Here is a 131,858-nt window from a genome sequence, read left to right as displayed (position 1 = left end):
ACAAGTAATATTCAGCGACAGCAGTTGCTGTGTTAGAACACAACATACACAGCAAAGGCATTATGTACCCAGGTCAACTGTCAGATTTGTTTATAAATACCAAATGTCCCTTTGATATCCAAACAAACCCAACAAAGCAACTGAAATCAACGGTCACCGGAAATACGCCGTTCGTCAGTTTCTCAAATGTAAATGCATAATAATCCGCTTGATTTCCGACATCTGTTACCGCGACAACTAAACAATTGTTTTCTTGCATGTTTATAATCAGCAGACACTTGAAACATAAATGTTAAGTAATAAATTTCAAAGCTTCTGGCATAAAAGCGTGCACATTAAAAGTATCAAATTTACAAATGCATTAAAATTGTGTTTTTTAAGCTGTGTAATGTAAATAATTATGTAAATTGTTTGTTAATTGTGTGTTTAAAAATAGGATGCAACGAAAAACTGTGTATTGCGATGTTGCCCTATTTATTCCGTCATGCACTTTTATAATTTAGTAATGCGGTCATAATATGAGATACTAAACGGGATGCGTAGGTCAACGGTCATGGGAATTAAAAAGGGAAACACGCTTAATTCATCCGTAGCTCTTATAGACTATTTTATGATAAGTTTCGCGCTTTAAATCTATCTCAGACATATTTTAGAACGAAATATTTCGAGTAGAACAACGCTATAAATATTGTAAAGTAAGTATCTATCAATTCTTTTTGAAGCATTAAACAATCAGTTACTCCCCACATCATACTTTTTCATTGATTCGTGTTCTTTAACATAAACGCAGTACGTTCAAATGAAAAGCTTTATATCGGCGCATATTTTAATTGTACGATTTTTCTTGAAAACATCACCATAAACAACGGGTTGAGCGATACTATTAGCAATCAGCGATTTAAGACATAATGGTAAACTAGGAACTTGTCTATCTAAAGAAGGGTAATTAATCATTTTGAAAATTAAAATCATCACGTGTATCATAAAGATTAATATTCAGTTTATCTTTTGATTGAGCAGTGTTCGCTTAGGCGCTTCAAGGTCATTCATGACAATTAATGATAGCATGGCATGACAACAATATTTTTAAACTATAAATGTAAAATGGTACAGTATTGGAACGATGAAAAAATAAAAAAGCGGATAAAATTAAGTTGAAGCGATGGAAATAAGTCTTATATTTTCACCATGGACTGTTGGAACAGTTATTCACTGACACAAGTCTTTATCACCGATTGCCGGCGATTTTCACCAATACTTTGACTGGCAAATCTTAAATTAAATGCGCCGCGCTGGAGTATTGGATCAGTTTGACACAAAATTCACCACCGAATGTAACTAATTTACACGAAGTAATTGAGTACAATACAACATTACTTTATTTGTAAAGGAAATGCCATCGGCCCAAATTACAAATCTATAGTGTTCAGAGTGATGTTTTTTACAACAAAGTTTATATAATCAAGACTAATGTACAAGAATATGAAATGCTTCAAATTAGCAGTACATAAAACAATAAATACACAGAGTTAGATTTTTAAAAAAACTTCCCTTAACTAAAATGACATCCTAAAATATTTCGGGAATGATACCATGTACCGACGTCGCTCTTCGGTTATATTTAACATATTTAGTTTCACTGTTAACAACATTTCCTATGCTTACAAGATTGATATACCTTAGTTCCTAATAAATTAAGGGGCAGTTAATAAGAAAATAAATCTCCTTTTCAACAATAGCATATCCATTTATTTAAAGACAATATGTACAAAATATCCTCTATCAATATGTAAATGTCGTCATGTTTAATATTGAATGGGTTACTTGAGCATCTGAAATTTGATAAAATTCAGTTCAATTGGAATGATAACGGCATTGAAAGATATTTCCAGAGAGTTACAGCCGATTTAAACAGCGTCGTCTTTATACTGCGATTTTCAAAGCATAGTCAAAGAAAGAAGGTAGTGCAGAATGATTGGATTCTTTCCACCGTGATGGTTAATTCCCTTTGTTTGCCACTGTTCTTATACTTCCAACTCAATGGTCAGAAAATTCATTTAACATTAAAATGGTTGATGTATTGGACTGACATTCCAAAAACATTGTTCAAGTGGATACTTATTAAAAGGAAGAAGATCGCACGAGTTGGTCCTCAATTTTGCATCCATTGCATGGAGACTGACTTGCTAAGCGTCTTCTGATACACCCAGTCACATTTTGAAAGAGATGTATTATTTTGTTACGCATTTCATTACATTTTAAATGAAAATGGTTTTACTGAGATTAGGTATGTCGATTTTTTTTAATCAGTTTGGTCTGTAGAAAGAAATTATCTATGCGATGTAATTGTCATATTTACAATAAAAACATTGAAAAGATAAAACATCTAAAATGGAAAAAAATACTAAACACTGATGAACGACTTCTTTATAAGCAGTCTACAGTCCTCTTGTATATAAGCAAGGTTTCTGGTGTTTTTTAAGAAATTGGAAATTATACAACAACGAATATTTCTGTATCTATTATGCAAATCCTTTAAAATATGTTTCCATTTTTTATTTTTAAAAATAAAAATGACTGATAATAAACTTGAAGGCTTTTTCTCGTTTTAAATTAATCGTTTCATATTTTACTGAGAATCGCTGAATTATGATGATAAACGATGGCAAATTTAGAAACAAGAAAAGTTGCCCTAAGAAACACATTATGTAGTGGCAAATAGTATGCATAGTGTGTGAAAAACTAGTCAGGGCGACGCCAAAGACATAGAACAAATAATCACAAATCAATCACTTCAAAATGTTCATGTTTTGAGATAAGGTGTTCTGGTGTTTCCTTTTCAGATGATTTCCACGATGAAGGTAACAATGAAAAAGATACTATGCTACCTGCTGCTTCCTTTATTCGCCAACACTGTCTCAGGTACATGATTGACGTTTCAAATCGTTTCGAACATGGGTCATCTCGGGTCAAGCACTTTCCGCAAAACAAAACTACTTATTTATTCGATCTCTGTGAAACTTGGTCATTGTCTCGCTCAAGAATAAATACGTGTCATCGAGCTGATTACGCTGGTGAGCAATATAGGGTCACCATGGCAGTCTTCATTATCACAATTTATCGAACACTTAAATTATTTTGCATTGCTTTCGAGTTGTAGTTTAGTTATTGTTGTCCGTCTGTACACTTATTTTGACTATAATTTTAGGAGAAATAATGACAGCATCTGGCCAATTTGCAGACAGTACATATGTCGTACAGACTGGAAGCTCGGTGACATTGACCTGCAGTAACAGCGATAAAGCTACCTCTGTTACATAGCAGATAAATATGAAACTGTTCTTGGTTCATGCAGTGTTTTTATGGGAGCATTCACATGTACCCCAAGGTTATCATATACTGTGGATGAGTCTGATGCGTCAGTCAATTACTTTAGATATGTCATTAGTAGTTTCCAGACAAGTAATTGTGGAACATAGGTGTGAATTGGCAACAGATCCAACAGTGTCTTCTTCAATAAGTGTTGAGCATGAAGGTAAGGAATTAACCATTTTCTCTGAGGGATTTGTGACCGCCACGGGCCTTATTCTACTTATATTTATTTACTTAAAATTTCCTAACAGTTATTCATATAGCATCTTAGTGAAATTTAGCTTAAATTTGATAACGATTGTTCTAAATTCTAGATTAATGAAATCGATGCATATGCGTTGATTATTTAGACCATTGGATTGATTGTTTATTTTAATAATTTTGGTGTACAAACGTTTCTAGTTGTCTTTATATGAAATTAAAGAAAAATGTTGAAAATAAACACTATGATGGTTTATAATTTTGGGTTTTGTTGTGTATGTGCACAATTTATTTACGGGGCATTCATTATATAGTGTAACAGAAGCTCTATATTGATTAATTGTTCAGAAAATTACCCATACATTTTTCTAGTATTCATTCAGTAATTTATATATAATCACATTCAAGTATTTGGATTATTTTGACTGGTTCCCTTTGTATTCGCCAAAAAGGCACTGCACAATCTTTGTAAAACATTTTTTACAGACAAAAGAAGTTCCATTTTTATAGTTGAAAGAAAAAAATATAGCCAGCGTAAATAATTCCTATAATGTATGGTAACGGCATGCCTTTAAAGTAAGTTTGGCTTGTCATGAATTTCTGGAATATTTATATATATATTCTTTAGTTATGAAATTTTATAGCCTAAAATTGTCAAAAGAGGGTATACTTGAGGTTTTAAGGTAATGAGTCTGTTATAAGAGTTAAAGGCGAATATATAGTTATATAATATATATGTTAGGCCCTTAAATATTTCAAAGAAGTTTAAATTGGTGTATTTAGTGCGCTGGTGCACGCCCACGTTTCGCATCATCAGTCAGTAGGAAACTAAGCATTTGAAGATATGAGAAAACCTAATAGTTTTCTGTCCAGAGCCATTACTTTGTCATATAAAGCCAGAAATTATTTCAACTTATATAAAGCGTGTGTGTTTGTTTATTCGCAAATTTTGCTAGCTTCAATGAATAACAGATATATTATTGCCCTTTAGTAAATAAATAGTAATTAAAATCATTCAAGTAGAGTCGTTTCTTTGGAACTCATTTTATAAACGTTTTATTGATTCCAATTTAACTTCTTGTAAGGTACATTATGACCAATTGATTTCGCCTACATCGGGTCAGTGTAACTTGAGTGATGGTCGGTATTGGTTATTGTAAAATTGCCTAAATTTGAAGGACTTTAGTGCCTCAATGAAAAATCAATGTTGTGCATTTATTCTCAAAACACCTCAAGCAAGTCTAGCTTATGTTTGACTAACTGTCCAAGGGGCATAAAACGTCCGTTGTTTTTAGTTTACTACGATGATCCATGTGGCTCTACGTGTGGAACATGCGAAGTCAACTCCTTTGAATGCCAGCATCAACCAACAAATGTGTATGTAAAGGGGGTACAATTCCAGATCCAGATGATTCAACAAAATGCAAAAGGTATATTTTATTCCGATTTTAATGGTGTGTGTGTATGTCGTTATCTATGGTAGACAGTAAAAAATATACATTTGGATTCGCGTTCCTGTGCTTTCAAGATTTAAAATTGAATATGCTAATCATATGCCATGAAGTGGAACAAATCTGTTCATGATCAGTTAAACCTATGGAAATATGTATAAGGGACGATTGGAAAGTTCGCGAAATTAGGAATACGATGTGCACTGCAAAACATTTAAAGAGACCCGCAACTAACTTTATACAAATAAATAAATTTTAAATAAGTTTGTGCAAATCTAAGTACCTAGAATGATGTCCAATGTCCAAAAAAAATAAAAATCTGATTCCGGTTTTGTTTGATGTCAGCAAAATGTCTTATACATTTAAAGGCAAACCAATATATATTATCTTAAGAGTGTTTGTTCCATATCTGTTAACATATAACGAGGAAAGTAGGAATGATTAAACACCGTTTTACCCAAATGAATAAATGGTAAATTTTGCAAACGTGACCAAAGAATCGTATAAACAAATAATTAAGTTCGTAGTTACGTTATTAAAAATTTCACTAAACAGTAATGATCTGTCAAAGAAAATACGATCTATTGAAAATTACCAAATACGATGTATTCAAAGTTACCAGTTTATAAAAGATAACTATAAAATTTAAGATATCCTAATTTCTAATTCCAGTATTTTGTAATGTATGTACGTAACACGTAAGGTGCATGAAACATACAATACATGTTATGATCTACTATTATTATATCTAGTTATTAATGAAATCTGTTTTCGAATATAAATATTTGATTTATTCTGCCTTTTTATATCTTATTTTACGTGATATGTTAGATATGTTATCAATTGAATTGTCCATTAAAATCATGGTTTCAGTGAAAATTAGTCTGAATAACAAATTTCAACACACATTTAAGGATTGAACTTCGACCTTTTGCATTTTATTGGGGAATGGTATGTAATGGGGCTGTTAAAAATGGGTGGATTCCGAAGGAAAAGCCAAAGGACGCGAGAAGACTTGGTGTTAAACTGAGCTGTTTCTTCTGAACGTTCCTGGATGCACTACAATATGTTATTGTTTCATTTCCTCGATTTCATGTTTTGTCAGAGGCTTTATGTTTGCCCAAATGTCAATTTCAAATTCCGATATAAGTCGTCATCATTGTCATTTAATATTTCTTAAACTGTTCCATCCATCCTGAAATCAAAATCTATATTAAAATCATTCAAATTATTGTTGCTCATTTCTTTTAATTGCTTTACTGCAGATTTTAGGTTTGCAGGTTGCCAATAATTTTACTTCGATTTCATTGAAATAAAATAGTTCCGTAGTAAATAAGCCCCGCCCATAAGTATTATTGCGCCCAATGTCAGGACAGATGTATCGAACAAATGCGATTTCGATGGGAAATACCATTGCACAGAAATAATGTTAACTTGATAAACAACAACCATCGTTAAGGAATGAAGTGTTAATGTAAATATACATGTTTTAAAATTAAGTATGTGTTCATGTAAAGTTTTGATGTCTAATAATGTACAATTTATTGTATTGCAGTTATGTCGATGTGATGATTGGGTGATCTAAAAAAAGGGCGTAGCATACCTGCGATTGATGTTTTTTCATCCGGTCAATAAAACACATTTTCTATGCATTTTATATTGTTATGTATTACAAAAGTTTGAAACTACCTTCCAAATTCAAAAATAAAATAAAATATAAATTTAAATGATATAAAAATTATTGTTGTACACGGAATGCGCATTGTTAAAACCTATCAATATGACGTTGATATGAAATGTGTCATTGGGTCCAAAAAGTCAAAAGTTGCTTGACTCTCATTTGGTCAATTGCACTCCTTTAATTGTCTCTGTCAACACTACTTTGAAAATCTAACGACGCCATTCTGTGAACAAAAACATTAATCGATTTAAAGTATTAATAAACGTACATTCCGTGCACATTTTGGCTTCTAAAGAATATAAATCATATGTGTAAAAATGTTTCCTCGAAATTGACCGTAACCGCTGCATTTTATTAGTGAATACTACGGTTCGATTCTCCATCATGATATTGTACCCAATCAAATTGAAGGTGCACAAATAATTCATTTTGGATTTTTATATCCACCTGAAAATTGGTAATACATTATTATTCTGAATTACTGATTTCTATCATAACTTTCTACTACATGGCAACTATATCATATAAACGAATAGTGGTTATACCCCATAAACATTTTAAAACGTTGTTCTACTCTAGAATTAGTGAACTATATTAAACTAATATTAGTTTACTGAATTGTTGGAAATGCGGTTAGGCCAAAAAGTACAAACTTCAAATCGGGCGTATATCCCGACACTTGCGTATCATTAATACATATGAAACATTATTGTCTATGTGGCCTGAGAACAAGCTGTAATGTGTCAGTGTTAATAAGCAAAGCTAGATGTGTAAACAATATATCGGTTTTTCCATGCATGCATGAGCAAATGCGGTTCTATTCATACGTACATGAGAAAATGTTGTTTTTTAGCAAAGGAGGGTTTGTAAATGTTCTTTGTTCATATTTTCTATTAACAATATTTCATCGGAAATATGGGTTGTTATAGAAAAAAATGTCGTTGGGCTCGAGGACGATCGGGTGGCCTGGCTGGTGTAAAACAATGTTTATCGTCTAATAATTTATGGATTGATTGATAGTGTTCAGACTTGTTTCGTATGTAGCTTATGTTAAGATCTAGATTGAACTAACTTTTTAGGGTTATGACGTCAAAGTCAAGGTAAGTCTTGCTTAAAATGGAAAAATGGTTTCCATCCTACATTTCTTGCCAGAATAGATGGATAATATGGATATAACTTGGTGTGTTGGGTAAAACATTGGAATAGCTAGCCTGAAATTGTTTTTGAACGGGTTTAAGACAATGTCAGGGTTCTTATAATTAAAAATATAAATATGGGTTCCCTCTATAACCTTTAATGACAGGTGATGAAACATTGCGTGTATGTTACCTATGTGAGAAGCAAGATTGGGATTTATTATCATGGTGTGTGGGGTAAAGGTCAATGTCAATGGTATTTAAAATAGAAATAAATGTTTCCGCTCGAACAACTTAGTTAGAATCGATGGATAGGGATAAATGTTGGTGTATAAGTAGCTGAAGTGAAGAGGTATCTAGGGATTTCTTTTGATATGATTGGGGTCAATGTTAAATTTACTTAGCATAGAAAAATGGTTTCCGAACAATAACTTGAGTTAAGATTGTTGTGAAGTAAACAAACTTGGATTGTAGGAAGCTGGTGTGAGGAGCTGGCTTGGTATTGCTTCTGAGGAGGATGTGACAAGGTTAAGATCAGCGCAACTTTAAATTGCAGATTGGATTCCGACCAATAACTTTTCAGCATGGATGAAGAGTGATGAAATATGGTGTGTAGGTACTTGATGTGATAAGCTAGTTTAGGATTGCTTTTGAATGGGGTTAAGGTAAAGGTCATGAAACGTAGTGCATAGGTTACATAAGACCCTTAACTTTAGTAATATTCAGTTATGTCACTTTTACTTTTTCTTAAAGCTAAAGAGAAAGGCTGCTGCTTTTTTCTAACTTATGTTAGAAATGCTTTGGTTATAATTTCTAATTGCCAATATGGCAAGCTTAATTCGCCTTCCGGCGCTCCTAATATTTTTTTTATTATTAGAGCTGGGTTTTATAAATATAAGACACTATGTGACACAATTTCGTATAAGGTGACACAGAGTACATGCGTCATGCTACTTTCTGGGCAATATTTATGTCAAAATGACAGTGTAAATAATACAACGATAAAGATTCTTTGTGAACCATAACAACATATCTAAGATAAACTTTCTTACCACTAAGCCTGATTAATTCCATTATGTAAAAGGAACCAAACGTAAAGCCATATCATTTTATATTTTTGTAAAGCGTCTGCTTGCGTCTAGCTGCTGAGTTATGTGAGAATATAAAATGTGGTTAGATAAACTAAAATAAAATTTATCTTTGAAAGTGTACGTCTTTTGAATACGGCACTTTCCCAATTTGACACGATACATGTTTGCAATATGTTATCAATACTGCAGACAAACAGTTATTAGTTTTTCCGACCAATAACTTCTGTTTCTGTACGTTTCAATACCTTTGACACATATTGAGAAGGAAGGAAGCGTCAAATGACCCTGAGCAGTCGGTTTGCCACAATGAGTCGTTGCTATCACATCGATCAAATTGATGATAAAGATCATCACAGGGTCATATTGAACATTTGATGTTTGTTTTTGTTTGACACAGTGGTGAGCAAATGTAAGCACTTAAGCTGGCGTTTAGGGTCCAAAAACGGGATAAAATGTCCTTGGTTAGTATGCTTTGCATGTTAAATAATATCTTTCTCTTCACTGTTGACAACATTTCCTAACCAGTGAAACTTGTTACCTGGCTTAAGCGTTAATCATCAAATAGTTTTATAATATAACAAATATTCAAAAGGTGAAAGAGTTTTCTAGTTCTGATAATTTAGTATTGGGATGTTTGCTTTCACTTTTATGATGTTCTTTTAAACATCGAAAATGATGCATTGTCTATTATAATGGTTAAGTTGTTTCTTTTGTTTCGTTTTTTTCACTAATGAAATTCGTTTTGGGCTTTTCCAATAAGTAGCAAGATGTAAGAACTAAAATTGACGCATGCCAAGAAACATGAATAGTATAGCCTAAATATTGTAAGGCCTAGTAATGAAATCACTCTATGTTAACTGAAACAATTAACCCACAAAAGAAGTTGATCGATACATAATGTACGTAAACACACAGCAGATATCTAAAGTCTAAAAGTATACACATAAACGTGCCATTGCCCGTGAATTACTCATACCTCCAGTTGTTCTGGATAGTTTTTAATAAATTTGCATTATATGATTATTGAAGAGTATTTTTCTAGTCCATCTGAGGGTTATTACACATATATTTAGTGCGTTGGATATAGTTTACCCTGTAAATTTACCATCATATCTTATTATAATTACAATTCAAATGTTTTATTTTGTGGCGTTAAACTGCTTTGATATTATGTTGAGAATGTACATACTTGATTATGTCATGTTATTTATGCTTTAGTGAAATTTTGATTCCTTCATAGCTTTATTCATTCATTTGGTAGTATACGCTTGTAAACCTTTACAGTATCTTTAAATATAAAGAATAATTGATTAAATTCATGTGTGCTTTAGGTTTTTGGCATTTCAATTTAAATACATAGTGTGATTAACTAAAAAAAAATACTTTATTTTATTTGATATTCAGCAAAATGCCATAAATTTAATTGACAATTCATTATAAAAATAAAGTTCGTAATACTTTTATAATATTTATATTTTTACACATTTGCTCACGTTTTCAAACAAACGATTTATATGTTGTTCTTGTGAAGTTGCAAACCCACATGATCGTGAACAAGCATTGAACAAAGTGGAAACGGTCGAAGAAGAGAACGAATCTATAAAAAATCAGGAACAATTCCCGTATGTTCACTTTTTTTAGATAGCCTCACAAAGGGAAGTAAGCTACCGGACCGGACGCAACGAAGTAATTGTCTTATTCTAGAAAAAGGCGTTCACGACAGAAGGACTTTGACGTATTCAGCACAATATTTTGATGAAAATCTCACAGACAAACAACTCAAACCTTTAAGCATAATACTGAAAGTAGAATGTGCAGACGGAAACATTGTCCTTTACAATGCTTTTATTAAAGTTAATTTGAAAACACATGGTAATCCCCATTCAGAGCAACTATGGTTATTACTTGTTGAACTGAATTCAACGTCAGGATATCTGTTCTGTTAGGCATAAACATTACAAATGAGATTTGGAAAGAATGTAGAAACAATTGTGGTGAACATTGTTTCTGGTGTTTAGATGAATTGATATGAGATAGAAACTGTTGAAAAAATCATAATAGACAGGATTTACTACGCCGTGCGGACACAGTTAAAAAAATCATTAGCTCGAAACAAAGACATAAGTTGCAGAACAAGCAAAGAAATCAACCACCAGTCGACAAATGCAATAATTCAGGAAACTTTAGAAACAACATTATATTGCATTTATTCAGGAAACTTAAGACATAGAAAAAGCTCCAGTATTTGCCCATTGTAGGTCTAACGCAAAACAAAAATACACAGTTAACGTAATAACATTAACTTCAAGAATGTATACCATTCATCGAAAAGTCATTGCCACAAGTCACCATACATGAAAATGTGTTTGAACAAAGGGAATAGGAATAATCATTGCCAGATGAACTCAAACAGATTTACATTCACTGTTAACTTTCCAAAGACCAACATAAACAGTTAATTGAACTTTTTAAACAACACGAACAAATATTCTCTAAAAATAAAACTGGCATTTGAAACTGATTTTGTGTGAAACCAAGAATAAATTAACGTAATGAAACAACTTTCAAAGAACGTCCAAAACAATTTCCCCATGAAGTATGTTACCTAAATGGACTGATCCTGTGCTCAATGATACCGGCATCATCTTTCATCTCGTTCATTACGGAACCAGGACTTCTGGCCGGAGGCAGAGTTTCCAGGCGTGGGAAAGAAAGGGTTAATATCTTGATTGGTCCGTCTGGCCCTGTGTCACTGTACAATTTGTAGAGGTGAATCGGATCACTTTTCAAACATTCAGGGGTTGCATATGCACGGGGTTTTGTTTTGCTTAAGCTACAGTTTTTTTTTAATTGGCTTGTACTAGCGAAAAAATCATTTTATTTTTCTTGCGAAATATCAAATCTGCAATACAATTCTAAGTATTAAAATAAATATAGTAACATAGTTTTAAGGCAAAACAGATCATTATAGTTTGTATTTCAAAAAATAGTGAGACGTCGTTACGTTAGACATAACTTAATTGTACATTTTTTGGACATGCCAAAACAAGTTGTTTTAATTTATGTTTTCAATGTTTAAAATGACTTTCGCCGTATAGCTATTGTAAATAAAACCCATATGTTTTAGCTATTTTAGCTGTTTTAGCTAGTTTGGATTTTCAGCCATTAAAATTCATTTCAGTGATAAGAAAACATGAGAGCGTTCAAGACCTTTTTCAAACAAAAAGGTAAACTTGTGCATTTTAAAATGATATCTATACCCGCTAGTATATCCGTATTTTAGTATCAAAGGAACACTGGAATAAAAAAATGGTATTAGTAATATGAAGTCTAAAATTTGAACAAAAGAGAAGAACACAATACTCAATGTTAGAAATTTACCTCGCTTTGTATCTCTATCTCTCTAACCGGAAACGTTTGAAAATGATGTAATACGGTCTTCCGAGTAACAGACGTAATTGCAAAATAAATGTTGCTGAATAATTTTACGGCATTGTTATAAAACTCTTTGATCACACAGTTAAATACATTTCAGGGGCGTAGCCAGCGTTACAGACCTACGCATGTGCGAAACATCAATTTCAAAAATGAAAAAAATAAGTATGGCAAAAAAATGACATCCCCTTCAAATACACATCAGAGCTCAACATGTTAGTTCCATTTTCCTTTTTTCCCTGGCGAGCCCCCCCCCCCCTTCGGCTACAGGGATATTTCCCTTCCACACCCTCCCCCTTTCGTACGTAACATTCAGTTAAGCCTGGCTACGCCCCTGCCTTTTATTTGCTAAGGTTAAGATTAAACCTCCAGTAAATTTACAGTTTATTAATCGTTCCGCGGCGGTACTTTACAATCCTTTAAAAACACCACAATTTGTTTTATGTATCGTATATGTAGTGAGTTGTTTGTGGTGTTTTGTGCTGTTCTTCCCTGTGTTTGTGTTTTATGTGTTCTATGCCATTGGCGTCGACCCTGTGCCATTATACAGGGTTAATGTTTAATTTTTGACTACTGTATTTTTTCAGTAGTTTTTCAAATAAATGTTCAACAAAATTTCGCAAGTGTCGTCAAATTTAACAAATGAGAGAGCATGAAACCTGAAGCAAAATATGAAACAAGTCGTTACATTTAACTCTCTGGTATAACATTCCCGTTGACAACTATTTATGCATTTTTATATCCGCATCCGATTATGAGTATCAGAATTCAGGACAGTTAAAGTCAAAACAAATTAACCTTTTTCTGGTAGCGATTTTGGAATACCTTTTGTGTGTGACTAGGTTGTTCCCTATCGTTGTATTGCCTGTGGAAGTTTTCAAGCCCAGTAATTTGTTTAGTTTTACGAATCGAAATTTTGTTGTTACACAGATGTCGATTGTGACAATGAATTGTTTTCCTAGCCCTTCTCGGAGTTGAGTGTTAATATATCAATTTCCTTAATAGAAATGTATAAAAGCTGCCCTTTACGTACCGATCAAAGTTGCCACTTCATTGTTGACTGGTCATATACCTTAAAGTATTGTTATGTCATTGTTGAGATAGAAATGGGCTTATATGTCCTATTTGTGGGAGCTTCATTAAATATAAAAATGATGCCATTTGAAAGGTCTTTATACAAGGATGCATATTTAAACATAAACCATTTTCGTGTGATATATTCCACGAGGTTCGACATAGTAGGCACAATGCTTTAGGAACTGTTTCAGTAACTATAATTAGTACAGAATCATCAGAAAAAAAAATTCATATTGAAACAGTTTTAATTGTCCGTAAACAACGTGAATATCATTATGCAGATAAACTTTAATCATGTTCATAAAAAAACAGCATTTATCTAATTAAAAGCTAGGGTTCAATAGCAATATAGAATATAGCGGAGGTAAATTTATGATACGTTTCCTGTTGTATGGTTGCATGCCTTAATAAATAGCTAGGGATCATTGAACATGGTGTATTGGAGTTGCGTTTCCATCTTGACTACAAAATGTCAGCGTATTTGCTCACACACTATGGCAACTTCTCACGCGTCCATTATGTTTCGGGGAAAAAAGTTTGTGATCGAGGAGGAGATTGGATTACGTTATTAATAAGGTCAACCAGCTTTTCTCACTACAAGCTCATAAACAATCTGGTTTATGCAATATCTAAAGTTCAATGCTAGCATCCTTTCTAAATACTGAATACTGGGAAAAGGTTATGTACAAATAGCCTCTTCTAAATAGTTCTCTAAGGAATTCATTTTTTAAAACAATGGATAGTTTCATTTTATTTTGTTTCCAGATACCAGTATAATGAAAAATTCAAAGTACGAGTACTCTTTCATTAAAGGATTAATTTGAGTTTCACTCTTTTTACTAATTTTACAAAATCATTTATATTTTGTTGCAGGAATTAGTTATCTTGCAATAAATTTATTCACGCATACGTTTTATCTATAATGTAAATTACCTGAATGACGTTCACACTTTCCTAAAATATTTTAAAAGTAAACTTGTCACTCCTTCTTTCGGCCAGAGTATATACATTTTAAAGAAATTCACATAAAGAATATTATATATTACAGGTCCAATGACACAGTTAGACTAATGTTGTTTTTTTTAAAACAATCCTTCTCAGAGTCATCGTTAAAATTAACTGTTCAATATTCAAATGATATAAACATTATTTACATACAAAAACAATTGGATTTTAACCCGGATGGAACGATTTGATATAAAATATGAAAAGCCTAGTGAATTGTTTATATTACAGAGAAATGTTATCTCGAAGAAGCGAATATTCAATTAATAATGTATAATGTAGTAATTTTTATATGTTTTCAAAGTTTACCATTAAAAGAGATGGGTGCAATATTTTTATATCCTGAAGGAATGGCTCAGTTCAGTATTCTTTTTCATGACCTCTCAAACGCCGGATGCTAAGATTGCCATTATATATTTAAAGAGAAACAAACACAGAAACTTGTAATTATGGGTAAGTGTACCATTGAATTCCCTTCAGTAAATTAATTGGACACACGACTCATGTTCTTTTTAATAACAAGAAATGATAACATTTATGTGGATATGTAAAACATGATATAATACTGCCCGTTATGTATTTCTAACAAATGAAACATATCACAACTCGGTCCGTGAATGTCACGTGACCATTGAAATGTTCCCATGGTGTGTATTATGTAGTCAACATATCTGTTACAATTACTATGCCCCGACAAACAAAAGTTGCAATTTTCCTTGTCCGACAAACACTTGGAATTATGGCCTCTGTTCAAAGAATTAATTTGTCATTCGTGCGTTCATGCGGCCTTCGGGGACATTTGTCACTTCTTTGACAGCTGTAGCTGATACTAAGTTGATCAAAGAATATATCTCTTGCGCGTTCTTTGTAATACTTCAACTGGACCTGCCGTCTTTAAAACCTATGAGTTAGTGGATCAGTTGCCAGTTATGCCAATACCTTTATTTTCATTATCGAACCGTTCTTGGAAGGCCAATGTTTCTGGTGGAAGATTGTTATCACAAGATACTGATTTGTGATTAAAAAATGAGCTTCTTCAATACGATCTTTAAGCACATTTTACTGTTTTCTTTATTTCAATTGTCTTTTTTGTGTTTCTTTTTTAGATTTAGGTTCTGAAAGGTCTAAAATATTCGCATATTCATGCTTGTAAGCAACTATAGACCTTTAACGTAATTTAAAATCGATTCTTTAAAACTATCTATGACTTTATCTCAAAATCGACAAATCTGTCTTTTTCGCATATAAACCACACCCTACCATATTATAATTAGTTATCCCTTTGTAAACATAGACATACCGTAGATTGGTTCAAATATTGATCGAAAGGATACACGAAATGCGCTCAAAAAACAATGAACAATCCAGCTCGTCTGTTACTGTTTAGAATAGTGGATTTTTTTGTTGAACGTAAATGCTCGATCATCTCCGGGTACCGCTTTTTTATTTTATGTTTAACACAATATAAAGCGTTATGCAGGTATAATGGCCACTTTATTGAAATAATACTATTTATTCTGGTAGTCAAATGGACAATTGACGTAAACATTCTGATAGTCCGACCGTAAAACTGGTAGTCTCTGACTCCGTAGAAAAATGAACGGAAAATAGTGCGCGTCGTTCAATGAACGGAATATAGTGCACGTAGGTTAATGAACGGAATGTAGTGCACGTAGGTTAATTAAAAGAAATATAGTGCACGTAGGTTAATAAACGGAATATAGTGACCGTAGGTTAATAAACGGAATGTAGTGACCGTAGGTTAATAAACGGAATGTAGTGCACGTAGTTTATTGAACGGAATGAAGTGACCGTAGGTTAATGGACGGAACATAGTGCGCGTAGTTTAATAAACGAAATGTAGTGACAGTAGGCTAATAAACGGAATGTAGTGCACGTACGTTAATATACGCAATGAAGTGACGGTAGGTTTATGAACGGAACATAGTGCGTGTAGTTTAATAAACAGAATGTAGTGACCGTAGGTTAATGAACGGAGTATAGTGCATGTAGGATAATAAACGGAATGTAATTCACGTAGGTTAGTGAACGGAATGAAGTGCGCGTAAGTTAATGGACGGAAAGTAGTGACCGTAGGTCAATGAAAAAAATATAGTGCACGTACGTAAATTAACGGAATAGTTTGATGAACGGAATCTTGTGCATGAAGGTTAATGGACGTAATGTAGTGCACGTAGTTTAATGAACGGAACATAGTGCGCATAGTTTCACGAACGGAATGAAGTGCGCGTATTTTAATGAACGGAATGTAGTGCACGTAGTTTAATGAACGGAATGTAGTGCACGTAGGTTAATGGACGGAACATAGTGTATCGAACTGTGCCGATTTATTTTGGTAATTTTACCCCCATCTTGGGGACCAGAGGATGGGTCGGAATTTTCTTCCACTAGGAATATTTATGATCATTTTTTTACATAAATGTAATAACTTGAAATTGAGGTATATACAGTTATACAATGGTTATCTCTTCAAATGTATGGTAATTCAGGGCAAGAAGAATAGTATTAAATGAATGTTTTAATATTAAGAACTTGTTGCAGTTCCCCAAACATTTCTTTTGATCCTGGAAATATATTTGCCTTTTTGGTATTTGGTGAGGTGTGTGGGGGGAGGCATGGCATATGGAATATGACATAACAACGCACCCTGCCTCTGTGATATAAATCATAAAAATGATAAGATATAACCTGAAATTTAAAAACAAAATTAAACGGCCGTTTTACAATAAGTTCATTGACGAGACGAGCTTTGTTCAAAGACGTTTTGCCTTATTTACTTTTAACAATACTTAACTGCCGACAATCTATTTAATTTGGCATGGTGTTATTGGATTGGTAACGGCGGAGTTGTGTCTGCAAACGTTGTTACAATAAGTCAAACACCAGGATAGACAAACAGACGGACAGCACACAATGCGATGGAATACATAAGAAAAAATATGTTATTATGTAAACAGACCCGGTCGACGTAAAAAGTCAATTTTGCTTGATGATAATATCAACTTCAGACACATGCTTCCTGTTTAAATATGTATCTTAAAAAAAAAATAACCTACAAACTTAGAGTAACACAGTTTTAAGCTTTATATACATATGTTCAGATATATATTCAAATCAAATACACAAAAAGAGAGCCTTTATTTATACGTATGAAGAAGTAAAATGGTCACATTATTATTGTAAATACAACCAAGTGCTGCATTTGTTGATAGTAAAGCTTCTATATATTTTGGCTTGCTTCTTTACATCACCCATGCTTAGATACCTTTGATAAATCAGATTATTAATTTTCATTAAAGCAAATTCAATTGAATGAATATTTTTTTTCTGATAACTGCTTAACAAAATCCTAAAGATAATATGATTTTCTAAAATGATGATATGATTTTTAAAATAAATATGAGAAAGAAAGAACAAAGATTCATTTTTTTTCGCGACAATGCATATACGCAATGGAACCTTATTCCATCGTTAATAGTTTATAGAGAGCTGAAGCCGCTCAATTCCGCAGCCGAGCCAGATAAACTTTCTCCATCCACGGCACTAACCTAGTATTCTAGAAATAATGGGGACAACTTTTTTTCACTGGTGACGTCAGCATAATAGGTATCCATGTTTAAACCGCCCCCAAAATACTTCTTAAAATTGTTCAATTTTTTTGAATACGCTTATAGTCAAAGTCATTGCCTTTTAATATGACAAATTCAATTCAAAACATAAAAAAGCTTTTAAAAGTGCACAAACACGGATCATTCACCAAACATTATCTGATAATGTAACAATTTTTCCGCAAGTCACAGAGTGCAGTACACCGGTCACGGTTCAAGATCAAGAGTGTTTACAAACAACGCCACATTTTAAATGGATTTAATTTATGTTGATAGTTTTGGATGTTTAGAACTGCACCGACTAAGCGATCATTCATTTCTGTTGTAAGTGAGATTTTTATCATACACCACAGAAATGGAATAAACTATCGACACGTATCGTTGAATGCTGTTTCACAAATTCCAGCATTTGCGGGTGGGGTATCTTTTCACATCACATGTAGATTTTCAGGTCGATTGTTTTGCCAGTGTCATTATTATGCAGACTTGTGGGAGTTTATGGGCGAGTGTTTGTTGTGTTCGATTGTTGGCGGTCTATTGATAAGATACTAAAACAGTATTTGTGCTTTTCCTCTGACATTGCAGAATATTGAAATGAAGTTCGTTTTTGCGGTCACATGACCACCTGACTGTAGATAAACATCACGTGGTCTACTATCCTAATGAACTAAAGCTTACACGGTCTTTGTTATTGGACCAATTTGTATACAAGTGACAGGATAAATATTTATATATAAGTAAGACCAACAAACGTGTGTGCTTCAACAAATGTCAATGTTGTAGTCTCTATAACGCTTAAACCCAACTGTCGGGCATATTTTTAAATAGATTCCCACAAACGGACACATTTTGTTCTTTTTCAGTCGTTTAATTATGTGCGAGAATAGGATTTGTCATAGTACTTATTTGTTATGGTAAAAACAATTGTTAAAAATATTCCTGATAAAAAAGGGATGAGATTCTATTTCTTGAAAATCATTTCATATTTTTTAAACTTAATTTTGCAAATGCATTTTATATCCTAGCTCTTCTAAGCAAATGCTAATATAACGGCATTTTTTATTCACATTTTTGTCAATTCAGGTTTACTGAAACATAGTCAATGCGGCACCTGTCATAGCAGCGATATAATATAAACAAACGTTTGTACCCTCTAACAAATAATGTTGGTATGAAACATATATTTAAAAAGGCTATGTTTGAATTAAATAAATCGTGTTGACATACCAAGACGTTCGCAGACAAACATAATTTAATTTCAATTTTATACCAAAAAGACATTTAATGAATAACGACTGGTTGCAGTCATACTGTGAGATTGAGGAGACCTATCGAAGAATGAGTAGCTCAATTGCGTACTTTAATAACTTAACTGGTACAACAAATACCATCACAATATATAAAACAAAATCAAACCGATTATACATCTTTAATGTTAAATAAATTACAAAAATGTAGGAACTACTACAGATCCATTCATGAATTATAACATAATGAAATTGTTCATATACGAAGTATGTCTTCAAGTGTCTCGAGGGACATTGAGAGATAGAAAGTGTTCAGTATGCTGTTTAAATTGTTGAAGTTTCCAGTATAAGGCGAACTATCTATAAATAATATAGTTATGTATTGGCAAAAGAAGTGCGCAGCATTAAGTTGTATTCTCATTTGTTCAGTCTGCAAAAGTGTTCCTTGAAATATTGCATCACACCATTTGAAACAATTTAAACGTTTTAATTCCTCCACTTTCACAATTGTTAACATATAGAGTTGTTCAATGTGATACAAGGATTTCATGAAAAGAGATACCACCTTTGTATTTATGTCTTCTGGTGTAATATTTATTAAATATCAACCAGAAACAAACATAACATAGTGTTAGTCTTAAGTACACTTTATATCAAAGCAACCGCGTATTGGATTGGATTTATTTTCCGTCTTAGTTCAGGGATAAAGTTTTGATTTCTGTCTAATAACTTCATTTATATGTTGATGATTTTAATTGCAAATTCGGACCTTTGTTTGGGTACCTTATTTATCATTTATCATTATAAACAAAAATCTTCATGTGTGTAGGTGTTTGGAATTGCAAATATTTGACAAATTTAGGGCAAAAAACAAGCAAATAAATATTGGCAAAGGCAGTAATTCATCTTATTATCAATTGTACATATTTCGTCAGCATAGTCTCATTTCCTTATATTGCAAAGACAATCGTTGTCTAATAATATAATAATGAATCGTACATAATAAGTGAGTTATTTTTATATTTGTAAAAGGTTTACATAAAAATAAAGAAATTGGCGCTTGACTAATTTGCCTGAACATTGTGCATACGAACTGTTACTTACAGCTTTTAAATCTAACATTCATGTACACATAAACAATAATGCAAAAATAGCTCAGTCATTAAATACCATTGCACTCAAATATTATTTGATAGAAAATCAGATTCATACTTTAAAAGGCATGGAGATTTTAACATGAACTTATTCAAACAATGTTGTTTCCCGCAATATGTAATAGATGTGAAAAATGTTTTCATAGTTGACCTTTCGCAACAACAGTTATTGCAACTGGTTTTGTCCTCATGCAACATACAGATGATCTATATCGACATGAATTATGTTATTGACAATAAATAACTAAGAATGTAATTTATTATCACTCAGAAGATATTTCAAATATAGTGTCAGAGTTTCTTAGCTACATATACTTCATTGAGCATGTGCAATAAATAATCTTTTCAAAACTTTAGGAATGTTTTTGTTTCAATTATATTAGTAGATGAGTAAATGTTTGGCAATGATATTCCTAAATTTGATTTAATTTTTTTTTGTAAAAATCTTCTGTGCAATTATTATCGTTATCTTAAAATGTGATAATGCTTGTGATAAAAATACGTTTATGTTTGTTACATATTCTACTACTGTATTTCCGTAGATGACAACTATAGCTCTAATAATCTATTGCTATAGTTTTAAATATATAATATTGGGCTTCAATGGTGCAGAAAAATATGGTTTGTATCTGTGTTTACTTATAACGTCATTAATCTACAAGAGTTTTGCAAAAAAACATTGTTGTCAATCTTTCAATTGAGCACCAGATAATTAACATTGAGAATGCTACTTTATAGTGATGTTTTGTATTAGTTTTTATAAAGTGAACTTATAGTTATTATACTTTAAATTCAGTCAAATACCTGCACTCAGAGAGAATGAATTCATTATCTCAGTGATTAATATTTTGGGCTGCAATAGAACTTGGCTGTCTTCCGGCCTATTTAAAACATAGATTCATTGAGAAATTTACTTTGCAAAATTCAGTTAGTGATTTTAATTAGAAAAATGCAAAGCTTTTTTGTTTAAATCAATTTGCTTTTAATTGAATTAAAGGTTTTTGTGACTGGAGTGTGGGTTGTTTGCATATAAATGTATAGGGTAATTGCTTGTGAAATGTTTGCAAAGATGTGTAGAACTGAACCATTTGATGCTTTATATACCATTCGATTCTAGATCCAGTTGAAAAACCTCGAATAATGGCATTTTGGGCAAAAACGCCTGAGTACTACAGACGAACATGCGCTTAGATGGCATTCAGTGAGATTTGAAAACCTGACACAGACTATCAGATGGACCTAACTTCTGATGTATGCATATATATGTAGGATCAGTCAAAAGTGACACAAAATGCTGGGACGGGTTAACTTATAGGGACCAAACTGCTTTGGTTAAAATGTGTCATTGTGGCAAGAAATGTATCACATTTCACTTTTTCTACAAGGTTATCACTATTAAATGCATGAATGTTGTCTGGTAAACACAATATTCCATTTACTGATTTTCATAACTTTCGCTTTTTCGATTTTAAAAACGAGAATGAGTCGACTACATCATATTGAGCTATTTTGGGTGTATGAAGGACTGATCGAATGTGTTTGTGTATTTTTAAAAAAAGTATGGACGGGATTACCTAAATGTACGTGTTCACTTAACGTTAAGTACCAGGATGTGGTCCAGGATGCCGTATCTGTATTTACGATTAAGAATGCCACTTCAGATCGATATGTTGTTTTAGTGTAAGCTAAGTGATGCACATAGTTTGTTATACTTTAATTTTAGTTTAACACCTTCACTAAAAGAGAAACAAATCATAAATATCTGAGAGATTTTATATTTTTGCTGAACTAGAACTTTTCTATCATCCAATCTAATACAACATGGATGCCTTGAAAAATTAATTGTGCAGCATTTCAAAGTGAGTAAATTTTCTAAGGAGAAACGCGACATACCTTTATTGTTTTAATGAATTGGGTTTGAACGTAAATTGATGGAAATGTATGGTTGTCATACACGTGTAATGCTAGAAATTACAAAACAATATTATTGTTCATGTCTTGTGTATCTATTAATTAATTTGTCCACTGTGGTCATCTTAAATCATTTTAAATGACGTCAAAGCCTTCCAAATTACATAAAGATAGAACAAACATTTCCCTTTTACTCCTTCTATGTCTCACTTGACGTATTTAGCATAATTTATTATAACGTTTCCAGCAATAATATTTCAAGACCGTAGATTCAGTGCCTTAGTTCATATAAAGAGGAGTGTAATGAAGTTGAAGAAGATCTACGTCTACTTAAACTATATGGCGATGGATGCTGTCGTATTGGTTACTGCATACCATATTATACACATCGTTTATCGATGTTGGTCTCCTAACGATCCGGCGATCAGCTTGAACAAATATCACGTGAAAATATTTAAAAGTTTAGTGAAGAATAATTACACCATCTCAGTTCATGGAAATCAGATAGTTTTACTATATACAGTCTGCACTGGGTATTTCAGCATTGTTGTAAACGGGATCCTCTGTAAACAAATGAGAACATACGTTTATGAGATCATTAGATCATGTATTATGAAGACATCATGTATTTAAATTATTATGAAGACATATTATATTTTACAGTTCAAGTTATATTGAATGAAGTTGTATGAATGCAAATACAAATAATACAAATACAAATACATTTGTATAGCGCAGAAAGTATTGTTCAATATTCGATTGCGCTTCACACAGTTCATGCGCTATTTCACACAAGGTATATACAGTCATTTACACATAAAATCTGGTAGGCTCCTAATTATAGAAATGCAAAAGACATTGTGCACTGCGATTGTTATTCTTACAGTATGTTGTATATCTAAGGTAACCAAACGGTTTTAATAGTATCAATCAATTCATGTATACCAAAAACCTTGTCAAACATAACCTTATTATCAATTTTTTATGGGTGTATGAACTATTTATAGAACAAATATAAGTATAGAATAAATTGTTGGTACTTTTTTTGACATTCTCGTAGTCTGCAATGGATGCTGAATCGTCCAACGACGTGTACACGTGTGATGTGTTGGGGCTTAAAGGCAAACACATATATAAAGTTTCGACGCTGATTGATTACATCTGCATAACTTATGGATGTGATTTGGTACATAAAATAAAGCTCCTATTTAACAAATATATTTAAACATTAAAGTTAATAAATACAAAATAAATATAAATTACTAATCACGCAGTTGAAACATTGTCAATTAGCAGTCCAATGGATCAGTGGACCACGTGCAATTTTAAGGGTGGTTTAAACTATGACATTGTTTGAAACTACAATAAAACTGAGATCACTCGAGGAAGCCGGAGTCCGAGCTGAAAACTCGAGGGAACCGATGTTTCGAACGTCCCGAGTTTCAATTTTCCAGTCTGTTATGAAATATCTTTCAGTGTATTTTAAATCGCTCATATGTTCAAAGGCTGTCGTATATTAAATTGTTTGATTATTTTGGAACATGCGTTCGGAAAAAAGTGTGAACCTCGAGGGAGCCTTAAGGTTTTGTGCATGATTTGTGTATTTGGGACAGGCTATCTTGCTCGAGTCCTCGATCTTTTTCGGTTTCGATGCAGCGTCGATATATTTTATATGAAAATAGAAGAAAAACTGTTCGGGACCAAGCTCCGACCTCGAGGGACCGCCGGTTCTCGAACGACCGCTTGTTCGAACGACCACAGTTTTACTCTAGTTGTATACATATATATATATCTATAAAACTGGCTAATCAACGGTTTGAAATATTTTCATTGCACTTGTGAAAGCTCTTTAAATTCAAACGTGATTCTTTAAGCTAGCAGGTTTCTAACAAGATATAACACCAATTGCTATCCTATTTTTTTCAAAACAAATATAAATTTTTTATAACAATGCCTCCGATTCTACATGATTTTTTAAAACATTTTTTTTATGTTAAACATACATTTATTACAAAAAAGTGTCCGAGCTAATTGAAAAGCATAGCATATGCCATATGACAGTATCTTAATATATTAAAGTTATATAAATGAACTGCTTACCAATCTTTTCCAGTATCTGAAAAAAATAATTTTAGACTCATCTTACGTTTTCTATGTAATCGAATGAAAACTTTATACGTTTACGATTTATATTTAGTGTTTTAGGTTTGATAAACTTAATTGCGGTTGGAAAACATTTTTTTACATATGTTTACTTTCAAAGAGTTGCGAAATCATGAAATTGCCTAACTCAATTTAATCCCGTTATTCTTTTCTATTACCTCACAGTCGTAACCACCAATTGCTCGAATTAGTTAAATTTAAAACTGGGGTCTTATCATGGCTGATCTAGATTAAGAATTGACTTGCAAAAACACTAGTTTAGGTTTCCAATAGTCGGTTGAATATATAAGGAGTAATAGGTTTAAAGAATTAAAGAAAATGACGATGAAATTCGTTGTGGTTTTTTCAACACAAGATGTGCATAATGATATAACTTTTTTTTTCCTTTTCTTACTTAGAGCGTCGTATACAGTTTTGTCATTCGTCGTTTGCATCGTTTCGTAAGTACTCACATCGTGACATCCAACGTTTTCTGTACCATGTCTGAAATACTCAAAGCTGTATATGTTTCGTTACTTAACAAAATGGCGATTTTACACAAATATTTATTGATGAAAAGAAAACAGTGTATTTTGGACTGCTCATGCGTTAATGTTATTAGAATGCCTAAACATGATAAAAGCAAACACGTGGGGGTCATATCCTTTATAGATATGATGGTGTTTCGTAAAGTTTCACAAAAGAACGTAATGACCTGAATTGAAAGACAAAATGCCAGCTTATAACTAATAAATTGTTTTCCTGGACTTTTCATTCCCTACAACTTACCCGGTTTGTCTTGAGGCTGAACCTGTAAGAAAAACAGTATGCATTATGTGTTTATATACAAACACTAGTTGTATAACATATATGTTTAAATTACATGAACTTTTTAAAGAAATCATATTAGTCTTTATCATATAAACAAAAACCAAAGACACCACTTTTTACAAGTATTAACACTCATTTACGAAATTCTTCATACCAGAAATACTTTTCTTTAAATATTGCCCGAAAAAGTATTTTGCTGTTAATCAAAATAATAATAAAAAAACAATAGGGTCACGATATTCCGTCCAATTTTCATCACTTGTTTAAAAGTCGGCCATCAAGAATGTTACTTCACCATGTACTGACTACGCAGACTCACGACGAACTACAGTAAACCTACCGACCACAAAAGCTTACCGTGACGATTTCATGGGATCTATAATCATTACTTTTCAAAGTGCAATCTTGAAGATTTTATTTAAAAGATTTTAAATAAAAACAACACTTGAAATGTCATATTATTTACAAAACAAACATGTTTATGTACGCTTTTTGTCCAGTCCATTGCAAGTACATAAATCCTCAATGTCTATAGTTCACCTTTTCGTACATGTAAGTAACTTCGGCAAATATGTATAGTAACTCCCCTTAAAATGCGAGTAACGAATAGCATTTACTGGTTTTCATCTACTGGTTGTATTCGCTTCCTCAATAACATATTATAGTTCTTGTATTGGTGTATTTTGCAGGGCCATGGTGTCAATGCCATACTTTGGATAACACATGTGCATACTGTGCAACACAATACAGAATAGGTGAACCAAAAGCCACCCACGCCTAATAATGAACTTTTTCAATTTCGTGATTGTATTAATGCGTGCTTTAATGGTACAGTATATTTCCTTCAAAGAACAAAGAAGACAAGTATCGCAATAATCCCAGATATTAAACCAACGACATTTGTAGTGTTTTGTGGCTTTAAACTGACACTCTTATTCAAAATCAATACAAATACATGTATAACAGACATCAATTTTGACTGATAAACCTTTAACGACTTACCAAATAATGCATTTATGGAAAATATTAATTACCTATAACAAGATTGTAACCGTGTATTTAATAGCAGAAAGCGCAAAAAATATTCAATGATTGGTACATGCTAAAAGATTTACTGTGGTATTATTTAGTCTCATAAGGTAGAAATACTGTGTTTTATGGTTACTTCCTTAAAATTAAACTCAATATCCTTTATACGAACCATTGTTTTTGACATTTATTCATCCTTTTTGGACTTTTAAAACAATATTATTAAATGTGGTAAATCTTGTTTAGGAGTAAGAGTGCATCTTTAAAAGACGATTTTGGTACGATACATCAACATATTTATACTGATGAAATGCATTTAAAAAAGGCATTGCTGGACTGTATTGATAAAACAGATAATCTCATTGAATAACATCTAATTAATTAACATAAACGCAGCGATGCACATAGATCAATTTCATTCACAACATGTTTATAATGATGAAATGCATTTTAAAAAAGACTTTGATACATTGTATTGATTAAACAGTTTATTTCATTAAATAGCATCTAATTAATTAACATACACGCAGTGATGCACATAGATCAATTTCATTCGTTTTTTTTAAATGTGCATAATGTTATATCAATATTTTGTTTCCTTACCTAGAGCGTCGTATACAGTTTTGTCATTTGTCATTTGAATCGTTTCGTAAGTAATCACATCGTGACATCCAGCGTTTTCTGTGCCATGTCTGAAATACTCATAGCTGTATATGATTTGTTACATATCAAGATGGTAAAAAAAACAAATGTATATAGTTGAAAAGAAATTTAGTGTCAGGACTGCTTACTTGCGTTAAGTTATAAGAATGTCTAAACATGATAAAAGCAAACACGTGGAGAATCATATCTCTCATAAATATGATGGATTTTCGTACAATTTAACAAAACAAACGCAATGACCTGAATGGAAAGAAATGCTGCTAGCCTTTCACTAATTTATTGTTATCTTGGCCTCTTCATTCCTCACAACTTACCCGGGTTGTCTTGAAGCTGATCCTGTAAATAAAACATTAGACTTTATTTTGCAATGTATTTATATAAGCACTAATTGTACAAAATATACATTAAAACTACATGGACGTATTTAAAAAAGTTGCACTAGGCTTAAACATATTAACACCAGAGCCACGAGATTTTGCAAACATTCTCATTTACGAATTATTTTATGCAACAAAGACTATTCGTTAAATATTGCACGAATAAGTCTTTCGCGGTAAACAAAAATAAATTATATAAAAACAATATGTTCACGACATTCTGACCAACTTTCTTCATTTATTTAATAGTGTGCCATCAAGAGTGTTATAACACCATTTGTTAACAACGCAGCCTCACGACGAATGACAGGAACTTTACCGACCACAAAAGCTTACCGTAAAGATTTCATGGGAGCTTTAAACATAACTTTTCAAAGTGCAACTCTTGAAAATTGTATCAAAAAGTTTTCAAATAAAAACATCACTCGGAATGTCATTTATTTTAAGAGACAAACGTGTTCATGTAATTTATTTGTGCAGTCTTTTGAAAATACAAGTCCTCAATGTCTTTATTTCACCTTTGTTTTCCTGTAGGTAACTTTGGCAAAAAGGTTTGTATTGAATAGCATTAACGGTTATTTCATCTACAGGTGGTATTCGCGTCCTCAATAAAAAAAATAGTTATTGTGTTGGTGTATTTCGCAGGGCCGTGGTTCAAATGATTTAATTTAGTTTCAATGATTTATTTTAGATAACACATACTGTTCACCACTTGGAACCAGAATAGGTGAACTAAAAGCAACCCAGGCCTAAAAATGAACATTGTCAGTTTCGTAATTGTATTTATGCGTGTTTTAATGGGTGGTTTGAACGCAAACGATACAAAATATTTCCTTTAAAGAATAATGATTACTACGACCTTTTTTCGTCATCGCCAAATCAGCCGTTTCGGTAAAATATGATGTGAAAAAGTGTCCCATTAGTTTTCATAATATTTCGAAGCAAAGTAACAAAGAATATCTGTACTTTTGGAAGACTAACACAGAAGAAATAAATCATGATTCTTTATGCTTTGGGAGATATATATATTAAATAATCCGTTATTAATGAATGGAATTCATACGCATCAAAACAAAATCAGTCAGTGGCCCTCCCCGCAAACTGCATTGTTTATCATACGAAACAAAAGTCACTTTTGGACGGAGACAGCTTGGGAGGCTTCCCTTCTTGCCAAGTTACACTGTGTTTGTACGAAAAGGTTGTGTCTTAAAATATGTTTTTGGAGGAGCAGGCGGGATTTCCCCACCTGCCAAGACACAGCATAAAAAAGGACAGTATAGGGTGCAATCTTCTCCTTCCAAGCAAAACATTACTGGTTAGAGTTATAACTAAAAAGATGTTCAGGAAAGCGGGTTCCCCCTCCAACAACACCATCGGGTAAGGTACATCGTTTTTGTTCAAAGCTCATTTCAGAAAAACGCACACAGTAAAATGCTTCGGCCCTAACCCAAGCATTAGCAATAAAATAATATTCGGATAAATTTTAATATTGTGTTTCATTTAAATTGTTAGAGAAATGTTGACGTTCATTTAATTCACTTTAATTTAAAAAGACAAAGGTTGTTTTATGCTTATTTTCCGAGTTTATAGTATTTTTATTTATTTTCTTATTTATCTCCTTTTTTGAAAAGGTGTTATTTACGCCGCTACCCCAGGAACGCCCCTCACGCAAAATTAAACTTTTTTTAGCTGGTGACGTGCTATTCAATTGTCTATTTCCGGTTTGTTGAGAAAAAATTATCTGATATTTTATTTTTTTAAAGTTTATCATTCCATCGATTTTTAGTTGAAAGATATTATGAACAGTTATCAATGAGGTTTTATAAGTCACCTTTGTTCAAAAAAATAATGAAAACACTTTGGTTTTAAGCGGGGCATGAATACAAAACCAACTTACTACGCCGCCATTTAATGAATGGAAATTTGCAAAGTCGAATGTGTTAGCAAAACAATTGCGAATAATTATTGGATAAAAATTTTTTTTAGTTTTAGAGTGTGTTCCATGAGACATGAATATTCAGTCATATTACTGTCAGAGAGCAGTTTGATTCGGTTGTTTTCCAGGTAATAATGAGGACCACGCTAGATTGCTGCCAAAATATGAGGCGTATGTGGGGTAAACAAAATATCAGCTAATCTGTTAATTGTTGGGTGAATTTCCGGTAAGTTCGTATAACGTTTTACAACGCCAAAAAGTTCAAAACTCATTTGAACGATGATATAACATTCTATTTATTTTCGAACAGTTGCATTCGTCTGTGTTTTGGTACTGTATGAAAACAAGTTCAAACATTCAGCTTCAATACCAAGGAAACGTTTGAAAAACGGGATAACCATTTTTCTAATTAGCGGTAAGATGTTAATTTCCAAATATATGTTTATTTTAAGATGTGTAACTTTTTATAAATTTAAAATGTTTTTCTTGCCAACATTATCTGGTTCAAAGTGAAGTGTTCTGTTTCGATCAAGAGGAAGTAACTACAATGAATTTTAATAGTACATGGAGGTCTGAAAGTTGATATTTTCACTGCTGTTACTTCAATGGTTAAACTCCATATTTCAGCAAAAAGCATAAAAGAAATAATAGACGTATTTATCGTTAAAGCCCAGGTTAGTACATCATGGTTAGTTAAACTGTGATATGAGTCATCTATTTAAATTGACTTAGTCAATAACATCAATAACCGTAATAAGTGCATATACACTTAGCTCTTAAATTGTTTGCTGATCTGATTTATGGATAAGGGTAGTATTATGGCCTTGTTTTGATAAAGTCGGAAGTATAATATATATCTTCAAGTTCTCCCCTATTCGTTTAAAATTATCGAGGGAGTAAATATCTAAGATAGAAACGTTTCCGATACTGATTTCTCTTTCAAGTATTAAATCATGGTCAAACGGAATTCAGAGACGTCACCGGATCGTGCGCCTTTCCTTTTAAACGGAAGACAAATTCAAGGATCTAGCCTATTAATTGACCAATAAACTTAAGGTTAGATGGAAAAAACATAAAGTTTATGATATAAACACATTACTTGTATCTTGTATCTTAGATCTTGTTCATTTATAAATTATGAGACACATTTGTAAAAGTGAGCCATAACGACTGCTGAAACAGTTGTTTGTCCAATTTGTAATACCAAAAATTTAAAACTGGCTTATTCTGATCTGAAACAGCCTAATTATTTTACCAAGATGTCAATTAGCAGAGTTGTTGTTCAAACACCTATCGTCCGAGTAATTGAGCATACAAATAAAAGCAAGAGGTTTGAGGGTGGTGTAACTGTTGTGTATCATGTTGGCATGGACAACGTTCAATTAAACGCGAAATGTTAACTTGAAAAGATATGATATTAACCAAAGTGTAGTTTTAAAAAGATTCCACTTATATCCATTCCAATACTGAGATAATAAAAAAGGTTGGAAAACCGACTTGAACTTAGATTCACGTACAGGTAAGAGTAAAAGTTGGGTTTAAAATCAGTTAACGAAATCTCCCTTTAACTTCAAACATAATCGAAAAAAACACTCACTTTCCTTTTGCTTCAGAGCATGTGATTTTTAACTTGTACTATGAACAAATATCTCGATGAAGTTGTATACAATATTAAGTTCTTATGTGCATGTATACGCCGAGTAAAGTGTCCTAATCTCTCTAATGTGTATACCAAATAACTCACTAACATGGTACGAGTTGCCAAAGACAATATCGCCTCTTAGCTCAGAAAGGTGCCAACTAAATGATTTGCCAAAAAATGTGTTTTGGCATATTTCAATAACTTACTTTATATCTGCATGTGACCTAAAACTATTCAACGTTCAAGTGACAAACCATAAAAAATACCATATGACATTTGAAACATTCTTGCACTGAACAATATGTTTGTCGAATAATGAAAATGTTTAGGATATATAGGTACCATATGTCAGTTGGCAACTTTTAGCATTCAGTTAAAAAGCAAATGTTTTGAGTATAAAGGGATCATTTGTCATATGGTATCGTTTCCACTATACTTTCAAGAAGTAATTTAAAGAACCATTAAACAGAATTCATTAAATAGCCATAATGAAGTTGGTCATGTCACACTTCTTGGGAATACAAAAATTTACAATGACTACAACCATGAAAGATTTTATTGTAATATACTTATGTTTGAAAAAGAGGGGCTTATCTCAGTAAGTGAAATTTTGAATCATACACACTCTGTATTTTTATGTCGCTGCTGTATTTAAGGACAGTAATAGTTAGAGTTGAATTTAATTATAACATTAATACAAAAACTGCTACGATGGCCAGTAACGTGCCTTCCACTAATTCTAAAGCGGATATCTCGACAGTTTTCAACGTGCTGGAAAAATTGCAGGGTGAAATTAACTATGTGCAGAATCACTTAATACTATGGAGATGAAGGCTGACAATTTAAAAAAGATTTGAAGAAGCTGTGGACATTAGTTCATGATTCAAATAAACATTTTGATGAGGATTTTTATAATATTGAAAAAAGTTTCAGCATTTAGACTTCCGCCAATCGAAAAAACAGCCAAGTCAAGAGGATATAAAGCAGCATGATTGAATATGAAAAACGAGTAAGTTTATATGATATCCCAAAGCATGAGCAAGCTGAAATCATGAAAACACGACGGACGCTTCTACCAAAGCTGGAAAACGGGCATGGCCAGTGCATGACTCGCTGTACGTAAATGAGATTTCGGTAAATCTTAATATAAATCATCGGAAAACGAACTAAAAATACTTAAATACTTAAAAATAAAAAGCCTCGTACAGATAAGCAACAGGTTAACAATAGAATTTGGCAAACTTCCTATGCGAGTCGCAGGTGTTCAGTATGAAATATAAGTGCTTATTTTGAACATCATTTCAGATCATTGTGTTCTATTATTTTTTTACATAATGCTGAAACAAATATGCGTTGGTTTTGCATATGCAAAACCATTAATTTGGGATGAGATAATAACAATAAATAAGAATACATAAATTATTAATGCATTGTTGTGTGATGAAATTGTTGAGTATATGTTGGCACAGTAATATTTAACCAGTGGGTAAAAAGAATATACATACTAGAAGTGATAGGTATAATGTTCAAGGTAATCAAAACAATGCCTTTTTCGATGATGAATGTTTTAGGTTAACAAAAACAAAAACCTTTCTTTTTTTGGTTAGCATTTACTACATTTCATGTAAAAACATCAGAACACTTCTGTATACGCAGAGCTAAGAAAAAGAGTTCAACATCGAACTATTCTACACGCGTTTTAAAATATTTTATGAAGATTATAAACATAGAGACTATAAGTTTTATCTTGTTATTAAAATGATAAAATGATAATCAAATACAAATGCGTGGTTTATTTAGCCCTACACGTGCTCTAATAGTTAGGATTTAATAAACATTATGATGAACGATCTTCAGTTTGTTTAACCTTTAATCAGAATGCAGCCAGATACTTCCGTAAAGTTTTGAAAAAAGGCTTTATTAAAATTTGAATTGGGTGTATTTTGTTTAACTAAATGTGTTTTTAAGATTCACCCCGCGGGGTGTTTGCAGAAAAACAGTGTGTTTTACTCGCTAGTAGTTTTTTTTATTCCGCTTATGAAAAGCAGGACGAAATCCAACGTGATATCAAAAATATTATTACCACCCAACATAAAGTTATATCAAGTAGTTCGACATGGGAAGTTAATTCACGGGAGAATTTACTGCTGGGTTTCTCCTGCGGGATTAGATAACCAAACTATATCGATAAACAAACCGTTAAAACGCCATAATTCTGGGATTATATACCTTAAAATGATACAGACTGTTCCCTTACAGTGCGATTTTCTTAAATTTGCATCCAAATGAAACAAGGAGCGGCACGCTGCGCTCGTTTTCCAGCATGTCAAAATAATCTGTATATAAAATAAATAAACAAGAAAAAAAATAACAGCACGGACGCAACATTTATATTTACCTGATATCATACAAGTTTATACTATTAGTATTTTTATGTTGTTGATTTTTTTTGCTTATCACAATCTATGATAATGTTTCTTTACATAGAAAATATAACCATTACAATTAACTCACTGTAATTATCGTAATTATCTTTTTTCATTGATTATTACGTTAGAAAATAACATATTTAAGTTTTATGAGCTAAATCTTTAAGGTACTCATGCACTCATGTTGACAATAATTTGTTAACACATTGTAGAAATTTAGTTACTTTGCTTACTTTTATGAAAAACACAGAGCAGAAACAGATGCTTGAAAGATCAAGTCTAAAAATATAAATGTTCAATAGCATTATACTAACGTTTATTAACAATATAAAGCATTTCCAGTCCCATGTGGGATTAAAGTCCATAACAAAACTGCTATAATTTAAACGTTTTATGACACAAAGAGTTAGAATTAAGGTAACAGGTATTCAACACTTACTAGAAGCCGTTCCTAGAGCAAAACATTCGTTTGCATTGCCCTTTCTTTGGAATTTTTAGATACCATAAACCGATAAAGAAGGTCACTAGTAGTAAAATATGGAAATATGACAATGGGAACTATAATAAACTTTGCCAGAAGCTTTCGGACACTCATTGCTTACTAATTAGGAATACACATATTGATTTGTTTACCAATAATTTTACTTAATCAATTGTTGATATTTCCAACAGCTGTATTTAACAATGTTATAAATATCAATTATCCTGAACCTTAGATGATGACAAATATCAAATTGAAAATTCGACAACGCAAACAGACTTATAGAAGAGTAAAACCCACTTAAAATCCGATAAATTTGACTAGGCTTCATGCCTTGCCTATTGAAGTTGTCGCTCTGATCAGGAGTTCAAAAAGAACTATTTTGATTCACTTGCTCCGGAACTCAAATCCTGTAAAATTAGTTCAATGGACCAGTGGAAAACTCTTAAGTTATTTACCATTTCGGTAACATCACGAGGTATTCTCCCACTACGAAACCCAGTAGTCGATCAACTTGATTAAATTACAGATGATGCTAAACTTGATTCAAGTGTTATCACACCCTCCAAGGTTAAAATGCTATAAGTAGTCTCTCGGCTGGTAAAGCATCTGGGCCTGATGGCATTGAGTATCGTGTTCTACTTGAAGCTTCTTCAGAACTTCAGAGCCAACATTTATGTAATTTGTTCAATGCTCTTCAAACTTCTGGCGTTGTTCCGTCTTAGGAAATACTCAAATGTTTGTGCTGTCTTTCATAAGGGGGATTATTCGAACCCATCAAATTATCGTCAATATATTCAATGGTTATATTTTCATTCTGATGAAGGCATTTAGCATACTCATATTAGCTATATTAAAGAATCTGGCTTTGAGAGTTATGATATAAGGCGGTAAAAACACAAATTCTTACTATTTTACAAAATGAATAATGGTCTCTTTTCTGGTTTTCTTTCACGTTTGGTTCCTAAGACAGTAGGGCACGCCTCAACAAAATCACTTAGAAACTCATCCAATATGTCTAGCCTTCGTACACACATGTCCCTATTATTTTTGAATTAATTCGTTCCTTCAACAATCTCAGCTTGGAATAGTGTCCAAGTTGAAGCACAATTCATTGACAATGTTTCTGGTTTTAAAGCTTACTTAAAGTCAGATTATGGAAAACGCCGAGGACAGGGTATTCGCACTCATTTACGGAACGAATGCAGTTCATTGAACTATCACTCTTTGTTAAAACTAGTTTTCCCTCAGCCCTCTGCTCGTGTGATATTCAGGAGACAACATAACATTATCGTCTCATCTGTACTATTTTTACTGATTAAAGGAGACTTACGCTTAACTCTGTTGAAGCTTTGATTTCGCAATTTATTATACAGTGATACTACCCTGACAGAAAAGCAAAATAAGACATTGGTCGATGCAGTTCACCTCTTTATTCAAATGTCGATACGATTTGACAGCAAAAGATCAGCCACATCCAAAAACACATAACTATCCCCCACCTTGATTTGTCTTCTTTCTGTGAACCTATGATATTCAGCACCACTGTCAATCGTTTTTTAGAGCTCAGTAAAAGATTTGGCCATAAAGTAGAAGTATTTCATTTAAACATACCGCCATACTCTTTTTTCTTCCTCTTTAAATTCTCATTTTGTTGTCGAACATAATCAAAGACATTTGTGTTTGATTAATGAAAAAGAACAAGATTACCTTAAAGCTGTTGATAACACAAACTTGTTTTACTTAATACTACTGTCTTGTCAGTGTGCGTCGCCTTTGTATAATTTCCCTTAAACTATTTAATAATGTTAAATAAACCAAAATTATATTTTACATTTAACTTAAATACTAAACCTGGTACTTTAATATTCCATCAATATCAATTTCATTGTGTCATCTTCCATTGTTAGATGTACAAATTTCCGTCACTAACTATGTACTTTTGCTAAGGTTTGGAGAAGAACATATTAAGATGTATTAATAGATCCTTTGATTATGATTAAAATATGTTTAAAAAACACTTTCAATTAAATATATGTGTGTCGGCGAAACACCAATAAAATCGAGCCCGCTGCTGTAACTGTTTTGAAAACGTTTTAAGAAAAAATGTAGTTCATGTGCGACATTGCCCTTTGATCTATAGACATCTTTCGTGTACTCGACACGCCTTCTCCTCATAGTGAACACGTGTATGAACTTATTTTACAATCCCCCATGGCAAAGTAATAGCTTGAACAAGCCAAAACTGGACAAACGCGCGCACTCCCGCAAAAACAGACGGATAGACGTACATAAACCAAACCGCCATTGAGGTGACTATGTCGAACTCAAAGCAAGCAGTTATATACCTATAAAAATCGCTTATTGCATAATTATTGTATATCTATACAAAACAAAACCTATGGGATGTACGTCTTCCTTTGTAAAAGCAATGCCAATTTGAGGACCAAAGCTATGTTTACAATTATTAGTTTTGTATTTTATTATTATGGGTATACAACTGAAACTGAATACAATGTTGGTTTTATGTCTTTTGTTCTTCTTTGTGCATTTGAAATTGTCATGGAGTTACCAAAATGAAACTCTGTCTATGTACATGTCATCACAAAATTCAATTTGCCCTTTTGCGTCGATATATACACAGCACAACAAATGCACACAAATACATGTAATATATCCTTATTCAAAATCCAATGCTTTTCTAATCCAGGTTTTGTCAAAAATATTTAACCAAATCAGTGTCTAAATACTATTATAACAGAAAACATTAAACATCAGAAATGCTCATTTTAGTTATTGATGTTTGAATGGTTGTAATTAAACATCCTATAATACATTCAATATGTTTTAAACATCATTTGTTCCAGGTTTTTTTTTGAAAACCCGAGTTCATCTATTCTAACTTTAAAGCAATCACGTGTATATATGGTGATTAATTATTATTTCCATCAGGACCCCCACCCCCAAAATCTATATTTGTTTCCGAATTCTGAATGCCAAATACGTTGAGAGTAAACGCAGACAATGCTGTATTTCTGTTATTCTTCAGTTAACCGTGTATCAGATTTTCTAATATGTTTGATAACATGGATAACAATAATGATATCAATATTAAGTATTAGTCTGACAACATGGAATTTCATGTTATTTTTGCATTTTCGACAACCAATCGCTTTCAATTAATAGCGATATAGTGTGAGATAAAAAAACACTCTCAATATGCAACTAAATGCATGATTGTTTGGCGTCATCGCGTTAAATTTCGGTATTCAAAACCGATCATAAAAAAAACACACAAAATAACTGTTCTACAAAGAAGAAACAACAAAGACGACAACGTTCTTAAAAAAACATTAAACTGATAACAATTAGTAGATTGACACTGGCATGAATGTATAGTTTTGCCTTTAAGTTTTATTTTTGAGCAGCTGTTGTATATATCTTTTAGTTCAAGTTAGGATTCCTTTCTTAGAAGATAAGCCTTAAAACAAGCACCTGATGCAAAACATAGTTGTTGTTCACCGATGAGCCTTATAAGTAATCGATCAAATTTGTAATGGCAACCAGAAGATTGCTGAAATCTCATTTTGATTCCATACAGCAGGTTACATTTGCATTGCTTCTTATTACTGAATCATTAAGCTAATATTATTAAGTTATTGTTGGCGAAAACATAGGAACATAAATGAACGTTCTCAACACTGACTGTGTGCCCTTCTTAGGACAAATCATACATTAGCTGCGTTGTCCAAGCCTTAATGAAAACTGATGTGTGAAGGTTAAACGTAATCAAACTTATTTAATCACTTACCGAGTTTTCTCAATTTCATTACGCCCAAAATAACGCCTCCAATAATCAACACTGCGAAAATGACACCTCCGATTGATCCACCAATTATAGCAGCTGATGGACCATCTGGATCAACTCATTCATGAAACAAAACATAGAAAACTACAGGAACTAGCTCAGCAATCAAAACGTCACAAACAGCTTTTTGATGCCGCAAAGCTAAGAGTAAAACAAAAAGACACTCATTGCTACAAAACAACAAACACAAGAAATAAAATTGTTAAGAAAACGTTATTTAGAAGAAGTAGTAGTAGTACTGTAGTAGAAGTAGAAGTAGAAGTAGGTACAAGTTGTAGTAGTAGTAGTAGTAGTAGTAGTAGTAGTAGTAGTAGTAGTAGTATAAGTAGTAGTAGTATAAGTAGTAGTAGTAGGAGTAGTAGTAGGAGTAGTAGTAGTAGTAGTAGTAGTAGTAGTAGTAGTAGTAGTAGTAGTAGTAGTAGTAGTAGTAGTAGTAGTAGTAGTAGTAGTAGTAGTAGTAGTAGTAGTAGTAGTAGTAGTAGTAGAAGTAGTAGTAGTGGTAGTGGTAGTGGTAATGGTAGTAATTGTAGTAGTAGCAGTAGTAGTAGTAGTAGTAGTAGTAGTAGTAGTAGTAGTAGTAGTAGTAGTAGTAGTAGTAGTAGTAGTAGTAGTAGTAGTAGTAGTAGTAGTAGTAGTAGTGGTGGTAGTGGTAGTGGTAGTGATATGATTAGTGGTGGTGGTGGTGGTGGTTGTGGTGGTGACAGTAGTAGTAGTAGTAGTAGTAGTAGTAGTAGTAGTAGTAGTAGTGGTAGTGGTAGTGGTAGTGGTCGTGGTAGTGGTAGTGGTAGTGGTAGTAGTAGTAGTAGTTGTAGGAGTGGTAGTGGTAGTGGTAGTGGTAGTGGTAGTAGTAGTAGTAGTAGTAGTAGTAGTAGTAGTAGTAGTAGTAGAAGTAGGAAAGGTAGCGGTAGCGGTAGCGGTAGTGGTAGCTGTAGCGGTAGCGGTAGCGGGTGCAGTATCAGTAGCAGTAGCAGTAGTAGTAGTAGTAGTAGCCTCGATGATATACTTTCACATTTCTACCGTTTTTACCGATGTGATACCGTACTACTACCGCATTGATACCGTAAATCAGTAGTACAGCTGCAGTGGTTGCACATCGGCAGAACAACGGCGGCGCTAAGTTCAAAATCATGCGTACATATAATGGTGAATTTATTAAATGGAATATAGAGAATGAATTACTTACTAACAAGATGCACCAATGTTGTAAATGTTGCGTTGACTCTCATGGAGTTCCCTTCGGCATTAGAAGCAAAAAGTTCCACATAGTACTGCTTTTCAGGTTGCAGTTTGTTTATTGTATAGTTAATGCTTTCTTCGAATTCGTTTTGAGAAATATTCACTTTAGTTATGGTTGCGAATTCAATCAATGTTCCATACGATAAATGAAATGTTTGACTTAAACCGTTATTAAATCCAGGTATCCATGTTAGTATTGCTTGTGTTTCTCCGATGGACTCCTCAATAACATGGAGTTCCGTTGGTGGATCTGGTGGTCCTGAAACATATGTTAAAGACTATGTTGTTTTTTCTCAATATCATTAATAATGATGATATGGAACTGGAATGACCGTAGGAATTTACTTTTAGTAATCATTTAATATTTAATATTATTTACATTTATTAAGTGAATGTAGTTGTGTACGCACTTTAATAAAGCTACATGTAGAACTGTTGCGATTTGGGCTTATTATACACATCTGTTAAGGAAACACATGTTTCTTTATAATTGCATAACCGATATAACGTGCATTGCTTTTATAAAAATACAACAAAACACAATTAACACTGTTTCTTTCTTTATTGTGTACATTTAAAACTAATTTTAAATCAAATATGATTAATTTTTCACAATACATCAACTTATACTTTATCTAATAAAAAAAATGATAAAAATCAAAGTATATAAAATAGTGCTCGTTTTATTTACGATTGTTCTCGCAGATATTTGCCGATTCATTAAACATTTCGCACGAAAAGCGCACCAATTGTTTTAGATCTACGAAAATATCTTCAACAGAATTGCGGTAAACGTACAAATTTCGTCGTCCTCGGTACCCAGTTTATTCATATTTTTTAACTCCGTTGAATACCGTGGTGAATTTGACTGAAGACTCTTCGCACTAGTGAATACTTGATGCGGTTAAATCCGGCGTTAGATTGGACATCTTAGACAAAAGGGAAGTAGCCTAGAAGTTACAATTGAACATGAATAGTTAACATGAATAGTTAACATAATGACTTTCCTACGGTATATTCTGTAAAGTAATCTGAATAATATATAATGGATTCCGGGGAAGGAACATCGAAGACTCCAAGAAATGTGCGACCGACTTAGCAATTCAATTTTAATATGTGATATGCATGGTAATTGATCTATCATAGAAGGAATGAATACTTAACAGGGCACAAAGTGTTTTTCTGCAAATTTCACAATCATGGCAAGTGTGTACCAATTGTAGGGCAATGTGAAATATGCAGGGGCATCGCTGCTCCTGTATGCTGAACCAAATGAAATTACATGAGTAGTCTAGGTGCAAAATGTTGGAGGTACATGCGAAATTGGAATGTTCAGGGACGTGACCTGACGTGACGGACACAACTCCTGTATAGTATTCAGTTCGCGATATACATACTTAATTTTAGTGCTTTAGTAAGAGCTTTTTCGTACGGAAAACTTAAGGATCACATTCTATTTGTTTCGCTTTAACTGTAAAGAGTTATGTCATTTAGAATATCAGTGCCAAACCATACAATATATATTGCAGCATCTTAATTAGTGACTAACCAGCTGGTTTGAGATAAATTTCTTCGACTAGCTCTTCGCCAATGCCATTGCTAACCGAAATACTGTACACGCCGTAATCACCAGTATCGACTCCCAAAATGGTCAAATTACTAGACAACCCTGTTGTTCTTATTTCGTATTTCCCAGGGAGATTTGATAAATGAGCACAAGTTGGCTTGCATCTTTTCCAGACAAACTGTGATGGACTAGGGACCGGATACGCAAACACAGTGTACTTCAGTGTTACTTGTTCGTGATGGCGGGCTACAAAGGTCAACTCCACAACTTCGCCAGGTGGACGCCTTGGTCTGCCTGAAAATAATTTTATTGATTACATTTTTTTTTCTTTTTCTATGAACATAATATGTTTCAAACACTATATATATATATATATATATATATATATATATATATATATATATATATATATATATATATATATATATAAATTATGCTTTGTGTTGCATTGTTTCAATTAACGGCACTTAAATCATTTTATATTCGATGATCATTTATGTTTCGATACTATTGATTGCCTTTATCCTTTTGTCAAGTAAGCAGTTTTCGTTTAAAGTTGTATTCAACTTACATGTAACAAGCAACTTCAAGTTCTTCATCGAAAGGGTGTCGGTATTAAACTCATTGCTGCCATCACAAGTATAAAGCCCGGCATCCCAGCATGTTAGGTTTGCAATGGTGTATTCAAGCTGTTTTGAATTATCGATGGATCTCCTTATTTCACCTTCCTTTCGAATATTGATGGTTGACGAAGGATTGCTATCCACCGTGCAGGTAAACGTCACATTGCTGTACTCAGATTGTGTAACGTTGAAAGTTCCGATGTGCTGAGTAACATGGAAGTCACTGACGACAGATTCATCTGGAAAATGTATTTGAGTATTGCTGTGCTGTTAATAATAGATTTTGTTTACTTTAATGTACATTTTGTGTGTAATCATTTTGAGGCTGAAACTCTACTTTTGTTCACGGGTCCTGTACTCAATATTTGAAACGTTGTACGACGAGAGTTGTTGAAATTCGTATGCATACGTTTAGTCCACTAAGCTCGAATCAAACTGTAAAACGTACATGTTATTAAATGGGAGGCGGGTTCAAACATCCATTATTGTGAATGTGCATATTAATTTGTATCTGTTATTGCACTGCCTTGAGATGATTTTACAGCTGACATAATTACATTTACCCTTACAGCTGTGTAAGTAATGGATTAAAAACGACTCTCCTCTCTACATTGTACTTGTGCATGAGTGTTGTTTAATTAACTAGATGACAAAAAAAAACATATTTATAAATTAGCATTCTAACCAATTTTCAATGAAAGTTAACTCTACATGGTCAACAATTTACTATAATCTAGATAATACAGATGTCACTCAGTGCTGATTTGCCTTTTTGACTGTTCCCTTAAAATAATAATATGTTGTAAAATCAGCATTTTTAAAGCGCCTAGATTTCGTGAGTTTTTCTCAGTTCAAATATATCGTTTGGACAGACATCTGGACAGACATCTTCTCTTTTACATTTTAAAATTCTTGGCATAATGTGATTTGGTATGTTTGGATTCTCCACTGTTTAGTTCCGCATTTGTTAAATGTGTGTATAAGATGCTTTGTTTGTATTTTCGAAGTAAGTTCTGTATTTTCGTGGTTCTGGTAAACTATTTGTTCAGAATAGCAGTGATGTCTCTTTCTTCTTTTTGTTGCACATTTTACACGAGTTTATAATCTGTTGATTTGCAGTTTAACAGAACTTCGACACGACGGACTTCAAGAGATATTTGACATTTGGCTCCACACCCCTTAAGTGTTTATTGTGTTATGTTTGGTCATGTAATACTATTTCATCATTTTAACACTAGACGCATTATGACTTCAGTAATTAATGTGCAGAGAAAATCTTATTGTTAAATAATAAAATATTAAACTATGTGATTGTATTATATTAACTCTGTTCATACATAAAAATAACAAAGATTACAATTCTGAAACCCGAGTGATTGTTGCTGTACATTAAACTTGACTTCAGTACGTTGTATATGCTTATAAAGTTTGAATTCAATATCTTACGAGCTTTGGAGTTAGAAAATGTTTCGCTAACGTTTTTAAAACGAACGAAGCGTAATTATTGATGAAAGACTAATTCAGTGTGATGATTCCTGTGCGTTGCACCCTTCTCAATAAGATGATATCTGTATATAAGTTTAAAATTACTATCTCAATGTCTTTGACTCATGCTCCGGACAAAAAGAAACGCATGCATATGCATATTTCCTCAATTAGTTTATCTGTGTGTAAATTTTCAAGTCAATACCTCGAGTGTTATACTCCGGACCATACGTAATACATATGGTAAAGGGGAAAAACAAGCATAAAGCACGGTATATATGGTTTAAGTTCTTGCCAATTGAAAACACTCTCATTGATAAACATCTAAATTCTCTAAGTTTCTCTTAAATTCCTTTAGTCAGTTTGAGTTTGTGCGGAAAAACAGCTTCATTATGAAAACAAACGGTCAAAGTGGAAAAGGGAGATGATTCAGCAATAACCGTAGTTAGGATTATACTACTATACGCTCGCATAAACATGGTCTTAATTGTAGTATCAGTGTATTGAACCTTTTACTAAATGACTTTGTTACTACGTTTCATATGTACAAGTAGAATGATAAATCTTGGACATTGCTTTGTTCGTACGTTTAAGCAAGAAACTTACCCTACGAACGGACATGAAACACAAATTTACCAGTTGCTTATAAACAGAGACACATCATGCAGACTGAGTGGACAAATTAGCCTTTGTGTTTTCATAAGATATGGCGAACATTTGACCTAATAACCTACTACATTACCAAATATAACCCATATTCAACAAATAACATGGATTCAGAAATATTGTCCGGTCAATGCTTAAGACAATTGATTAGATATTTTGGATAACGAATTATGTACACTGTTTTCAAACTTTTGTCCCGACATACAAAACACCTAAATGGCTTAATGAAGACGGCAAAGACTATAACGCTAAAATATAAGCAACCAAATTTGGCGCACGAAAACGACCGCACAAAATAGCTATCTGAGATCACATTTTACGTGAATGTAAGGTATACTCGTACTCAAACCTTTACATACACTGAACATTAAGGTAAAAGGTTCCGCTATGACTTCCAGTGATGCCGGGCGCTCCAGTGGGCGTCATCTGGTTCGTTGCGGTGCACGTATACATGCCGGCGTCTGATTTCTTTACAGAGCTGATACTGACAATCTGGCTGTTCCATTGTCTGCTGTCAACTGATCTAGTCCAGACAAAGGATGTCTCAGAAGGATTCCCAGAAACAAATGGGCACTGGAAGTTTAAGTCTATGTCCCTTAATATGGCATGGATCTCCCGAAGTTGTACTTTGGGACCAACTACAGAAATAGAAATAAAGTTATTTTCAGCTTTCTTCAAGCCTGAAAACGGCAAAACTATTGGCTGTATATATGCGTTTCTGCAAATTTATATTGAACAGCATTTAACACAGATTTCCATTCATTGCTCCAGTCCAGATTGCTCATGCTATAATAGTTACTGCCATATTAAAGAATAAATACGTACATTAGTAACAGGTCAGTAAAACAACGTACACTGAACATCCACTGAGAACATTGTGTTGCTAGTTCCCGTTTCCATGTTTTCTCCTGTGGGATCCATTGTGTTTGTAACCGTCAGAGTGTACTGGCCTTGGTCGGCGCTGTGTTGGACGTTGATCAGGGATAAACTGGCTCCAGACACTTGACCACGTCGCGGAGTTGACCAAGTGTAAGTGATCAGGGGCGGGTTTGCCGAACTTGTGCAGTTGATGGTGCGAGCTGTGCCCTCCACGAGTATAGCAGTGGTTGATATTGTGGTCCCGCTTATGGTGCATGATGGTTTTCTTGGTGGATCTACGAGAAGAGTAGAAGTAAGATTAGGTCGGTTTGAAGAAACAAGTTCAGCCGACAATGCAGTATGTGTCCTCAACTAGATTAAATCATACATTATAGACGCCAATGATATTTAAGAGGCTTTTGAAAACAAATGTTTTGAAAAGATCCTTTGGACTTGAACTTGTAGCGAAAATGTCTTCCTTTAGTTAACATGATTTTAAGATGTAAGCCATATTTATTTGTACATTAAGCTTCATAAACTATAAATAAGAAAATTCGCTTTTAAATCTGTTAAAATCACTTATTTGTTACAACACAAACTCAAATTTGCATCTGCTAGGCGCGGACGAACACCAGTGTTCGACAAGTGTTACAAGTATCATACAAATGGGAACAATAAGGCATTCGTATAATTAAATAGGTCATGATTAACTATATGTGAATATTAAATTTACAACACGAAGTTCAAGGATGACAATATATAAATATTAGATGGCTGAATTTATCAATTTTAGAAATGTTGTCAACCGAGGCGAACACGTGGTCGACAGTGTTATCAATGTATATGTATATATATGTGAAATGGTGATTCTATAACAGGGTTATTCTGAACAACAAAAGGCGATTCTGGACATGGGCGATTCCGGACCAGGATTATATAATAAATGGCGATTTTTACAAGGGCTTGGTTTAATATTTTATTGAACTGAGGCCCTGAACCATAACAACACAACCCGACTCAACAAACGACGCCAATTAAATAAATATGAAGCCATCCTATGAAAACAGGTAGCCCACACAGAAACACGGAATTAGAATAAATAACAACTATACACGGCGTAAGTATAAAAATGTTTATTATATGCGGAGTTTTTTTATTATATAGCCATTATAAATCCAAACGCAATACATGTCGCAATATTAGGTGGCCGTATTCCAGTGCAATACAGTCTTTTTCCACTCTGCTAACGTCACGCCATAACAAGTATCATTGCGCATTTTTAAAATATCGTCAAGAAAAAATAGTGCGTCATTAAAATGCGTGGATTTTTGCAGACCTTGTGTCAATCGGCTAGCGCCTCGTGAAATCCGAATCTGCAAAAATCCACTCGAGTCGAATACAACCCCTCGAATCAAAACGCAGTAGTAATAACCCTACTAAACTTTAAAATCCTCCAAGGAACACACCTTTTATATTTTGCATAGATACTTTAAGAACACTTCATGGAGGGTTATTAGCCAGTTGTGCTGCTTGCAATATTTATTATAGTTTGTAGGCCGAAAATGACACGGCTTGTGACAGCCAACTTTCATGAATGCACATTCCATCTGGTAAACTTTACTTATATCATTTTTTTTTAATTCAATGAATCTCACGCATAGACTAGAACATGATACAAATATGTGTAATCCTGTAACACCGTTGTTTCAAAAGTATGTTGTTACAACAGGATGGTCTTTTTGTGTTCAACATAATTGCCTGGGTGCGTAATCTCTTGACCCAATTTCTATTCCGTGTATGCGATTTTTTTACTGATAACCAAACAATTGTTCAGCCAGCTTCAAGTTAAATATTTCATGTAAATGTATTATCTGTGTATCTCCTGCTTTGTCGGACATTTCTATTGTGTTTTAAGGGACCATGCAATTCCCAAGATATAATAGCTTATAAAGAGCCACCATTCTAAATTTGATCAACAGGCTGAAAGCAACAACAAAAATAAGTATCATTTGCATGGCCTTGTAATTGTGAAATAAATTATACAAAAATCATGTTTATTTGTTTTAGCGTATCACCCTCTAAACATGAAACCCAGCCGCTATTATAATTTGATTATATGCAAAAAAAAGGATATGAAATAAACATATAATTGTAGCTTTACAAAAAACGCTTCGAATTGTATGCGAACGTTAAATCCTTTTGGAAATAGTTTCATTTGGACGCGAGATTTTTAAAACAGTGAAAAATATCAATTAAATATTTTCCCTGTTTGAAACAGTTAAATATCAATTTTATTTCACTGATAAATCTATGCAGAACATTTGACTTTATTCTTTTAAACTAAAGTATTGAGGTCTTTAGGGGGCATGACATAGAACATGCTTTATACACAGCACTTTTCTTAGTCGATGCATCATTTAACTGTGGCACTATACGTTATGGGGAATTTAAGCTGTTTAGTTATATACCTAAACACTATTTTTTAGGTTTGGATAACTCCCTAAAGAATTTAATAAACCAACGATGCGATTTATTTGTTTCAAATGGCAAATTTATGTGTTATTGTTTTCTGCCGGAAAAGGTATCAACCCGTTATTGTTTTTATATAAAAAGTGAGATGAACACATGAAGTATCAATTAGCTCGAAACTAGTTTATGTTAGTGTACTTATTTCTCGTGCGTTTGGCGAAAATTATACGCAGCGGTTATCTCCCTTCGTACGGAGTCTCCCTACAAGGTATGTGGTCAAACTAGAGTCTCTCAAGCGGGGCAAGAAATTAATGACCTTGAAAAATGGATGAAAAAAATTATTTCAGTGCAAGATCGAATTTTATTCCCCCCGTGTTAATAGAAAAATAAAAAAATTAAGGAGTAAATATGGAAAATATACCAAGTAAGGTCATAACCCTCTATGCCTCTATGCCATCTATCTGATTGTCCACAACTTAATTGTGTAAATTTCTTAATAAAATTCAGAGTTCAGATATAAATTTATTTAATGATAATTTTTATTTAATTTATATAACGTTACTTTGGCAAGGAACAGATGGCAATACGCGCTTGCTTATTGTGCAAGAACTCAGTTTGCTTTTCACCATACTTTAAATTCACGGAAGTAATGTCCTTGTGCATATCAATTAAAATGACATAAATCCATGCTGTAATCGGCCAGCTACGAAGCGAATTCGCACTATTGAAAGCGACTGTGACGCTGACTTATGTTCTTTTTAAACTTCAAACGCCAAATGACATGTTCACACTCGCGTGATTACTTATGACGTCACACGTTTATGACTTTATGGCATTATTATTGATTTGCTGGATTTCAATGGATTAAAGTATGAAACTTTGACCTAGATTTGTACCGTAAATGAGTTATGTTATAAATAGAATCTCAAATTTGTGTTTATTTTGTATCAAATTTATTAAACTCGTCATTTAAAAACGATAAAAACTCGTTTAATAAATTTGATACAAAATAAACACTCATTTGAGATCCTCTATATACATGATGATGATGATGATGATGGTGATGATCCATACTTGATGATAATGATGGTATGATGATGATCATCATCATAATCACAACCAGCACCACGACCACCACCGCCGCCGCCGCCGCCGCCGCCGCCGCCGCCAACACCACCATCATCATCATTATTATACCACCACCACCATCATCATCATCATCATCATCATGGTGGTGGTATGGTGGCTGTGATTATGATGATGATGATGATGATGATGGTGGTGGTGGTGGCGGTGGTGGCGGTGACGGCGGCGGCGGCGGCGAAGTTGTTGGTCTTGGTGGTGGTTGTGATGATGTGATGATGACTATGTTGATGATGAAGATAATGATGATAATGATGATGATGATGATGATGAGGATGATGATGATGGCGGCGGCGGCGCTGGTGATGGTCGTGGTGATGCTGACGGTGGTGATGATGATGATGATGATGATGATGATGATGATGATGCATACTTCCATCTCTTGATTTTTTTCTTTGCATATTCGTTCATATATATTGTCAGAAGCATTTCAATTTGTATATTGTGGTGTAAACCTTCATTTCAAATAGTATTTTGCGTCTTTGGTACTGCACACGAATTTTAATAATCAACCAATTAATAGCTGACAGGTATTACAGTTTCCGACAGTTTCAAAAGTATGTACAAAAAATGCATACACAGAATGCAATATTATTAATATATGGCAATTTGGATATATATTTTCAAGTACATTGCAAATATAGTTAATATGCCATGGAATATATAATCTTTCCTTAAATTAAATTCAGAATGAAAAATTAAAGTTTTTGTTATATAATCAATTCATTTTGACATGACAAATGATTGTTAGCTACGCAAAAGGTTTTGTAATCACAATACAACCTAGCATATATCTAACCTGTAAATTTGAATACATTGGACACACAAGAAACAAAGACGTCAATGCGGAAACGCCGCATTAAAGACGGATATTTTATTTTACGCTGCCAATTTGCAAACCTAAGATTTAAGCTTTTGACTTAAAAATATCGAATAATAAAAAAAAGTTTGGTCACAATATGTCAACTTAATTATAGAGTACTAGCCATTTTTCTATTTTAGCAAACAGTGACCTTGAACTTGACCATGAATCATGGGGCCTTAACACAATCCAATAATATGTCTCTATAAACGTCTTATATATACGAAGTTTGGTCGCAATATGTCAACCCTATCTTAAGTGTCAATACCCAATATTTTTATAAATAGTAACACTTACTTTGATCCTAGGGACCCCGAAAACAGTTCTATTCCTGTAAACCATGTTTGGTCACTATATGCTAAACTTAACTAAAATTATTCGATACCATAGTACAGTTTAACGCCGTCCTCTCATCGGCTCGCTCGAACAACGACACACGTCATTCTTATAACCAGGTTTTACTTTGTGAAAACATGGATATAAAATATTATAATGTGCCTGTCAAAAGAATAAACAAATAGTCAATCAATTGCAACAATTGTATATAGGGTTAATATGAAGTTATGTAACCTAATTTTAAGTTATTAATTAAAAACCAACCTTGCTCTAAAACTTGAATTTGCTCTAAAACTATTCTTTAGTTCCTAAGTTATTCAGTGGCCATAATTTTTATTTAAGATAATATGGAGTTATGTAACCGCATTATGTGATGGCCCTAAACAACTGTGTAAACTAGTATGTGTATTGAATGAAGAGTATTGCAATTATAAGAGCAAATGCCAACTTGCCCTAAATTTAAACCAGACCGCCGACGCCGTGACGAGAAGCGAAACTTTTCGAATATCGGGCTAATACCGTTAACCTAAATCTATTCTATAGTTTCTCCCCTTTTCAATCATCATACTGATTCTGAATTTTATTATCATCAATGTTAACACAAAATCAGTACTTGATTTATTTTATGCTTTGCCACAGATTCTATGCCATCTTATACATTGATAATGGTTTTGTTAAATATACAAATGTGAAACCATTTTAAACGTATAAAAGATTATCACCGTAAAACTATCTTTCCTTCGCTACAATCTTATCGCATAAGATATGTTTTTATTTATCTATTTTTGCGGTAAGATTCATATGAGAACTCAATTCTAAGACTAACTTCATTTACATTTTTATCTTGTATATGTAGCAGCCATTAGAGCTTTAACGTCAGCGAACCTCAACAAAATATTAAAAAGCTGTCAACACTTTGTTAACCGAATTTGGCATATTGTGGAGATAATAGGAAAACAAACACACACACGTGACCACCTTACAACTGAACACCTCACAGAATTACTTTGATTGGCAAACCTCTACCAGTGTATACGAACTGATCTAGATTTACATTGCTATGGAAATCATTATAATGCTCAGTATACACATGACAGACACTGACCTCCATATTTTTCCAATGTTCTACTATCAATTTAATCCGAATAGAAACAATATAATTTATCAATTTTTGATCCCTTAACATATTTTTTCACAGGAGTATTTGGCTTACAATGCATAATCCATGATATGCCATGACATGTAATGTACATGTTAATGTATGGTTTTGAATGAGCCTTAAATTATTTGCTTTCATCTGTTCATGATTTAGTATAACAAAATTCACAAAAGCAATCTGTATATCAATAAGACATATAATTATATCAATATAGGTCCAACTGCTATAGCATATATGTATACGTTTCAGATGTTTATAGGTAAAATTTTATATTTTACATTCCTAAAAAAATCCACAAAAGTTGTATACATTCAATACTTTCTCGAGTTTATATATATATATATATATACATGTCATGCTCTATAATTTATATGAATGATATTGACCCCAATCAAAACTTGACATTCTTTGTGTACAACTTTGTACAATCTGATTCCAACAATGATGTGTATTTTATAAGCACATATATAATCAAACATTATATGGTTTGTCAAAATATAATTGTTATAATTATAGTCATATAACACGACAGTTTAGTCCAGTACTATATTGCTAAGAGCAGTTGGTTGCAACTTTCATAATCAGTATTGATTTTTGTAATCTCTTTCTTCTTTGTGTGCGAAGTCACGCTAATCCAGAATCACCCTGGTCAAAAATCTCCCTAGTCAAGAAACACCGGAGTCTAGAATCACCCAAGTCCAGAATCAACCTGTTCAAGAATCATTCTAGTTTATAATCATTCTAGTCCAGAATCACCATTCTTTAAAGGACCTGGTCTAAATCCCTATTAATTGGAAAATTAACATATTCAGAAACAAACTTACACAGAACTTGGAGAGTCGAGGTTGTTTGTCGTGCTCTATCAACCGCTTTCTCCCCAGTAGGTGACAACGTGTTCTCTGCCGTACACGTGACATCTCCGGCGTGTATGGTCTGCACGGTGCTGAATGTGAGGTTAGGGCCACTATGTGACTCTCCACCAGGGTACGTCCACGTATAAGTGGGGCTCGGATTTCCCGTGCTGCTGCAGTTGAGAGTCATGGAACGTCCGGATATTACACGCAAATTGGAGATTATTGCGGAACCCTGGTAGGAAACCATAGGGGTTGAAGGTTCAACTGTAAATGAAGCGAAATTCAGGTGCACATGTATATGATAAAGATAAACATCCGGATATTATCCGTACGGAAAGCCTACCCCTTGAATCATATTTCAGGAGATTTTTTTTATCTGTAGTTAAAGATTACTAACATAACGAGGACGACGACCAACGTTTGGAACGAGTTTCCTTTCCGTGTGGTAACTGTTTTATATAATATACATGCGATATGCCATACGAAAGATACATCGTCCAACTTTTGATTGGTTTAAAAATATGGTGGCCATACTTTAAGCTGAAAGAATATGCAATATTTGGATAGAATTTTCCGTTTTGATGTTATGATAGCAAAATAAAATTATTAAAATTCACATTCGAAGCATTATTTAGGTATGAAATTATCATGTGGCTTCATATGTACATACATTCTGATATTCACCTTCTTGTTGTTTACTCTTTGCTGTTGCAACTAGAAATTTGTTACAAATTCAGCAACTATGAGCGGAAAAAATGTCCTTCACCGTCAACGAGTGAAAATGGCATTGACAGGTGGCTAGATTTACAAAAGAAATTTTCAGAGAAAATCACTTATTTAATTTCAAATATTTGTTGTTGTCTTTATTTTAATTGCAATGAGGAAATAATTAGCAAATAATGTTAACAGCAGTTTATTGTTTGTTTTTATAGATTGGTGTGTTATTACAAAAACTGGAAAATAGTTAAAGATGCACTATTACTCCCAAATAAGATTTACCACAATTTATACAATTGTTAAGATATACCAGAAAGGATACATAAATGTCGTAAACAATGGTTCTTATGAAGGATTCCGAGTTCATTTTGAAAGAAATGTGCATAATTTCTACCTTTTGAGACGATAGTAGATCACTGTAAATCTTTATTCATTCACCAATCATATAATATTCTTGGGTTTTCAGTTATTAAATACACGGTTACAATCTTGTTATCAGTAATTGATATTTTCCATACATGCATTATTTAGTAAGTAATTAAGGATTTATCACTCAAAATTTATGTTTGTACGTGATTGATTTTGAATAAGAGTGTCATTTTAAAGATTTGAGCGTGCCCCTTTATTTTTCGTTTTGAGACGAAGTTCTTAAAAATATGCTACGTAAGTATTGCATCCTAAACCAACAGTTTACATGTAACGTCTTTATGACAGTGTACCCATATAACAATGAAAGGGCCTCGCATTACACGTAAACAATCCTAATTTAGTGTGTGTACCGTAGCAACTCAAATTGCAATTCATGTTAATCAACAGTGTTACTGACCAAGTCATCTACTTCTAGACGTATCATTGCCAAAAGGTTGATCTATGTCTAAAAATAAAATAAAACACATTCTAATTTTCATTAAATTGGGTAAGAAAACTAGGCTGCATATGCAAAATGTTCACGACAGACAAAATACTACCTTTGTGCTCATGTGACCCAAAAATATATATATGCTAAACAATAAGTCTGTAAAGCTTACTAATTGTTTGTTAACTTACTATAAGATATATGGCAACACATATTGGTGTGTTTTCTCATGGCCATACCTCTGGTATGACTGACATAATAGAATAGAAAGTCATTATAAATGGAGCGCACATTTTCATCGCTTTAATTATTTTTATAAGTCATGTCAAAATTAATACACTAGTTTTATTATCAAAATTATATTATGACATCATTTCATGATGACGACATTGTTCATTAATAATACACTGAACTACTTATGACAGCTAATCATTTAAAATATTGGTATTTTTAAAACTGGACACAACGGAAACATACTGATAAGGTAAGTGCGACGCAACCATTTTTTTAATTTTGTTGCCTAGCAAGAAATAATTTCGAGATCGATTTTTGGTATTTTGTGAGTTCAACATATATTTCAGAAAATGTTTTCAATGATATTTACTTCCTTTGATACAGCATTCGTCGGACTTTATCGCGCCAAGTAGACCTATGATCATGTTAATAGGTTTTGCTTCGATTCACAAATCCTCTCTTTAAAATAGATCTTTTTGATTCCAAGCATTATTTACTTGTGTAAGATTTGTAAATAAGGTATAAAACTGAATATTTAGTTTATTTACCGTACAAGGGTAGAAACATACTCAAACATATTGAAGCATGTGTCAGAGTTGAAAAGCTCGTCTTTAATGCATTGTGATGTTGGTAAACGCCCCGAGTTTACCTGTTTGGAAACGGTTACCTCCGCACACTAGTAGCAAAGCTCACACACTAAAATAAGGTTATCTATATTAACTGACGATCGTCTCACCCGAGAATCCATTGGAAATGTGTTGCCATACAGACTTACATCACAAACTATGTAATAAATGCCTAAATACACTTACACTGAACATTCACTGAGAACATTGTGTTGCTAGTTCCCGTTTCCATGTTTTCTCCTGTGGGATCCATTGTGTTTGTAACCGTCAGAGTGTACTGGCCTTGGTCGGTGGTGTGCTGGACATTGATAAGGGATAAACTGGCTCCAGACACTTGACCACGTCGCGGAGTTGACCAAGTGTAAGTGATCAGGGGCGGGTTTGCCGAACTTGTGCAGTTGATGGTGCGATCTGTGCCCTCCACGAGTATAGCAGTGGTTGATATTGTGGTCCCGCTTATGGTACATGATGGTGCACGCGGGGAATCTACATATATAATAGTACAATATGTGTACAATGTGATGTATGATTGTAATCTGGGGTGGGTTGGCTAACTAGTACTTGCTTGCCTTCGACTTGGGATCGGTTTATTGTAACACGGATGTTCCTTCCACTAGTATACGTTAAACATGAAAGACGCAACTGATAATTCGGGAGGTCATTGAAACAATGCATATAAATTTTATAAAGTACAGTTATGTTACTACAGTTCATCTTTAGAGTTAATTCACTTTAGGACGTTCCAGTGATAGACCAATGGCTTCGTATAATTAGCATGATGCAATGATAACACTAGGAATTGTTTGTCCATATACATGATATTTGTTCATTAACAATGAATCTGTTCCTGGCGATGAACATAAATTGTAATTACATTTGCGATACAGCGAAAATGTAATTATTTTCTGTTGTTTTTGGTGTACACATAACCGTTAAAGCGTTATTTACTCGTTAAATCGTGTGTAATCGTAAAAGCATTGCAGATCCATAATAATGAATTATAAATATGTGTCATCATACTCGATAAGTTCTATAGCTAAAAGCTTCAAATTTAAATCATTAATAAACATAGAAATCTAGTTGTGTATGAAAACAGTTTATAATTCAAAATATAAAAAAACAGTTGTTGCGAACGATTGTATTTAAATTGGTATTAATTCATATGCACTTCATAGAATTCCTAAATTTAGGATAAAATGTATATAAAAAATAGATATAATTTCGAAATGAATTTTCCTCTTGTGTTAAACTGCAAGCAGTATAAATAAATTATCTGTATAATCAGATGTACTTCCCCTTACCTATATTTCGTCGAGTTATAATATTAGCAAATATCAGCAGTTAGCAAATATTCTCAAACCAAAAAAGCTAGGATCATTAAAACCAGTCAACTGCACTGCAGAACAATATCGTTCAAAGAAGATGAATAAGATATAACCATGTTACAGCCGCTTTGATTCTAATTTGAATAATTAGGTATTTGAATAATATGTTCATGAGAGTAGAACTACAGCTGCATTTGGTGAAATATATTGCCGTATCCGGAAACGAATCCATCTTAACAGATGGATTAATGCATGATCCTCTTTGTTTGACCTCACTTACACAGAACTTGAAGGTTAATGGTTGTTTGTCTACTTTTTACAACCGCTGTTCCTCCAGTAGGTGACAACGTGTTCATTGCTGTACACATGACATCCCCGGCGAGTGTGGTCTGCACGCTGGCAAGTGTGAGCGTGGATCCACTATGTGCGTTTCCACCAGGGTACGTCCAGGTGTAAGTGGGATTTGGGTTTCCCGTGCTGGTGCAGCTGAGCGTCATGGAATGTCCGGATATGACCCGTATAGGGGAGGTAACCTCGGAAACCTTATATAATACTTTCGGATTTAAAGGTTCGTCTGTAAATAGAATCACAGAAGGATACTGTTTGTATAAACAGGATAATGAGAAAAATCCAGTAAAGATATGTACAAGAATGCTAAATCGGACTTAAAGTAGGATACCTTGTGGATTAATATAAGTATACTTTTTAGTATATGTTAACCATATTATTTTTCTCTACGATACAGTAAGATAAAGCATATACCGTCCGGGGAAAAGTAATTGTTGGAGCTTGTTTTTTTAAAGCTAAAAAGATGCAGTAAATCATTTATGGGTATGATTTATGACGTTATTATCGGACTCGACGGATACGTGTTTTCATATCAAATACCAAATAGAACATGCTAATATCATCTGTACATGTAATGAAATATCGGAACTCTTTTAGTATATTTTAGATTGAAATAGTTATTTTGTGAATAGAGTAAAGGTATAAATGTACCTGATATATATCAATGGTTATGGAGATCGTCCGGCGATACAAATGTTTTCACCATGATTATTAGGAATATGCGTGTTTATTCATGTTCATATTTATGCGTTGTTGCCAGTTCACTATCGCTTTTCAACAGCTAATATTGTATTTACGTACTCCTACAGAGCCACTGTAAACTGTTAGTACATAACAAATGCCAAAATATTTTTTAAAACAAAATGTTCGTAAAATGAATAGGACGTAAAGGTTCCAAATGTATTGAACATGCGGGTAATGATGCCATTTTAAAAAAAAACAATTGCTAAAGCGTTTGAAAAATTACGAAATATTACTTTGCATAAATACATTGGACGATATATAATTACCTAGTCACCTGATAGGAAATGAATGAGTCATGTCTTCATTATAGGCTCCATCATTATTTTTTTTCACCATAAACATTGAAGTCTTTCACATGGCGAAACGAGTTTGCATTTTGATGGCGAAATAATTTAGTGCCTTGGTTCTGTGTAACTAGTAAGATACTAATATAAAAGTGTACGCAGAGGCCTAACATTATGATCAAATATCATAACATTTTGAATTTAACACGAGTAAGGATGCATTTCAACATTCATCTTAATCGTTATATCCGCTTACCACACAAACATGAACTTAAATTTAACTACAGTAAAAGATGACCTAGATTGTATAAAAATATTTTAAGTAATTCACGGTTGACGATTAAAAAATTCCCTGAATTTCGTTTTAAAAGCTTTTTGAACTTTACACGAGAATACATTTCTACCCTTTAAAGACATAATTTATTTTGGTCATGTTTAATAATACATATTGGTTAACATGTTGAATCTATAATGTTAACAAGGTTTTGCGTGTTTTCCCCATACACCTACCACTTAACCTATAAAAACTATTTAGATTAAACCTTATATTCTACAAATAAACGTCTATTGTGTTATTAACTAATAGGTTGCAATTAAGCGGTTTAGCATCAGATTTGTCATAACCGGCAATTGTCTTGGTGATTTCGAATTATGTGTGCTTGATTGATTTTGTTAGACAAATATATCACGACCTGTATTTTGCTACTTAACGAAAGTTACTATAAGAACAACACTATATTCTTACACTGAACATCTAAGACAACACTAGAGGAGTATAGCCAATTTCCGCCGTTGTTTGCCCTGCAGTATACGCCCAAATCATGATCGTTTCTCTGCACAGTCAACGTCAGTTTACCTATAGTCACAATGAGAGTACCACTTGCGCTAGTGTCTGTCTCTATCCCGGTAGTGATGCGAGTGTCATCCGCCCTATCAGGTGTACCGTTATCCTTGTACCACTCCACGGTGGCCTGGGGGTTTCCGGCAGATGTCACACACCGGAACTGCCGGGCGCTGTTATCAATGACAGAGACGGAGCTGACCGCCGGGAAAACCATAGACACCGCAGTTACGCCGACTGTAATTGAACACATTACACTCAAATAACTTTAAGTATTAGTGTCCGCAAGTTTTGTATATAGTTATCAGAATGATTATATTTCCAGTACAGCAGATCAAACCTACTTTATAATCTAGGTAAGGGGATGAATGGTAATTTTATTGAATTGGCGTTTTATCTATTGATGTTCAATTGCTTTTTAATAACAATAAACTTAAGCAATCAGAAAAACAAAAATTGTCCTCATCTATTATTTCTTGGTATATTGGGGAAATCTCGCATCTTGTAAAAGCCATTCTCGTTCACCATGGTGATGATGCTATGCGTTAGATTTATCATGATCGAACCTCTTATGAATAAGAATGGTAAAAGCAAATTTAATATGCAGCATTAAACGGTAAACTTTTGTACTTCTATAGGCGAAAAGGCTGTGTTGTATCTTAATTTCTGGCGACAAGCGCTACAGGTCAAATTGTAGACCTACCAAGTTGAATTGGCTACTAATAAATACTATACAAATCAAGTGTAGATATTAAATAACTATGGTCTCTAATGTCCATCCTTCCAAGAACGTCTACGGTTCATGTACTATTTCCATTCTGTGCCTGTATGATGGGCTATTAAAATTTATTCAGCAAGTTGGAACCAGAAAGGCTAGTTATTCTTCACTCATATAAGGCGCGTGCAGGCTCGTAAGAAAATTGTATGTGGCCGGATTTCCATCAACCCAAGAAAATCTAAACGGAAAAAAACGATGAACAGGTACATTTTACATTCTTATTTACGTTAACTGATGAAAAATATTAGGGATGCAAACGAATGATGCATGATTTTGATCAGAAAAATGGTTTATCACAGGGAGAGATATAGTGCACACCGTTTGTTTCATTATTTTCGTAATCGAAGGGGAGATGTGTTATATTCATCTTTAATTAAGTCTTTATATTTGGATGAAAGACGAGCTTCTCACACAAATATTTAAACATCTCAATTAACCTTAATAATGATGAAACTACCAAACAATGCAAACCATGAAACCCTGTTGCGTACTCGACGCCGGGTAATCATTGGAGCCATAACATTTTGTTATGTGTTGAAAATGCTCCAACGCTTCTTCCGTTATAGTGCCAATGAGTGGAATATGGATGTAAACAGTGAGTTTGGTTTCTTATTTTTCATTTTTAGAGGTATATACGAGTAAATTTATAAGATTGGAGAATGTAGTTCCACATAGTAATGGCCATGAGTTGTTCTAAATGTAAAAGTTCTCAATAAAATTTAATATCTGATCGTCTAGAACTTGCATATCTTGCTAGACGTTAGTGTTGACAACGTAAAAATCTGGATATTCGTGAGAATTGTTCTCGTACCTTAGGTTTAAGCATTTTCTTAACATGTGTGTGGCTTTTTTTATTGACAAAAGGTTGCCGCGTTACAAATTTTAGAACTTTATTTGTTAAACTTACTGCACTATGCTCGATTTTCTGAACGTTGTGGTGCCAATGAATAGGTTGTGGTGCTCATGAATAGTAAATAGGAAACGAATTGTGAAAAAATGTAGCTATTTCACAACATGAAAATTATGATTTAACTGAATTAATATCATTTTCGATCCTTTTAAAGTATGACCAACTACCACACTGCTTCGCGAACTCAAGGCAAACATCAAACGATTGTGTTTATGTATGTTCAGATGGGTGTCTTTAAAGGGAAGAAGAGGCGGGTATATTCATGTCGCGAAAAAAATCACTCCGTAGCTCAAAATTTGCAAGAAAAGGTATTTTACCGTCAATCATCTAAACTAACAAGCACTCCCTTGCCATCTCAGAAAAAAAGATTCCTTCGTTTGCATTGGATGATTTCACTTTTGTGGGTAGATAATTCAGCATGTATTATCGGCAAAAGAAACCGTGCTCGTTTAGTATATATATTTTTTCCAATGCCGCAAGGGAGGAATCTTTTTTTTCTGAGATGGCAAGGAAGTGCTTGTTTATTAAGGTAAATGACTGTAAAATGCTTTATCCTGCAAATTTTGAGCTACGGGGTGATTTTTTTTAGATCTGAATAGCCCCGCCTCATTTTTCCTTTAAAGACACCAATCTGAAAATATGAAAAAACAATCGTTAGATTTTTGCCTTATAATACCTGGAAATACAGAACTAGAATTACGACGACCATTTGCTATCAAGTATAAATTTACAAGACACCAAATTTACCTTAAAGTCCGCGAAGCTGTGTGGTAGTAGGTCATACTTTAGAAAGATCGAAAATGATATTAATTCAGTTAATTCATAATTTTCATATTATGAAATTGCTACAGTTTTTTACAATTCGTTTTCTACTAAATAACTATTCATGAGCACCACAACCTATTCATTGGCACCACAACGTTCAGAAAATCGAGCATAGTGCAGCAAATATAACAAATAAAGTTCTAAAACTTATTTGTCAGCCACACACATGTTAAGAAAATGCTTAATCCTAAGGTACGAGAACAATTCTCACGAAAATCCAAATCTTTACGTTGTCAACACTAACGTCTGTCAAGTTATGCAACTTCTAGATGATCAGATATTAAATTTTATTCAGAACTTTTACATTTAGAACAACTCATGGCCATTCCTATGTGAAACTACATTCTCCATTTTTAAATTTACTAGTAAATACCTCTAAAAATAAAAATAAGAAACCATACTCACTGTTTACATCCATAGTCCACTCATTGGCACTATAACGGAAGACGCGTTGGAGCATATTTTCAACACATAACAAAATGTTATGGCTCCAATGATTACCCGGCGTGTACTCAATGTGTGTTTATACACTGACCCGAACTCATATCATTCCATCCATATGATTATGAGGATAAATGAATAAATGAGCGATTTATTTGTATACGTGGGCGTAAGCACCAAATAAATATCGTCTTGACTTACAATGTACAATGTAGCGTATACATATAAGACAATTACTGTTGGTGGTTAAAATTTCCACAGAAAACGAGGAAGGACCATGCGCTTTAAACTTTGAACGCGTGTTTGACCCCAGTCACCTTAAATGTGATCTGCAAAACTCTTTAAATAGTAATAAAGCTTTTATTCTAGTATATCAAAATAGAATGCAACTTTTGAGCCATGATGTGATCAAACATTGTTAACATGATGCCCCAAAAAAAATCTGTGTTTCCGGTAACATAGCGAAAAAATAGGGCGGTCGGTCGGGATTTTTTTTTATTTCTTTTTATTACAGTTACGATTTCATGCAAAATTCTGTTGCATCAAATCAATTATATTATATCTAAGCTTTCCATAATTAATAAAAAGTCAGAAAAAAACAGAATTGTTTAATGTCTGAAATCATTTCCTTACCTTCGACTACCGTATTTTCCCGCCAATTTTGCCCATGAAATTTGGTGTGTTTTTTGTATACAATACTCATTTATAAGATGATATCGTTTTTAGAACAAATCAAGCACTTCAATTTCTACAAATCTGTGATGATGTTCTAGCGAAACAGTCATTTATCAACTAAATTTGTTAATTTGCTTGAAAAAAATCGCCGATTCATTTCAACTGTGAGCTCTCTTATGTGGAGGAAACTTAATAATAGAACAAGTAAACGCGGATATGGATTTATTTTACGTATCTTATTTTATTATTTATAATTTATCGTTATTCTCGTAACAATCAAAGTTTCATTCATATTCGTAGTGAATTCAAACATTTCGGTCATTGTTTTAAGATTCCCAGACGACGATGATTGATTATTACATGTTTTCGATCGTATGGTATTTTTTACCAGTCTAGACGAAATCCTGGCAGTCAAAAGGTATCATACGGTATCTGACCGACCAATCTTATTACAAACAAACAATAGCCACGCGCCTTTGATCTTATTACCGCTCGTGCTCTGACGTCACAAATTGTACCTTTTGATCCGCAGCCGACACATTCCTATAAATGTGTTGTTATAACTTTCGCAGGTTTTTGTTTGGATTTCAGTTGATGGGACTGAAATTAGGCGAAATAAATAACCATTGATAACTGCGAATAAATAAATGTAACGATTAATGAAATGTGAACCTCGCAATTAAGCCTGCGTGAATACTCAGAGCCTAATCGTATGAAGCCTGCATAATACGGAAAGCCTATTGTAAAAAGGTAAGTTCTATTTTGGACTTGGATAAATAACACCACGAACTATATCCTAAATATTTTCATTATAAAGACAGCCAAATGTGTCTCCTGTGATCAACCACGTCTTTGGACCATAAACATGCGTTTGTCAATTTAAAGATATCGGACAGGGATCGCCGATCTCCGCCATTTTGTTTCCCTGTTCACAAAGTGTCTCGGTAATACATAATCAGGAATAAAAGTTTAATCTCCGGAAAAAGAGACAGACAAACAACAAAAATAATGACGATATATTTATTTTTTTACTTATATGCCTAAAAAAGATTAGGGTCGGCGAGAAAAAATAGGGTCGGTCGGGTTACCGGAAACACAGGTAATTTTTTTTGGGCCTGAGCAAAAGTGACGTTCTGATATTTGATGAGCAAAACGACTGCATTTATTTGGGTGAGCTAATTTCATGTAAAACTTAATGTTTTAAAGTTTATCAAATATTTTCTCGGAAATTGGCCTGAAAAACAAAGGCAGCAATTTACTGCAGCCGTCATAATCAATTATAGTTTTGTTTAAACAAAAGAAATTAAAGCGTAGATTCCTATCAAGTTTCCGCGGAGTTTCGTGGAATTAAAGGGACTTGCTCATGTTTTGTAAAATGCTTTTTATGTATGACGAATAAAGAGTGGCAAATCATATGGAGTGTTAAAACTATGATATAAAAAACTTGAACTCTCAGCAAAAGATGATATCGTTTTTGAAGACCAAAGTTTTCATTCGCGTTTTAAAATCAAGCTACTAGTCACTTAATAAAGACTTTGTTGTTGCTTGGTTGGTTGACTGAGATGATCACGTGGGGGGGGGGAAGGGGGAAGGGCAGCAAGATAGGGGAGGGGGTGATTTCGGTAAGTCGACAAACTGCACAATACTTACCACACAATTCAATCATTAAACCCTTATATACAATACGTAAGTTGGTTAAATATGTTAGCAAGTTGTTTTCGAGATCGATAAGTCATTTTAACAAGATACGTAAGACCTGTATATGTCACCAAGCTCAGTCTATCCTTAAAATGTACGCAGCTGACCCTGATCGTTCAGAATACCTAAAAATGGCAGCGCCCATCGACATCACATCAACGATTATTTTAAGTGATCAAATGAAACATGCTAACAGCTAGATATTAAAAACAAACGTTGTAAATCCATGCTTAACCGTTATAAATGATGATATTAAACATCAAATGATCAATCTATTGAATTATATTATGTCTTCTTACAGAAAAATATGTGCATATAAAGTTAAAATGCTTATATTTACATGTGTCAGGAGCGTGGAGTAAATTAGATTTATATTTAATTAAAAAATAAAATCCATGCATCTCAGTTAAACTCACTTTTACAAGAATTAATCAGACTTATTTGCTTCACATACAAAATGGCGTTCAATGCACACTTCAAGTCTTCATCAAGTTCATTGTATCGTGAAATGCGGGTTTATATATTTAAATCTTTTTTCCTCAATACTTAGTTTTATCGAAAAATAGTGAATAAATGACAAATCGTTTATTTTACGACAATACTACATATTTCTTAAGGCGATAAGTTGCCAATGTCTTGTACGAAGATAATATATGAACGCTTCGACGACGATACTACATACTTATTACAGCGATATTGTATACTTGTAAGAGCTATACTGCATACATTTTACGACGATACTTTAGCATTTTTACAGCGATACTACATACTTGTAAGAGCGATACTACATACTTGTTACAGCTACATACTTGTTACAGCTACATACTTGTTACAGCGATACTACATACTTGTTTCAGCTACATACTTGTTACAGCTACATACTTGTTACAGCTACATACTTGTTACAGCTACATACTTGTTACAGCGATACTACATACTTGTTTCAGCTACATACTTGTTACAGCTACATACTTGTTACAGCGATACTACATACTTGTTACAGCTACATACTTGTTACAGCTACATACTTGTTACAGCTACATACTTGTTACAGCGATACTACATACTTGTTTCAGCTACATACTTGTTACAGCTACATACTTGTTACAGCGATACTACATACTTGTTTCAGCTACATACTTGTTACAGCTACATACTTGTTACAGCTACATACTTGTTACAGCGATACTACATACTTGTTTCAGCTACATACTTGTTACAGCTACATACTTGTTACAGCTACATACTTGTTACAGCTACATACTTGTTACAGCGATACTACATACTTGTGTTACAGCTACATACTTGTTACAGCGATACTACATACTTGTTACAGCTACATACTTGTTACAGCTACATACTTGTAACAGCTACATACTTGTTACAGCTACATACTTGTTACAGCGATACTACATACTTGTTACAGCTACATACTTGTTACAGCTACATACTTGTTACAGCTACATACTTGTTACAGCGATACTACATACTTGTGACAGCTACATACTTGTTACAGCTACATACTTGTTACAGCTACATACTTGTTACAGCGATACTACATACTTGTTTCAACTACATACTTGTTACAGCTACATACTTGTTACAGCGATACTACATACTTGTTACAGCTACATACTTGTTACAGTTACATACTTGTTACAGCGATACTAAATACTTGTAAGAGCGATACTACATACTTGTAAGAGCGATACTAAATACTTGTAAGAGCGATACTAAATACTTGTTACAGCGATACTACATACTTGTTACAGCGATACTAAATACTTGTAAGAGCGATACTAAATACTTGTTACAGCGATACTAAATACTTGTTACAGCGATACTACATACTTGTTACAGCGATACTAAATACTTGTTACAGCGATACTACATACTTGTTACAGCGATACTAAATACTTGTTACAGCGATACTACATACTTGTTACAGCGATACTACATACTTGTTACAGCGATACTAAATACTTGTTACAGCGATACTGGATACATTATACGACGATACTACATACTTGTTACAGCGATACTGAGTACATTATACGACGATACTATATACTTTTTACGACGTTATTACAAACTTATAACGTCGATACTATATACTTACTAGAGCGATACTGCATACTTGTTACAGCGATACTACATACATTATACGACGATACTATAAACTTGTTACAGCGATACTACATACAATATACGACGATACTATATACTTGTTACAGCGATACTGCATACATTATACGACGATACTATATACTTGTTACAGCGATACTGCATACATTATACGACGATACTATATACTTGTTACAGCGATACTACATACTTGTTACAGTGATACTGCATTCATTATACGACGAAACTATATAATTGTTACAGCGATACTGCATACATTATACGACGATACTACGTACTTGTTACAGCGATACTACATACTTGTTACAGCGATACTGCATACATTATACGACGATACTATAAACTTGTTACAGCGATACTGGATACATTATACGACGATACTACATACTTGTTACAGCGATACTGCGTACATTATACGACGATACTACATACTTGTTACAGCGATACTGCGTACATTATACGACGATACTATATACTTTTTACGACGTTATTACAAACTTATAACGTCGAAACTACATACTTGTAAGAGTGATACTACATACTTGTTACAGCGATACTACATACTTGTTACAGCGATACTACATACTTGTTACAGCGATACTACATACTTGTTACAGCGATACTGCATACATTTTATGACGATACTGTATAATTTTTACGACCTCACTACATACTTGTTAGAGCGATACTGCATACATTTTATGACGTTACTTTATACATTTTACGACGTTATTACATACTTGTTACAGCGATACTATGTACTTGTTACAGTGATACAACATACTTGTTCAAGCGATACTGCATAAATTATACGACGATACTATTTACTTTTTTCGACGTAAAATTATTACAAACTTATTTCGCCGATACTACATAGCTGTAAGAGCGATACTGCATGCATTTTATGACGATACTATTTACTTTTTATGATGTTACTACAAACTTGCTTCGACGATAATATATACCTGTAAGGAGGATAATACATACATGTAACTACGATGATTTATACAAGCCACGGTTATAAAAGATACTTAAAAACGACGGTAGTACATTCTTGTTTCGACGATAATACAAACTTGTAACGGAGATAATATATTCTTGTAACGACGATAAAACATTCTTTTAACAATGATACTAAAAACTTGTTATGGCGAGAAAACATACTACATACATGTAACGAAGGATATAAATTCTAGACACGACGATACTATATAATTTGTACAACGATAATACATTATTGTTACAACGATACTGCATACTTGTAACGACAATAATGAATTCTAGTCACGACGATACTCTGTAATTTTTCAACGATAATGCATTCTTGATACGCAAAATACTACATACTTGTAACGAAGATAATGCATACTTGTAACGACTATAATATATTTATGTTACGAAAATAACATATACGTGATACTTTTAAAGATAACAATACCTAATACATACATTCATATTTGTTTCGAAGATAATGCATACTTGTTTTGACGATTAAACATGCTTGTCATACTCACATTAGACACTTTATAGGTAGATATTACATACTTGATACGACGAGTGTTTGATCCCCACTGACGTCATTTGGATCTCCTCCTGGACGTAAACATAACAACACGTGTCCATTCATGTCTCTGGTGACGTTCCGGATGACACAGACGTACTGCTTTCTACTTACACAGGAACAGCTGAAGTAGGACGGCGGTGTGGGGTCCGTGCCACAGCCTGATGATCCGTACCCTACTGAGGTGATTGTCTTAGAAACTAATCCCATTAGTCTTCTTATATATGATACATACTGTACATCGGTAGACGTAGAACACGTCAACTGCAGGGATTCGTTCTCTTGAACTGTGAAACCTCCAGATGTACCATTCCCCGACAACGTTATGCTGGATACTGAAAGCATAAAGGGTTCTGGAATGTTTTAAACAGTTCTGCTCGTTTTTCAGTTACGGGGAATATTCATGACAGTGTGCGTTCTTGGTCATGCTAAACGTTTTAATACAATACGTATTGAAAAAGAAACAGGTATAGGGGTTAGATTATTTGATACTGCGCAAAAACGAAGTCGGTAAGGTACCATTTTCTTGATATTAGGCGATTTGTAATAAAACATTGAATACATGTATTTAAAAAAATCAAAAATTAAACGAGCAGTTTTTTCAAGAATTAAAAAAGGTTCACTCTTTTCAACGAAAAACGACGCCATTTTTCCCGCAAAAAAATGACGTATTAGACGAATTTGAAATAAAAACAAGAGCTGTCACAGAGACAGCGCGCTCGACTATTCCGCCGCTTTTCAGTGTAAGGATTGAAAAGTTTTGGCGAAACATGCATGGATCACTGTTAGATTAGATTTCAATGCAATTCATGATGTGCTGAGATAGTAACATAAATGTGGTTACATGGAAAATTTCAACCAGATTTTTTAAGTCTAATAATAAAGGGCAATTATTTGCAAAATACAGTTATAAATCTTGGTTATTCAATTACGTTGAGTGGTTGAATACCATTCTATAAAGTCTCAATTCAATACATCGAGTAGTTGCTTAGAAATTACCCTATGTGTGCTTACACGCAAAACCTTAACCAGAATTTCTATGTCGAATAATAAAGGGCAATTATTTGCATTAAATGAAACTAGAGTTATCTTACATGGTTAATTAAGTAGGTTGGATGGTTGAGTACCATTGTATCGAGTCTCAATGCAATACATCAAGTAGTTGCTTTGATATTAAAATAATGTGTGCTTGCACACAAAACCTTAACAAGAATTTCTAAGTCGAATAATAAAGGGCAATTATTTGCATTAAATGCAAAGTAGATTATCTAACTTGGTTGATTAAGTAGGTTGGATGGTTGGGTACCATTGTATCAAGTCTCAATGCAATACCACAGGTAGTTGCAGAGATATTAACCTATGTGTGCTTGCACGCAAAACCTTAACCAGAATTTCTAAGTCGAAGTATAAATGTCTATTATTTGAATTAAATGCAAACTGGAGTTATCTAACTTGGTTAATTAAGTAGGTTGGATGGTTGAGTACCAATGATTCAAGTCTCAATGCAATAACTCAAGTAGTTGCTGAGATATTAACCTATGTGTGCTTGCACGCAAAACCTTAACCAGAATTTCTAAGTCGAATAATAAAGGCCTATTATTGGCATTAAATGCAAATAAGAGTTATCTAACTTGATTAATTAAGTAGGTTGGATGGTTGAGTACCATTGTATCAAGTCTCAATGCAATACCTCAAGTAGTTGCTGAGATATTAACCTATGTGTGCTTGCACGCAAAACCTTAACCAGAATTTCTAAGTCAAATAATTAAGGCCTATTATTGGCATCAAATGCAAAGAAGAGTTATCTAACTTGATTAATTAAGTAGGTTGGATGGTTGAGTACCATTGTATCAAGTCTCAATGCAATACCTCATGTAGTTGCTGAGATATTAACCTATGTGTGAGTAGTATAGCTCTCCATATTCTTCGAATAGTCGAGCTAAAAACGTAAAACAAGAGAAAAAAATATATGTGCATGAACGTTTTCACAAGACGCACTTGAGGTTGAAATTTCATAGCGGTAAAGGAAGAACTGCTGAAAATATCGGTTATTGTAGCTGGAACGCAAAAAAAATATGACAGAGGTCTCAAAATTGACGTCAGTGGTATATTTTGAAGAGTTGTAGTTTCAAAACTGTTCCGAATCTTGAAAAAGTAAAAACAGTCCCTAACTAATCATATGCTCTTCTATTCGTATCCAATTTTCAGACATTAACTCGAAAATTCGTTCAGGTGGAACGCTCGATTTACAACTCATTTTGTCGATTTTAAGGACAAATTGAAACTTCGTGAAAAGAAGACTGTTTCATTACACCCATATCAATATAAGACAGGAATACAGAGGTAAGAAATCGCCAATAACCACTGTGTGAACAAATTTATGCTTTAAAAATATTCGAAGGAACAAATTTCATTTACAAAAACTGTGACAGAAGAAATCTGCAGTTTTAGAATGTATTTACCTTGTTTCGCGTTAAAATAATTCCAACATCTTTCAAAATTCATTGCAGTGGTTCGAGACCAACACTTGATTGCAGGTCTCGACCTTACTGTGTAGAAATGTATCCCACTTCGGACATATTTTGAGTATTTTGTACATAAATATTTACGATCAATTTTGACCGCCTGTAAACATTGAACAATAAATGACAGCTATGACGTCGTATTGTGTTCTCTTGGTTTTTATGAAGTTTGGCTTTTCCAAGATGTTGGCAATGATAACATATTTCTCGCAAATGTACGACAACGCTTAAAAGATCAATTTATTCAGGGATGGAATGGAAGATTAAAGGATTCTACCAGGGCTAATTTTTATAGACATATAACTTGTTTTAAGCCTCAGCTGTACTTAGATGTAATAAATATTAGTAAATTTAGAAAAGCTTTACCAAAATTACGAGTTTCCTCACATAGACTATGTATAGAGACTGGAAGATGGGCTAGACCTGTATCAATACCCGTACATGAGAAAAAATGTATCGAATGTAATATTTTAGAAGATGAATACCATTTTGTTATAGATTGTCCATTGTATAATGATATTAGAAACTCTTTATTGCCATCCTACTATTTACGACATCCTAGTATGCACAAATTTATAGAGTTAATTCACACTAAAAATGAAGGAACATTGGAGAAGTTAAGTGAATTTGTTTACAAAGGTTTTCACATAATGTCAAATAGACATTTAGTAACAGTCTTGCATTATAGCCATTGTCATAAAATTTATTAGTTAATATGTTACCGCACAAGTACATATTATTTGTATTTGTTACCATTGTGCACTTTATGCCTCATGGGTCTACGACCTTCTGGTTTATTATAATTAGAACTTGAAACTTGAAAACTAGTCTATTTCTACAGATTTGTTTTATACTGTATAGAGGCACCCGATGGGGTGATTGTTAACCAGATACTGTACAGTGCCTAAAAGTATAAAAGTATACTGTATATTTGATAAGAAACAACAGCTGTTGTATGACAACATACCCAAGTATGATTTTTTGTGCTCGTTAAAATTTATATATATTGCTACATATACAGTTCTGTGATAAACATGTCACGTTTATGTTCAATTGTATACAACCATTTCATAATTGTGAAAATGAATATAAATAATCATTTTAGGTTTTTCATCAGCGAAAGCCAGCAGAGCCAGTGTGATGTTTGAACATATCACAAGCACCAGATTAAAGACACCAATAGCTGTGAGGTAATAATAAGGTGGGGGGGTTTTCTGTAAATTATCAGTAAACAAAGTAGTATAATGTCATTTGAGTGAAAGCAAAATGTTTATTGTGAAAGCCATCATCTTTTACCGACGCTTTTGTTAACTTACCTTTCAAATTTATAAAAACATTGGCCCTTAGGGAGCGCCGTCACCCCCCCCCCCCACCCCTTATTTTAATATCCGCGCCCAATTAATCGGCCATTTAAAATATGCTGATTTTCTTTAGATTGCTATCAGTGGAAGTTCAAGGTTATATGACAAATGTGACGTCAAGAAAACATCACTAAAAGAACTTCCTGGAGCCGCTAGTGTATTATATGCTGTTTAGTATTGCTGATTCTGGTTATTGGTATCTACTTAAGAATTGACTTTGATTTTGAATTTAAGACCATTTATAGTTTAATGAAAATAGAAAATAAAAGTTACACTCCATGAATATTGACTTTATGCTCCTGTAAAAAATAAATATGGTGACTATATGAGTAAGTACTCCTAACACTTAAATTTGACATTGACAATGGGACAGCTTAATTTAAAAATAGTAAACAAATATTATTAAATAGTATTTACAATAACTGAAGAGATCATGTTTCATTCTATTTAAACAGAAAGAATGCTGACATTAAATGCACAAACTAAAAATAATTTCATTAAGTAAATTATACATGATTGAAATTTTAGTAATTGAGGTTACTGCAAGCCTAGGGGTACAAAAATAGTTGTACAAGCATTTATATATAAGTTACAAATAAGATAAAAGAAAAAGATTCAAGATCATTTAGTCATTATTAATAATCATAACTGATATATTATACAAATGTCTCATGTAATTTAAAAATCTGATGAATTTGCAAAATGGTTGGATGCAGCATCTAATAAGTGGAATTCTTCAAGAAATGGCATTTCACATAGGAGATATAGAACAGATCAAGTACACTTATAATATGTCTGTATTGAAACTAAAAGAATCAGTAGTTTTTGCTTACATATATTTCTAATTGCAGCAATAATTCAGTTTAAAATATAAAAATGGACTACCATCTTTAATTAACAAATACATGAAATACTGAAACAATGGTACGCGTTAGATTAAAGATATAAAAAAAATGATCAAATTAATGAGAATCAATTCTATGAAACTCAGTGCATCATTTCTATGACAAGTTGAAACTGACTTTAAATTCCCTAAGTGTCAGCGTGAGAAAAACGGACGATGCCATTAAATTTTATTCAAAGAGATTTTTTGTATTTTGTTTAAGCAAGTATTTTTTCTGTCAGTTTATTTTTGTTATTAAATTATTCAGATGTATTGTGACATCATTACTTGCATAGCATTACAAGAATATTACCCTTTTCTTGCGGTATTCGTTGACCGTTTTGTATGAAGTAAAGAGTAACACCCCTGAATTCAGAATAAACCTACCCCTTGAAGTGTTGCATGTGTTTTATTGATCAGAAATAGAAGTAGCTTATAAATATTTTGTACTATTTTGTTGAATATTTACCATGTAACTTGTTGGACCGATTTAGTAAAGTTTGTCATTAAATCTGCCTTTTAAAAATAATACAAAGAATTTTATAAAAATGAAATGTGGAAGTTCATTTTTTATAAAAAAGATACCTCCACTCTGACAGCTGTGCGGGAAAATAACGTCAATCTATTGCATTATGGGACAGTTTGGTAAAATTTACCTGAGTAAACTTTCACCCTAACCTTGTAAATTTACCGCCATGGTAATTACTTTTATACAAACGCATTTACCGCCATGGTAATTACTTTTATACAAACGCATTTACCGCCATGGTAATTTTACCACGGAATTTACCGGTGGTTTTACTTACCGAGGTAATTATTTATCATTGTTTATACAATTGGCTGCAGGAAAAAGAGAAGAAAAAAACAGATTTGCTTATCTACTAAACAAGTTGCAAACAATATAGTGAAACAAATCTAATACCTTTCAATTTCTTAAAATAGTTGTTATTAAAGATTGTATGCGAAATGATTTGTCATATTTTTTAACAAAATATATATAAAGGGTGTTCAATACAGTTAAGTTGTTCCTACATATATTGTGCTGAACAATATAAATGTTTATGTGAAATATTGTAGATAAGACCCCATAGTAGTCTAAAGTAATCATCGTCAATGTCACTTGAGGGTATCGGCAATACCTATTCTTTACGTAATTTATCAAACACAGTTCTAGCTTCTTATTTAATTAAATACCTTGTCCACAAAGAACAATTATTCCAAAGGAAATGAAGAGCTCCATTTTAAAACCACATGCCGGTTTCTTTCCACACATCAAATAAACAACCTAATACAAAGTTGTATTCCTTTAAGGAAGTTTAAAACTGAATACAAATTTAAGGTTGAGTGTAATGATCACGCGAAAAACTTGATATGTATTTATATGTAAGGCCACGCTTAAACGATATTTCGCTTACATGTTTTCGCTAGAGCGCTTAGATTCATAACAAGATAAATTGAAATACATTGGACCAAACATTCCTTTTGATAAACCGATAACTTTGGTTGCAGGTACTTACTTGTATTGCATTTAACAATGGAATTAGTTTTGCTACAAAAATGAAATGAATGACTTCATACGACAATAATTTGTATATATTCAGCAGTTCCTAACATGCCATATCATGTCAAAAAGTAGAACTGCCGATATCTGACCTCGATTTGCGATACTAATGTGGGTAGGCCTGTGGCCTAAATGTTGAGATTAAACAATGCAACTTTAATTGAGAGTAAAAAGACCGAACATGCACTACATTATCGTTCTGAGACGAAAGGAAATGTATGAAATAATATATAAAGGAAATAAAAGGTTTAACGTAAAAGTAGGAAAATAATTATAAATAGTTTTATCATTATTTGGCATATTCATAGCCTGATTTACTTTTAAGCCTCAGTCACTATTGAGAACTGTGTATCTATTTCTCTTTAAGATACATCAATGGCGACATTTAAGTCGTGAACTCATGATAGGAAAAATGGTTCAGTCAAGAAGACATGGTTTGAAATGGGAAAATGTAAAATTGGTTATTCTAAATAAAGTATACAGAAAGCATGCAGGAAGCAATCCTTTCGATGCTATGTGTATGCTTTATCTTATTTCAGTGTATTGTCATGTGTAAAATATGTTTAAACTAAGTACAGGAATCAAATCTGGAATATAACGTATATGTCCTTTAAAGCAGCAGGTATACATTTGTTTTCCAAATAATTGAATACGACGAATAAGACACAACTAAAGTAAACATAAAATGTTTGAATGTTAATGTTCAAAACATTCAATTAGGTCGACAGATTTTTTTGCAAGTTCACTCTTTGGACTAGTTCTTGTTGTTTTCGTCACTTAGGTCGATAGGTAAGATGTGCATGCCAAAAATGTACAAGCTTTCTAAATATTTAGTAAACAAACATTATAAAGTCATGATTCCAAAAATAATATCAAAACACAAACGCTTTTGATTTACCTTCTTTACACGAATATTTGTATATTCTAGTTTCACGATTAGACTATTACACAAACACTGTGTTGGCATTCCTTTTTCGACCGAAAATATGCTTTTAAGCATAGGGTTCACTAATAATTAATATTTTTCTGTTAGGTTTTCCCTTCTTTTTGACAAGAATGGAATGAAAAAGTTAAGTTATTTTTAATGGGTCTTATTTAAACCTTAATGACCTGACACGTTTTTTCATGGACTAAGCTAAGTATTTCTGGACGATATGAATTTGGGACCACTCATCAAAATCTCATTTTTTTCTTAGCAACAGACTGGGACCTGTGCAGTTCTATATTCCTTTTTGGTTGTAATCTCAGGATCATGCTGGTGTTCTTGTATAGGCTGTGAACTTGATAGTGTTTTATAACCTTGGACATTTGACCTTGAAAGAGAACAATCAGTTAACCTTGGTAGATAAATACCAGATGGTGTCTAGTTTGTCTTAGAAATGGGTTTGTTACCTTAGCATGAAAAGACAGAAAAAGACACTTGTTCAGGCATAAAAAGACAGAAAAAGACACTTGTTCAGGCATGAAAAGACAGAAAAAGACACTTGTTCAGGCAGAAAAAGACAGAAAAAGACACTTGTTCAGGCAGAAAAAGACAGAAAAAGACACTTGTTCAGGCATAAAAAGACAGAAAAAGACACTTGTTCAGGCATGAAAAGACAGAAAAAGACACTTGTTCAGGCATGAAAAGACAGAAAAAGACACTTGTTCAGGCAGAAATCTTCTTAGAAAATGGCAGAGTATCTGCTAACATACGAATTTAAGAAGCTCCTGTATCTTTGAGTATTTTAATAGGGGTAGGTGGGCAAGTATTACCCTAAAGTAACAGGAAACAATATAAGACAAAAGGTTATTTTTTATCATATGATATGATGTAACATTTTTAATACGAGTCATACGAGATTGAATCCCTACTTACACATATAAACGACGGAGTACTTTCAAATGCAAGTATGGAGAACCTCCACCAATTTGATTTAACTAGTTGGAACCAGAAAAGCTTTTCTCCCACCTCAGATAAGTAGATCCATTTTACCTCCCTTGTTGAAGACTGTCGTCTGTAGCGCATCATGGAAACCTTGTCTTGTGGCAATATTTAGAACGCTAGTTTATTATTTCTCGCTTCAAATGTCACCAGAAAACAGTTTTAACGCACCTTTCAAGAAATAATGCTTCACTCTTCTTAGAACTATTTAAAGACCGATCAGACCATTAACACACTCTGAATCACTGCGCGAATATCCATGACAACCACGAATTATTGCATATACGTACGCAATTATTTTCACTAAGCACAAAAGAGTTCCAGCAAAAAAATACAGTTTAACTAAATTGTGTTTAACTGGGGTGGGAGAAAAAGCATCTACCATAGCCGCTCGTGTAAGAAAGGTTCATCCCGACCCTCGCGCAGGGTAAACCTCGTTTCCGCAAAACACCCTACGCACGGGTCGGAATGAACCTTTCTCCCACCTCAGATAAGTAGATCCAATAATTTAACCATGCTAGATATTCTTATCTTGCCCACGGGCGAAGATAAAATGCCCGCATGAAACTCCTTTTACCACATTGTAATTACCTCCCTTGTTGAAGACTGTCGTCAGTAGCATCAAGGAATTCTTGTCTTATGGTAATATTTAGAACGCTTATTAATTATTTCTCGCTTCAAATGTCACCATAAAACAGTTTTCACGCACCATTCAAGAAATAATGCTTCATTCTCCTTAGAACTATTTAAAAAGACCGATTTGACTATTAACATTAACTGGATCACTGCGCGTATATCCATGACAACCACGTGCTATCGCATATCCATACGCATTTATTTTCACTAAGCAAAAAAGAGTTCCAGCAAAAAATACATTTTTACTTCATTTTGTTTAACTGAGGTGGGAGAAAAAGCATCTACCATAGCCGCTCGTATAAGATAGGTTCATCCCGACCTTCGCGCAGGGTGTTTTGCGGAAACTCGGAAGATACTTATACACCTTTCATAAAAATGGTAGGAAAACATCCTATATTTATTCGTCATTTATGGGGATACTAGTGAAATATAATTCGAAGTATTTCTAATTTTATTTAAATATGTAACATTGAACATAATTGGATCCTAATTTGATTCAAAACATATACATCCAAATCATACAAATAAATAAAAAATATCCGTAAGCTAATTCACAACAAAATGCAGACATTAGTTTAAACATATTTATTTTACAACGATTGTGAAACAAGTTATTACCAATTATATTAATCACTCTCGTTGGCACGATTTTACGTGAGAGTGTGGTCTTGTGTTGTGGGGGAAACCAGAGTACCCAGAGGAAACCCACTTGTCCAACTTGGTGACCACTGACCAAACTCACATGCGCCCAAGCCGGGAATCGAACCCGGGTGGCCTAGGTGAGAAGCGAGTGCGCTAACCACTGCGCTAACCGGACAACATTAAATTAACATACACAAGCAATTGGAATGTGCCATGTGAAACATGACCATGCATTGTACTTCCACTTATAATTGCATTCTATCATTTCATGAAACCAATCATTTTTAAGAAAATATATAGCAATCTTACAGCCCTGTTGATCCATATAATGTTATGGTGGTTTGTTTAAAACAATCCTGGTTATAAACATGATGAATATCTCTGTTAAAAAAACACGCAATTAACTATATATTCAATATGAAAAGTGAAGTTAAATAAACACGTATATATATTATATCTTAATTGCACTATTGACTGAAACTCTTCCTAAGGCATTAAACCGATCATTAAATCATGAAATTATCAGCTACGACCATGGTGCCAATGGGTCTTTATATATATATATATATATATATATATATATATATATATATATATATATATATATAAATATGTAACTAAGTTGAATCATTGGATTTTGTTTATTACAAATGAAAGCAAACAGGAAGTTTACTGTAAGCCTCTTAATGCAATACAAATCTAATAAAATCATGTGTATGAACTGTCAATGTTGAAGTAGCAATAATTAGGGAAGTTAATAAGATCATAAAGCACTTTAAAGAAACAAATTTACACTCATCATCGGTAGCAAGGGTTAGTTCAAACTAGTGCATGCGAAAACAAATGATCATTTTGTCAAACAATTTCATTACCGTGTTTTATTACAAGACCATTTAACACATAATAGTAGAGTATAATTGAGGCTTTAAAAGTCATTTTGTTTGGAGTCAATGAACAATAGCGATTATATCAGATCTTGAGTATGTAGACATGCATTCAGCATGAATGTTAAAAGGGACAAAACTCAAACAACGCCGTCTGTAAATCGGCTTCCATTCATGTCCCATTGCAAAGGTTTTAATGTAAGCGTATATAATTATGCTCTCTGAAAGGTCACCACCTTATCCGGTCTGTCGTCTACAGTTCGTTCCGGCTTGTAACAACTCTTGTAAACCCATGAAGGATTTCGAAATACCACATCCTGATAACGTTTAAAGTTGTCGATTTTGAGGTCAGTGGCTCAAAGTTCGTGGTGACCTTGAGCTACAAATCTATTTTCAATCAAGAGTTTAAGAACGCTGGGGCGAAGGGACCTCGAACTTGGTAAGGCAGGTTGGCCATGACCAGTATTTTCGCCCTGTCCATTTTGATGTCAGTGAGTTAAACATATTTGACGGTCGTGGTGAACTTGAGCTAAATATCCGCCTCCGATCAATAACTGGTTACTTCAAGGATGTGATTGACCTGGCAGCTGGAGGGCTGAAACCATTTCGGCCATGGGTTCTTGGGGCACTTTTGGGGTCAAAAGCACACTGCCGTAGAAGAAAAACTGGCTTTTTAGAAGCTCTTTTGAGGGTTCTTCTGACTTTAAATTTGAAGCAAACTGGGATATCAACTTTAACAACCAAAAGCACACTAGTATCTTTTTTAATCAGCTAAAAAAATGTGTGTGTGTGTGTGGTGGGGGGGTGCTAGTTATTTTACTTCATTTACATCATTCTCTTTTACATTATAAATCAATATTTGTCATACTATGATTTCTATTCTAGGTTTCTATATATAGGCTCAAAAACAAATACTAATAGCATTCGTTACATTCCTGGTGATAATTCTTGTTTAAATAAAAAATTCTTTCATTATCTATGGTGGCATATAACTGGCGTAAGATAACATGTTAACATTCGCAAATTGTTTCGTGTTAACCACTTAAATTAAGTTAATATTCCCATAAACATTTTTGGTTAAGATAATTATCATAAGACTAAAAATTAGCTTGAAGTGTCCAGAACTGCCACCTGTTCTCTTCTTTTAGCTGTGAAACAGGTAACTATATATGGTTCACGAATTCCACTTAATAAGTAACATAATAACTGATTACTAGATAAGATTCGTGTTACCACTCATCTATAAATGCATTTTTGGTAAGTGAATTCATATATTATATTAAAAGATAAGTGGTAGTTCATTTTGGCGATCTACAGAAAATGGAGCAAGCGCTAACTCATTTGGTGTTTGCACTAAGTTGAACAACTAGCTCTGCCCTTTATGTAGTCATGTCGTATTTTGGCGCGAAAGTTAAACCGCCCAGGCGTTAGTTTTATTGAAAGAGTGTCAGGTAATGGTAAATTGTTGCGTCTTTTTGAATATTTTATAAAAGCAAATAAAATTGATTAATGTTTGTTGACATTTAGTTTATTAGAATTACCTAGGTATGCTTGCATAGTACAGAACTTAACTGGGACGACCTTGTTTAGTTTTTGTATTCATAATGATCAACAAAAGATTTTTGGTACTAAATTAGTTTAATTGGTTGTTAATTATAAACAGCATTTCACGGGAAGAAACATAACTGAGATATTTGATTATTGTCATGTAAATATTTAAATTGTGCACTGAATAGATGTCAATACAATTTGATAGCTGATAAACATCTATTTTCAAATTCGGGTTCATGACATACGCTGCAACTGCCTTCAGAAAACGGCACCCTTAACTGTCAATCTTAGTTACTTAACGCATGCGCAGAGGGCAGAGGCATCTATGAAAAGGTGTCGGCTCACAATGTGATTCTCTTCTTTGTTTTATGTAAATTTTATCCAGTTCACCACTTAATTATGAATTTGCAGAAGAGATTTCAGCTTTAACACTATTTTCCCACAAACACTTAATGAACTTTCAAACACTTATGAACACTGTCTGTTGATTTTTTCTGCTATCATCATTTCTTTACAGTCAATATCTATAAAGTCCATGTGCTACAGTCATGGCCGCATCTCTGGGGTCATCTCTGAATCCATCCACCCAAGAAGGAGGTTCTGCAAAACATTCAAAACCACATTATTGTCTTCAAATATTATATAAATAATGTGAAAACTTGAAAATACAACATCAAATGCTACCTAAGTGGAGAGAAACAATGTTTAAAGAACATCATGAAGGGATTCAACACCCTGAAGTATTTTGTTGTGGGCAGACACCTTATGGAATATATATGCAAACCTTAACTTATTTAATTTATGTACATTAAAACTGTTACTTTTCCTAACTCTTTTAAGTGTGTATCTAAGACAGAAATATATTTTTTTTCCTTTTGCTATGAAAAAAAATGAGAAAAAGACAGTGACACTTATTGATGGAATATGCCCTCTGACAGCTACATTTTCTGATTTTCTGAGAAATGGAGATCAGACTAAATTTGATGTTTCTTCAAATATGATTAATAGATTTACATGAAATAAAAAAAATATATGATACAGTGTTTGTGTTATACTTGTTCCTTCTCCATGATTTAGTCCCTTCACTCCATTCAAAATGTGTATTTTTGAGCTTTATGATAGAAAAACTTTAAATTTCAAATATAAATCATGCATTTCCATATTTGAATAATGATCAAAAATGTAAAAGTTATCAAATTTGATTTATTTTAGCATAAATCATAGATATACAATCATTACCTACAAAATGGTGATTAAAAAAAACCCCAAATCCTTAAATGACAGTATTTACTTTTATATCCCTACACACCCACCCTCATACACATTTAATCTGCCCTTACCCCCAGTAAAGAATGAAAGGTCCACAAGGTCTCTAACAAAATCAATGAAAATCCTGTTTACTTATCTGATTTTAAAGCACTAAAAGAGCTTTCTAAACATAATGGAACATCAATTAGTATTTGGTCTCCAATGCTGTCATAATTTTTAGTTATAATTTCATTGAGAATTTCTGGATACTTTGTGTAAAAATGATGAAAGGAAAGCTAAAACGCTGGACTTCTGGCAGTGTTTACTACCTTGAAAACAAATAGGCAGAAATTCAACTTACTGTAAAGGAGTCTGATATTAATCCTGGCTCTAGTTCGGCTGGAGATGTGAATTCCACATGGCTAGAAAACTGGCCTGGTGCACTAGATCTACGTCATCGGCAGTATCTGCAAGAGGAGGGTGTAAATCTGGGAAACCGCATTTATAATCAATTTGAGAAAGTTCTTATCCATCATAAGTAGTGTACAAGTAAGTAGATTTTAGAACATCTGAATTTAAGTATTCTAAAGGTGACAAGGTTGGGTCTGGCATCTAACTTAAATTTTGATGCCGAAACTGTAAATTTTGCTCAAAACAAGTATGGACTTATAGCGAGTGCATAGATGGCTGGTATCCCAGATTTTTTACTTACCTGAAGGTTGTAGGGCTACAATTGAGAGCTTTGCCGTAAACTGCAGGCACTGTCCGCTTGAGCGTTTTGTCTGTGAGGGGAAAGTTTGATTAGGTGACTGGTGGTACCACTCGCATTTCTACCCAAACACAACATTGAGTACCTGAAAATGACAGAGAATGACAATGCACTTATGGAAACTATGCTGGAAATACGCCTTGGTAAACAGGCAGTTATGAGTGTATCAGATGACATTTCCACACTAAAATTGTAAGGCATCCAATACAGCAGTACTGTCAACAATGCTGAAACATGTATATCTGTCATCATGAGCTGTGTTGGTTCTGGCATCAAAGACTCTGCAACTGAGAAATTTACTAGTAATGTCTGTTCAGAAGAAAGAAACATTTATTACTGGGCAGCCTTTGTTACCCAGTGCACACCCAAGGCATCAAGTTACTTGACAGTAGCCTCATAATGTTCTTAAAGTCAAAATGTATCAGAAAGCTGTTAATTACTGCACAATGCATAAACTTGAGGCAGGCAAATATTTGAAAGAAAACAAATCTGGTAAGAGTATAAATGATGATTTAGGCCCATATTTAATGTGTTACTCAGTAACATGGCAGAGATAATTTAATCAAACATCATCAAAGTAACAGAGGAAAATATGAAATGGCATTAAATTCATGGCAGAATGTCTGATGATGGTCTGATATGCCGAATGAAACGGAGAATATGTGAAGTTGCTCATAGCTATGACCCTAAACTAATTCACTTACACAAACTCACACTTAATCAGTCAGTCAGTCAATCAATCAATCAATGCACACCCACCTGGAAGGCTATGAAATCATTTGGAAGAGATGAATTTTGCAGTCAGGTAGACGGTTGCTGTTTTTACTTAAATGTCCCAAACAGCAATTGCAATGAAAAGGCATGTTTATAGTAAAAAATAAAGATGTCCACATGAAAACCAAGCCTGGTATTGCATTAAATTAAACACAAAGCCAACATGTTGGCTGCGGGAAAACATCAAAATCCCAGCGAAACACGACTTGCAGAGCAAGGGGGAGGTGGGGGCAAAGATCTCTTGACGCAACTAACCATAGTGGCCTTGTGTGTTTGTTTACACAGCCGGACCTTATAATACATTCTCAATTTGCATGTTGTGTATTAATAAGTTTCAGCTTACAATGACGCTCTTTAATAACCTTATCCATGAAGTAAAACAAAAAACTTCCAGGAAATAAATGGAAATAATAGGATTATTTACCTAAATTATTGATAAAATCAAACTGACAATGATTAACAAAAGAAGATTTGTTTTTTTTACAAAATAGTCAACCTTTTAACAAACCTGACTATTCTTTTGTACACGGAGGGCAAGCATGTTACGAATGCATATATTGGGAGCATCAATGTCTTTACAAAACTGCATGGACATCAGGTGTTTTCTGTTTTCTTAGAGGCATATTTTGGGACAATGAGGCATATAAACATGTATATATTCATTGATGAGAAAGTTGCATTTATCTAAGAGATTTATAACCTTCATACGACAGACTCAAATGATTCATTTTCAGTATTTGCAAAACAATGGCACAACTGCAAGTATGTTAATGAAGCTGACAAGAACAAGGCGAACTTTGCAAACTTAAGGATGTAAGAAATGTACCATGATTGTGGTTGTTTGCTCAAGAGGATCTTAATCATGGAGAGGAAGTACTGAACGACTCTGTGGATGAAAGATAAAACTGATGGTGGAGAAGAAAACAAAATGTTGTTCATGTGGGTTATAGAATTGAGAAGAAAAGAAAATCAAAGAAATTACAGTCAACTTGTAAATTAAAATAGTGTTAAATCTGCTAGGATCAGTTGTATAATTATGGTAAAGGTCCTTAACTTTCATCAGTCACTTAATTCTACATTTTACATGATTTTATATAGACATTTTATCAAAGCACCTTTTTAGCTGTTTTCTTTGTTATTTTCGTATGAATTATTTGATCCAAGAATTATCTGCTCATCCAGTGGGGCACTGATATTTGTCCTCTTAAAGCTCTATCAGTAGCTTAACGAGGCAAACACTCAGTTTATAACTTGTCCACAGTACACCTGCCTTCAATTGTTTCAGAGCAATTGGAGGTACATTGTATATGAAATCTGTCTATGTAAAAGTTGTTCTCCCTCACTGGTTGTGTAGAAGCTGATGTCTAAGGCTGGTCACTAGGACTGTCCATCTGTCCATGTACTGCTGTAAGGTGTGGTCATCACCAAGAGGACACAGTTCTGGCGGGGCTCCACCCACCTGGTATAGAAAACATGGTTTATCACAGTCAACACTTGATAGCAATGTATAAACATGTCAGTTGTAATATTACACACGAAAAGAAATGGTATCTGTATTTTAATGCTCTTTAAATACTGGCAAAATACCTCATAACAGCATACTGATCCGTGCATGAAGTTGATATCGTTTGTTTAACAGTAAGGTTAAAAGCACCTATTTCAATTTTCTTTTTTCGAATTGTTTTACCTCAGAACACATCGAAACCTAGCAGAAGGTTACAGCAAACATCACATAACCATCAGGCGTTTTAGTGCTTTAATCTAGAAAATTATTATTCAACCAAGACTGTACTTCTCAATTGAAGTAAAAAAAAATAAAATTAAGTGCTCTGTGCAACATAGGTTTTCATAGCAACACTTTTCCCATTCTAGTGATTTAATCCATTTAAAAATCAGCATTTAAGACATGAATGGTAATCAAGAGCTCAATATTCTTAATTATGTTCTTATTTAGCTTGTGTAAAGATACATAATCAGTCTCAAACTTTCCCGACAGTCAATGTACATTCAGTAACATAGGAAGAAACATAAGTTTAAAGTTATTGACAATACCAACAAAATATAAATAAAATTAATGCATGATGATGTCACGTAACGCCAAGTCTACTTGTAGATTAACTTGTTTGAGTTATTTGTAATAAGCTGTGACCATGGTCCTTGCCTTTAAAGCGTGTTAAGCAAGAACATATAACTCCATGGTATTTGCAGGATAGCTCCCCTAACCAGAAGTATTATATCGGTGATTATAACAAATGAAATATTCCAATCAAGAAAATACAATTAAAGTGTTTAGTTCATAATAAGTACTGTTGAGTTCATTGGTCACAAAAGCTGATAACTTATGAAATCATTGCCATGTACATTATCTGGGTAAAAACCAGTACTGGGGCCATGAGAAATTACACTTGTTGGAGATAAAACCAACCTTCACCATCTTATCTTCTTTGACACAATACTCGGCCTGTATATTTATGTAAACTATTCTATACCAGTCGTCCGCTGCCTGCCTGGCATGTGTACAGTTGTCTAGGGCCTGGTTAATGCAGGAAATCTCCTGTAACCATGGTAATGTCTGTCGGAACTGTTGACTGTCACTATCACGTGCACGATCACATAAATCTGCAGGTGATGTATTATTAACATTACTCACATCTTGAAGCTGCACTCTCACATATTGAACGTTTTGACAACTTTTTTTATTTTTGCGAAAATCCATGGAAACCAGTTATATAAGACTTCTGACAAAAAATTAGATCGCAGATTTTTATATTTAAGTTTAAAAACTGATGTTTTATGCATTTTTCTTAAACCGTTAGTAACGGTTTAAGCCATAAAACATTAACTTCGAACGGAAATATGAAAATATACGATCTGATTTTTTGTCAGCTATCTTAAATCATTGGTTTGCAGAAATTTATGCAAAAAATTGCCCTTTCCAAGACAAAAAATAAAAAAGTTATAAAAATGGTATATCTGTGAGAGTGCAGCTTTAAGTTTACAAAACTTTGTTTACAAACAAGAGTGCTCTCAATATTCAACTAATAACCATTTATTACAGAGAGTCCATTTCAACACAATATCTGTAAATAAATATATTAAGATGTTTCACTGAAATGGGATGATTCCTCACTATCTACCTATTTTAAACGTACTGTATACATGAATGCAAATATTTCACTCTCTTTTTTTGTTCCTCACATAATAACATTTACCTTCAGGAATTATCATATTAAACTAGACAGTTGTTTTTGTAATTAAAAACAAATGTCACCCACTGTGCACATCATCTGAATATGGTTAATAGTTTGGCAAGTTATTTCAAATCCTTCAAGTGGTTCTTCAAATCCTTCAAGTGGTTCATCAGATATGGAGCCAACACAAAATGAAGTCATACGACCTTATACCTCTAATTGTGACCTTGAACTTAGCAAGTTGTAACATGCACCCTGCACATTGTCTTAATATGGTGGACATTTTGTAGAGGCTTTGAAGAGATATAGAGCAGACACGAAATACAGTCTTATGACCATTGAACTCTTAGTGTGACCTTGCATGGAACCACACTGGTTGTAGCATACGACCTGTTCATTGTCTAAATATGGTGATCATTGGACAGAAATAAAGTCATATGATAGTCATGTGACTTTTGATTTCTAAGTGTGACCTTAAACTGAGTTGGTTGTAACATATGATCTGCACATTACATCAATATGGTGAACATCTGTGTCAGGTTAGTTCAAAATCCTTCAAGTGGTTCAAGAGATATGGAGTAGGCACCAAATGTAGTGACATGGACATTGACCTTTAACTGAGCTGGTTGTTACATCAGAAGAAATATTAATATATTGCAATGCTTAAAATACCAGTGGTGATTATTCTACCTGAGATATAGGTGACCATATCGTCTTCTGTTGTTCCATCAGCTAGATTTGCTTCCCTTTTTATCCTGTGTAGAATGTCCCCTACATTGTATATATATCATCCTGTATTTGGACAGGATACACTCCGGAGCCTAGGAAAAGGATCAAATTCATATTTTATATATGAGGATATTTGTTGACTTACATATAAGACCATAATGCCTGTTACACAGAATAATGAAAGAAAGCAATATTTTCATGAAGATAATTATGATTTTCCTTTATGCTACCATTTACACTAGATAAGTATTTAGTTGAAGTTAATTGGAAACAGAGAGCAAACATTAACTTTTGAACATGAAAAAACCAAATTAAGGCCAGAATAGTTTATGCCATGTAAATGTAATTACATACCATGGTAGCTGAAGTCAGTGTATACAAACTTGATTTATTCAAGAATAGTATGAAAGCATTAAATAAAGGCCTAGTTTAAATATTCTTCAAATGTCAATTCCGGGTATTACAGAAAGTTAGTGTAAGCATTTGTATTTCATGAAGATACATTAAAACAGCAAATATGATGTATATATATTATAAGTTACGGGGCTAGTAGGTGACCCGATATGGGAAATACAGGGCAAAGGAAACCATATCAGTTTGGAGTGAAGCTTGAACCCGAATATATGGTTTCCTTTGCCCCGTATATCCCAATTTGGGTCACCTACTAACCCCGTAACATATTTGTCACGTCAACAACATGTTTACATGTATATGTTTCATTTATTCATCGGAATATTCATCGGAATCGGAAAATAGACGCCATTTCGGTACGATATAAATTTGGTGACCCAATATGGAAAAATATGGGGTCACAGTGTGATCAGTCCTGAACCAATGGCGTTGCGTCATTTATGTTGGAGGCATGATTTATATACTGTATGAGGTAGCTGGATGCTAATATAATTACACCTCTAATTTTTTCTTCTTTTAAAATGAACGTTGTTTATTGGTCCAAATTGTTATTGCCGTCTGGTGTCTGTTCTCTGTTACATGAATACTGATCAGCCAAAGCACAACCAATACAGCCCTTTTTCTATGAACAATTCCCTTAGTTAGCGATTAGCGATTAAAAAACAAACAGGAAATACAGCACCCTGCTGTGACACCATGGCAATACACAGGGAATGCATAGCTGAAGATAAACAAGCCAGACATTCCTTAAACTAAGCCATAAAGACTTGATGAACTATAATATTTACAATTTATTTTTCAATTTCAAGACTTTTAATACTTGAGGTTAAAGCTTAGAGCACTGTTAGGAGACGCTCACGATTTATGGGGGTTTTCATTGAAAAAGGGGCATAACTCAACAATTATTAACAGCAGAGTTGTATAATAAAAATAAAGGCCTATTATTTGCATTAAATGCAAACTAGAGTTATCTTACTTAGTAAATTAAGTAGGTTGGATGATTGAGTACCATTGTATAAAGTCTCAATGCAATACCTCAAGTAGTTGTTGAGATATTAACCCATGTGTGCTTGCACGCAAAACCTTAACCAGAATTTCTAAGTCGAATAATAAAGGGCAATTATTTGCATTAAATGCAAACAACAGTTATCTAACTTGGTTAATTATGTAGGTTTGATGGTAGAGTTCCATTGTATCAAGTCTCAATGCAATACCTGAAGTAGTTGCTGAGATATAAACCTATGTGTGCTTGCACGCAAAACCTTAACCAGAATTTCTAAGTCGAAAAACAAAGGGCAAGTTATTGCACGCAAAACCTTTACCAGAATTTCTAAGTTGAATAATAAAAATAAAGGCCTATTATCTGCATTAAATGCAAACTAGAGTTATCTTACTTGGTAAATTAAGTAGATTGGATGGTTGAGTACCATTGTTTAAAGTCTCAATGCAATACCTCAAGTAGTTGCTGAGATATTAACCTATGTGTGCTTGCATGCAAAACCTTAACCAAGGTGTGACGCCGACGCCGACACTTGGGTGAGTAGTATAGCTCTCCATATTCTTTGAATAGTCGAGCTAAAAATGATGAAAAAAGTTTCATGTGAATGTCTTGGTTACTAAGTTTTGGACATGTGATATTTTTTGCATGACTTTTTTCAACTATTTAGGGATATTACTTATTACTTAACAATAATTAAAGGAAGAGTTATGAGCACTTGCTGTACATGTGTCTAGTGTCTCCTGCAAAATTTACGCCAAGTTTCATTTGAATATCTTTTTGAGTTATGGCAATTTTTTTTTTTAATCACATCAACGACAACAAGGTCATGACAAAAACTTGACATTTTGTTTTTCAAAACACAGATGAGCTTATAATGATAATAATACCAATAATGGTAGCAGGTTATAAATTCTACAGTCTAAGGGAAGTCACTGAGATTTCCATTTTTACCATTTCTCATGATAGATTTGTCTCCCTTGCCTTAACTGATGAATTCTCACTAAATTATCTTTTTTAACTCTACTGTTATAACTATTTCAACACAATGTTTATTTGGTTATTGCTATTCTAAATTTTAAAAAATTATGAGTTGGTTTATTTCATATAACTAGATTGCCAACTTATGTTGTCTTCAGATTCTGAAGTGGTAGTTATACATGTACTTCCTCTTTATTTCCTGGATGGGCCTCAAATCTGTTCATATGCACTATGACATAAACCAGAACTATGTCCGTTAAAATGTTGAAGGCAAAAACTTCAGAGTCTTTAAAGATAGTTTGGTAGTATTTCTCCCTAAAAATGGGAGTCTCTGTAAATACAAAACTTCCGTAAACATGGATATATCTTCAAAAGATGAAGGCTCAGAGGTTAAAAATATCAAAACCTTGTGTGCTACTAACAAGCAGTGTTAGACCGTATGGCGGGGAGCATAATATAGTATTTGAGTACATTAACTTGGCATGGTTTTCTTGCTAAATATTTATTGTCACACAGCATGTGGAAAATTGTTTTCTTTTTTTTAGCGTTGAAACTTAATCTTTACACAGAGATAATCTTCTAAAACTGACGACAAAGAAATTCAAACATTCAGTTTCAAATTTTAAATTGTTCTGCAGGTAAAATATTTTTGTTGAGGTTAACAACTACACACCTGATCTTGGTGAACATGTGTCTGCATCAGTAAATGAATTGGTCTGTATTGATAAGTGATAACAAATAAAATATCAGTATCTTGCAAACTCTTATTTATTGGTCGAATAACTACGCTTTGTTCGAAATTACAAATTTTAGCATAATTAGAATAAATCTTGTTTGTGAATGTGAAGTCAAGACATTAACCTTGTACATTAATGTAGGAATTCATGTAGGGATGCAAAAATCCTTGGAAAAATCCTTGGAAGTGTTTGTAGCTTTTATACTTTTCTAATAGATACCTGCAAAAACTGATGTACACTCTTGTACATGGACGGCTGTCTGGCCAGATCCCTGACTTCTTCACCATCATACTTGAACCTGTAAACACAATATTACAGTAACCAATGTTAGATGACAACTGATGTACACTCTTGTATAAGGACAGCTGTCTGGCCAGATCCCTCACTTCTTCACCATCATACTTGAACCTGTAAGCACAGTATTACAGTTACCAATGTTAGATGACAACTGATGTACACTCTTGTATAAGGACAGCTGTCTGGCCAGATCCCTCACTTCTCCACCATCATACTTGAACCTGTAAACACAATATTACAGTTACCAATGTTAGATGACAACTGATGTACACTCTTGTACATGGACGGCTGTCTGGCCAGATCCCTGACTTCTTCACCATCATACTTGAACCTGTAAACACAATATTACATTTACCAATGTTAGATGACAACTGATGTACACTCTTGTAAATGGACGGCTGTCTGGCCAGATCCCTGACTTCTTCACCATCATACTTGAACCTGTAAACACAATATAACAGTTACCAATGTTAGATGACAACTGATGTACACTCTTGTACAAGGATGGCTGTCTGGCCAGATCCCTGACTTCACCACCATCATACTTGAACCTGTAAACACAATATTACAGTTACCAATGTTAGATGAAAACTGATGTAGACTCTTGTACAAGGAGGGCTGTCTGGGCAGATCCCTCACATCACCACCATCATACTTAAACCTGCAAACACAATTTCAATACTGTAAAATCATTAATGTTCGTGGGGCATTAATGTTCGTGGTTTTCGTGGGTAAGGTGATCCACGAATTTAAGATCCCACGAAATATAGATCCTTTATTCACTTTTTCAACTGCCATGTTATGTACACACTAGTTTATTCGTTACAGAGGTCGCAATATACAGCGTTTATACCTGTCTCATTGTATATTTTACTATCATTGTTTTGTTAGTACATTATATCTGCCTTTAACAAATAATAAACCAAATCAATTAAATGTGTTTTTATGAAACAAATGACAGAAGCCATGTATTTAAATGTGTGCTGTTAATGAAAATCTCCAGGTTTACAAGATGTGCATGACGAGTGTTGGTACTTCATTGTTTTATTTAATAAAATATTTAATCTATTTAATTTGAGGTTACCCAACGTGACAAAGTAGAAAGCAACGCGTTCAATATATTTATTAAACAGAAACGTGTGAATAAATATTGAAATGATCTTGTGTACTCAAATATACGCACCTTTTCAGTGTTTTCACAGTTTGCAAAATTCTTAATTGGTATTTAATGGCTTCACCTTTCTGTATTTATGATCACGGTACATCTTCTTTTATGACCTTAATACCAAATTAAATCGATAATTGACATGGATATATGCACTTACTGGCATGTCGTACCACTTTAGCGAGTGTCATAAACCGTGTAACGTAGAAGACGGAAATCACGGACCAGCGCGTGGAGATTATGCAGACAATCTAGGACGATCACATATTCGATTTTTTTACAAAAATGAAAAACCACAAATTCAAGTACCCACAAAATTGTATTTTTTGGCAAACCACGAAATTTCCTTTAAGTGACTATGTTGAAGACTTAATAATTTAAAATCTATTCCCTTGTTACTTAACATAGAAAGTAGTGAAATCTTGAATAAAAAGGGAGACCATATAGCAAGACTTGCTACACTTGTTTTAAGAGTAAACTTTACATAACTATCAAATGTTAACAAAATGTATTTATAATGAACTTGTAACCTACTGGGTGAGGCCAATTTTTCTCCAGGGGCATAATTTAAATATAAACATGGTAGATAACCAATAAACAATGTTGCACACCAAATATTTAAGCCCTAGGCCTAATAGTATTTGCCAAATTTTTTTTTAAATCTATTACCTTGTTGCTAAAAATAGACAAGAAACGCCGCATTGCGACAAACCAGGTTTTTCATGATTGACAAAAGAACTTCAGCCTGTGTCTGTTTTTCTATTTTTTAGTAACAGTGACCTTGACCCTAGGGACCCCAAATGCAATCCATTGAAAGGTATCCATAAACTCTTCCTTTATACCAAGTTGGGTCAGGATAGGTCAATCCTAACTTAAGTTATTCAGTTTCAAACATTTTTCTATTTTTAGTAACAGTGACCTTGAATGTAGGGAGCCCAAACACAATCCCATGAAAGGTATCAATAAACTCTTCTTTTATACCTGGTTTGGTCAAGATATGTGGACCCTGACTAATGTTATTCAGTTTCAAGTATTTTTCTATTTTTAGTAACAGTGACCTTGACCTTGACACTAGGGACCCCAAACGCAATCCCATGAAAGGTACCCATAAACTCTTTCTATAGAATAAGTTTGGTCAAGATATGTCAACCCTTACTAAAGTTATTCAGTTTCATAGGTGAGTCTGATGCCGCCCGGTCGCCTGCCCGCCCGCCCAAACAACGATGTTCATCATTCTAATAACCAGGTTTCACTATGTGAAAACCTGGTTTAAAATAGTGGAATCTCCAACAAAAAGGGAGACCATATAACAAGACTTGCTGCCCTTGTTTCAAGGGTAAACTTTACATAACTATCAAATTTTAACAAAATGTATTTATAATGAACTTGTAACCCACTGGGTGAGGCCAATTTTTCCCCAGGGGCATAAGTTGATTAAACATGGTAGATAACCAATAAACATTGTTACACACCAAATATTTAAGCACTAGGCCTCATATAATATTAAGTTTTGCAATTTTTCCTTTAAGTTGCCATGGCAACCAGAGTTCCGCATGGAATTCATTTCTTTGAACAATTTCGAAAAAGCACCAACCAAGGATCAATCCTATGAAGTTTTATTAAAATTGTCCAAGTGGTTCAGGAGAAGATGATGATTATAACCAACTGTTGACACGTTTCCTTAAGGTTGCCATGGCAACCAGAGTTCTGAATGGAATTCATTTCTTTAAACAATTTTGAAAAAGCACCAACCAAGGATCATTCCTATGAAGTTTCATCAAAATTGTCCATGTGGTTCAGGAGAAGATGATGATTATGACCAATTGTTGACGCCGAACAACGGACAAAGGACGATTGACAACAGATGCCAGACATAGACCGATCACAATAGCTCACCTTGAGCACTTGGTGCTCAGGTGAGCTAAAAAATGTTGGATTTAAAAAATTGCATTTCTGAGCCCAAGTTTCAAACTCGCTGAAAGACATTCGTGAACATGGGCCCTGGAGGTCATTTTAGGTCATCATTATCAAAGCAATGTAATAGTATCAATGTATATTTTTTCCTCATTTCTTGTCACTCACCTGTCGCAGCAACCTCTGCTGTGATTCTCTCCACCTCATGCTCAAAATGGCCGACATCTCTCAATGTTGTAGTTATCTCCCCTGTGAGAGCAGCTCTTCGCTCAAGTAAGGCTTCTTTGGTGTTCTCAAACTGTTCCCCTCCCACATCATAGTTCACTTTGTAATTGGGAGCAGATGTCTTGCTCTTACTAGCAGTTGTTAAGGAAATACTTAGCAAATGTGAATAATAACATAATGTGTAATTATCAAATAGACGGCAGATAAACACACAATGATTTTTAAACACACAATGATTTTTCTGGTTTGCAAATCAATGGTCATTCAAAGAAGATTTTAATAGTACAGGAAAAATTTCCAGTTTTGAACATTCTCCATGACAAACATTATCCGAATAGTTTTTTATCACAAACTTTAATTCTGCCGATTTTGATGTGCCCCTCTCAGCCCATTTAGAGGGGCGTGCCTAGCCAAAAGCCAGTACGTTTTCTGCCAAAAAAATATGGACTTCCGTTAGGAAACCGGACTTGGATTTTCTGGAGTCCATCTAAAAAAATTGGTGGCCTTGGGATCCTGGGACTACATAGTATCAAACACTGGTTTATTAAAAGATACAATGCCAGGTTGTCGTTTACTGTCTTCACTGTTCTGTCAAAGAAACAACAAATAAATACATGTAGCATTGCACAAATATCTCTTTAAATGTGTTTTTCTGCCAACACTCACAAACTTATCTTCAATATTGTATCAATAAATTATTCAGAAGTCAAGCATGTCAGATTCCAGGGTTTTCCATATAAATGTTTAGCTGGGGGTCCTGTGACCCACATGCTGGACAACTCAAATAAGGGGTCTTTGGTTGTTATATTTGCCAATTTCGGTCCCAATTTAATGGTTTACACTCAATGAATGTTTGTTTTGGGGGGTTCCGGGATGAACAGTAAGTCTTTAAATGGAAGTCTCTATATATATATATTGAAAACTGAGTTGAGAAAATCCTTGGTACGTTTTGACTCAATTCTTACAACTGCATGCAAGACCCAATCTTTGCCAGGGATCAAGGTAGAAAAAGATCATAAAACCTGCCAAAATTCATCCTTTTTGGACCTAATGAAATGTTCCTCTATATCAACCTTGAACCCCAGCAGAAAAGGTACAATGAAACTTAGCAATGCCTTTCTGACCTAATAATCACCCCTACTGATCAACAAAAATGAGGCTGTTTTAAAGATATTACATGATTATAATGTAGACTATAAAATTAAATGGTGGATTTGCTACCAATTTCCAGGATTGAAAGTCACCATCGTAAATACTTTTTAGTTCCATCATCTATTTACAATTACAGACATTTTAAAGAGAAACTCAAAACAACACAAACGTGTACCATTCCATATATGAAATGTATTGTTTAGATTCTAAAAATTATATCATGAAATCAGGCAATTTGTCCTATTCCAGGACATTCAGTTGATATTTTTACACTTCATGTTCTCAACTTTAAAAACCATGGGCCATACAGAATACTTTTATCTTTTGTAATGTTTAAGTATCTTATATAAATATACATGGGAGGACTTCTGCAAATATGGTACGACCTTGTAATGGTATGGCTGGTACATGTACAAGTGTTCTTCTAATGTGCAGGCCTTACTCTGTAGACTTGACATGCTGTGTCACCCATTGCCAGATTGCAGCTCCAGGCCCTTTACACAGCCTGAAAAGCAGGGAAATTACAATCAAAACATACTTAGACGGACAACTAGAAAAGGCAACAAAAAGAGATTATAGCAAAACAAAATCTGTTCACAAAATTCTCATAATACCTGGTACATGACTGCTCTAACTCATTTTTGCATTTTTGTGTTTTAAGGATATGTTCTGCCATTAAATCTTTCTTAAGTTAATGTGATAATTTCCTTTTTTCTTTGTTCATTGATAACATTCACAATAGCATAATATATGTTTGTGCTATTTCAAAGCATTTGGTTTCTTGTTTAATAATGTTATATGAACATCTGCAAGTCTGACATCATGTACTTGGGTTAGTTCAATGAAAACTTTATTGTTTACCTAAAATAACACTACATAATTTTTACCAACATCATAAAAGGAAATGGAACATACACTTTTAACTTCTCAGGATCTAATGCTGCTGAGTGGGATGACTGTAAATTGAAGTGCATTTCTTGTGTCGTCCATTCTTGCAACTGCCTCGCTAACTCACTTTCTCTGTTCATTTTGGTTCTGAAAGCATATTATGAATACTTATAAATTATGTTAACTGTTTAAAGCTGCACTCTCACAGATATACCATTTTTACAACATTTTTTCTTTTTTCTTGGAAAGAGCAAATTTTAACGTAAATATCTGCAAACCAATGATAAAAGATTGCTGACAAAAGATCAGATCGCAGATATTCATATTTCCGTTCAAAAAGTAAATGTTTTATGGTTTAAACAGTTTAAGAACATTGGCCCTAAATCGCTCACCTGAGTAAAAGAGTTTAATCTTTGTAATCAATATAGCTTGATATTTGTTCTCAAAGAATATTGAAAAACATACTGGTCAAACATGTTGCCTGGATAATCAATGACAGGACTTGTCACAGTTGCCTGCACACTGACAGGACTTGATGATTGACTGCACACTGACAGGATTTCGTTCAGTTGCCTGCACACTGACTGGACATTGATGATTGACTGCACACTGACAGAATTTGATTCTCATACCTGCACACTGACAGGACTTTTTTCAGTTGCCTGCACACTGACAGGACTTTGTTCAATTGCCTGCACACTGACAAAACTTTGTTAAATTGTTTGCACACTGAAATAACTTTTAGTATAGATACATAAACAACAAACAGTGCACCATCCAATAAAATCAATAAACTGCCTTAAGCTCTAATAATCAAATACCAAAACATATTCAGCACCTTCCACTTATATCATTGCTTCTTCCATCTATGTCAACACAACATCACCTTCCTTCACATGATCTAAATCAATTTTTCTTTAAATCCATAAAGGCTTATTCACTATCCACACAGAAGATAAGATTGTGGCTTAGAATAATCTACATGAAGTTCAATGGCAAAGTCTGATTATTAAATATATTATTAAGTAAAATAAAATTTCTTCTGAAGAATCAAGTGTTTAATAATTATTTGAATCTATGAACCCAAAAAATTAACAATAATTACCTTTAAGTGACTATGTTGAAGACTTAATAAAGGGCTTGGTTCACGAAAGGTAAAAAATGGCCCCATCTGTAATGTGCTTGATTCCTGTGAATTTTGGTAGAACAACCTATGGCAGTTAAAGAATGAAATGTAATATGATGATTCTATCAACATTTCGGTTGCCATGGCAACATATCAATCAAGGGGTATTTTTCAGTTAAAATATATAAATGACAATAACCTGAACATGAATGATGATATATTTTACTTCTAAAGCATTATTGCAACATATATAAAAAAAATTGTTATATACCAGATTTCTGTACTTAATTCAATTAAGAATTAGGATGTTACCATGGATACAATTGCAGTAAAATCATTCTTTATATATGTTAAATTAATCAAATATGTAATTTTATATTGATATTTTGCATTGATATATTATAAATTGTTACTTCAGATAAAGTGATAATATTTCATGTCATTTACAACATAGCTGTATGATGGTTGCTATGGTAACAATGGAACAATATGAATTTACAGTTCATATATGGATTTTTGTGAGTATGACAAAAGCTGTTGTAATACATGTTTTTAAAATTTGTTTCATAGTTTTCATTTTACTCTGTGTAAATATAATTATATAAACAACAAATTAAAGCATTTGAATTATATTGGTAATGAATATTTAGAGTACCTTTTAGAGAAAACATATTTTAAAGTACTAATTCATTAAAAATGACAAGCTAACTGGACATAAAAACAACTTAACAATTCCCAATATGGACTTTGTATAGTCTATTCATATAAATTACCATTAAGCATTTCTGATGCAAAATAACAACTGTTGAAACATGAACACTAAGTCATAAAGTTTATCCTTCAAAAGAACATTAGCATATGTTTGTAGGCCGTTTAAATGCTGCGCCATTTAATCGCTGTCAGAGTCTGAACTATCAACTGTTGGTGGAACAACACTAGCATCATCAACATATTCACTCCAGTCACGAACACCAAGAGCACCCAAAAATCTGTGCTTTCCATAACCCAAGTACCAAATCACTGCTGCACAGTGTGCACACATTCCAACTATCCTTGAACCAGATCTACATTTGCAATACCAACCAAGAATTTCATAATTGTTGAATTTAATCCAAAGATTGTATTGTTTCGCCGAGACATGACGACTTTGTAAACGCACACGAATCAACCCACTTCTTTCTTTATGTACACGAATGTCTTCATCGCCCTCAAGGTGTTCTTGGATGTATCCAGGGCAAAGCTTCAACTGATAGACACCACATGTGAGGGTCCGTAGTATGTCCTCAGTGAGACGAGGGAAGTCTTCAAGATCAGTGTCAGAAACTGGAACCCACACGGCTCGACTTTTGTCGAGATTGCTCTCCTCAATCTCAGTTTTCAGAGAGTTCTCTTGAGTTGCTAACTGCAGCATATGTTGTGCGAGTCTGTCATCATCAGAGCATGAAGATGAAAGTGGCGGAAGATATTTGTTGCAAACGGCACAAATTATTTGCACAAAGTCGCCAATAAATGGAACCTGGCTGTTAGGTAATACTCTGTCTAAGTATTTCCATCTCTTGAGCCGTGCGTTGGCAGACTCAACCACCCATCTGATCTGAAGTTTAAAAGTATGTTTTTAAAAGGGCTATACACTGTATGATGAAATAGCGAAATAAAAAGAAAATTGTCGAAAACTGACTTAAACTTGGTATTGATGTGTACAATGCATTGAAACTAACAGTTTTTTCGTATTTTTCCATTAAAAAAGTTTATTAGGTATGTCTACCTAGTAGAATTCCTCTCTTATGTGTGATTGGCTCTTCTATGTTATCACGTGATATTACCAAGTTAGGTATATGTCTTAAATATTCAAACCATAATATAGCGTAAACATTCGTAGCACAGTGGAAACAACACTGGACTGCAATTTTGGCAACCCCGGTTCGAACCCGGTCTCCGACTCAATTTTTTTTTTACATTTTGGTTATTATTTTTTTACAATTATGATATCAAAGAGTGCAACATTTCATTAAATAATTGTCCTGAGATTCGATACTGAAAAAACTTTTTTTGGTGCCAATCTGGTGTATAGTCCCTTTAAAAACATTTAATATGAGAACATTTTGTCAACAAGGCGATGACTATAGCTAAATAAGAAAGGCAGTTTCACACCGATATGAATGTCCAACTTAAAGTACAATCTGCTTGAATATTGTCAGTGCTGTCATTTTGTGATTCAAATAAAATGCCGACAATTGGCATGTATATATAAATGTCTTACAGTTGAATAAAAAATAGTTAAATTACTTCCTTACTAAATCATGTTCAATATTTGTATTGGAAATACTATTCATAATGATATTTATATTCACACACCTTTCAATTGTTTATACACAGCCGGTACTTATAGGACATCATATCAAATTACGTACATTAATAATTGTAAAAAAAATGTCAAAAAATGGTTTATCTGTGAGGGTGCAGCTTTAAAGCTGCACCTTCACAGATTGATAAGTTTTTTTAAATTATTGTCTCAGAATCAGCTGATTTTGGCATGAATGCCTTCAACTGGGCCATATAACTTACAATGTAACAGATCTCAATTGTTTGGAAAGCAGATTTTTTTTTAAAGCTTTAGTAAAGTTTTTAACCTCATTTTTCTAACTTAAATATGAAAAACTGCGATCTGATTTTTTGTCAGCAGTATCATATCTCTACTTTCGCGACATTAACTCAAAAATTGGCTCAATTAAAAGAAAATAAAAAAACTAAAAAAAGAAGTTGTCAAAACGGTCAATCTGTAAGAGTGCAGCTTTAATATATATCATACCATATTTATTAGAAGTGTCATTATGGTGCTGGACTTGGCCCTTACTTACGATTATAAAGCATGTGCAATGAATTTGGATCCTGAAATAATAAAAGAAGATTGATACCTTCGTGACAAGCCTGCTAGTGTTGGCGACCTCGGTTTGGAACTGGGTCTCGCCTTTTGGCAAAAATGAAGGCATCTTTGACTGTATTCCCAGATCCTAAAAAAAGATATGTATGTTTAATAAACATTATATTGATTATTTATATTATTAAAGAAATATAAACTTTTGCTGCTCATTATATGAAATGGAAATCATAGATTCAAAGGGCAAATCACATAACTTTTTTTTTCTTTCCTATAGATCTTTTTAAACAAAATATCATAGTGAAAACTATTGATAAATATGTTGATACATCTGCCCTACCTCTAATAGCTGCAGGGAATCCCTAAACCCTCTGTCCACCACAAATATGTCACCAGGATGGACATACGATTTGATATCCTCAACGTTTGTATTGATGATATGGTTGAGGATTTTTGCATCATTGTTCTTTCCATCAGACAGGTAAGGGCCAAGTACAGACATGTAATGGCCACTTGTTGTTACAATCACCATTGGCTTAACAAGTGGCCTCCCCTTGTGCATGCTGTATGACCTGCGTTGGAAATGATGGTTTTGGCTTTTTTGGATATATATGTATGTTCCATCCAAAACTAAAATCAGACGTGAACTGTCTCCAGCTTCATCAACAAACAACGATCGGGCGAGTTGGCGTGTGTGTTGATTAATTACTTTTTGCCTTGAAATATGGTTAAATCCTAAATTGAGAGGTACAAAGTTTTCCTTTAAAGTTTGTCTTGTTGTAGCAATTGCTCTTCGAACACTTGATTTGGAAATACCAAATATAATTGACAGAATAGTATTTGAAAGTCCTGATTTTAATTTAAAGAAAAAAATTCCGACTGTTGTGAGAATATCTCTGACAGGGGTGTTACGGATATGTCCCTCCACACCAGCACAAATATCCCGAATGGCCTCCTTGTTAAGGCCTCATTGTTCAGCGTGTTGAAGTCAAATCGTTTTTGGGTCTTGTTACATGATGCCCTCAACTTGTTCAATAGTTCCAACACAGTTGCACGGTTTACAAATGCAGATTCAGATGCCTTGACAGATTGGAGGGCTTCATCTTTCATTTGGGATTCATCCATGTGGACCGGACAGCATCTTGTGCCACTTTTGATGATTACATTCCGCTGAACAAAAGCTGTGAATCTTGCCTCTGATGGCACAACTATAAGCTTGGGTCCAGGTCTCTTACAAATAAAGCACCGTGAATGAGATTTGGGTGTTGAGGGGATATTCAGTCTAACGGATGGAGGGCTAGCAAATGAGGTTTTCTTTGATACTGGAGGTTGATATTCCTCATTGTCACTTTGGTCAATGAGTTTATTATCGAAATTTTCAACAGGTGATAGCTTGTAAAAGTGCTTTATACGGCATTTGTTGCAGAGTACATCAGTGTCCTTCAATTCAATTGGCAGGCGCTTAAGTATCAGTTGCTTAAGTTCTGAATTTATTTTACGTCTATTTTTTGGATTTGTCCGTGTTTTACATACAACACACTGGAATGGAAGCCGTACTCCTGGCATCTGAAATATTACGGATGAATGTATATTTTATCATGCAATAAAAACAGCAAAAAATAAAAAAAAATTAAATTGTTTTTAATTATCTGTTTCACTCCTATTGTATAAATAACAATAATAATAATAACAATGAATGATTCTCCTTGATCATTAACGATATTAAAATTAAAAATGTTTTACAAGTGAAGAATTAGAAAAAAAATAGTTACCCTAGGGGGACTCTAACCACCGTACTCCGACTTTGTAGTCAGGCGCTCTATCCATTACACCAATACCCCATGGGTACCAAGTGGAGTTTATCAGATCCTTAAATTACATTGAAAACGTAACTTAATCAGCAATCAAGTGTTATTAATTTCAAAATATATATTTAATGTTGTAATAATCATATTTGTACATTTTCAATACATGTACAGTTTAAATAATTAAACATATGATCACCTCGTGCGAACAAAATAACTCGTGTTATTAATAGAACACAGCGACAGACTTACTTATATATTTATTCGTTTAAAAAAGGCAAATTTAACAATTTATGGTGCAAAATCAAAAGGCCAGTAGGTTGAATGTATGTTATAGAAGTATTTAATTAAGGTGTTTATAATATTACCATATAAACGAAGTGTCTACTTTATTTACATCGTTGTGACATTGAAAGCTGCTAACAGACGCATTTTTCTTTTTACCGCAAAGAAAAATAGTGGGAAATAAAATATGCTATGGAATCGTCATATGTCGGGAGAGTGTTTTTTCGTTGATGTCGTTTTCTTAACTGTTTAAGTATCATTTCTTTGACAATATAATATATGTTTATTTCAAATATACAGCACATGCGTGGAAAACTGCAAACAATTCAAAAGCATAACAATTCCACATGCCTGATTTGCCCTCCAGAAAAAGTTAAAATCGACCAACGGATGCGATAATTTTCTTTTTTTGAATGTGGCGGCAGCGTTCACCAGTTACGAACTTTTCATATTGCATTTGGGGTGTAGGGCAGAGGTTGTTGTAAAAATATTATGACTGGTGAGAAATGCCGCCACATTCAAAATCTAAAAAAACGGCACAAACACGGCACAAAAACGACCATTTTGGTAAAAGTATGGTTTCTTTAGGCTGAAATTATTAACGCAAAAACACAATATTTTTAAAAAATATATATATAGCAAAAACACATGATAATTATTCTTTGTAAAAACAGTGAAAATGATGCTGGGATGGGAAATTTACAATATGGTGAAAACCGGTGCCATCCATGTACTTTCGTGAACCAAGCCCTTTAAAATTTATTCCCTTCTTACTAAAAATAGAAAGTAGTGGAATCTCCAACAAAAAGGGAGACCATATAGCAAGACTTGCTGCCCTTGCTTCTAGAGTAAACTTTACATAACTATCAGATTTTAACATTTTTGCCATTTTGTTGTTGTTGTTGTTGTTGATCAATCATGACCTTTGGTGTATTTTTGTAGAGGGTCACCCAAGTAAGCTTTCTGTAAAGTTTAATTGAATTTGAACTGGTAGTTTTAGAGGAGATGTTTTTTTAAAAGCAAAATAGGAAGTTGGCCATTTTGTTGTTGTTCCTGTTGTTGTTGTTGTTGTTGATCAATCGTGACCACTTGTTGTATTTTAATAGAGGGTCATCCAAGGAAGCTTCCTGTAAAGTTTCATTGAAATTGGAGAGGTAGTTTCAGAGGAGATGTTTTTTTAAAGCAAAACAGGAAGAGAGCCATTTTGTTGTTGTTGCTGTATTTGTTGTTGTTGTTGTTGATCGATCGTGACCCCTTGTTGTATTTTTGTAAATGGTCATCCAAGGAAGCTTCCTGTGAAGTTTTATTGAATTTTGTCTGGTAGTTTCAGAGGAGAAGTTTTTTAAGCAATTGGACGGACTGACGCCGGACAAAGACCGATCACAGTAGCTCGCCACTTCTAGTTGCCATAAACGATACTCTTCTGAGTAAATGAAGCCAGCTAACAGCATTAGTTTTACTCCATCAATACAAGGTGTGTATCTTCAAAAATAACTTCATCTACAAATTCTTTCAAGATAATCCATTAAAATAATAATTTTTTTCAGAGCTGTTGAACTAGTGAAGTGCTTTTGGTATGCGGTTACATTTATCACTGGTACTCCTATTGAGAAAAATATCATAGATGCACTCAGGTGATACTCAAGTACTAAATCTACCAACTCAGCAACATCATGGAAGTTGGCAGCTACATTGGCAGAGACATTTCTCCTGTCTATCAGACATTTTAACATGCTCAGGGTCTCTGTCTTCCTCACACTCTCTCCTTTGAAAAAATTGATCCATGATCACCTGCATTAAGAACAAAGCTACCCAGAGTACAGTTTGTCTAGACAGGGTGCATGCAAAAGATCTGTTAAACAAATAATTTTATCCTAGTGAGCAAAAACATACTTTAATGTTTAAATTTGTCTAAGTGGAGGGTAAGAACATAGTGGTCATTCTTGCTACTCTAATTCACAAATGTATTTAAATTGTAATACCTATTTCATCAAATAGTATTTTGTTTAAATAGGTTGACTGTTTTCAAAGCATTTTTAAATAAACAGTCTGTACCGGAAGGAAATACATTTTCTCATGAAAAATCCTCAATACAGCACTGAACACCCACTAGCCTCTCTGTTGGTGTGTCTCCATCTTGTCTTGCCATTTGCGTCCCATTTTTCAATTCCAAGTCCATCGCCACCAGCTAGTATGCTTTTCATCATCGAGTCCTCTTCCCTGCAATTCAAGTGTCTTCACTCATTTTTAGCAAAGCTAACCAATATATCAGGATTAAACTGCACACTAAAAATACAATTAAACAATTGGATGACAATGTCCTAATAGATAGATATTCCTTCACCAAACATTAGCATATATTCATTCAACACAGATAAACCAATGTTCCTGAACATAGGCCAGTCAAGATAAAACAATGTTATAAGGTGTTACACATTGATTCAATTGCTGATGATAGCTTTCATTTTGTTACCCTATCATAACAGTTTCTATGTCCTTTTCCATTCTGTCATTTGGAATGAAGTCATGGGAATGTTGTAGTATTCCAGTCACATACTTGGTCTGGTTTTCACTGTAATGATGACGTATGATACACTATACCAAGGGGTATCTGAAAAACATGAAGGAAATACACATTCACTATTTTACAAACAAAAGCAATTTATGATAAAACAAAATTCATCCATCTTAAATATAGTATCACATGGAATTTAAAAAGTCAATACAGGTTCAGACATCATTATGCAAAATAATATGAACATAATATGGAAAGGTACTCGGAGCAATGCTTTATTTATATGGCCATTTTTTGCCGTAAGAATGGGAAGCCTTGCTTTAAATTGTAACTCAAATTATACTCATAATGGAGTAGTTAAGTTGATGGTAACAAACCAAGTGATACTTCCTCACTTGTGCTCTATGAAGCATTGTGGCAGGCAGTTTAATCTTATGTTACAAAACTGCATGCATATTTATATAATCCTTGTTTGTAATATGATAATTAACAAGAGCTGTCGCAGGAAATTGACAAATTCCCAGACTTTGCTTTGTTGGCGTTATAGAACAAGAGGCCCAAAAGGGCCTATGCTCTACTGGCATGGCTTTTGTGGTCATATCAATCCAGAGCATGTATGTATGGGCAAAAGGCAACAGACATATACTTTATGTTTTGTGTTTGGGTTACCAGAAAACGTAGCACGTTCAACATCTGAGCCCAGAAAGTATTGTAAGCAGATTAGTTGCATGAACTATTTTAATATGTGCAAAGTAAAAGTCATCTGACAAAAAAAAAATGCTTTCAAAACTGTACTCATAGTAAAAATTTCTGTAGTTTTAGAAGTTAAAAAAAGTTGGTCAAAAGGTCAAAGTCAAGAGCATCCTAGGACAACATTGATCAATTTGAACAAACATTCACAATCAATTGTGCTGAGATGGATGCAGGAACACACAAAAAGATTTTCAAACCTTTCCAGATTTATGTTTACCAAACCTGTGAACCCTGGGTGTGGCCAGTAATGACACCAGGTGCATAACTTTCACAACCAATTTTGTTAAGATGAATGTGCAAACTACAGAACTTAAAGCTAAAAAATGGCCTTTGGGCTTTCAACAAGAACAAGGCAGAGTAATTCACAAAATCAGCTGCAGAAGCAAAAAGCAAATTGTCTCTCAAAATCCTAGACTTGCAAATTGTCTCCCTTAACTCTAGACTTGAATTTACATGTACATGTAAACTTGGCTAAAAATAGAATTCGCTCATGCAGACCTGGCTAAAAATAGAAAGCATTTCTTTAAAACTTTCATGGCCTATAATCTAGGCATTTATTGACGGATCTGGCTGGTTTTCGAAAGGAACCGAGCTCTAATGGAAATCTATATACTGTACAAGTTTCATTGAGATACAATCAAAACTGAAGACTGTATCGTGTTCACAAGCAATTGTTTACAGACGCATGACTGCATGGACGCACAAACTTTCATGGCCTATAATCTAGGCATTTATGGACGGATCTGGCTGGTTTTCGAAAGGAACCGAGCTCTAATGGATATCTATATACTGTACAAGTTTCATCGAGATACAATCAAAACTGAAGACTGTATCGTGTTCACAAGCAATTGTTTACAGACGCACGGACGCACTGACGCACGGATGCACATACTACGTACACATTACCATGGCATAAGCTCTTCTGGCCTTTGGCCAGTAGAGCTAAAAATGACTGGCATACAAACAAATGGACAGATCTAAATGCTATCATATAAATAACCATTGTAAGACCTGTGACATGAACAATGTCATCTTGCAGTGTTAAATTGTCCTCGAGGCTTGGGAGAAACATCGGATTATCCCTTCCATGACGATTAATAGAGGGCATGATATCGTCTTAAAAACAAGCTACATTACTAGAATTCATTCTTGTCATTATGTTCAGAGGTCATATTTCAGACATGCTAATCTGTGATTTGTGATAAAGCTGTCTGCTACCACTCTTTTTTCCAAGCTGATCTTAACTCAACCATTTGGTCTTCCTCTACATGTATGTTGGATAGATGTTGCTTTCATGTTTCTGGTCTTAATAATCTATATAGAATGAAAATGATTCGCAAAACATCGCCAAACAATATCCCTAAGCCAAAACCTTTCGGGGGGAACGGGGAAATTAACAAACCTTAACTTGGTACTTGGAACTGCGCAGTTTGTGGCCCCTTCTCTGTGCACCATGTTGGAATGGGATTGCTAAAATAATTATTAAAAATACAAACAGTATCATTCAGTATGCTTTAAACAACGAAGTCAAGCAATAAGCTTTAAAGCTGCACTCTCACAGATTTAGCATTTTTACAACTTTTTTATTTTTTGTCTTGGAAAGATCAATTTTTTGCGCAAATATCTGCAAACCAATGTTATAAGATTGCTGACAAAAGATCAGGTCGCAGATTTTCATATTTCCATTCGAAAATTAATGTTTTATGGCTTAAACCGTTACTAACGATTTAAGAAAAATGCATAAAACACCAATTTTTGAACGTAAATATAAAAATCTGCGATCTAATATTTTGTCAGCAGTCTTATATAACTGGTTTCCATGGATTTTCGCAAAAATTGACTTGTTCCAAGACAAAAGTTTAAAAAGTTCAGTCTGTGAGAGTGCAGCTTTAAGGATATAAATTGATAAAATTTTATTTTTTTGCAAAATTTCAATGTCTGCTGGCATTCATATGTACCTGCAATGATTAATAATTCGATAATGACATATCTGCAGTTTTCAAGCAGATAATTACCTTTTAATGGCCCATTACAAATCAGCCACTGATAGCATCAGAATAAGTTAACGGTCAATCGAGTTTGGTGGATATTGCATAACGGGCTATGATACACTGAATTCTGCTCCTGGCCCTTTACACATCCTGAAAAGCAGAGAACTTACTATCAAAACATAATTAAACTGACAACTAAAATAGGCAGCAAAAAGAGAGAAAAACAAATGCTCTTCACAAAATTTTCAAAATACTAACTGGGTACATGACCGCTCCAACTCATTTTTGTGTTGAATTATGCTGTGCCATTAAAGATGCACTCGCACTCCCAGATAAGATTTACATAATTTATGAATATTGTTTAAATATTCCAAAAAGGATGAATAAATGTCGAAAACAATGGTTCTTATGAAGGACACCGAGTTTAATTAGAAAGAAATGAGCATAAAATACGGTATTTCTACCTTATGAGACTATAGTTCACCACAGTAAATCTTTTAGCATTCACCAATCATTAAATATGTTTGCGCTTTCTGCTATTAAATACATGGTTACAGTATTGAAAATTTACTAGTCATCAGGTATTTGGGTTACTTCAATGAAACCTTAACTTTATAGCTAAAATTACACTACAGAAACTATTACCAACACCATAACAGCATATGGAACATACACTTTTAACTTCTCTGGATATCACGCTGCTGAATGTGACAACTGTAAGTTGAAGTGCATTTCTTGTGTCCATTCTTGCAACTGCCTCGCTAACTCGCTTTCTCTGTTCATCTTGGTTCTGAAAGTAATTATGAAGACTTAAAAATCATGTAAACTGTTAAATGCTATATATCAAACTTATAATTTAAATAATTTAATCAGCAGTAGGTTACCAAGTATTGGAATTCTATATATACACATGCTTTATTTAGGCGAAGCTTATTTGGGGAAGATGACTCATACCCTTCAAGTTGTGAATTTTTTATCGTAGATGTTAGAAATTGCAAAAAAAAATCATGAATAAAAGTGAACGATACAGAAGAATTGATCAATTAATAAAAAAGTCTCAATTGCTATAAATTTCTCTGACTTTGTCAAGTTTTAGTCAAATTGAACCAATTTTTCCTCTGAAAATGCAACTTTGGAAAAATATACTCTTTCTGTCATTGAAAATATAGCTTAATATGTATAACATTTATTATATAGCATAATGGCTAAAACACAACAGAAAACCCCCCTGATAAATGACAAACATTTTTTTCCACATACACCTACAAATAAATAATAAAAATTAAATATATATAATAGTCGGAAATAGTTTTGTTTACTGAGTAGCATGCTCCACCGCATTGACTTCTTCTGATCCTTCCCCTATATAAGCTGTAACCATAAGATACAGCAACTAACCCATTAAGATTAAGAAGGCAAGTATTTCTATATTATTGCAAGTATTTGTAGAGTTCTATCTATTGTAATTGTTATATTTAAAAACTTTAAAATGGGAATTTAATTCCGGGTGTAAATTATTGGTAAGCCAAGAAGTAGCTTGGCAATATTTCATTTTTTTCCAGTTTAAACAGCAAAACACAGACATCTGTAAGAATATTTGCATTAATATTAGATTTCGGTCTTTCAAATTTACAATATCGGGGGATTTCATACATGTTTACTTGATCTAATTAAAAAAATATAAAATGGCACTTCCAGATTTGAATATCTATAATCTACATAATACATAAATAAAAAAAATAACAATAAATATAAGTGCAGCCCATATAGCTTCTCCTTTTCTGCACAGAAGTAGTTTCTTAACTGACTATCCAGCAATCATTACGACAGACAACTTTGTTGTGACAAAGGCTGCACAAAATTAAGCGCGAACATTAAGATATATAACAAGAGCTGTCACAGAGACAGCGCGCTCGACTATTCCACCGCTTTTCAGTGTAAGGATTGAATAGTTTTGGGGAAAAATGCATGGATCACTGTATTAAGTCTCAGTTCAATAAATCAAGTAGTTGGTGAAATATTAACCTATATGTGCTTACATGCAAAACCTTGACCAGAATTTCTAAGTCGAATAATAAAGGGGCAAAACTTATATTATATGCAAGATAGAGTTATCTTACTTGATTAATTAAGAAGGTTGAATGGCTGAGAGCCCTTGTATAGAGTTTCAATGCAATCAATGATGTATTTGCAGAGATATTTACATAAATGTGGTTATGTACAAAACCTTAAACCAGAATTTCTATGTCAAATGATGCAGGGCAATTATTTGCATTAAATGCAAACTAGAGTTATCTAACTTGGTTAATTAATTAGGCGCTTGGGCGAGTAGTACTGGTTGAGAAGCAGTTACCGACAAATCCCTTTTTTGCATACTTTCTTTAAAGCTTTATAATGAAGGTACTGCAATTCAATTATATGGTAAGGCAATCAAAAGTTGAAGTTCTTACCGAGAAACATAAGTAACCTTTATTATTATTTAATGTTTATTTTTCATTTTGTTCACAAACTTGCACGTGGGGATCGCCACCGCAGCGAAAATTGCACATGCGTGTGAACCTAATTTGCATATCTATGAATAGCTACAAGGTTTTCCTTTCAATTGACTTGTACAAAGGATGATCATTGTGTACATCTTTGTGAACACTATTCTCGTGCTAGTTTCACACAGACATTCACTTAAATGTATTCACACACAAGTTCCAATCAGAAATTAATCAAAATATCATGGATATTCAGTGTCTGTGTAAATTTTAGGGTTTAAATTTTTGGTAAATTTATGCTGAAAAATTTAATAATATTTCTCGTAATATAGTCTTATATATATAGTATATTAAATAAAATGATAAAACACATAATAGGCACCTTAAATCTGCCATGTATTTGATTTGTCGAAAACTGCTTCTCATCACCAGCTAATTAGAACAGTGTAAGTAACATCATTGCACCCCCATTAGATTCACTAAATGTGCCAGCACACATGTGAAAAATATATCGACAATAGCATCTCGACTAATCTAAAATGTTAACAATTTAATAAATATTAAAACGCATACGAATAATTCAGTAAAAGCTTGTAAAAACTGTCGGAAACTGCTTCTCAATCAGTATAGCTCTACTTATTCTTAGTTAGTCCTCGAAAAGTCGAGCTAAAAAGCCAATGTCACAGACGGATATCGTACCAGTTGCAAGCCAGATCATAAAATTCTTTATTAAATAAAGTTTGATCACTACCATTCACAAGATCAGTCAAACATTTTCATTGATTGTGCCAAGAAAAGAAATTATATGAGCGGAATATTGAGAAATAGCTGAACAATTAGGAAAATTATTGTACTGTATTTGTCCGAATTTGCCGCCGGAAGTTTTCAATTCTTTAACCCAAAGAAAAAAGATAAAAATAGCTTAAGGAAATTTTTCAATATTTAACCCAAAGAAATATAACCTCAAACAATATTCAGTCGCTGGCGGTGCTAAACCCCGGTAACCGGTATCAAAATCACGAGCGTTTGATCACAATGTGCAGAAAATACTTCAGCAACGCCAAACTAAACGCATTGCTGCTATTGAATGAAAATGCAGATGGCGACTGGTAAAAGCAACAATAGCAGAATGGCGATGTCGGGATTTCCTGAAACGTTAATACCTTGCAGATACATATGTCTAATTCATTAAACAGATTTCATTAGGATGGAAATGTACAAAGGACACATAGTATGTATGATTCTGTTAGACCTCCAAAAGGCTTTCGATATAGTCGTCCACTCCATCCTCCTTATGAAGCTTCGATCAGCAGGACTTGGTGGTGACATTTTAAGATGGTTTAATTGAATCCTATATCTTTCAGATAGAAAGCAACTAGTTGATGTCTCCAGTACACATTCTGCTACTGCTACTATTACACGTGGAGTTCCTCAGGGTTCCATACTAGGCCCTCTTTTATTTTTGATTTATGTTAACGATATGTTAGTCGTGGTTAAAAACAAGCTCTTGTTATACGCTGATGATTCTGGCATACTTGTTTCAGGAAAATGTAAGTTTTCTGTGGAAACATCATTGAATGATGACCAGCATCTTGTCAGTCAATGGTTGGTTGATATAAAGTTGTCACTTCATTAAGGCAAAACTGAGTTAATTTAAATTGGGTCTAAACATAAAATATGGTCAAACTCCACACTTAATATTACATGTAATGGTACCACTATTGAACCAACTTCTGCTGTTAAATATCTTGGCGCAACTATTGATCAGACCCTATCTTTTGATTATATGGCTCGGTCCATATTAAAAAAAAAGCTAATGCAAGGTTGAAATATCTATATCGAAAGAAAGGTTACCTTACAAAACACACTAAGAAACTCATTGTCATGGCCGTAATGCCATTTTGATTATGCCTGTTCTATGTGGCAACATGGTCTGACCAAGTTACTTTAAACCAAGCTCCAAACCACACAAAATAAAGGTTTGTTTTGGATCTTGATGCAAGGTCTCACATTGGCCCAGAACACTTTAAATCACTCAACTGGTTACCTGTCAACAAACGTGTACATAAACCAGATTATTCTGGGTCATGTCTTTAGAACAAAAAATGGCATAGCCCCGGATTACATGGGAGACAATTTCATCTCCCAAGATACTGTACACACACATAGGACACGGTTATTTTTCATTTATTTATTCAAAGATTTTCAGTAAAGGCATTTTATAATTACTACATACTGTCATATTCATACTATAATGTGATAATTATATATAACTTTCTCAACTTATAACTTATTATGTACTGTCTCAACTTATAACTTATTATGTATTGCTCAACGTCAAGGTACTAAGTGACAGGCCTGGTCTAACTCGTATGGATGAAGGGAAAACGTAACACAAGCTTTGAATGAAAATAGAGCATTTGTTAATGCCATAAAAGTGTTTTTACGAAATATGGTAAAATAAAACATAAGAGTCAATAGCATGTGTATAATAACATTTCCCGAAATACATATCTAGGTGGAATTATGTAAAGTGACTGTGATACATCTGCAGCAGTATTTATTTTAATGCATAAAGACTAACTTTTAATATATTTGTGCAACTTCGATTACAGCCATATTATTATTTAAAAATGCAATGCCTCTCTATGCCATGTCGCCAAAACAAAAGACCACAATGGAAATAAGAGTTTTCTTTTTTGTGTGTCATCCTTGGTTTGGTGTGCCTGTCCTGGCTATTGATAATATCATATATGTATAATGTTATTTACTATATATGTTGTTTATTTTACATGTCCATGTACGTATATGCATTCCTTACTGAAATCTATCTATCTATCAATCTATAGCCGACTAAACCTAAAATCATTTACTAGAAAGACTAGATGTGTTTTACTTTTGGTACAGCTTCTTCGTCAGACTTGACAAAGAATTGAACTGGTAGTCGTCGGGGGTAAATATGGTAATGCCTATCTGATCCTTAATAATGTTGTGTAACAATATGTGTCTATTTTTCAGGTATTTTTAAGGTACTGTTCATCTGCCGTTCTCTTGTTTTGGAAGGATGGCATGACTGCCGCGCAGACTGAGGGTTTTCCAGCCCCACCTACCCTTGGGGAAATGACATTTCCACAATCTCTTCATTTGCCGGAGATTAAGGGTTAAAGAAGTTTTTCATCATCGGTGTTGTTATGTTTCAGATTATGGCATCCAAATATACTGAACTGCACTTGTCATTATTTATTTTTTTGAAAAATAAACTAAATTAAAACATTTAATACAAAAGGTCCCGCTTAATAGTGTTTTTGTCCTCAAATTAACATGTATGTAGAGTGGTAGATGGTTCTTGACCAGTACGTTTTTACCACAAAAGTAGTTTACCCCTAACAGTACAGGCCTCCTACAGGTTTGGGTACATAAATTATCTGCATGGAGACCTTGGTCCAAGACACTGTTTTGAATGGAAACCAGAATTCTTGTTGCTACTAATGTATGAGTGTAATAAAAGTTAATAAAAGTGTTGAAATCAATTGGTCTGATCTGTTGTTTTATATTACATGGCTTGCAAAATGCATTCGCTCAAAGTCTCAAATTGAAAATTAGCCAAAACTTCTAAGACTCAGAGCTATTGTAGGAGTGAGACTACTTAACACTATTCTCTGTACTGGTATTATTCAGAAAATTGTACAAAAAATCCATTTAATATATAAAGGTTTGGTTTATTCTGACTAAATACAAATGCAATTAATCAACATATATCATATATAATTTATGTACACTTACAGGTTTAACAGTATACTGGCAGTAACTTATATTTACCATACAATACAGCCTTTTGAACACCATCATATTGTCATATTTTCTGACAAAAAGAGTAATTAATAATTCAATATGCATATATATTACTCTCAAGGATGTGAAAAACAAGAATAATTTACTCTCAACTGCATGTTAACTGCATGTGTGCCTTTGTTTCAATATAAGAGTGCAAGTTATAAAAATGATGTAATGCCCTTGTAATAAAAGAAAGATAAACAAACCGGCTACATAATCGGCCACAATTCAATATATAAAACATGTATGAGCTAATGTAGTGAGATTATGTATTAATGACATGAATATTACAATTTTGGAATTAAAATACAAATATACTTTGTTATGCAGTTGTAGACACAGTTATTACCATTGAAAGACTATTTATTAATGTTTTAATTACAGTCTAAGATATGCAAAGTTTAAAACACAGTATGACGTCAAAGGAAAAACTTGTGTGACATTGTGTGACTTTGACTTTCAGGTGTATTAAGTAAACAATATCCCAAATACATCATTAACAACATGTTTTTGTAACCATCTTATTAATTAATATATAAACTCAGGGCTTCCGTTAAAGGAAGTTTGGAAGTATACTACTCCCTAAAAATGGATTTAAACTTCCAAAATTAATTTCTTGGAATTACAAAAACTTCCATAATTTTGAAGAAAACTTCCAAAGCCAAACGCTTGGAAGTTCAAAATATCAAAACCTTGTGTCAATATTACTAATATGCTCACAATTTCAATCAGTCTTGAAGTAAAATGAATTATTATAACATAAAACTGTGAATCTGGCAAGATATAATTTTAAATTATTAGATTTTTAACATACTATTTAAAAAATACTGGAAAAAATTGTATTAAGGGAAACTGTAACTTCCAAATTTCAATGTAAAACTTCCAATATTGATGGTCAGGAAGTTCATACTTTCAGTTTCAAATTCTTAATGGAAGCCCTGTAAACTACTGCCTATGTCATTTAAATGTTATAGTATGACATTTATGAAAAGTATGGTATAATTTTAGATGTACTCAGCGCAAAAATGGTATGAACGTCACCAAATATTGTGTATACAACCAGTAAAACATAATTACATAGAATATTTGTTGATAGTACATGAATGAGAATGAATGAATAAATATTGTTTTACAGAAGAGGCAGAGTTTCAATCGATTTTGCTTGATCATTACCATTCATGAGTGGTTAAAACGTGTAAAAGCCTTGGTAATTTACAAAATAATGTGATGAATGGTTACTTCTAATATCTGGGAAAAAGTGACAATTCAAACAATTAAAATGACACTATTATTCAAAATCAATACATACACATGTATAACAAACATCAATTTTGACTGATAAACCTTTATATACTTACTCAATAATCCACTTATTGAAAATATTGATTACTGATAGCAAGATTGTAACCGTCTATTTAATAGCAGGAAGCACAACAAATATTAAATGATTCGTGAATGATAAAAGATTTACTGTGGTCTACTATAGTCTCATAAGGTAGATATACTGTGTTTTATGCTTATTTCTTTCGAATTAAACTCGGTTTCCTTAATAAGAACCATTGTTTTCCACATTAATTTCTCCTTTTTGGAACATTAAAACAATACTATTAATTATGGTAAATCTTATTTGGGAGCAAGAGTGCATCTTGAATGAATCTCAGCAACACTTGTTTTTTACTTCTAAGATATAAAAAAGATGGCATTTTCTTTAGTTTCTTTCTTTTTTGTCAATATAATAACTTGTTTCAATAGGTATCTTATTCAATTAATTTTTTATTAGGGGTACTGTAACTTACAGAAATTGCTGTTATAGAAATGTATTTTATGTTATTTCTAGCTATTGTGTTTACATGATTGGATTAGAAGTATCATCATATTTCAGTATTTACTTAACTGCCAGGGACTTAAATGCTTAAATACCACAAGCAGTAAATAATATCATGTGACTCTTTCAGGGGCTGTTTAGTTGATCACACAATATGTTTTCTTTCGATTTAACATATATGCAGCATTATGCAGCTTTTGTGCGTCCAAAGGCCTAAATTAGTTTAAGCCTAAAATAGTTGAAGTGTAACTTGGAGTTCTTTTCCTTGGTTTTGAGTGAACTTGGTCAATGTGATAGTATTCCCTGTTTTATCAACCATGCTCACAGAATGACTTGACCCAACTTTCTTCATCATCACTTTTAAATGTGTGTTGAATCATTCCAGTAGTCACATTCTGGGTTCTTCCAACAGCCTCCAGTGAGATTTACTAATCTGTAATGTATTGATGAATGCGATTTCTGTTGTGTATACATACACAGTGTTGATTGACACTATGCTTCCATGATGACCTGTATAAAAGCAAAGTTATTCAGTAGTGTTGTTTGTCTGTACATGGTGATTGCAAATGCACATTATTAAAACTAATATTCAGCAATAGTTTAACAATTTTTTGAATCATTTTGTCAATGTGAACAGATAAGATATTCAATGTTTAAATCATCTTAGTTGAGGGAAAGAACAAGGTGTTCATTCTTGCTATGCTATTTCACAAATGTCCTTGAAATGTAATATAGTCCGATAGCATCAAATATAATATTTTACAATAGGATTGACCATTTTAAAGGATTTTTTTAATAAACAAATAGTTCCTGAAGGAAATACATTTTCTCCTGGAAGTCCTCAATACAGCACTGAACGCTCTCTAACCTCTCTATTCTGGTATGTCCCCATCCTGTCTGGCCATCTGTGCTCTGATATTTTTCCACATGTCAGTTCAGCGCCACCAAAGAGAATGCTTTTCATCATAGTCTTCTTCCTTGAAAATCAAAAGTGTGGTTCACTTATTTTTTGCAAAACTCATCAATATTCAAGGACTATCCTGCACACTAAAAAATAGAATTAAACAATGGGATGACAATTTCCAAAAAGATAACATATTCCTTGACCATACATGAGCATATTACTTCATATATAAACCAATCTTCCTAAACATTATTTATGACAAGGTTAGTAAAGGTAACTTTGTTTCACATTGATTCAATTGCTGATAATAGCTTTTATTCTGTTACTGTATCACAACAGTTTCTAGATACTCTTCCGTTCTGTCATATGGAATGAAGTCATGGATATGTTGTAGCATTTTTATTAGGGATGCAAATGAATGGTTAAATTGATATTCATATATTCAGTAATTCTTACAAACGAATATTCGAATATTCGATTACCAAAATATGTTGTAGTATACTTTTACAATATTCGCTAAAGTACTAGCCAGAGCATTTTAGTCTACTCTGTCGCAACCACTACGCGCGGCGGACCCTTAATTTCACCAAATGAGCGTCTGAAATTCCCCATTTCAGAAAGATAAAAAGTAATACTTTATGAACAAAGAAAAACACAAAAAACTTTTAATTTATATTCCCCTGCCTTCATATTTGTAAACAACGTGAACAAAGAAAGATTTCTGGTCAATTGGCGTTATGCCCCAATCGAGGGTCTTTCCGTAGGACGAGCAGCCTCGTTATGGGATTGACCTCTAATTAAAAAATTGGAAAAACCACACCAACTTGGGAACTAGTTTATTTCAGAAATTCTTAATTAATAGAGGCAATTTACCGAAAATAATTGTTTTTTGTGTCACTTGTCTTTCAGCCGGTTATTGTAAAATTACGGGGACTTTTTATAGGATCCGACGATATGACGCATGTTTAGTGTATTGTCATCATATTCACACCTCTGGCATTATGGACCAATCGTTGTAAAAACAAGACAACCAAATCTCAAATACAACAACAGAGTTGTAGGCAAAATATTTATTATTACATTTATTCAACAAAAAAACATCCGAATATTCGAATACCGATTTTGACATTCGAATACCAAAAGTTTGATCGAATATTCGTTTGCATCCTTAATTTTTATCATATATATCATTCACATTGGTCTGGTTTTCTTTTTTATCAATGAAATTCATGAAGGAAATACACATTAACTATTTTACAAACTAAGGCACTTTATGATAAAACAAAATTCATTCAATCTTTAACAAAGTTCATCCATCTTTTTTAATCTGGGAAACCATATATTTAAACAGGTAAATTCAGCTGAGACTATGACATGATTGTTGCATTTATCTTTTAATCATGTAAAATGATCTATAAACAGCCTCATTCTAGCTCACATTAACAATTCTAGGCTTGTTTTGAGGAAATACTGTATTTGTCGATTTTGGGACCATCTGGTGTCAAGTCCCTTTAAATCACATGTAAAGTCAAATGTTGTGTCATATGTAAAGTCATATGTAGTGTCACATGTAGTGTCATATGTAGTCACATGTAAAGTCACATGTAAAGTCATCTGTAAAGTTACATGTAAAATCATATGTTAAGTCATATGTAAAGTTACATGTAAAATCATATGTTAAGTCACGTGTAAAGTCACATGTTAAGTCGCATGTAAAGTCAGATAATGTCAAAAAGTCACAGAGCCAATTTATATGACCAAAGTCTCATCACGTTCACAGTTCCATTATTATGTTTTGTACGTAAGACTTGATATTCAGTCAAGAGTGGAACAGTGTGATAAGTTCTTAGTTGAATGATCTTTTGTCCTAACTCAGCTATTCTAAGATATTAGAATTCTTCAGCAGAAAGTTATATATATACCTGTACTGTAGGCACTGCTGGTGTAGCTTATTACATCAGCAATTGTCTCCCGTGTCTGTACCTTTCTGTGGTGTTTGCTTAAAACGGTAAGCAATGTGACCTCTAAAGTAGACCATTCCTGTTAAGTATTCATTTACTATTTAACAGAAAAGACCTAAATATTATGAATATAAAACTGTTTCCATTATATTAAAGGGAGTGTTCATAATATTACTATAGATTGTGCTTTGTGATTTTCAAATGTCCAAGCCAATAACTGACGCTTTAAAGGGCTAAATGGTACACATTCATAAATTGTGCCAACCGGAAACATATCTGACATTTGATTTTAATCTCTAGGACTTAAAGTTTAACTGTTATGGACAAAACCAAGAATTGTACCATGTTTATGCCATTGCATGAATTACATAACAAACAAGAAGCCAATGCGGCAACACCGGATTTCTTATTTGACGATGCAATTTTGCAAACCTACGATTTGAGCTAGTGAAATAGTAATTCTAACAAAAAAGACCCATATTTATACTTATCGGAGATATCGTTCATACAAATAACCTGATCAAACATCAACAGAAACTACTCCATTTGTATGAGGAAAAATGAACATTTTGTAAATACATCAGCTTTTCTAACAAGATCTGTCCCAGAGACCTAGTTTTTGACCCTAGATGACCAACTTTATCATCTAAGATTTCATTTTTTATGGCATCGGGAAAATATTTCCTAAGATTTGACCTAGTGACCTAGTTTATGATCTGAGGTGACCCATATTCACAAATGTTTAAAGCAACATGTAGACAAAAATTCTGACCAAGCAGGGCTCTCACTAGGCTGAAATTTTTGGGAGAAGTGACTTCTCCCTTCAGTCAATTTAGGGAGAAGTGGGGAGACTTTAGGGAGAAGTGATACTTTTCGTAACACCTGATACAAAAACTATGCCATACCACACACCTAAGTTTACATTCACATTCAAATTAATTGCTATAACTATATAAAATGTTCACAAATAATGTATCATTTTTGGCTCAGCAAAAGTGTATTTGTCAATGTCACATAGTTTATCTCCAAATAGCATCTAAAATGAATCAAACACCAAGACAGCTAAGGATTTGAAACAATCAAAATGACCTTATAAATGAACTGTCAATATAGTAGGGGGACGAATCTTATTTTGGTACGTTCGGGATGGGTACGAATGTCACATTCAGCTATGCTGTTATATGCTTGTCTCTGGTTAAATGATTTTCAATATGCTGACATTTAAGAACCAAATGACATTTAAATCACTGTTCTTGATGAAATTTTAACCAATACATAATGGGAGGTTGAAAAATATAACTCGGAAAAATGTTCTGACAAAATGGCGATCTCGCCGATTTTAAAGTAATCAACAGGAGAAAAATACTGTAAGTAAACACTACATAAAGCAAAAAAAGAAGATATTTTTGTGTTTACAAATCATTTTTTATCATTTTATTTTATCATGAACAGTTCACTTAAACCAATCAAATATTTGTTGATACGTCATGTTATTGATTTTCTTAGCGCCACCTTGCCGATGGCCCGAGATGGTTATGACCGTCTGCTTCAAAAGCAACAATGTTTAAAATGTCTGGCATTGTTTGTTCAATACATATATCAATTACTTTTTAACTTCTTTAATGCTTAACAAGATTTTTCATAATTATGTCGCCTTTTCAATCTGATTAAAACAAACTTATTTCATTTGATCAGGGACTTCTCAATGTACATTCTGATTGGTTGACCATCAATAGCTCCGCCTACTGGATGACACGGCCCAATTATCGGATTAGGAGATTACCTAATTTTATGAATGGCTAATTGTGGTGTGTTGACTAATGTGACAGTGGCCAAAGACTGCTGATTGACAGATTTACAATGTGCTATTTTTTCGGCGAAGTCAATGTCGCTTTGATGATACAAATGGGCGAAGTCTGGGAATTTTAGGCGACCACTTCGCCCAAGTCGCCCCCTCGCGAGAGCCCTGCCAAGTTCAGATTTGACAAGAATTACCTGGTAATGAATTTTTATGCTGTGGAATTCTTTCTCCTAAGATTTAACCTTGTGACCTAAATTTTGACTGGGGATGACCCATATTAAAGAACTTTAAAGATATTATGCAGACAAATATTCGACCAAGTTTCATCAAGATATGAAAAAAATGTTGAATTTGTGACGTGGAAATATTTTTCCTAGGATTTGACCTAGTGACCTAGATTTTGTCCCAAGTTGACCCATATTAAAAAATATGCTAGATATAATGCAAACAAGCATTTTTACCATGTTTCATCAAGATTTGATAGAAATTGTTGAATTTATTACCGTGAAATATTTATTCTAAAGATTTGACCTAGTGACATAGTTTTTGACCCGAGATGACCCATATTCATATATATACAAGAAACCATGCTGATAGTCTGACCAAGTTTGATAACCATGGGATAAAAACTCTTGATTTTATCTCATAAAATGAAAAGTTGAACGCAGAATTGTTAACGCCCGCCCGCCCGCCCGGTTTTCGCCATTCAATAATCCGTAATTTTTCAATGAAACATCAGGCTAAAAACGTCAATGTAAAAAAAAGTATTAGCAATGCTACATAGCAATTATGTTAGTCATTTGTGATTTGGTTCGGGAAAAGAACAAAGCCATTTAACTGAAGTCATTTTCTTCAATGTCAATCTGTATTACATGTGAAACACACAATAGTTCTCTATCAAATTCTAGATGTAATTCTAGATGCTCAGTTATATTAGTGTCAACAGGTTTTCACAAAGAATGGCCCGTGTGTTTTGCTATAGCGTTAGTGACAGGCAGGACAAGTTTTATTCTATTAAATTATTGTATATTAAAGCTGCAATCTCACAGATTTACCATTTTTACAACAATTTTACTTTTTGTCTTGGAAAGAGCATATTTTTGCGTAAATATCTGCAAACCAATAATATAAGATTGGTGGCAAAAAAGCAGATCGTAGATTTTAATATTTCCTTTCGAAAATTAAGGTTTTATGGCCTAAACCGTTACAGATTTTTATATTTAAGTTCAAAAATTGATGTTTTATGCATTTTTCTTAAACCGTTACTAACGGTTTAAGAAAAATGCATAAAACATCAATTTTTGAACTTAAATATAAAAATCTGCGATCTGACTTTTTGTCAACAGTCTTATTTAACTGGTTTCCATGGATTTTTGCAAAAATTGGCTTGTTCAATGACAAAAAATAAAAAAGTTGTCAAAACGTTCAATCTGTGAGAGTGCAGCTGTAATATTTACTCTCCGTCATAAAAATCTTCAAACAATTCCAAGATTTGCGAAGGTTTTACCCTTTCTCTGTTTCGTGAACATCGGCTGAACTCTAGCTGTGATTGATCAATTGTGTCATGGTTGAGCGGCCACCGTAGTGTCAACTCACATGCCCACTGGATAGATGTGGAAGCCGTCTGGTTGATCGAGTGTCACAGGATGGCTGGAAAGTGTACGTTTTACTGTTCCTTGAGGGCATACAGCTGGCTTTAACATATGCCATCCAATCTGGCCTTCAGTTGTCCAAATATCTGAAGTGAATATAAATAAAGTACAATTTTCTATTTTTGTGAAGTGTTCGACACAATTTTAACTTCACATCAAGCAGTTGGAGAAGGTGAGTCTTTTTCCCCTGGCAGTCCAAGCAGTACAGTGCCATTCTTAATGACAGTCTGAATTGAGATCAACACATAATGTCAATCACTAACATGACTGGCCTCCCTTTGCCAATGTGGGGGGTGAATAACTTGGAAAACCATGTTTATAATAATGATAATATTATAACACTAATTGAAAAAAAATACTACCATTAAAGGAGAGTCACTGAGACAAGCAGTTTATCTTCTTTCATGATAGATTTGTCTCCCTTGCCTAAAATGTTGAAAATTCTTTTTAAAATATCTTTTATGTTGCCACTGTAATATCTCCATACATTGTTAATTTGGTAATGACTATAGAAAGAAATATTTAAAAAAAAAAGAGTTGTGTAAATTCAAAACCTTGATTCCCAACTAATATTGTCTTCATATTAATAAGTGTACTCATGTTTACTTCATTTCCTCGACAGCATGCATGTTGGGACATAAATCTCCCGTTTTATGACGTTTGTTCTCAAGTTCAAGGTGACATGTTGAGGGCTTCCATTATAAGGGTAGTTCAGAATTATAGCTTATATTTTCCCCCTCAAAATGACCTCAAATTTCCAAGGTCGAGGGCTTGAAAGTAAAAAAATCTTCCCTATAAAAATATTCCATTTCAAGAGTGAAGACAAGGGATCAAGATCTTACTTTCAAGGCCACAGTTTTGATAACCATGGAAGTAAAATGACATATTTGATTACAAAACTTTGAAGTTGGCATATTGTTTTTGCAAATCATTTAAACCTAAAACAGTAGTTTGGAATTAGAGGAAAAAACTCTCAGCGTCCATGAAACTGAACCTTTGCTTTCAGAGAAAAACTTCCAAAATTTGACGGTAAGGATTTCTTACATCCAGTTTCAAATTTTTAATGGTGGCTCTGCATGTTTATATCTTTGCTTCGTTTTAAAACTACACACCAGATCTTGGTGAAAATGTGTCTACATTTGTTGATTGACTAGTGACAATAAAAAATCAGTATTGTGCAAATGCTTTTATTTTGTCTGATGCCTATGCTTTGTCTGAACTTACAAAACTTTACCAGTATTTAGAGACAAACCTTGTTTGTACATTCATGTAGGAATGTCAAAATTCTATTAAGTATCTATAACTTAAATACTTTTTTGACAGATACCTGTAATACCTAATGTACATTCTTGTAAACAGACAGCTTTTTGGCCAGATCCCTCACTTTTCCAACATCATACTTGAACCTGTAAACACAATATTACAGTATGACAATTTTGACACTATTTTGCCTGTTAGATTCATTGTTATGATTTCTGCTATTTTTGTAGCCACTCGGGTAATATTACAGTAGCTTTAGGTGCTCACTCAGAGAAATATATGACATTCTCACACTGAAACAAACAAATACCCTCTATTATTTAACATGCAGAATAGCAAGCACAATATGATATCACCTCTGTTTACGTGGTACATTGCCATGATATTTTCAATGCACCACACCATCTGTTGTGAAGACACCGCACATATTTCAGATACCGTGCCAGGGCATCAGTAGATTTCACACAAACGGAAAAACAGTCAGGGAGTGTGACCTTATGGCATTTGCTGTTGAAAACCTGATGGTACCTTCACTCTGTAAAGTCAAACAAGAATAAATAAAGAATAGAGTAGAGAATTCAACAACTTGAGACTGATATCATTTCTGCAATACATAACATATAAAAGGGCATATCTTACACATGATTTACCATTTAATACAAACAAATATGAAACCAGTTTAGGAAAGTTATAATGTGATCCTTTGTTGAGCTTTTCGATAACAAGTTTCATAAAATTTTGTATTAAATGGCAATGAATGTAAGATTCTTTTATCATACGCCACATTCGATGGTAGAAATGAAACTTTTTGTTATTTTTTGGTATAAAGTTTAGTGCTTAATATACAGGCAAAAACAAATTCAACTTAATTATATTACACTAGTGCTTACCGGTATATGTGAAAATATGTAATGGTTGTCTTCCACATAAAGCAAGCAATGTGCATACGACAAAGATGTTTGACAATTTTGATCACTGCATACAGATGCAGTCTAAACGATTAAATGCCTGAAGAACTACAAGTGTATCAACATACAGTCAGCAAATGTAGACTTAAATGCAACATGCCTGATTCCTCATCAAACTTTACAGAAGTGCTAAAGATAAAAAAAGTAAAAAAAAAACCTCAACATATTAAAAATCCAGAATATGAGCAAGCCCAGAAAGCAATTTACCATTACAGGGCTTGTAAGTTCACAGACTGCATACATTTTCCTTGATAAACTTATTAACCATCTACCCTAATGTTAAAAAACAAACATTCAGGCAACATTTAACAGGGTTCTCAATAAGAACTGACAGCTGGCCAAAATGGAGAGTTCAAATGGCAATTGTGCTGGTTCAAATTTTGCCTAGGTTTAGGCTTCATTATTTGTTGTTATTGCTGATAATTTGTGTTATAAATCACATTTTGTCAACTTAATGCAAAAACTCAAAAACTGCTTACTAAATATACAGTACTTGAGCTCTTGCACTATGGTGTAGCAATGATCCTTTGCATAGTACTTTGACTAAGTTGTATTCATCCTCTACAGGACTTGTATCCACTGTATTATGCAGTAAGTGCTGAATGATCGCATATGGGTTGGGTATGTGTCACAAAAGTCCATTTAACTACCAGTACAATGTATTTCATAGCTTGAGAGAGACAAGCAAAAAAGTAACATATATTTGTCACACACGCCTAAAATGCTGGATATTTTTTACCTAGCCATTAAATATTAAAGCAATAGTGCAAATTTATACAGTTTGATTGAAAAAAATGTGTGTACATCTTGCAGCTGGAGGTAGGTAATTTATAACTTTTACTACACTTGATTACTTTTTTTTACAAACTCGTAATATCCTATATGGAAACTCAGGTGACGCAGTCCTGAAATCACACTAAAATGAATAAACCTGAATCCTTACACTAGAGTTTACTATATAAAATCAAGCATTTGATCAAGCCAGTAAAGCATTATACAAGTGCAGGGCTTGCGTGCTTGTGCTAATTTTGATCATTGGTGACCCTTTGCATATTTTGAGTAGTATAATTCATTGGGTCACATACATGCCATATTTCTGGGGACCGATTCAGGGGTTTGTTCAGAAAGGCTGAAAATTCAGGGGGATAGAGTTCAAGGAAAATCTTTTAGAAGGTCCAAGTGGGCGAAATATCAAAATAATTTCAGACGCAAGGCAAACAAAATGAATTCACATATATTTATTGCTATGATAACCTTAAAAAAATTACTGTAATCACTTCTTGTTAAAGCCTGCAATCATGTTTCCTTTAGGCATTTATAAAAAATAAACATAAATATTCATTGTAATTCATGAAGACAATTTCTTTCATTTGGAGTTGTCTGTTTACATGCAGTTTCACTCACACTGTCACAGATGTAGTTTCACTATTTGTCATCATTGTCCATTGTAAAATTTCCCTAAAAAAAGGATATGGCATGTATGGGGTGAATGCCAGAAAGTACCAAAACCGTCTTTATTCTAACGTTGCTTGGTACATCCACAATTATTATGTTTGATGCTAAAAATATCAATATGCAGCATTTTAATTATAAAAATATGCGGCATAAAAGAAATATTACCTTAACTTTAACTTTTTTCAGTGTGCGTAGTCTATATGAGGATACAATGCCAGGTTGCCATTTACTGTCTCAACTGTTCTGAAAAAATGAAAAGAAATAAAAAACATGTAAAGTGCAAAAATAACTCTTTAAATGTGTTTCTCTGCAAACATGAACAGCTTTATCTTCATTCTTGTGTCATAATGTTTTCGAAAGTTCAACAACAAGTAAATGGTGTCAGATGCTAGTGTACAAATTTAAATTATGTATATATTAAGTCAAATTACGATCACCTACATTAATTAACTACTGTGTGTGATAAAATAGTATATTGAATCCTAGCCTAAACAGAAAATTTGTCCAGGGTAATCATGCGACTAGTCTATCCATCCTGCATGCATTTGATTAACAGCTCCAGCTTCAATGTCTGCATTGATGTTTGCCTGTCTTAATATCACCTATAATGATCATCAAAAGTGAGACAGTTTTAAGGTACTATGGCATACATATTTTTTATATAGACTCTAAAATCTTAACTTGGTTTTCAATTTCAAGGTTAAAAAATCACTGACTTAAAGTGAACTCATTAAACTTCTATATGATCACTAACATTGAAGAATTTATGTTGAGTGAAATTTAAACAAAATGCCTGTTCCAATAACAATACATCTTCATAAGATCATAGGCAAATGAATACAGTCGAACCCTCTTGGCTCAAATGCGCTTGACTTGAATTCCTCGTGGGCTCAAACTCGATGAAAAGGACCTAATTCTTTACACTGAACTAGGGATGCAAACGAATATTCGAATATTCGATCGAACGTTTGGTATTCGAATGTAAAACTCGGTATTCGAATATTCGATGTTTTTTGTTTGATATCTTTTTAAACTTTTTTACTACAACTGTCTTGTATATATTCGCTTGTATTGTTTTTACAACGATTGGTCCCTAATGCCAGAGGCGTGAACGTGATGACACTATACACGCGTCATAATTATGCTAGTTAGGGACAATTCGTCGGGACTATAAACAGTACCCGTAATTTTACGAAAATTGGCTATTAGACAAGTGACATCAAACAAATTTCAATTATTTTCGGTAAATTTTAATGACCATGCCAACAAAGGATTAACGGTATCAGCCACCAAAGTGGTGTCACGGCTGCCAATTAAGCTTTGCAATATTGCTGAAAACGCCGTAATGATATGAATGACATGTGTTAGTTATTTGATCTTAACTATTTTCCATGTTTCATTATAACGTCCGTGCTTTGAAATGTAACTGTAGGACATTGTTGTACAATAGATGAGTAAAATATTCAGGGTTATTTTCGTTTTATTGTTTAACTTATTCCCGTGTATGGTTTTTTTTTTTCCATGTATATTAGTTCAGTAGAGATCAATCCCAGAACGAGGCTGCGCGACCATCCGTTGGTGAATCACGACATTCAACCGGGAATTTACGATCATGGCCTTGTTTACAAATACGAATGCTGTGGAACTTAAATTATTTTGGGTTTTTGTTTGTTCAAAATCTATTGTTTTTCGTTCGATTTATTTTCTGTAAATGGGGATTTTCAGAGTCTAATTTTGGGGAAAATCAGGTTCCGTCGCGTGAACCGGTTATTACAAAGGCACGGCTATAGTTGTAGCGAAAAATAACAGTAGTTTACGACATTTTTTAAATATTTATTTTCGTTATCGAATATTTGAATATTCGATCGAAAGAATAACCTAATATTCGAATATCAATTTTGCCATTCGTTTGCATCCCTACACTGAACGTTAAACTTCCCACTTGGCTCAAAATTTTGAAGGCTTGAAATATCTTTACAGGTCCCTGGGAGTTTGAGCCAATGAGGTTCAACTGTATGTTAAAATGCTATCGAAAATGTTCTATTGTGCCAAAACGCTATTAAAAATTGAATTATTTTAGGCATGGATTTACAAATTGCTGTTCAAATTAGTATCTGTCAGTTGCTGTGTGAGTTTTGATGATTTGTAAATGTAAAAAAACTAAATTTCAGCAACACAGATAAAAAAGAAATGTTGCCATCATAAAATCGTCCTTTTTTTAGTACCAGCGTCCATATGCAGGCTGTAATAATGTACTCTCAGTCTGTGGATGTTACATGTTGTGTCACACATTGCCATATTGCGGATCCTGGTCCTTTACAAGGCCTGAAAAGCAGAGAAATTTACCCTTCTGAATTTGGCAATGAAAGAAATTGAAAGAACAAAATTTCAACAAAATGACAAAGTACCGGGTATATGACACTGCACTAATTCATTTTTGCATTTTTATGTTGAAAGAATCTGTACAGTACTATCATAACATCTTTGTGAAAATATCCTTATTCTTTGTTCGCTGACATTAGTAACAATAGCATAATATTCGTCCGCCTTTTGCTGCAGTTAAAGTGAATCGTACTACGTAGTGGCCAGTTTTTATTTTGTAATTGGTTGCACTTCATTGTAAGACGATACAGAAAATAAAAAATGCACAATACCCAGGAAACAAATTTGAATGCACAACTTTGGAGAATAACACAAATGACATTGATTATGTCAACATTAAAGCAGTAATCAAGCAGGTGCTTGAACATATTCTCGATTTTATAATGAGTTTGGAGAAATCTTAATTTTGATTCCTAAAATAACACTACATTAACTATTATAAACATCATAACAGCAAATGGAACATACTCTCAACTTCACTGGATAAATGCTGCTGAGTGGGACGACTGTAAGTTGAAGTTCATTTATTGTGTCGTCCATTCTTGCAACTGCCTTGCTAACTCACTTTCTCTGTTCATCTTGGTTCTGAAAGCAAATATGAATACTTATAAATTATGTAAACTGTTTTATGATTTATATATAACTTGTAATTTAACTACTATTATAATTATTATTTAAAGGCTATCAAATCTCAGATGTCCATGTATTTATATTGGGCTTCATTTCATTATATTAGAAGATAACTCATGCCATTCAAATTGCCATTATTGGGAATTTTCGCATGAAGATTTTAGAAATTGGGGAAAAAAGTCAAGAAATCACAGCAAATTTAACAAATAAATAAACATATATGATAAAGCTGTAGGGTGTTTTTTTTCAAATTAATTAACAAAGTGCCAATTTCTGTTTATAACTGTCTAGTTTTTGCCAAGTTGAACTAATTTTACAGCTCCAAATTGGGGAAAATATACACTTCTGGCATTGCCAATCTAGCAGCTAAAAGCTAGCTTAAATGAAACCTGATATAAGACAGACAAACATTTAAGTTTCATATAAACAAATAATAACACATAAAATGTTTTGAATACCCAACTTATTCCTGAAAAAAATAGTAGTGCAGGGAATTTGACTTTTGGTCCAGCCAACCCCGGCTAAAATCCCGCCCTGCGGTGATGAACTGATGGTAAATTCCCTACTTAATGCCCTCACTACCAAGGGACCTAAGGAAAGGCCCCTTTCCCGCTATATTTTGGCAAAGACAAAACCACCGCATTCACCCCGAACTGTGGGGCCACCTGAAAGGTAAAAACATGGCCATTTCCCAGTCTATCCCTGGATATGGGTGGCCAAGGTTACAATTGACTGGTTCATAAGAACTGCTTAACAATAAAGGAATCTACAATGATTTTATTCAAATAATTAAGCATTATTTTCAAAAGCCTAAAGAGCCATAGTTTGCTATTCAATCATTATAACTGACACCTTGTGTGAGTAAGAAACAGCTGCTCTGTTAGCTTAATCTGTAAGAGCACCATGCTTGTGTTCAGCCGGTCACATAGGTCCTAATGTACAAGCACTTTTCCTACCAGATTAAATTCACCGAGTCTGGCGTAAAAAACAACAGGGTTGAGTATATTTTGAATGTGTTAAGAACCCACTGCTCGATTATCACAATCAGAGCATCTGAATGCAGTGTGTTCGGGATCATGAGTTTAAGCCCCATCGACACCCAAGTGCACTCTTAATCAGAGGATTGCTATACTTCCATGACCTGCATGTAATAAAGCAACAAGCTACAAGATAAAAACGTTTTATTTTTATATAATCTTGATTATGTTGCGTCTTTTATTTTATCTTGATTAAGTTGCATGTAAACTGAAATTGAAGTTGTCGCCATTGATTCCTCGATATGTCACTCGCTAACAGGTACCACTGACAAGACGGATCATAAATATCTGTATCAAATAATGGTAGCCAAGCAGTGAAATAAATGTGGAAAGAACATAATTATGAGAGTGATCTATCAAGATACAGCTGAATAATAAGCAAAAGTCATGTACTATTGTTATCCGAATTTGCCGCCGGAAGTCTTCGATTTTATCTACGGACCCAACGAAAAATTACCTCAAATGCGTACACCGTTGACAAGAAAATCCAGTTTAATATGCGGTTTTAAGCGGTACTCAAAAACTCTCAGGCAGAATTATCGTTCTTTACATCTTTCAAGTTTTTGCCAAATAAACTTATTTTTGCATAGAAACATACCAGCGCACCAAATTTTATGCGAACGTAACGTCATTTCGAGAATTATCTCGTTGAATGTGTGTCCCATCCATGCACAATGACGTTTGATTTGAAATAAAGGCTAAAAAAACCTAAACGTTATTTCACTGGTTAAAACAGTGAATTTTTACTGTGAGTTCACTAATTAATCTCCATAAAACCGGAAAGCATACAATAAATGTATCCATCGATACTATTTTCCACCAGAATCCCAATTAAGAGTGTATTTTTTCAAAGTCTTTTTCAGGTGGAGTGTGTTTGGCCCGAAGCCTTTTGTATTTTGTATGTTAATACCTTGTTAAGATTTATTTTACATAAAAACCTGTGTATATTGCTTTAGTTGCTTTTTGTGTTAGCCATTCTCATGCATCAGAGGTTCGATCGTGATAAAATCACTCAGGTGAAAGGTACGTAACTCTGGTGAACGAGAATGGTGTTAGCTTGCCTTTCAATACTTTTAGTAATACGATGCATGTATGCTTGCATAATACCATTTTTTTAACCATTTACCAAACACGCCTGTTATGCCTTTCTTTCAGTGCTACAGAAACGTTATTACCACATGTATTATGGTAATAGTGTCAATTGTTCACATCTAGTGTCTATGTTCAGGAACTGCCAGTGTGTTATAAAAAAAAAGACTTGTTTTAAAAAGTCAAATTTTATGTCATTTTAAGTTTCAGTATTTAAAAACATAAAATATGTGTCCTTTCATACATGTGTAGTTGTTTTAAGAGGTAAGCACGTTTTATGAAATACTATTTGATCATGTGAAGGCTTAAAGGACGCAAAAACACAAGACTTGTTGAATTGATACCCTGGAATTTTTTGAAACAGCACATATTCGTACTGACGGAAATTACTATTCATATTTACAATATTCCTTCGTATTATTTTCTCAACTAATACACAAAAACTTGTTGCAAAGGATGTATTTGTTACACTTGTAAACGAATGCATCTTAATACCAAATAAAAAATTAAATCTGAAATGTTATATGATTGTCGACCTATCCATCACTTTTGTGTTGCGCGAACCCTAAACTATTTGTGATTACACTTGCACTAAAGGTATTAATTCAGATAACTATTGTATTTTGCAAGAGCTTGTTGTACTATATACATGTGTTAGTTGTGTATACGTGTACTGTGCTTAATGTGTCCATATATAGCGAAACAAGAGAAGGGCGCATCCGGCGCGGCCTACCTACCCTCTAAAATCGTCCAAGTTTACTTTTTTTATTTCATTAGGAGAACAAAAGTAATAAACAGGCCCAAAATGCACCATTTCAGACAAGAAATTGTTAAAATCTTGAAGGGGGAAATACCCCTAAAACCCTTGCCAAGCCTAATATATTTCGGCTCTGAGAGAGAGGCACAAGTCAAAAACCTACGCCCCTAAATGTCACCCCACCCGGTCTAACGTCAAAACATGGAACGGACATGAAACATGTCATCTAGGACAGCTACAATGCTGGTTCATGCGTCGTCATTGTGTTTTGAACAACTGAAAATTCTTTATCTATTTTACGTTTTCAGGAGCGGACAAGCGGCTATCCACCTTTGCCCACTTTAAGACTACGCGTGGCCTTGAAGGAACGAATATGGTGGAAATATACGATGCTCTGCACGTTTTACCGATGTGGTTGTAACCAACTAGTTCGGGGTCAATTGATCAGATTATGAGTTCTGGATCGCACACAAAAATGGCCCTTGACCCTTTAAGCCATGGCGTGTGGCATTGACCTTAAGCGAGCCGATACTTTCACTCAAAATACCACCTCGAAGTTGTGAATATGTTGCCATGAAAAATCAATATCCCAAGAGTGACTCTAGGGGGAATCATATGTGGACGGACGGTCATCTGGGATAATGATTACCTTTTCGGAAGCACAATCAAGTTCACGATTACAACTTTTGCTAGGGGACATCAATTCAAACAGATTTTCAGATCCACGTAGTTTGAGTTCTTTCCCGTCCATCGATCACGCTGGGTGTGTGTACATGATCAAGCATCGATCAGGAAGAAGAATTCGTAACCGGGGACCATTACGAAATAGCTGAGACCAACTTTCTTGTTTATTGGCTCCAAATAAAATAACTTGGTGCATTATAAACGCAAATGAAAACCTTTTTTACTATGTCAAATGATTTTGTAACAAATCGTATAACTATGGAATAATTTGATAAAATTATGGTTTTTATTTTCACTAACACGTTTGAACTGACCCCTAATTTAAAATTTGAGTTTAAGTGAACATTTAGGTGGTTTTATATCTTTACTTCCCCATTTAAAGTGCTACTTGAATGTTGACAGGTCATATACCTGACTGATTTAAGATATTCTTGTTATTGCATACTTGAGATAGGAGTGGGGGGTTTCAGTAAATGTCCTGGTTGTGAGAGCTTCCTTTTCACATGACAAATCATTTTAAAGATACAAATACAAGGATGTGACTTGAATACTTAAGAGCCATTGACATCATTATATTAGGTGATATATTTCATGATATGATTATAAGTAGACACAATGCTTCAGGAAGAGTTTCAGTTAGTCTACGTTATAAATAAATAGCAGGCACAATTTGTTTCAGGAAGAGTTTCAGGTATTATAAGTGCAGACGTGTTGTTGACGTGTTTTGTGTCTTATTTTCAGATCAAAACAAAATTTATGTAAATAATGATTCTAATAAAGGCACAGAGTTATCAATCACGTTCATTACATACTTTGTTTGAATAAAATCAGGACGCAATATTGCTACACCGTAAAACTGGGTTTACCAATTGTTATACAATACCTGATGTTTGACTTCATGCATTTATATTCAGTTATTTACACTCCTACTGGTCTTCCATAGATAAACGTATATCTGTTCATTTTCTGTTCAATTGCATTATATTTCGCTGAACGCAAACATCTTCGAAAAAAACTTTGGAATACAAAAAAGACCTTTGTAATTGGTCAAATGCCGTTTTTGATCGAGGTAATCGGTAAAACAAGTGACGCCATGGTAGCCGCTGCTGTGGAAACAGCCGAATTTTTTTACTACTTTCAGGCCTTTTCAACATTTTAGTTGGATTATCCCACAGAAATTATGCAAATGAATAAAGAGTGTTAGCATAAATAATGCATACTTTAGAATTGCGGTTCATTTATGTATGAACATATATTACCAAATGATTTCATGCCCCATAGACCGCAATGCTAAAACATTCAATATTTAAATAGTGAGCGCAGCATATGTCCTTACCGCATCTGGTACATTTACAATGGAAAATATTTGTTTCCCACCCCGTACCTAATGGTAAGTCTTTGGTGGAGCATAACCTGTGAGAGCGGGAAAATTGAAAATCGTATAATATTAAAGATCAAACAGTTTTATTCACTACATAGTTCTATTTTCTATTTATAGCTTTACATACTGGTTAATGCAACATTTAAAAAATCAACACAAGCCTCCATAATAAGCACTTGTAACTGTTGAACGGTTACCTAAAATAGGGCCTACTAATGCCCTCCTCTAATTAACAGAAAAATACTTTTGTCGTTTTATATCAGTCTCCATATATACTAGTGCTTTGATAAATTCAAGATTCGTGTACTTTAAATTCAAAAATAAAACATAGCTTTATTTAACCTTTGTAGCGATTTTAAAATGGTAGTCTTTAGATTGACAATATGGACCGTCTCAAGACATTATTTTCCAAAGAACCGTAATTAAACATTGCGACATTCAAGTCTCTTTTGGAAACTGTGAATGCCTCACCATATCTATAATGATGCTTTGTGTGTGTTTTATTTTACTAAGAGTCATACGTTTATACAGAAACCATCATCTAAAATTATTCACAAACTGTTTGAGCCGACCCCTTCAAAGTCAAAGTGTCGTCTGTCCACAAAACTGTATAAAACTGAAGATCACTTCCTGGTCCAGATATGCGCTATCTACCCGTATCAGGATAACAAAAGGTCATTGCCGAAATAGGAGGGGGAAGTTCACATGAATGAAACAGGAAGATATTAACATATATGGCCTACATTTAATGTCGGGTGATGTTTCAGGTATAAGACCGCCAAACTTCTCAGGTTACAAACCACCAAAGCTAGACCTGTGCGTTTTGACACCGCTTGAGAATACTGTAACTTCGATATTTATTCCATATCTACGCCATTTCGTTAAATTAAGATGAACCTAACGGAT

General features: G+C 33.6%; 2 protein-coding genes and 1 long non-coding RNA gene across 12 annotated transcripts; 1 reads left to right on the top strand and 2 right to left on the bottom strand.

The window, feature by feature from the left end:
* Window positions 1-19,491: 19,491 nt before the first annotated feature.
* Window positions 19,492-72,159, bottom strand: LOC128235232 (hemicentin-1-like). Of its 3 annotated transcripts, none has more exons than XM_052950011.1 (19): window positions 72,015-72,159; window positions 66,039-66,389; window positions 56,926-57,258; window positions 55,085-55,378; window positions 53,666-53,965; window positions 51,017-51,310; window positions 44,220-44,519; window positions 43,725-44,003; window positions 41,163-41,453; window positions 40,574-40,885; window positions 38,972-39,283; window positions 37,732-37,845; window positions 27,370-27,391; window positions 26,996-27,084; window positions 25,322-25,343; window positions 24,948-25,036; window positions 24,491-24,506; window positions 23,431-23,504; window positions 19,492-22,953 (listed from the first exon to the last, which is right to left on the bottom strand). In XM_052950011.1, exons 1-19 carry the CDS (start codon window positions 72,091-72,093, stop codon window positions 22,904-22,906), a joined length of 3,621 nt encoding a protein of 1,206 aa, XP_052805971.1. In that variant the 5' UTR covers window positions 72,094-72,159; the 3' UTR covers window positions 19,492-22,903. The 3 variants fall into 3 exon arrangements, with proteins under 3 accessions (XP_052805971.1, XP_052805973.1, XP_052805974.1); XM_052950013.1 differs by having other exon boundaries at window positions 57,037-57,258; XM_052950014.1 differs by having other exon boundaries at window positions 66,290-66,389.
* An 11,536-nt stretch (window positions 72,160-83,695) lies between these two features.
* On the bottom strand, window positions 83,696-127,474 carry LOC128234194 (HAUS augmin-like complex subunit 5). Of its 8 annotated transcripts, XM_052948265.1 has the most exons (11): window positions 108,187-108,236; window positions 105,523-105,639; window positions 104,874-104,999; window positions 104,261-104,328; window positions 102,064-102,201; window positions 101,705-101,810; window positions 93,524-93,643; window positions 93,051-93,113; window positions 92,012-92,044; window positions 91,400-91,587; window positions 87,399-88,153 (listed from the first exon to the last, which is right to left on the bottom strand). In XM_052948265.1, exons 6-11 carry the CDS (start codon window positions 101,767-101,769, stop codon window positions 87,975-87,977), a joined length of 648 nt encoding a protein of 215 aa, XP_052804225.1. In that variant the 5' UTR covers window positions 101,770-101,810; window positions 102,064-102,201; window positions 104,261-104,328; window positions 104,874-104,999; window positions 105,523-105,639; window positions 108,187-108,236; the 3' UTR covers window positions 87,399-87,974. The 8 variants fall into 8 exon arrangements, 6 of the variants coding, with proteins under 6 accessions (XP_052804228.1, XP_052804225.1, XP_052804229.1 ...); XR_008260900.1 differs by lacking the exons at window positions 87,399-88,153; window positions 91,400-91,587; window positions 92,012-92,044; ... (6 more) ...; window positions 105,523-105,639; window positions 108,187-108,236 and adding exons at window positions 109,663-113,501; window positions 113,860-113,968; window positions 115,818-115,935; ... (5 more) ...; window positions 125,843-125,959; window positions 127,435-127,474; XR_008260901.1 differs by lacking the exons at window positions 87,399-88,153; window positions 91,400-91,587; window positions 92,012-92,044; ... (6 more) ...; window positions 105,523-105,639; window positions 108,187-108,236 and adding exons at window positions 109,663-113,501; window positions 113,860-113,968; window positions 119,165-119,395; ... (4 more) ...; window positions 125,843-125,959; window positions 127,435-127,474.
* Window positions 125,573-130,366, top strand: LOC128234195 (uncharacterized). The gene is made up of 2 exons (XR_008260902.1): window positions 125,573-125,882; window positions 129,196-130,366. It is a non-coding gene; the product is annotated as an uncharacterized LOC128234195 (long non-coding RNA).
* Window positions 130,367-131,858: the final 1,492 nt, after the last annotated feature.

This window comes from Mya arenaria, chromosome 5, assembly GCF_026914265.1.
Source record: "Mya arenaria isolate MELC-2E11 chromosome 5, ASM2691426v1".
In the NCBI taxonomy this organism is placed as follows: Eukaryota; Metazoa; Mollusca; class Bivalvia; order Myida; family Myidae; genus Mya; species Mya arenaria.
Note: the sequence above shows the minus strand (reverse complement) of the source record. Positions and strands in the feature narration are given on the sequence as shown.

Bases quoted from the DNA above. Each gene is read 5' to 3' on its own strand.
- LOC128235232 (XM_052950011.1), bottom strand. From the start codon at position 72,093: ATGTGTGGAAAGAAACCGGCATGTGGTTTTAAAATGGAGCTCTTCATT. The intron at 39,284-40,573 runs GTTAGTCACTAA...CATATGTTTCAG, and splicing joins AATTTATCTCAAACCAGCTG to GACCACCAGATCCACCAACG. The intron at 25,344-26,995 runs GTAAGGAAACAA...TTTTTCTTACAG, and splicing joins AACTGTATACGACGCTCTAG to GTTCAGCCTCAAGACAAACC.
- LOC128234194 (XM_052948264.1), bottom strand. From the start codon at position 98,062: ATGCACAAGGGGAGGCCACTTGTTAAGCCAATGGTGATTGTAACAACA. The intron at 97,634-97,840 runs GTAGGGCAGATG...ATCTTTTTTTAG, and splicing joins ATTCCCTGCAGCTATTAGAG to GATCTGGGAATACAGTCAAA. The intron at 96,217-97,537 runs GTATCAATCTTC...TTTAAACTTCAG, and splicing joins CTAGCAGGCTTGTCACGAAG to ATCAGATGGGTGGTTGAGTC.